The 144,179-nt window shown below is 32.8% G+C and overlaps 7 protein-coding genes and 1 long non-coding RNA gene across 23 annotated transcripts; 5 read left to right on the top strand and 3 right to left on the bottom strand.

Annotated features, from left to right (window-relative positions):
* Window positions 1–17,374: 17,374 nt before the first annotated feature.
* Window positions 17,375–54,950, top strand: LOC133699507 (protein SWEETIE). Of its 4 annotated transcripts, none has more exons than XM_062122770.1 (48): window positions 17,375–17,772; window positions 17,924–18,131; window positions 20,777–20,883; window positions 22,231–22,467; window positions 22,574–22,663; window positions 22,767–22,854; window positions 23,273–23,337; window positions 23,744–23,848; window positions 24,622–24,711; window positions 24,793–24,873; window positions 29,071–29,139; window positions 29,876–30,001; window positions 30,479–30,582; window positions 36,753–36,885; window positions 37,008–37,114; window positions 38,219–38,329; window positions 38,454–38,621; window positions 38,794–38,880; window positions 39,043–39,136; window positions 39,270–39,338; window positions 39,440–39,562; window positions 39,645–39,713; window positions 40,169–40,273; window positions 40,467–40,555; window positions 42,143–42,299; window positions 42,861–43,010; window positions 43,250–43,299; window positions 43,486–43,585; window positions 43,674–43,730; window positions 43,823–43,890; window positions 44,730–44,823; window positions 45,940–46,166; window positions 46,845–46,989; window positions 47,080–47,148; window positions 48,144–48,200; window positions 48,489–48,575; window positions 48,666–48,794; window positions 48,910–49,113; window positions 49,218–49,673; window positions 50,276–50,341; window positions 50,828–50,925; window positions 51,035–51,131; window positions 51,297–51,453; window positions 52,044–52,351; window positions 52,438–52,572; window positions 52,668–52,832; window positions 52,920–53,045; window positions 53,695–54,950. In XM_062122770.1, exons 1-48 carry the CDS (start codon window positions 17,608–17,610, stop codon window positions 54,511–54,513), a joined length of 6,711 nt encoding a protein of 2,236 aa, XP_061978754.1. In that variant the 5' UTR covers window positions 17,375–17,607; the 3' UTR covers window positions 54,514–54,950. The 4 variants fall into 4 exon arrangements, with proteins under 4 accessions (XP_061978754.1, XP_061978755.1, XP_061978756.1 ...); XM_062122771.1 differs by having other exon boundaries at window positions 51,315–51,453; XM_062122772.1 differs by having other exon boundaries at window positions 38,284–38,325.
* Window positions 54,951–64,232: 9,282 nt separating this feature from the next.
* Window positions 64,233–72,566, top strand: LOC133698227 (NADPH-dependent diflavin oxidoreductase 1). 8 transcript variants are annotated; one of them, XR_009843037.1, is made up of 14 exons: window positions 64,233–64,492; window positions 64,897–64,974; window positions 65,070–65,174; window positions 66,297–66,388; window positions 66,627–66,811; window positions 67,634–67,731; window positions 68,258–68,332; window positions 68,457–68,567; window positions 69,330–69,464; window positions 70,382–70,501; window positions 71,007–71,229; window positions 71,304–71,927; window positions 72,089–72,153; window positions 72,230–72,566. XR_009843037.1 is itself a non-coding variant. In XM_062121081.1 (12 exons), the coding sequence occupies exons 1-12, from the start codon at window positions 64,352–64,354 to the stop codon at window positions 71,831–71,833; spliced, it is 1,893 nt and encodes a 630-aa protein (XP_061977065.1). In that variant the 5' UTR covers window positions 64,233–64,351; the 3' UTR covers window positions 71,834–72,083. The 8 variants fall into 8 exon arrangements, 6 of the variants coding, with proteins under 6 accessions (XP_061977065.1, XP_061977066.1, XP_061977068.1 ...); XR_009843036.1 differs by having other exon boundaries at window positions 72,089–72,566; XM_062121081.1 differs by lacking the exons at window positions 72,089–72,153; window positions 72,230–72,566 and having other exon boundaries at window positions 71,304–72,083.
* An 11,888-nt stretch (window positions 72,567–84,454) lies between these two features.
* Window positions 84,455–85,695, top strand: LOC133699044 (small ribosomal subunit protein cS23-like). Its single transcript, XM_062122171.1, has 2 exons — window positions 84,455–84,867; window positions 85,171–85,695. The coding sequence occupies exons 1-2, from the start codon at window positions 84,619–84,621 to the stop codon at window positions 85,447–85,449; spliced, it is 528 nt and encodes a 175-aa protein (XP_061978155.1). The 5' UTR covers window positions 84,455–84,618; the 3' UTR covers window positions 85,450–85,695.
* Window positions 85,696–86,577: 882 nt separating this feature from the next.
* LOC133698985 (uncharacterized) lies at window positions 86,578–89,374 on the bottom strand. Its single transcript, XM_062122104.1, has 5 exons — window positions 88,812–89,374; window positions 88,622–88,725; window positions 88,319–88,490; window positions 88,121–88,243; window positions 86,578–88,037 (listed from the first exon to the last, which is right to left on the bottom strand). Exons 1-5 carry the CDS (start codon window positions 88,995–88,997, stop codon window positions 86,745–86,747), a joined length of 1,878 nt encoding a protein of 625 aa, XP_061978088.1. The 5' UTR covers window positions 88,998–89,374; the 3' UTR covers window positions 86,578–86,744.
* Window positions 89,375–100,400: 11,026 nt separating this feature from the next.
* LOC133698303 (uncharacterized) lies at window positions 100,401–102,281 on the bottom strand. Its single transcript, XR_009843054.1, has 3 exons — window positions 102,038–102,281; window positions 101,239–101,309; window positions 100,401–100,613 (listed from the first exon to the last, which is right to left on the bottom strand). It is a non-coding gene; the product is annotated as an uncharacterized LOC133698303 (long non-coding RNA).
* A 4,533-nt stretch (window positions 102,282–106,814) lies between these two features.
* Window positions 106,815–116,985, bottom strand: LOC133699108 (ubiquitin receptor RAD23d-like). 6 transcript variants are annotated; one of them, XM_062122246.1, is made up of 13 exons: window positions 116,542–116,984; window positions 116,094–116,255; window positions 114,417–114,470; window positions 114,241–114,294; window positions 112,673–112,752; window positions 112,488–112,535; window positions 108,841–109,021; window positions 108,175–108,327; window positions 108,031–108,096; window positions 107,903–107,950; window positions 107,698–107,804; window positions 107,541–107,619; window positions 106,815–107,128 (listed from the first exon to the last, which is right to left on the bottom strand). In XM_062122246.1, the coding sequence occupies exons 1-13, from the start codon at window positions 116,605–116,607 to the stop codon at window positions 107,012–107,014; spliced, it is 1,215 nt and encodes a 404-aa protein (XP_061978230.1). In that variant the 5' UTR covers window positions 116,608–116,984; the 3' UTR covers window positions 106,815–107,011. The 6 variants fall into 6 exon arrangements, with proteins under 6 accessions (XP_061978230.1, XP_061978231.1, XP_061978233.1 ...); XM_062122247.1 differs by having other exon boundaries at window positions 108,841–109,018; window positions 116,542–116,982; XM_062122249.1 differs by lacking the exon at window positions 114,417–114,470 and having other exon boundaries at window positions 116,542–116,985.
* A 6,142-nt stretch (window positions 116,986–123,127) lies between these two features.
* Window positions 123,128–128,058, top strand: LOC133699998 (probable dolichyl pyrophosphate Man9GlcNAc2 alpha-1,3-glucosyltransferase). Its single transcript, XM_062123549.1, has 6 exons — window positions 123,128–123,819; window positions 123,917–124,103; window positions 124,197–124,304; window positions 126,677–126,838; window positions 127,066–127,318; window positions 127,398–128,058. The coding sequence occupies exons 1-6, from the start codon at window positions 123,410–123,412 to the stop codon at window positions 127,847–127,849; spliced, it is 1,572 nt and encodes a 523-aa protein (XP_061979533.1). The 5' UTR covers window positions 123,128–123,409; the 3' UTR covers window positions 127,850–128,058.
* A 12,207-nt stretch (window positions 128,059–140,265) lies between these two features.
* On the top strand, window positions 140,266–143,438 carry LOC133699021 (cytokinin hydroxylase-like). The gene is made up of 5 exons (XM_062122143.1): window positions 140,266–140,647; window positions 140,761–140,987; window positions 141,105–141,346; window positions 141,593–141,971; window positions 142,879–143,438. The coding sequence occupies exons 1-5, from the start codon at window positions 140,362–140,364 to the stop codon at window positions 143,299–143,301; spliced, it is 1,557 nt and encodes a 518-aa protein (XP_061978127.1). The 5' UTR covers window positions 140,266–140,361; the 3' UTR covers window positions 143,302–143,438.
* The last annotated feature ends 741 nt before the right edge of the window (window positions 143,439–144,179 follow it).

Genomic DNA, 144,179 nt, shown 5'->3' on the forward strand with positions numbered 1-144,179 from the left:
TGTCATTAGGAGGTTGATGAGGATGAGTAATGATGTGAACCCAAAAGGTAAGAACCTACGTGTAAGAAAAAACAAACCTAAGAAATCCAAAATCAAATTTGGTTAATAAAATCTCGACCTAATGATTATATAAAGTGAGGAACCAAAACTACTGAAATAAAACCCCTATCTAATGATTATAGAGATTCATGAACAAAAAGTATAAGGAAGACACCACGAAGATAATTATTCTTCAACAAGTCAAGATAGTTCAATGAATAATCAAAAGTATAAGAATTCTATCACGCACAAGCATATAATATGCAACAATAAAAATCAATTTATATTCAACCCTAATGAACTAATGGTGTGACATGAAACCCAATTTAAATAAAACACAAAGTATGTGAAATAAAGCTTAAAGTATGAAAACTAAACAAAATCCCAAGTCTATTATTTCAAACCATAATTTTGCACATCAATTATCCAAATAAATAAAGGAATTCATCCCTTGTATAAATAAAGGTTGTTGTTGACTTGTGTAGTCCTTGGAAAAAAAAACTGCTAATTTTCGTATATCCTTACAAAATATGGAAGCATACTCCTCAAGAAAACTGCTAAATTCATGTCCATAAAAATAAGGAATCCTTGCATAAATAGAACTTTTAAGCTTTAACAAATAAAGAATCAACTACTAATTATAAAATCCTTGTTAAATTAAGATTCCTTACAGAATAAAGAAACCACTACCTAAATAATTTCTTAAGATATTGTCTATATGTGTAGCCCACATAAGAGATCCTTATAGAATAATAAATATACCCGGTAGAAAATCCATAAATCCAAACAAAATATAATCCAAAGCCAACTAGAAAAATAATGTCATTCTTGCACAATAGCTTTTTATATTTATTACAAGGCTTTTCTAAATTCATATTGCTACGAAATTTTAACCCTATATAAAAAAATGTCTCTAAAAGTTTTTGGTAAAATTTTAGCTTGATCCAATGATCATATTGAAAATTATGCTTGTTAGCATAAAATTATATATTAGGAAAAACAAAATGAGCCCAATACCACTTTTTTAATCTTATTAGCCCTTGACCTTGTAATTGACATAATTAGCACCTTTAATGTATCATTTTGTGATGCTTGTTAGTTTTTATCATTGCCAACTTAGATAATATCTTCATCTTTTTAGGGCTGTTGGTTGGTTTAATTTGTTGCATTAGTAGTGATATGAGTGTTTGCTCTACTATCAACGTATTAAACATGTTGTTCATAAGAATTATTGACTTTAGCAACCATAGCAGTAAGATTAGTATGTTGCAACCATTCTTGAAAAAAAAAGTCAAAATAATGATAATAGTCAAGGGTAGTATATCTTTTTTTACCACAAATCTAACAATTTGGTATGTCATTAGTATGTTAATTAAGATGAGTAGGTATGATCAAAGTTTAAAGTTGAATTTCTAGTTTTTTTTACAACTTGAAAAGTATTACCACCCTCGTAGGATTATTAGTTAGTTAAAGTTGTTGAATTGCCTATGATACAAGTTTTTGCTCCATTATCTATATACTGGACATGTTGATCAACAGAATTATTGACTTCAACATCTATAGTAAGATCAGCAAGTGGCAACCATCCTTGAAAAAAGAAGTCAAAGCAATGATAACAATCAGGAGTAATATATCACATTTCTTATTACAAATCTAATTATTGGTCTTCATTGGTAGGTTGATTACGATAAGTAGTAAAATTATTTTTATTTTAACTATAAGATGAATGATGTAGTTGAGACTTTGGAGGTGTTTGTAATTATTTTTTCCTCAGAAAGATTAAGGCTTTTTTTTTATTTGCTATAAATGTATAATGTTGATCAATAGCAAGGTTGGCTTGTATGTCAATGGGAGTCTCAAAACTCAAGAGTTCAGCTTGAAATCATAGGAAAAAAATATCTTTGTGATGACTTGTAAAGTTAAAAAAAGGTGATAAAAGGGTTAAAGGTTGGTCAAAGTCCTCCCAATAGAAAGCTAATGAGATTTTAATCATTAGTACTTTTCCTTGTAATTGTTAATTAATCAACCAAGCTCTTGACTTCTTCTATAAAATTAGTACAAGACTGATGACCTTGAGTAATGGTCTGAAGTTATCTCTTTAACAGAGCAATCTTAGACCCAGAAGTTAATAAAAAATGATTGTGAAGAGCATATCATACTTGTCTAAATGTTTTCAAACCATAGACAATAGAGACTAGCTTCTCTGTAATAGAAGCAAGTATGCAACTCAAGAAACAATTGTCTTTCCTTGACCAAGTTGCATAGGTCGAATTAGGTGACCCTTCAGAAAGATTTTATAGTAAGGGAGGGACAATTCTATCCATAAGATTAGCAAGACCACTCCTAAAAAACCATAATTTGAATGCTCTAAGGTATATAGTTAGGACTATCCAATTTTTTAGAAACAGTTTGAGAATTAACTTAAATAGTAGGTCGTGGAAGAGAGATATTGACATTAAAGGTAATGGAATTTGAGGCCATTACTTAAGAGGAATGGTGTGGGAAGTGAAAAGGTGTTAGCAAGGATCAAGTGATTGCCTTTTAATACTCTAATACCAAATAAACAAACTAAATATAAAAATAAATAGGGTTTAAACTTAATGTCTTAAATGATTTTGACATTGTATTCAATCACAGTATATAAAGAGATACAACAAACTAAATAAATTTAAGAAGTAAAATGAGATTAAACAACTATTTGGTATAGGAAGCAAAAGAGTATTAGAATTTGAGGCCATTACTTAAAACAAATGGTGATGGAAGCGAAAAAGTACTAGTAAGGGTTAGGTATTTGCCTTTTAATATTCTAATACAAAGTAAACAAACTAAATATAAGAATAAAGGGGAATTTTAAACTGAATAGCTTAATTGATTCACTTTGTATTCTATCACAACATATATAGAGAGTTATAGCAAACTAAAGAAACTTAAGGAGTGCAATGCGATTAAACAACTATCTACTTAACTCAATTGATTTGTACAACTTATGCTTTTGATTCTTTGATACATGAGTATCCTCTACTAGTCTAAATGGAGTTGGGTTACTTGAATTTGGGTTAGCATTACAAATATAGGACTTTTTATGTTGTTTGTTTTTATCATGTGGTCAACTTTGAGCCTAAATTTTAGTCTTTTATTGCATGGGAAAATAAGCCTACCCTATATGGTTTTTAAGTTTTGAATGTCGTATTTCTAGATTATCTAGCCATGCATGCATTGGAGTTCTCTACAAAGAGTTATGTTAGTTTTAATTTTAGTGCCTCTTAGGTGTTTGTTTGCTCTTCCTAGAGTTAAAAATGAGTTGTTGCTAATTATTGTCTAAAGTTTTGCTAAATTTAATTATTAGATCTAATTTATGTTGTTTTGGTGTTTTCTAAACTTGGAGGGATGTTTCTAGTGTATAATTATGATTTAGACCATATATTGGGATCTTTATGAAAATTTTGAATAAAAGTTTTTTGACTTAGTCAATTGACATCTAACAAGTTTTTTTTAGTGGTGTACTTATTTTCTTGACTTTATATCTCTAAAGTGGTTATTTGTATCTTTAGAGTGGTGAGTTATTTTCATTTGTATCTCTTTGGTTTGAAACCTCAGAGTGGTGAGCGAAAAACATTTTCTTTTGTGAGAGTGATCTTTGTTGTTAGTTTTTCATATGATACTTGTATCAAGTTAGTATCAGAGCTTTTTAAATGATGTGGGCAAGATTTTAAAAGGGATATTCATGCACTTGAAATGGATGAAATGTAAAGGCAAATCCAGCAACTCTAGGATCATCTTAAATGATATAAGAATCGAGACGATGATGATGAGACCGATACTGAAATTGGATCTTTTAGTAATAATAAGGATGATGTTAATCATTTTCATCACATACCTCACCATAAGTTAAATGGCAATGGTTCTTCATCTTAACATTGAAGAAAAAGAAATAAAAAAACCTTATTAAGAATCTGTAAAAGGGTTGATATTCTTGAATTTAAAGGGAAAATACAACCTAATGAGTTTATTGATTGGCTTCAAATCATAGAGAGGATTTTCAATTTCAAAGAGTTTTATAAAGATGGAAAATTAAAGTTGGTGGCTTTAAAACTCAAAAAGTATACTTCCTTGTAGTTAGAGAATCTTAAAAGGTAAAGAACTCATGAGGGCAGAAGTAAGATCAAGTCTTGGGGGAAGATGAAAAGGGAGCTTAAACTGAGATTCTTACCTGAACATTATAAACAAGAGACTTTTCTCAAGTTTCATAACCTAAGGTAATCTGGAATGACCGTGAAGGAGTATATGATGGAGTTTGAATTACTCATGCTAAAATGTGATATTATTGAACCTGAAGAGAAAACAATAACTCGATATTTGAGTGGTTTAAAGGAATGAATTTCTAATATGGGTTAGTTACAGCCTTATTGCACATTCAATGACATTAAAAATTTCTTTGAATGTGGAAAAGCAACAGAAGGAGGTTAGAAAGACTAGATGAAAATTAGTATCTAAGAAGGGTTCTTCCAATCAGGGTAGTACTTCATTCTCCAAGGGAGTTCTAGCAGCAAAACCTTCTGTCATTAAGGCTATTTAAAAGGGTGGTGTACGAGTTTGTTTTTAAAATAGTGAGTTCTTCAAACTTTAATTCAAAAAAATGTTTCAAGTGTCAAAGGTATAGATATATTGCTTATAATTGTCCAAACCATAAAATTATTGTTATTATAAAGGAAGAGACAATTGGTAAATAGGAATTGTCAAATAAGTCAAATCAAGAAGGTAAAGTGACTTATGTTGATTAAGCTGAATTACTTATCATTTAAAGAAGTTTAAGCGTTGTTCATGATGAGAGTGAAGATTGGGTTTGTTACAACATTTTTTTTCACTTGTTATAATGCAAATGGAAAAGTTTATAATGTAATCATTTATAGTGGTGTTTGTGTCAATGTTATATCTACTATTATGGTGAATAAGTTATAGCTCAAGACCAAAACACACCTTCAACCTTACAAATTGAGATGGCTAGAGAAGAAGCATGAAAGGAAGGTGACAAATAGATATCTTGTTTTTTTTTCCATTGGAAAAAGGTATTCAAATCAAATTTGGTATGATGCAATACCTATGGATGCATGTAATTTGTTGTTTGGTCGTTCATGAAAATATGAAAGTGAAGTTCAGCGTGATGGTTTTAAGAATACTTATTTCTTTATAAAAGATGGAGTAAAGGTTATTTTAGGTCTTTCCAAACTAGGACTTATTTTCAAACCATTTAAACAAATAAAAACACTTTTGATTACTTATACCAAAATGAAAAGGTTTGTTAATGATGTGAATTTGGTTTATACTCTTTTTGTTTTTTAGGAAAATGCTAAAATAAATGAGTTGCCTCCAAAAGTGCAACATTTGCATGATGAATTTTCTAAAATAATTAGAAATACCATATAGTCTTCCTCTAATAAGGGATATTCAACATTTTATTAACTTTATTACAAATATTATACTTTCAAATAAGTAAACCTAGCAAATGAGCATGCAGAGTTATAATGGTAGGTTAATGAGTTGCTTTTGAAGGGCTTAGTAAGGGGAAAAAATACATATGTTATACCTGCTCTTCTTGTTCCAAAAAAGGATGAATCGTAGAGAATGTGCATTAATAGTCGGGTGGTGAACAAGATCACTATTGGCTATCGATTTTCTATTTCCCAACTAGATGACTTATAGATCAATTTCATGATGCTATTATTTTTTCAAATATTGATCTTAAAAATGGCTACCATCAAATCCTAATGAAAGTTGGTGATGAATGGAAAACAACTTTCAAAACTAGTGATGAGTTTTATAAATGGATAGTTATGTCATTTGCTCAAATGCACCTAGTATTTTCATGTGAATGATGAATGGTGTGTTTAAAACTTTTATTGGTAGTTTCATTGTTGTTTAATTTGATGATATTCTTGTTTACAACAAGAATTTAAAAAAAAAAGCATTTTAATCACATACAAGAAGTATTTCAAATTTTAAGGAGTTAGAAGTTCTATATTAATTTGAAAAGGAGTGAATTCTATATTAGTAGCCTTGTTTTCTTGGGTCTTTTTGTGTCTAGAGAAGGAGTGAAGATAGATCCTAAGAAGATTGAAGCGATTCTTAGTTGGCTACGTCCTCAAACTCTTCGTGATATTTGAAGTTTTCATGGCTTAGAATCCTTTTATCGATATTTCATCAAAAATTTCATTACCATTATTGCTCCAATCACTGAATGCTTAAAATGAGGTAGTTTCGAGTGAACTAATGATGTCCATAAAAGTTTTGAAGTTATGAATAAAGAGATGATCAATGCATTTATTCTTTCTCTACTGGATATTCAAAAAGTTTTTGAAATTGAATGTGATGCTTCTAATGTTGGTATTTGTGTTATTCTTAATTAAAATAGTTAAACATATTACTTTCTATTGTGAGAAACTCGTTGATACAGGAAGGAAATATTCAGTTTATGACAATGATTTTTATGTTATTGTTTGTGCTTTAGACCATTGGTATCAATATTTGTATCCATAAGCTTTTATGATATATCCTGATTATAAGGTTTTAAAGTTTCTTAATAACCAATAAAAGTTTAGCCAAAGACATGCTCTCTGGGTTGAATTTCTATAAATTTTTAGTTTCTCTATGAAACATAAATTTGGAACTTATAATGTTATTGCTAATGCTTTGAGTCAAAGACACCTATTATTTACTAATTTGTAAGTGGAAATGACGGGTTTTGAAGTGTTAAAAGATCTCTACAAATATAATGGTGTTTTTGACAAGATATGAGTTGATTGTGAAAATGGTTTTTCCAAGCATTTTGTTATGCTAGAGTGTTATCTCTATAAAGCAAACTGAGTGTGTATTCCATAAGGTTTATTGAGGGAAGCCATTATCTTTGAAGCTAATAACAATGGGCTTGGTGGACATTTTAGAAGAGATAAAACATTTGTTATTCAGGATGTTCTTTTATTTTTGTCGAAGATAGGGAGAGATGTCATAAGGTTTATACAACATTGTAGGACATGCCATATTGCTAAATCACATGGTCAGAATTTAAGTTTATACATTCCACTTCCAGTAGCAAAATCCTCTTGGGATGAAGTCAGCATAGATTTTATGCTTGATTTGCCGAGAAGTTTAAGGAACAAAGATTCAATTATGGTGGTGGTGATCGTTTCTCTAAAATGGTGTATTTTTGTCCTTATAGCAAGACATTTGATGCTACTAACATTGTTGATCTATATTTTAAGTAGATTGTTAAACTTCATAGCATCCCAAAGATAATCATTTCTAATTGGGATTCCAAATTCATAAGTCATTTTTAACATACACTTTGGAGAAAGCTTGGAACTCATCTTTAATTTGGTACAACTTATCATCCACAAACTGATGGTCAAACTAAAATTGTCAATCATAATTTGGGAAGTCTTTTGAGAAGTTTGATGAAGAAGAATATTTAAGATTAGGATTTGGTGTTGCCACAAGCCGAATTTACATACAACCATTCTATTTACCAATGTACGAGTTGTAGTCCTTTTCAAGTTGTGTACGGTCGGAATCCATTTAATCCATTGGACTTTATTCCTCTTTTAACAAGTTTGAATTTCAATAGTGATGCTGAAAAAAAGGGTCAAACAATTTAAAAACTTTCATAAACAAGTTCATGACAAGATTGAAAGGTAAAATGAGAATGATCAAATTTAAGCATATAAGTACTGTAAGTATCTAAAGTTCAAAGAAGGTGATTTGGTTTGGGTACATCTTAGTAAGGGAAGGTTCCCACAAGGTAGATTTTCTAAGTTCAAACCAAAGGTTGATGATCCATTTAAGGTTCTAAAGTGAATTGGTGAAAATGCTTACCAAATTGAGTTACTCGTTTACTTGGACATTTCAGACACTTTTAACGTGGCTAAGTATCTTCTTAGGGTGATGATTCAACATTTGACTAGAGGTCAAGTCTTTTTCAACTAGGAGAACATGATACAGAAGTGTCCTTTACTGATCCAAATGGAGTTGAGTTACTTGAATTTGGTTAGCATTACAAATGAAGGATTTTTTTAGGTTGTTCGTTATCAGCTTGTGATCAACTTCAAGCCTAAATTTTCATCTCTTTATTGCATGGGAAATGAGCTTATCCTATATGGTTTTCATGTTCAAAATATCATCTTTTCAGGTTATCTAGTTATGCATGCATTGAAGTTTTCTACAAAGAGTTAAATCAATTTTAATTTTAATGCTTCCTACTTAGAGTCAATAATAAGTTATTATTATTTATTCTCTAGAATTATATTAAGTTCAATTTTTAGGTCTGATTTATGTTATTTTGGTATTTTTTAGACTTAGATGGATATTCCAAGTATATAATTTTGATTCAGACCATGATTGAAATCTTTTGAAAAATTTTGAATTGAAATCTATTGACTTGGCCGATTGGCATTTATTAAGTTTTGTATCTCATTTGTTAGTGGTAGATTTATTTCCTTGACAATGTATTTGTAAAGTGTTGATTTGATTTGTACTTTTAGAATAATGAGTTGTTTGCATCTGTATCTCTTTGGTTCAAAATCTTAGAGTGGTGAGCGGAAAACACTTTCTTTTATGTGTGTGACATTTGTTGTTGGATTTTCATACCATCCCAGTATCATTCTTGTAATTAATTATTAACTAAGTTAGTACATACTCTACCACTATCAAGGAATCAATGAGTAACAAAAATTAGGTGATAATTAGAATAAAACATAGATAGTTTAGTTTATCATTACAAGAGCATATATACTAAACAAAAGTTGTCCAAGAAAGACTAGAATTCATACATGTTTACAACTACAAGTGTGTCATTTTTATATAACATGGTAAATTTGGAATCAAAACTAAAAACTAGCAAGCATATTAATTATATATTTAAAGTTACATAAGATATTGAAAAATAATTCTAGCATATATAATAGGAATATAATATACCTATGTTTAGATTAAAATAAAGAATTATACTTACTTCTTGAAATACTTTAAAAATAATAAAGTTTTTATTATTGTTCATGATGAATTCGTTATCTTTATGCCTTTATTGCTCCTCACTTAATGCAATTAGTATGTTTGTAATAAACCTTATGAGATTTAAACAACATCACTTTATTTAGATGTATTTCTAAATAAGATTTACAAACCAAAGTTAATGGAGTCAAGTATCTTTCAACAAAATCAAACCTAAGCCTTAGACTAGAAGTAAAAAACAAAACTCAAAATTGACAAGAAAACTTTAAAAACTAAGGTGAGGAAGAATGTAAAAACTCTTCATTCACCCCTCATTTAATTTAAGTTTTAAGCCTGTGTTAGCACTTGTGGATTAAACTCATACTATTTTACTTAGTTTTATTTATGACCCTTCAACTTTTCATTAAATAAAACTAAAGACATCTTTACATTTTTTTTTTATATGGGATAGATAGTTTTGGGTTTCACAACAAACTAGCCAACCTATGTCTTTTATTTTAATTTCTCATTCACATAATTTATTTTAATCTTGTTAATGTTTCATGTTGAAGAACTTATACAAAAGAATACTTTTTTATAAATTTTTAACCTTAAAATGGAGTGGAACTCAGCTTAAATTTAGCCTCAAATAAGCCTAGTAACTATGTTTTATAAATAAATTCCAACAATAAAATCCTTTGTGAGTTGTATTATTAGGTTATCTCCAAATGGTACTAGCAACTGCTACAAGGATTCCATTGTTGGGTTCCAAACTATCATATACTTAGCGAAAACAATAAAAGAAAATTATTCAAGAGTCCCTAGGATCCTATTAAACATATCTAGAGTTGTTTAGGGATTTATTACCTAAAGATCTGATCTTCTCTATCTTTCAATAATTCTTTAAAGACTGAATTGTCACAAACCACAATTCTTCCAATTGTCTAGCTTCCAACGATAATCCACACGAACCACTAGTGAAAAGTCTCTTAAATCTATATTTAAGAGAGAGGGATTGCTATACCTAGAGTGTTAGCTCTATATTTTGTGATTTACATGCTTTTGTTTGTCTAGGAAATTCTAAAAACCCTATAAATAGAAAAATATTTACTTGCCATTTGAATAATATCCATATATTATTTAAGAATAATTTTAGAATTTTAATTAATCAAGTTCATACTTGATTATTCTAAGACTGTAATTATAACCCCTGAATTAAATATATTCTACTGCTTAATTTCTAAAATTATTTTCAGTCAAGTTACACTTGATTAATTATATGAATTTAATTTCTGACTAATGGTTCTTAATGTGTGTGACCCATTAGGTTCCTAATATGTTGGCCTAAATATAAATTATAATTCTAAATAAATAGAATTAAATAAATCAAACAATTTAATTTATTATCAATTCAATAAATGATTAATTTATATTTAAAGAACAAGTGTACCATCTATCAACATGTTATAATCCTCCAAATATTAGGAAAGTCATAAGTAGTTTGACTTAACCTTTCAGTAATATTTTAGCATGGTGTATGTCTATCATGTCAAATCATATTTATTAGTAACATTGTAGTCATTGATTATTTGAATAAGATTTGAAACTCTTTCTCAATCTCATTCCACCTTACACAAAATTTAACAATTAATACTATTTAAGAACATGTGGAACATTTTCCCTAATTCATCTAAAGTGATAAATTCTCTATTGATCACTCAAATACTTTCATATAGTTTATGTTATATCTAATAATTGTCTATTTGTTACCTTTACCAAGATAATATGTGATAGGATTAAAACATAACACTCTCTATATAAGATAACTTAGTGATATTAAGTCTAAGTATCACTTACACAACTATCATATGAGCTTTTTCATAGAATTTTGATATATCTCCATATGGAATTCTTATAGGAATCAGTTCAGTGTACATGTCTTATAACAAACACCTACATATTAGTTTTAAGTATCTTTTATACCTCAGCTTATGAGAATAATTACTTTCTTTCATAAAGGAAATAACATAATATGTACCAGTTTCTACAGTTCTAATAAATATCCAGTATTTAAGAGAGCATCAACCATGAATATTTTAAAATCAATGCTTTGATATAATAAGAATCTCATATTAATAACAACTTTATAATTTCCTTTGCACATCGTTTTTGCCCCATAAATTTTATCTTTACTCTAGATTCATAAATTAAATATTAGATTCATTAATTTAATATTATATGAATATTAAAGATAAATTAAGTCTTTATTAATAATAAATATGTATTTATATGAATATAATAATACCACGTATAACCAATTGATTGACTACGAGGCATATTAAACTAACAGTTATCTCTTGTGTAATTCACTATGGATGGAATTAAAGAGCCATTATAAGTCTACCATCTTCAAGATTATAAGCTTCGGGATTAAAAAACCCTTCAATCAATCCATCTGGTGTGAGTGTCATAAGCACAAACCTTTATGTTAATATCTTCAATAAACCACATGTAACCAACTGATTGACTACATAACATATTGAACTAACAATCTTCCACTTATACTAAAGTCAGTCAATCATGTATCTAATATCATGTCACTTCATATAGCATTAATGTTTCTGCATGGATAATGACTTGGTAAGAGGATCTTCTAAATTTTCTTCGGTAGATACTCGTTCTATCTTTACATCTTTCATTTCATTGTTTATCAAATTAAATAAAATTTTTTAAGTGCTTGTTTGGATCATTAATGAGACTTTGGTTCTTTTTCTTATGCAATAGCTCCATTATTATCACAGTACATAACAACTGGATCAACAATGTTAGGAACCAACCTAGTTCATTGATGAACTTCTTAATCCAAATAACCTATTTGTTTCCTCAAACATGGAGGTGTACTCTTATTCAGTTGTAGAATCAATTTTGCTCTCTTGTTTAGAACTCTTCCAACTCATAACACTACCATTTATAGTAAAACATATATTGACCGGTATTTACTACTTTTCCAACATTTCACTGAAATAATATTAATTCAAACAATTTTAAACTTCTAGTTTATCTTATCTATTGATGGATACTATAGCCAAGTATAGGATACCATTTTCATCATATCTCTCTCAATCTGTCTTAAACCACATGTCTTTGAAGGGAGGTGTTCTATGCAAAATAGATAAGAATCTCATCTTAGATTCTTCCATGCTAAGTTATTTTAGCATATGGTCTATATGCATGGATTTGAACAATCTAAGTAACCTTCTAAGTCTATCTCTATGTATCTCTATATCCAATATATAGGTTGCTTCTCCCAATTAATTTATGGAGAAATTCTTGGGCAACCAAAACTTTATTGAGTAAAGTAAAGATATGTCATTTCTTAACAATAATATATCATCAACATATAATATTAGAAAAATAACACTACTCTTACTAACCTTTTGTAAACACAAGGTTTATCCATATTTTTTATGAAATCAAATATGTTTATTATATTATCAAAATTGGATATTCCTACTCCTTAAAGCTTGTATTGCATATTTGTACATTGTGTTTCATATTAGTACATGAAATCCATATCTTCAAGTTATTTCTTAGAATAAATATCATATATTTCTTTCAAGTAATTGGTAGGGCCATCAATTATGAGCAACATGTCATTCACAGTTTCCATGAGAGGTTCTTATCTCATTGATGCATGACATGCCTTACCAAATTTATAGAGATTTCATGTTTCTTAAACTTCAGGGTAAACATCCAATGTTTTAGCCTTGAGAACATAGTTATTAAACCCGGCTCGAGAGTTAACCCAGCCAAGGGACCGGGTTTCATGGGTCAACCCGGAAAAATTAAAAAAAATATTTAAAGTTTTAATATTTTATATGAATTTTTTTTTAAAAAAAATCCATGTAAATATAGGCTATACAATAATGTTGGCAAAACAAGATAGAAGGCAAGATAGAAAATTCACCCATGCATAGCCAACATGTATATAAAATTATAAACAACCCTTTCAAAATCAAAGCCTTAATTTATCAAATTCACCCAGGCAGCAACACTTCAAGAAAAGTGAAAGCTTTTGCCTTGGCAGCGCATGACAATTCCTCAACAGCAAGAAGAAGGCTGAAGATGACTTAGACCCCATCAAAATCCTTCTACCAGACAACGAAAACAGATTCTCTAAACTATAACATGACACACCAGCACAAGAATTACAACAGCATTACAAGGTGATAATTAGACAACTCCCATTACAAGGTCTCTCCTTCCAGCTTTGGCCAACAGCTACAACTCTCTTCAGTAAAAAGTCTTCTCTAAACTACAACATGACACACTAGCATAAGAGTCTTCACTCTCCTTCACAATCACAGCACCAACCCTTTTTTCTCCATTCCTTGGTACAAAATCCAACGGGTCTTGTTCAGGTTTGCCTGGGTCGCTCGGGTTATGGGTCGACCCGCCGGGTCGACTGGTTTTTGCTAAGTTGTTGCCCCAGCCGATCTTTTATTAAACTCAGATCGGTCCAGCCACCAGGTCGACCGGGTTCCAGGTCAACCCGTCGGGCCGGGCTGAGTTTAATAACTATGCTTGAGAATATTTTTCATCTAGAAATAGTGTTTTAAAAGGTGTAGAGAATCTCATTCTCTTTTAAATAATCATTGAAATATTTGGTCAAATATTAACCATCTCGATCCAATCGAAGTTTTTTAATACTTATTACAATTTGTATTTATATTTTATTATAGTTTATATTGAACTTGAGCATTTTAAATTTGGGTATATACAAACCATTTATATAATTACCAGATCCATAAAAACATCATTATTATAAAAGAATAACATTTATTGTCAATAATAAATTCAAATCCATTTAATACTAAAATAAAATGAAAATAATGTCTTAATATATTGGAACAAAATAACAATTATAAAGTTCTAATATCAACCCATTAGACAAAACAAAATAACTAGTTCCTACAACTAATGCATTACTAGTTCCTACAGATAATGCAACAACCCTTACTTTATTAATAAGTCATAGGTTTATTTTGCCTTCAACTAATCTTATACTTTAGTTTCTTCATGCAATTGCAAATATGAAAACCATATTTGGTATCTAATGCCCAAGAACTACAATGCAAAGTTGTAAAATGGTTTTCAATTATAAACATGTCTAAAGGAGAAGCTTCATTAAGCTTTATTGCTTTTACAGTTGCAAGGTATTCCTTATCATTTCTCCTCTAATGTTCTTTATTGTCACAATGATGATAAGTGCCCATGTCTTTGTTTATGCCTCCAATAGGTTTGTTTTCTTTAAAAACAACACTCTTATTCTTCTTATCTTTTTTCTTAGACATTCTAAAAGACTAAATTAGAAGAACTGAACCTTTTTCCTGCTTAAAGGCCCTTTCATCAGTTTTAAGTATATTAAGTAATTTTGATAATATAATATCTAACTTGTTTATATAATAGTTCATATTGAATTGTAAAAAGCTTTAAGGTAATGACTACAAGACCAAGTCAACATTTAACTCATAGTCCATGACAAAATCCCATTGGCCCAATTTCTCAATATAGCCAATCATTTTCAAAACATGGGTGTTCACTGAAGAACCCTCTATCATCTTACAGTGGAACAATTCCTTAGAGGTCTCATAACTCTCAGTTCCACTAGCCTTATCAAACAATTCTCATGTTACTTTTGAAGTTCGGGTGACATATTGGCTAACATAAAAAATACAGTTTGTTCATTGTCATCATGATGTTCATTCCTAACTTCTTTTTCAACATCATCAGCATAGGCATTTGAAATTGGATTTTTTAAGAACATGTAATATTTTTTTCTTACTTGAGAACAATTCTCACATTTTAGTGTTAGTCTAAGAAATTTAGTCCAGTCAATTTGTTAGCATCAAATATGCTTGATAGGGATATGCTGCTACTTATTTTATCTATCAACCAATTAATGTAAAGAGAGCAAGTATTAGTTTCATGCATATATATTTAATTTCAAATTTAGATAAGGTCTTTAATCCTAATTTAGTCTCCCACTATTTTTCTTGCAAATTAATAGCTCTCTCTATTAATACAAGAAATCTCTTTTAGATTTTCCTAGTGAGTTATGATCTTATTTAATTTATCTGATCTTAAGTGACTCAACAAATCAAAATAAATTAAATTAGATAGATAGTATAATGTATTAATCACACCTTTATGTGACTCTTAGATCACTTAGGTAAAAATTCTTTATCTAAACATATCGTATATATTTCGCCTAACTTCATATGATCATAAGTGATACATCCAATCATACAAGTTACTTAAGTAAGATCCAATTTTATAGCATTAAACATATTCGATTAATGATAATCTTGAGTGACTCAATAAATTATCCATGAACATAAATTTTTTTTATGCATATAAAATTGGAAGGCAACTATTCATGTTCTCAACATGTACTTAATATATTAATGAGAGATTTTTATTAATTAATTAGGTCTCATACATAAGATGATATAACATATATACATTGCATACATAACAATTTATATATAAACACACATCCCTAGTATGTCATTCTAATTGGATGATTATGAATATATCTAAGCTAATTTTCTTGAGCAATTGAAGGGAATTAGATAGTCAAATTCTAGGTAGCTGTAATAAGTTTTTATAAGTTCACCATAAGCATTTTGATTACATTATAATTTCCTATCTAGATTTCTAAAATTAAATTAAACAATTTAATTCATTCATAATCCTATTAGAAAAAGTAATTCTACAATTAATTTTAATTTAGAGTACAAAATCTAAATTTTATTTATAAAGGGCAAATTCATAATTTATCTTAAGACCTTAAATTGTAATAAGGCTTAAAGTTTTAGGAACTTGTTCATAATATACAAACTTAAAAGCTTAATATTTAATATTAATAAGGACATGATTAGGGGGGTAATTTTCCCAAACTCTAAAGAGACATCGGAGTTTCTGCCCCTCTTTATCTTCTTCTTTTTTAATTACCGGTAATGGGTTCTCTGCTCGCTGCCAACAGCATTCACTACTGTCGTTACCAGTTAGTAATGCGAGGGACAACCCTTCGTGTCGCACAGCCTCACACTAAATGACTAGGGACGCTGTTGTTGGAGAGGCGTTGTGTCTGATGAGGCAACGACCTTGCTGTCTTGCCAGTCAGCAGTGCTGGCTTGTGCGCCAGACTAAAAGCGTTAGAGTTTTTTTAATCTTTTTTAAAATTAATTTTTTTAATTCATCATTTAGTGTTGCCTTATTAGTAATTAAGCTTTGAATCTTGTTTATTTTTTTCAAGATTGTCCTATTCTTATTTAATTTTATATTTTTATCAAATAACATTAATTTTAGAAATATTTAGGGGGTGTTTTTTATAATATTTATAATTAGTTATTATTATTTTTTATTATCATTAACTTTTTATTTTATAATTATATTATTAATCTAACCAAATTTATTATTTATCGTTTTATTTTACAATTAAGTAGCGTTTGTTTAGGCGGTTGCGTCTGTGTTTTGCTTAAAACACAGATGCAACATATTTGGTTAAGAAAAAAAAGCTCCTTGCTACTTCTTGCGCGGATGAGAAGTTCAACCATGCTCCATTGTTCAGTGAATAGTGGAGACATGCTCTACTATTCTGGCCGGACCGAGTCTGTTTCAAAGCGCATAATGCATTGAATCGGGCCCGACTCAGTAAAATAAAAAAATTATTTTTTATTTTTTAATTGTGTTTTATTCGAAAAACTAGTGTTTAACATTATTCAATGACACTTAATAAATGAGACAGAGATCGCTTGATGACGTAACATTTGTAAAATTTGATCGCAATTCCAATTTTATTCCTAATTATATTTAACCTGAAGTTGTTGTACGTTTAAGAAACCAAGAAAACTGTAGCATTGTCGGATGCATTTTATACGTGATGAAATTATAGATAGTTTGATTAAACTATAACAAATATTCTATATAAAGTATTATTTATTTTATAATGTAATAGCAATAGTTAAATCTTCAATATTTAAATTAAAAACCATCAATATATATATATATATATATATATATATATATATATATATATATATATATATATATAACCTCAATTTGAAAAATAATTTTTTAATCAAACACATTAAACTACTTTTTGTTTAATTTTAATTTCAATCATAATTTTAACAATATATATATAAATACTAAATCAATTTTTATCAAAAATATTTTTTATAAAATAATTTTTTTCAAATTATACCAAACACTCTTAATCACATTAGGTAAAAATTTTGTTACCATTTTAGAAAGGCCATGGCTGAACCTTTTTTTTTTTTTTTACACGTCTACTTCAATACTTCAATTCATTTCAAGTCTGAGCAACAAACACAAATCCCTTCGAATCAAATCCAACTCACTCTCTCTCGTCTCTACCCAACCGAGCCTGTAAAATTCTTTCTTAGAGAAATTTAAACAACAACAACAACAACAATGCGTCTAGTTCTTCGACTACAATCCCTCTCTCTTCAATCCCTGTAATTCAAGATCTTTAAAAAGAAAGAAAGAAAGAAACAAAAAATGTCAAAGAACTTCGTGAGAGAGAACGTGCCTCTCTCTCGATTCGGTGTTTTAGTCGCACAATTAGAATCCATAGGCGCCTCCGCTTCCCAACAATCCCCTGACCCTCTCCTCTCTTTCGATCTCCTCTCCGATCTCCTCTCCGCCATCGATGAAGAGCCACAGGTCCTTCCCTTCCCTTTCTCTCTTCTTTTATTAAAACGCCTTGTTTTTTAATTCTTCGAAAATCTGCAGGTCTTATAGGTTTTTTTTTGTTTTACGGTGCGTTTTGGATTTTCTTTGATTTATCGTTTTTTTTTTGGTTTAATAATGTCAGGAATCTATTTTGTTATGGCAAAGAAAATGCGAGGATGCATTGTATTCATTGCTCAAGCTTGGCGCGCGGCGGCCAGTGCGGCATCTGGCATCAGTGGCAATGGCTAAGATCATATCTAGAGGGGATAGTATTTCGATATACTCCAGAGCGAGTAGTCTCCAAGGGTTTCTTTCTGATGCTAAGAGAAGCGAACCTCAAAGAGTTGCCGGTTGGTTCAAAATATCACTTTTTTTTTCTTGGATATGGAAAATTATGATATAAATTTACTTCTAGCATTTTATGCAAGTTGATCGTAAATTGAATTCCCCCCCTATCAATGGATACATTTTTCAGTGTTGAAACTCCTTGCTAGCTGTTTGGATTTATTGCAGTAATTGTATGCGTGCTGCTTACTTTTCGGGCAACTAAGTCTTTCCTGAGTGAAATGTCAATCTTGTCACTGGGACAGGACGACATTGGCTTAGATATATGTTTGAAGTCTGAACGGGTAAGATTAGGTCTTCTTGCAGCATCTAGAATTTTCGGGAGTTTTGGGGAGTTGTGGGCAATGTTGTCAAGAGATGCTCCAGGCGAGGCGAGGCGAGGCCCCAGTGCCTTTATTAGCCTCAGGCGTTGGGTTTCAATGAAGCATCGCCTAGGCGAGCGCCTTGTAAGTGGGTGCAAGGCATCAAGGCTAGTGCCTGCTTGAAGTTCCTTTTCTGTTGGATTTTTTTTAACTTATTTACGTTTTGACGTATTTGTCATTTTTTTTTTAATTTACCACAAGAAACAAATTAGGGGTATTTTGTAAAAAAAACAAAGATTAGGGTAAGAAAATAAAAAAAAATCATTAAAGCAGAGACAAACAGACAATGAAGGGCACTTAGAAGAGAAACACCAGCCACACTTTCTTTTGTCAATAGTGGGAGTCGGAGAACAACACATCTGTACAAGTGTAGTATGGTTTGAGAGATGAGGACTTGGATTATAATCATGAAACAGAGGATATGAAGGATTCAAGTGAAGGAGAAGAAAGCATGGAAGAAGATGTTTTTGAAGATTAATGAATAAAGATGATGATATTTAATTTTGCATTTTAATCTATTTGGCTACTCGCTACTTTAAATTATCTTATTTTGTTTTAAAGGTGAAAAACATAACTTTATATGACTATGTTATGGTATTATATATTTTCTTTTGATTTTCTATTGATCTAATCTTAACTGGGAAGATATATATATTTTAGATTTATATAATATAATATTACATATATATATTTTTTATTTATAGCATATCGCCTTGGTTCATTTTGGCGAGCGCCTAGTGCCTTGGGCATTTTACAGGCTTAGTGCCTTTTGCCTTTGACAACACTGATTATGGGATAAGATATTGGTGTAGTGCTAACACTGGTTGTGGGATAAGATATTAGTGTAGTGCTTAAAGTGTTTTCAAATAGTTTTTTAGTAGATAGCAGAAAGATTTGAGAATCCTTTTGAATGGAATTTTTTTTCTTGGATGCCAAAAAATGATTTGTATGCATTCGTGCAATGGCTTTCATGGTGCTAGTTATGGTGCTATTTACAGAAGTTGTAGATGGCACTTGGAGTGATTCAGGGGATGTAGTTGTGGTCTTTGAAATCCAGGGATTACATATGGGTTAATGCACAATTATTTTCCCCCCAGGATTCAACATTTGGGTGAATCTCTAAGAGTCCCCAATACCAATCTCATGAGACCATGGAGTTAATTTCATATGTAACCACCCTCTACCAAAAACCAACGTTTCCTTAATGCAAATAAAAGCTGATACTTATTTTATTTTTCTACACTTTAAATTGTACAAAGCACCCATTTATATTTTTATAAAATGGAAAAAGGTAAAGCCTTGGATTTGGACTTCTCCAAAGTCCTAAACGAGGAGTGTCCATGTCTTTTTTTTTTTAAAATCTTTTAGATTCTTCTTGACATCCAATAGTAGGGTGTGAACTTTTGGAAGCATCTTTTTTATTTATTTTTTCCTGCAAGGCTTTCTATTCTCTTCTCTGAACTTGATTCCTTGTAGTTAATTTTATTTGGAAAGTCAAGATGCCATCGTTGGTATGTCAGTGCTTTCACATGGGCAATGTTGAATTGTAAATTAGTAAGAAGGATTTATTGTAATATAGAAGGCGGTATAAGGCTGTCTTCCTTGTGCTCTGTGTTTCATAACTGTGGGGAGATTTGGAGTAGGTCATTTGCTATTTGCAATGAGCAATGTGTTTGCACCATTAGGGTGGAAGGCTTATTGCTGCTGCACTTGGTGGGTTTTGGGAGGAGAAAGGATTGTAAAATTTTGTGTAGTTGTGCGATGTTTGCAGTTCCTTAGTGTTTGTTAGAGAGGAATTCTAAGGATTTTTCCATCTTCAAATCTTTATAGTGTAATGCTTTAAGGGCTTTCTAGGAGAACTTTTCTAGCTAAACTTTAGCAAGGCGCGAAAGCCTGTCTTTTTGTCAGCATTATTCCTTACATTTTACTTTTTTTTTTTGCACAATGCCATAATCTTCTAGTGTTTTTCAGATTTCATTTCTTCTAGTGTTCACAAATAAAAGAAGCTAAATAGTTCATGTTGGGTAACTATTTTATATGAATGTTACTATATCATACATAAATTTAGATGTTAAGCAGCACCCAACTCTCTGTCTAACCTATAGAAAAACTATTTGCTCTTCCCTGGCATTCTATCAGAAACCTTTTATTTGTATAGGATTAGAATTTAGCTATAAAGAGTGTGTTACATTATTGCAGTCAGTTAGTGAAGCATTTTACCCTTTCACCTTTTCTTATTTGTTAAACTTTTATCGTTTAATCTTCATCATGTTTTTGAATATGTGTAGGTGCTGTGCGATGCTTGGGAGAATTATATCAGCATTTCGGAAGAAAAATTACCTCAGGATTGCCTGAAACAACTGTTATTGCCTCAAAACTTATGAAGTTTCATGAGGTAGTCCAGCTCAATGTGTTATATGTACATATTGACCTTTACCTTTTCTTTTGCTAACCTTATTGCACATTGATATAGGTGTTTATCCTCTCTTACATGCCTTAGTATGGAAGTCTTTTCTCCTTGTGTAAGATATAGGCCTTGAAATTTTTAAATTGAAAGCTGCTGCAAAAAGGTAAGTATTCACCTAGGAGTCAGAGACAGAGGTTGTCTGTCTAAAGTAGACCAATGGAATAGAATAGTTAGGACTATGCAAGAGGATAGAACTTTACGTGTTGTTCTGGTTGCTATGCCACTTGATTGACACTTTCCTTCTTCAGATTGAGATTCTCAATGTGAGGAGTAGTGTTAGTTCCTTTGGTCAATAGATAAAACATCACAAGTCTGGGGCTTGTAGAGGAATCTTCTAGTCTAATGGAGGCTTGTTCTCTTCCACTTTGGATGAAAGTCACTTGGATGCTTTGAAACCCTTTTCTTGAATGCTCAAGGAAGTAAGGTTGGCTAGCATTGCTCTGCCTTTTTAAGTGGTTAACACTTAATATTAATGAGATGCTCTAAGCTGGACCACCTCAAAATTGATAGATGGATAGATCTGATTTGGTAGATCAACTATATGAAAAAAAGAAAAAGAAAACTTAAAATGCATGATTTATCCAGCTTTTTAATGTACCAAAGTTATCATATATTTGATTTTTTAGTGAGATAAGATCTACTGCCTCACAATTTAAATTTTGGGTTGTTGATTCAATAGTTTTTGTCATGAGAACCTTAATGAAAGCAACATGTTAAATATTAACTACCATTGATTATATTATATAATCTTATCTAACTTTCTTGCAAAAGTGAAGCAATTAGCGTATCCAATGTTATGTTCTTAAATCCCAAGAGAATTGAGGATTATTCGTTTCATTAATTTATTATTTAGGATCACACCAAAGTTAGTGATTTGTTAGGTAGTTTGCTTGAGAGGGATATTTGTGAGGATTGGAAGTGGTATGAATTAATGGAATGACAAATAGCCCTTTTAAGTCTTGCAGTATTTGGAGAGAGAAATTGCAAAGGCATTTGAAAGCATTGAGCATCCCTTTAGTGAGTGAGTTGAGGCGTGAAATAATTATTAAGCAACTGGTTTGCCGTGTGCTAATTTTGACTTGAATTTTTATTTCCTTGGGCTTCTTGGAATTTCTTAACTCTTATGGTTGTCTGAAATCCTTAAATCATATTTGATCTCTATTTACTTGGCTGAAAAAACTGTTTTAATTATCACAGGGGTAGTTTTCTTTATTCTTTTTGCTTCTTGACTGTTCATTTATCTGTAACTATGCTTTTGGATATGTTAAACTCTAGGATTTTGTGAGACAAGAGGCTCTACTTATGCTTGAAAAAGCTTTGGAAGGGTCTGGTGGTAGTGCTGCATCTACAGCATATATGGAGGCATTCCGTCTCATCACACGTTTTGCTATAGGAGATAAATCATTTGTTGTTAGAATAGCTGGAGCTCGTTGTCTGAAGGTATTTGCTAGCATTGGTGGACCATGCCTAGGAGTTGGTGAAATTGAGAATTCAGCTTCTTATTGTGTCAAGGCAGGTTTTCCTTAGTGATGTTTTCCTTGTTATTTTACCTTCCAGACATTTAATATTTAAGAATCTGATGTTATGAACATATGAAAATTTCTGTCGCTCTTAGTAGGCCCTTGAGGATCCTGTATCACTTGTCAGGGATGCATTTTCTGAAGCACTAGGCTCATTGCTAGCTCTTGGAATGAATCCAGAGGCTCAGGTATTCATAAAACATGTGATTCTTGTCATGTCTCTTTTTTTGGCCCCCATTTTCCCTCTTTCTTTTCCTTTCTGCTATCTCATAGTTTGTTGTCTTTTACTAGGTTCAACCCAGGGGAAAAGGTCCTTTTCCTCCAGCAAAAAAACTAGAAGGTGGTTTGCAGAGGCATTTAGCTTTGCCCTTCACAAAAGGTATTCACTTGACCACCCAGTATACATTTGACAGGTGTTGGCACCTTCTTATTTTCTTCTGAAATCATGTTTATTAAATCACAGTCTTGGTGTAATATGTATAGATGGTGTTTTATTTAGTACGGGGTATTTCAAGTTTTAGGATTGAATATGGAGCAACTGATTTCCAGTGGAGAAAGAGTTCTATATTTTCAAGGATCTGAATTTGGTTAATTTGAAAAATCAAGTGATGGTGCTTATAATTTTGAATTGAAACTTGGTTTTGCTGTTCTGTTTTGTCTTTGGTTATTTATCACTTCTATGTTTTGGTTTTCTTTATGATGGCTTGGATAGCCTGTGAGTAGCTCATCTAAAAGTTGGTGCGTGTCTACATGCTTATTGGCTTTCTACAACTACTCACAAACAGTACAAATTGCAGTGAGTGGAACTCGGTTGAAGGATGTGCGAATTGGCATAACCTTATCTTGGGTTTACTTTTTACAGGTATTTTTTAACAAAACTTACCTTGAAAAATCCTAGCCCCTCTTTCTCCTGTTTTCTCCTGTCTTCTTCTTCTTCTTCTTCTTCTTCTCTCTCTCTCTCTCATGCTTCTACTGTGCTATCTATTTTCTTGGTTGCCCACCCTTTGGTTTCCTTTAAAAGATTTCTTTCTTGATTAAAGTCTAATGTTAGAAAATTTAATGAATGAAATATTTACTAGAATTTTTATTCATAGTCTATTGTTGAACATCATCAATTTATCAATATAATTATTGCCCAAATATATTGCCCAGTTATCTTATTGGAGTGTTGCAGTTGAGCTTGGTTTGAAGTGTGAGCTTTAGTTAATCTCAACCTTGTTATTTGGTTTCTAACTTTGTTTTTTTCCTCCTTAAATTATATATTGCAGGCAATTCGTCTAAAGTATCTACTTCCAGATAGCGAGCTTCAACAGTATGCTTTGCAGGTTATGGAGATGCTTCGCTCAGATACTTCTGTTGATGCTCATGCACTGGTATTCGTTTCACAGAATTTTCATGTTTGTTCACAGAAATTGCATATTTGTTTCTTAATCTTTTTTGTAAGTAGGATCTTTGATGAAGAGATAATGCTGTGCTGTTTTTTTATTGTATTCTTTTGACAAAGTGGAATATATATTAAACATAGGGAAAGCTGAAGTGGGACATGGCTTAGTTCTTCCTATTCTTTTGATTTTTTTGTATGCTGTTCTGCTATCTGACGTTTCAATTCCATATTGCAATTTGTTTTTGTTGTCAAAGAATTTGTTAGTATTTTTGCAATTTAGTGGTGTTTATCTTCTAGCAAATACCTGTTTTAAAATAACTTTGGAATACCATGCTTTTGTTATGGGGACGAGAGGAACTCAAGGATAGTGTTTGCTATGCTTCATGTCAATGTTTTATGGAAGAGAAAGTAGTTTCGAACTAGTTGAATAAATATTAACTTAAAGTAGTGTAAAAGTAGTTTGTTAAATAAATGCTGAATTAGGATTCTCAAATTCTGTGAGTTGCTGGCTTTTGGATTTGTAATTGTAGGCTTTTGGTACAACTATGATCTGACATAGTCTTATCAGAGTGGTCCGATATACTGGCATCTGACAATAAGGCTATCATAATAGATTATTTTTTTCATTTCTAGTTTGTAGACAGGAATAAAATCAAAACAAGTTGAAAGAATGCAAGTTACTGACTCTGCATCTAGAGCTTGCTTTGTAGCATTCCATGCTATCAAAATACTTACTAACTAATCTCATTTGGTGTTTTGAAGGCTTGCATTCTTTACGTCCTCAGAGTTGGTGTAACTGATCAGATGACTGAACCTACTCAAAGGGGCTTTTTAGTTTTCCTAGGAAAGCAGGTATGCTGAAGCAAATTTGAACAAGGTAGATTTATCATGAGCTGGTTCTTGTCTTGATTCTGTTCTCTTGGAAACTTGCAGCTTGAGTCTTCTGATGCCACTCCTTCCATGAAAATTGCTGCTTTACGTACATTGTCATACACTTTGAAAACATTGGGCGAGGTCAGACATTACTATACTGTTCATATAAAATGGTTCCTTCTGCTTTCTAATGCACTGTCAAAATATGGTCAATATAATTTGAATAATGATGGTCCCTTGAGTTGATTGGGAAGGTGAAACTTTTTAACAGTAGTATTTTAGCTTGACGACATATACAAGCTCTACCTTTTCTTGAAAAACAGATCTGATCCAGCCCTGGCGGCTGTTGCATCTTTTTTTTTTACCCTCTTTTACCCTTTATCTTTTCTCTTGTTTAGATCCCCTAATTCCCTTCCATTAAATTTGCTTCTCCTTGTTCTTTCCCTCTAATGTCACTTCTGTCTTCTGTCTATCCTCTGCTAGCCTCCCCTTTTACCTGTCTTGGTTAGTTGGGAACATCAAAGCTGTTTCAATAGTTACTTGCAAGTCTCTTCTGTTCACCAAACAGCTGTTTTGTTATGATGATCTCTGTCTTGAACATCCATTGTTATTGTAACAACCCTGTTTTCTACCAACACATTAATCTATACAATGATGGATGAGCATAAAATCTGGAATTTTTTTTATACATATGTTGTAAGTTACATATAATCTTATCCAAATTTCTATAGAAATTTCAACAGAGTCTCCTCTAAACTGAGAGATCCTAAGTTATCGACATGGACCTGTTTCACTTCTATTTCAATCTCCATTATCGATCTAATCATCCTGGATCAATTCCACAATTTAACACCATCAAGAATAGACCATATCTATTCTTTTGATCCATCATTTTGTACTACAATCAATAAACACAACATATTCATCACACAACACCATCAAGAATAGACCATATCTATTCTTTTGATCCATCATTTCGTACTACAATCAATAAACACAACATATTCATCACACAGTAACTAATCAATAATTATAAGGTAAAAGAATCATAATTTAAATCTCATGCATTTATAATTGTAAAGAAAAAGAAGGATTGATTTAAGAATCTCTAAAGTCATAGTTTAATAAATGTAGCTGATACATGCATCCTAATATTAAAATTTACATACATACCAAAAGAACATACTCAAAATTAGAAAAGGAGTTTATGTTTTCCTTAATTACAACTTTAATAACTATTTAACAAAACTACAAAAGTGATCTACTGCATATCATGAGCTTGTGAAGATCCTGTAAACAATTTAGTTTATAACAATTAGCAATAACTAAAATATGTTATGGCAAGATAAAGAAATCTTCTACTTAATTTATACATAGACAATCAATTATTAAACCATTCTTTTTTTTTCTTTGCGGAATCAATTCGTATCTTGGTTGTCAACTAAATTGACATCTTAAGTACTACTCTGAGTGCTAGTCAATTTCATATTTCTAGTCATCAAATCAAATTGATGCCTTTAGTTCTACTCCAAGTACTAGTCAATTTCATGTTCCTGGTCATCAAATCAAATTGATGCCTTTAGTTCGACTCCAAGTACTAGTCAATTTCATATTCCTGGTCATCAAATCAAATTGATGCCTCTAGTACTACATTGAGTACTAGTCAATTTTATATTTTAGTCATCAATCAAATTGATGCCTCTAGTACGACACTGAGTATTAGTCAATTTCATATTCCCTTCTAGTATTCATCTCTCATCCCATTCAACCAAATACATCGAATATTTACGGAAAAATAAAGAATTATCATTAATAGCTCTAGCATGTTTATAATAGAGGAGTCAGTCTCCTACCTGCTGCTCGTGAAGGTCCTGCCTCGTTGCTTTGGAATCCTGCTCCAGCAACCTCTCTTGTATCAACAGGTATACACATCACTCCCCATTTAGTAATTCCATGTAAGTTCACCCACAACTTAATCATTAATAACAATTTAGCTTATAATAAAAATTCCACTCTCAAAACCTCTATCATTTAAGTCTTTTATCAAAGGAAAGATTTTTTAGAGTCGGCTACTCTAGTCGTTTTTACCTATCCCTTAGAACAGGTTACTGTTTTGATTATATCTGAACCTATAAAATTCGGTTTTGGGTATGGTTTGTTTCTTCTGAAAGCTAAGATACTCCAATACAACTTTGCTGAAGGAAATAAAACCCAGTTCTGCCATTAACACACCAAAATCTATCTGTTATCACAACATGTAAGACTGTCCAGTAAGGTTCCAGTCCGACCTCCCCTTAGATTTTTTTCCCATATCTGGAGTTTTGTAACAACTCCAAATTATGCAAGGTCAGTTTCATTTGAAAGCTAATATCCCTCACTACAACTTTTGTGAAGAAACCGCCTAGAACTTGAGTGACGAATTTGTCCAGTTTCAAATCTAAGGTTTCTAACATGCAGCCAAGTATTTTCCTTCATTTTCCTTCCTATTCAAGACAAGTATCTCTCTTCCACATGTCTTATAACATCATTAAACACAACCTCCCCATCAATCAATTAGTCCATTTCACATCCTACTTCAAATAATTAAAATTCTCTCAAAGAAACTTATTCATTTTCTTTAACATTTCTTCATCAAACCATAATTCAACACCACAAAAATTCTGTAATTCTTACGAAGTCTCAATTTTCATAATTTAAGGCATAAACAACCTTTTCATTACAATTTAAATACAAGATTTCCATTTCTTTTCAATTCATTCTCCACATCTCAATACATGCTATTATAAGTAAACAAATAACATATATACATTGTTCTAATTTTCCTAATTCTTTCCCTTTATGGTCGGCACCACCCCCTTCAATAGCACTAGGATTTCTCTTCATTTGTGTATATTCTAAGTTATTTTCATTCATCTCTATACCAATTACATCAAACAAAATAAATTTCTCATTTCCCTCACATTTCAATATAAACCCTAACTTAAAACTTACAATTTAGGTATAAATTCCTAATTGAATTCATTTAGGCATGCATATTTAAGTCTAATGCCACTAACCTGGTGATAAAATGGTTTTTGAATCGTAAATAATTGAATTTTTCCTACACTTCTTCCTTTTTCCTCTCCTAGGCTGAAATTGGCTTTCTATAGAGGATGGATTTTTTCTTCTTCAATTCTCTCAATTGAATTGATACCTAGTCATTGTTCATGTCATTAAACATTATTCCATCACAAATTTAACATTTTAACCAACGAATTTATGAAATTCAACATCTATGCAACACTAACACATTCATCCATTCACATAGTGCATAATCATTTAAAACCAAACATTTTAAATGAGTTTCTCATCTTAATTGAATGCTAATCGAAGTGGGAGATTGCAAGAACAAGCTAAGTTCCCTTCCCTCCTCCTTTTTTGCTCCTAAGCTCCCTAACCCTAACTTTTAACTCTTTAGAAACCCACTAAACCACCTAATTTCTTCTTTTGATCACTCAACAACTCTTTTAATCACTCTTTGCTAACCTTTTCCAAGTGATTTCATCAAGAGATGGAGAAGAAAAAATAAAAAATCCATGCCCTTCTTCCTTCGGTGAGCTGCCGGCCTTAAGAGTGAGAAAGAGAGATGTATTTATAGGTTGATCTTTTGGAATTTACACTTTTACCCACTATATTTCATATTTTGATTTTAACCCCACCAATTTCTAACTAGTCCTTCTCCTAAAATTTAATGCTTTTACATCTTCTCATTTCATTAGATTTCATCCCTTTTCTTTAAATTAAATTTCTTTGATTTTTTATTTAACCCATTTCATTACCGGGTCAAGATTTTTTTTTTGGTTTCAATTATTTTAACCAGGGGTTTGCAATTATAACCTTCTTTTAATCAATCAGATCAGAAGTGAGCCCTTTGGTAGAGCAGTCTTGGTGTCTTTTTTATGTGTTAACTCTTGACTTCTTTTTAGTTTGTTTTCATAATACCTTTTAATTTGTACCAGCAGATTTTCTTTGATGGTATAATTGAATTACATACTGCTATTATTAACCATATCTTGGTTTTAGCATGCTTATCGTTGCTGGTCCCTAGTTTTATCATTCTAATATCTCCATTTCAATCAAGAAGTGCATCACTTTAGCATGTTGATTTGAATTTGATGGCAGAAGCTTTATGCTTGTTTTTCCTACTAATAAAGTACGCTTTTTGTGAATTACTTGTTGGTGATTAATACTACATGAAATCCCATGATTGGAGACTGTTATGCTGTTTTGTGTACATTTTTGTTTATATGCATAATAATAGTATTTTTTAACGTGGAACTTGACCTGTTTATTTTTCAGGTTCCATTAGAATTCAAGGAACTCTTTGATAGCACAATTGTTGCTGCAGTATCTCATTCTTCTCAACTTGTAAGGATTTCATTATGTCTTACTCTTTAAATCTTATTATAATTCTTCAAATAGTTTTTCTGTAAATTTTTTGTAAAGTTATTTCGAACATCCTCTTGTTTTATCTAGTTGTCAAACAGATGGTAAAGTCCCCACTTAAATGTTGTGACTGTTGTTTGACTAGAATTACTACCCTTACCTTTCTTATGGCCTTGTCATGATCTGAATTATGGTTAATTTAAATTGAAGATACTGAATGTTAGGATTGTGTCATCATAGTGCAGGACAAAGCTGTTTCGCAAAGGAAAAGTGGTGGAAATTATGGTGGTTATGAATGAGAGACCAGTTATAAATTTTTATTAAAAGAACATTGACTTCAATGAGACAAGGAAAAGAGCAAAATAAAGAATAAAAGCAAGAAGAAGAGATGAACTAGATGCATGTGGCATCTAAACAACTATCAAAATATGAGCTTGATATAAGCTTATCTATAAACTCAATGTCTCCCCTTTTTTTTGGCTCTGGTGTAAATATAAAACCAGTAAAAATGCTAGTATTTTACTTCTGGGGTGACTTTTGGGGTGACCTGGGTAGGAAAAATTCATTTTTCTATTATGTTTCCCTATCTTCACCTGCTGACATTTCTTTCTACACTTAATGATGATAGTGTTTTTTATTTCAGTGTTCTAACTCTTCTCGTTTTTGCATTTATATGGTTTCCATGGTAGTTGAATATTAATTGCAAACTTGTGGCTAGGTACGCATTGAGGCTGCCTTGGCATTGCGTGTTTTGGCTGAGGTCGATCCTACATGTGTTGGTGGTTTGATTTCTTATGTTGTGACCACTTTAAGTGCTTTGAGAGACAATATTTCATTTGAAAAGGTATAGTTAATAATTTGACATGACACTTGGTTCTTGTTCTATCTGTGTTAGTGTTTGCTCCCTTGTATTTAAATGTCTTGTTTGCTTCCCATAACTAATCTGGAATCAGTTTAATGCTTGAAGTGCATAACATGAAAAAATTTAGGATCCTTTTTGAACAGTTCTTTTTCTTCTCTCTTCTTCCCTCTCTTCCTTCCTTCATCGTTTGATCAAACTATCATAATATAACTCTCCATCTCATAAAAAAGTTTCTGTTGGTTGCTCTTGATGGTTTCCATGTTGTGTCCCCTCTCAATTTCAAGGCTGAGGTTTTCTGTACATGTCTGCTATAAAAGTAGTTTCATACAAGCACACACTGTTTTGAATTTTTCTTTGTTTAGATATTCTTTTGAATTTGAATTCTCGAATAGAAGCTATGCTTCTGATCTTGCATGCTTTTCATTTATAATTGCTCCCTAACCAATTCTCTTCCTACAGGGAAGCAATCTGAAAACTGAGCTTGATTCTTTGAATGGACAAGCTACTGTTTTGGCTGCTTTGGTTTCTATTTCACCCAAACTGCCTCTTGGCTATCCAGCCAGGTAATTATTCTAGTTTAGTTCCTACTTCCAATAAACTCGTTAATGTTACATGGTTGTTGAACGTGATTTAATTTTGCAAACTGTTGAGTTTCAAAGTGAATTGCTTCATATTTCCATAAACTCCTAATAACCTAGTCTGCAAGACTGGCTTGGTATTCAAACTGGGAGTTTGTATTTCTTTGATCATTGTAATTTATTCTTCAAATGCTCACGTAAATAGTCAGAGTCCATTATAAAAAAAAAAATAACCAAGGGGAACAATGAATGAATGAAATTTCACTTTGAGGAATGCCTATGTAATTTTAGATTCAAAATGTCCTACTATATCCTATCAAACTTTGAGATAATTGGCATATTTATATAAAAGCAACACAGTTGGTTATAGATTTCGAATCCCATACCTTTCGAGCAAAGTGATAAGTTTTGCAGCTGCCAATGGTCATTTTTCTTTTGTAAAAATGGTCTGAATGTCTCTCAATGGAGGATCTCTTCTCTTTAAATAATGAAGTATCAACATAATTACATTCAACAATCACTCCTGGAACATAATTACAATCTCTCTTAAAATGTAACTATGTGCAACTAATTTCCTATCAATCAATCTTCCTATATCAAGCTTCTAAATCAAGTAATTGCATATCAATCTTTCTAAATCAAGATATTACAGTTAACACCCCCCAAAAATTAATGTGTGTGGATCACAAAGCATTAATTTGTCAACTATGAACTGATGTCAATGATGAGATAGAGCCTTGGTAAGGAGGAGTAATCAGATGTTGGTCAAGTGCTTAACAAATAGAATGAAAATCTACTGCAATGCTTGATGCAGTCATTGAAAATCAGATTGGTAGCAATTTGAACAACACTAGTGTTATCAGCATGGAGAGGAGTAGGAGTAAGTTGAGGAATGCCAAGTTTGCCCAACAAACCCCAAAGCCAAACAATCTAAGAGCATATGAATGACATAGCATGATATTTAGACTCGGTTGAGGATTTAGAAACTCTATCCCTTACTCTTCTAAGAAATAAGGGCATAACCAAAAAACATGGACCGACCAGTAACTGAACGAGTGTCAGGACAACCAGCTCAATTCGCATCACTATAACTCAACTGTAAAAAAGTCCTAGAAGGAAAGAATAACCTGTGACCAGAAGTACCATGAGATAATGAAGGATACGTCGTACAACGATCAAGTGAGGATGGCGAGGAGCCTGCATAAATTGACTAAATTGCCAAATATCAAGCCAAGTAATTGTCAAATACTTCAAACTCCCTACTAGTTTTCGATATGATGAGGGATTAAATCATAGCTTTCCATCATCTTGTTGTAGCTTAAAGTCGACCTCCATTTGTACAAGGACCAAGTTACTGGACTAAACTAGCTAGGGTGAGAAGCTCTTGAGTATACTTGTGTCGTTGCAATAGTGTACCAGTTGGACAACTTTACCAAGAAAATACTGCAAGGTATCAAGATTTTTCTTATGAAATGAAGTGTAAAGATGAGCTTTTAGTTGCTCAATCAATTGAGAATTAGACCTTGTAATAACAATAGCATTCATATATACAAGAAGTGCAACAATTCTAATAGCAATCTTTAGAAGTAAGAGAGAGGAGTCAAACTGACTTTGAATAAAATTAAATCAAGAAGAGTAGAATGAAAGTTCTCCAACCATACACGTGGTGCTAGTTTCATTCCATATATAGATCACTTTAAACGACAAACTAGAGGAGGAGTGAGTGAACATGTAGGTGGAGGAGTCATATATTTCTTATTTGAGGTCTCCTTGTTGAAATGCATTCCTCACATCTATATGTTGGAATAACCACCCTTCTAAGGCAGCGATAGCTATAACTATGTGACAATAGTCATTTTAGCCACAGGTGCAAACATCGCATCATTATCAAGCCATACTCTTGTCGATTGTCAAGAGCCACCAAACAGGCTTTGTAACTTGCAATTGAACCATTAGGATGTAGCTTTATGGTATAAACCCATTTGCAGTCAAGAAGTTTGATGCCATCAGGACAATGAACAATATTCCTTAGTAAGACTTGGGTTTAGTAGTAGTAGTATTAAGAGTAGGTTGAAGAGTTGCAGGAGAGAATTTGGACGTGAAATCCGAGATGATTGACGAGGTTTAGCCAGAACATGATATGGTGTTGAAGGTTAGATCAAACAATGTGACTAGTGGCTACAAGATCGTTTAGTATTGTGGTAGCTTCTGGTTTTTGCCAAACCACAATGAGAGAAACTATTTGGTTAGCCAAATAGCTTCTACTTTTTGCCCCGAACCTCACATATAATTGCATTTCAAATATTGGTTTTGCAGAAGCTAAAATGACTTGTTTTTCATTTATTTTGCATGCAAAAATACATCTCATAATAGTTTTAACAAAATATATATTTTTGTAAACATATATTTTTTAAATTATAACTAAAAGTGTTTTTCTCAAACCTATTTTTTTAAATCGTAATTGTAAAATCTACCATAATGCCAAATACACGCTACATATCTAATATACAATTCCTGACTTAAATTGTCTAGTAGAACTCAACACATCATCAAAATTAGAGAGCAAAACTAAAAAGGAATCATTAGAATGAGATTGAATGAAATATTGATTTTCAAAGAAGACCACATTTCATGAAATCCGAAGGATATTAGCATCCTAATCATATCACACAAACCCTTTATGGACATTACTATATCCTAGAAAAGCACATCCAATAGATTGAGTAGCAAACTTGTGTCGTTCAATGGATTGTAAGTGAGTAAAACAAACACAACCAAAGATACGAAGGGTGTTGTACTCAGGAGGAACACCAAATACGGAGAATCAAAATTGAGAACTTGGGATGGTAGACGATTAATTAAATATACAGTTGTAGATAATGTTTCTACCCAAAATCTAGGTAGTACAAAAGAGTTAGTTAACAAAGTATGAATATCTAAAAGATGATGATTCTTACGTTATGGAACCCTATTATGTTGATGTTGAGGTGTGATGGACAAGAACATTAGGAGATAATACCCTTTATTTAGATAAAATTGAAAGTCCATGGATATATACCCCCATAATCATATCTTAGTGTGTTTGTTTTTAAGGTAGCTTTTGTGGTTGTGGTTAAAAAAAAGTAAGTTTTAAAAAAGTGTGGTTAGGTATGGTTAGTTGGATTTAGATACATGTTTGGTAAAAATTGTGGTTGAGGTTTATGTGTAGCAAATTGTGTTTGGAAGTGTGATTGCGGTTACTTTTCAAAGTGCTTTTTACTTGGAAATGCATCAAAATAATTTTTTTTTTATTTTTAAAAAAATTATTTTTGATATTAGCGCATCAAATTGATTTGAAAACACAAAAAAAGATATTAATTTGAAGTAAAGAAAAAATTTAAAAAAATTTCAAAGTTTTTCAAAAATACTTTTGAAACGCAAAAACAAACAGCGTTGAAACTCAGTTAAAACAACATGTAAAAACTGCTTCACAAAAATTGCGTTTCAAACTCAATTTTTTAATGGACCCCATAGTATAAAACGCAGTTTAGTGTGTTACCAAACACCTTACTGCGTTTTTTGCACTGCAAACTCAAAAGTTGAAGGGAAACAAATGCACCTTTAGAATCTTAATACAAGTAGAAAATTGATTGGCAACAAAAGTTTGAAAGACGAAAAGTACATTAGCTTTAGCATGAGGAAAATATGCCCGTACAAAATGACTATTATCATAAATAAAAGTCACAAAATACTTGTACTAAGCATGTGAAATAACAGAATTGACACCCCTATAGATTATTATGAATGATCTCAAAACAAGTAGATGCTTGACTACCATGTGAATAAAGGTTAAGGACTTGCTTTTACCAAGTTTACAAGAACCATACTTAGAAGACTCAAGGTAAAAACAAATCTTTATTGCCCAAATAAACATGTTTTATAAGACAAGTAAAATCAACAAAACTGGGGTGACCTAATTTCTTATGCCATACATGACTATTATTAACAATCACAGCACAACCGAAAGAAACAGATCTAGGAATGGAAAATTGGAGAGGAAAGAGACGACCCATTTTAGGCTCCTTTGCTATCACTTTCCCCAACACCTGATTTGCGCACGACAATCATGATCAAAGTAAATTTTACAATTATTATCAACCAATTGGCCATATAAATTAAATTGGTAGATAAATCTGTAGACACAAATGCATTATTAAAGGAAGACCTCAAAGTTCCAATTTCAGTGATAGGAAGAGCACTGTCATTGGTTATTTGAATATGTTGTTCACCCTTATACTTACAAATATTATGCATAGCATATGTTCTATCATATGATTGGAAACTACAAAATCAACCAGGAAGTAAGTAGATTCCCCCTACCTTGTATGTTGAAGGCAAAAAAAAATCAATTGTTGGACCATCTCGCAAGTGAGAGGAGATAAAAATTTGCTTACAAATTGTTGTTATAGAGAAGGAACCAAAGAGGCAGCCACAAAATTAGACTGGACAACATTATGAGGGGCTAGAGCATGTCGATTTTGAGGTCGAACTCGATAATTTTTAATGAAGTGCCCCTCCTTTTTGCAATAATTGCAATTTTTTTTGTTAAAGCGCTTTGCAATATGTCCAAACTCCTTGCAATTGTAGCGTTAAGTCTATGACTTGGATCTTCCTTTGCCCTAAGCAGCATATGCCACATTAACTATCTTAGATTGTTTCTGAATTAAGACTAGGTTGAGTGACTAGGCGTTGTTCTTCACTGACTAGACCTCATTGGGAATAGTAAAATGATCATATTAGCATATTCACTCCATAAATTAAGAAATCTAGAATAAATGCTAATTTATTAATTACCTTGGCGGTAGTTGCCAATTTTTAAGTTCAATTAAACTTTCGGGCAACATTATTATGAGAATAAATGCTCCTAAGATAAGTCCACATCTCCATAGTCAAAGTGAATGATTGAAGATTATTCACCATATGTAGTTCAATAGAACCTAGTAACCAAGAGATAATATGAGCATCCTTGCTCTCCCAGGAATCAATCTACTTGGGATTAGTGGGAGCCTTAGATGACCCACCCAAGTGACCCCATAATTCTTTGCCTTTAACAAACATTTTGAATTGAAACTCAAGTGGAGTAATTCTTTCCATTAAAACGAACAATATAATTTTCTTATTTCATGATAAATCAGAAGAAAAGAATTGAACTAGTGAAAAAATAGAGCTTGATGTAAAAAAGAACTTTAAACTGTTAGGAATGGGAACTTCAAAAGTACCTAACTATATCGCTGTAATGTCCAACTAAAACAGAATCTCTCTACACCCAGAAATTGTCCATAGCCCTAAGCCAAGTAAAGTCTCAAGAAAGAAACCCAAGAAAAATATCCCACAACACGATCCACAAAAAATACTTACTAAAAGAGTTAAGCACAAAATTTAGAATTTTAGCTCTAATACCTTGTCAAAATGATCTGAATGCCTTTTCAATCGAGGATTTTTTCTCTGTAAATAGTGAAGTATCAACATAATTACATCCTACAATCACTACTGGACCATAATTACAATCTCTAAGAAGGTAACTATATACAACTAATTGCCTATTAATCAATCTTTCTAAATCAAGCTCCCTAAATCAACTAATTTATCAATCAATCTTCCTAAATCAAGATATTACAGCTAACAATTATTAAGTTCCTAGGTCTGGAGAACCCTTTTGTCTGGTTGGGAAATTCCTTTATTCTAGAAAGCCCTCTTGTTCTGATTTACTAGTTTCTTTTTATTTCCTTTAGAGTCGCTTGGTTTCTTTTAATCATGCATGCATTAACTAAAAGTTGGGTATTTGAAGGGTGCTCAAACTTTACATACCTAATAGGCACCGGTACATTGAAAATATTAAAGGATAACTTTTCAATCTATTGCAGGATTGGAAGTATGATTTTATACTAGGATTCTTCAGACCTATTATTTGAGTTGAAATTTCCAATTTCCAATTCCCATAAACATAAAACATGGTTACATAAGATATTTTACAGCACATGATAGATGTATTTGCATGTGGACCATATATTGGTGTGTCCATCATTTCATTTGGATTTATTTTCTTGGTGCTATACTCATGCTTATCTTTGTGTCTGACTGTTAAAACTGCTTTATAATTGTCTTCTTGTGCTCAGATTACCAAGATCAGTGCTGGAACTTTCAAAGAAAATGCTAACAGAATCTTCAAGAAATCCTATAGCTGCAATAGTTGAGAAAGAAGCTGGATGGTTACTTTTGTCCTCGCTATTGTCTTCAATGCCAAAGCAGGTTTGCAGCCATTCTATATTCATTATGTACAGTAACCACAGCGTGAATGTTATGGTTATATTTATTCATTAGTCTCTGTAACCACTATATGTAAGTTATGGTGTTGTTCTTGATGCATGTAGGAGCTTGAAGACCAGGTTTTTGATATTCTTTTGCTATGGGCTACCCTCTTTAGTGGAAATCCAGAACGAGAAATTCAAAAAATTGAAGATTTGGCTTCTACTATATGGTAAGCTCAGCATTGTTTGTCTAATACTCTGTCTGCAACTGACAAGTGATCCCATCTTTCAATATCTCTTTATACTTCAGTTCTTTTTAAGAAACAAACGCATCCTTTCTTTTTGCTTAGCTTAAAATGTGGTTATATTAAAAAACTTCCCTTTTGGGATGAAAAGAAAATTTTGGTTGATTGAAGGTGAGAGCACAATTGCACAAAGGATAGTAAGGCATCCAATCAGTAGCCTTCCCATCTCATTCAATGTCAGCTAATAAAACCTAAAAAAGTGATTTGGAATTAGTGTGCCTTAAGCAGGTTTTGAATCATTTTATCCTCCCTCAATCACTTGAAAGAGCACGATGCTTGAAAATTCTAGAAGTTTTCTCTACTAAAAGATGATAGCATTTGCCAGTAGCACATTTTCACAAAATCTTGCATTCATTGCCTTTTCCAAAGCAATGCATGAAGAGTATCGTTTCACTTATTTTGGATGCTTGTAACTTGGAGTAATAAGCTTATTCCACATATCCCAAGTCATCGTACAATAATTAGAAAGACACTCTGTCTCCTCCCTGTCAAAGCATATCTTAAAAAATCACTCGAAATGTTTTATGAGGTCGCTTTTCAGCCTCAACTAAAAATTCTGTGTACATTTTTTAGATGAAATTTTCAAGTATTGATGAAAAGTTAATGAAACAAACAACATCAGTTTCGAATATCAGTGAATGGTTCAATTTTGACCTAGGAAGAATCAGATCTTGACACTCTTGTCATATACGAGTATAAAAGAGTGTAGAAATATTGTCAGCCTTTTTTTTGGTATTCTAAATGAACCCTAGCACAAAGAGTGTAGAAATACGCAGACTTGCTGTTTTTCTGTTTCCGTGTTTTCTTGTGGATTTTTATGATGAAAAGGATGAGTTCTAGAGAATAATTTGGAGTTCTTGTAGGAACCATGCTTCATTGAATGTGAGATAGGTCTCTGCTAAATATCCAATCCAGAATACCTTTTGTTTTGTTTCCTATTTATCACCATTTCTAGTTGAAAAGATGCCTTTGATACAGCATGTTGCTACTGATGTTATTGTGTTTGCTCTTTCTTTTTGCTTTTTGTAGTGTGTGGTCTGCTGCTGTTGATGCACTGACAGCATTTGTAAGATGCTTTATTTCTCATAATGCAGCAAACAATGGGATTCTACTTCAACCAGTTATGGTATACTTGAGTAGGTACAGTTATTACCAGAGTTTCTTCAACCTGCACCCAGCCTCTTCATTTCTTTTGGATTTTGATTTGTTTAGCTTCATCAAGTGTTATGATTCATACTAAAAATTTGATTGTATTATAAAACAGTGCCCTGTCCTATATACTACTGCTACAACGTAAAGAACTGCCTAATATTAAGCCTGCAATAGACATATTCATCATCAGAACGTTAATGGCCTATCAGGCCCTCCCTGATTCAATGGCATATAAAAGTGACCATCCTCAGATTATCCAATTATGTACCATTCCATTCAGGTAATCATGTCTTATACTTGTATGGTGGTAATTTATTTCGTTTTTCATTTGTTTCTTTGTTGTGAAGATTGACACTCTTTTTTAATGTACAAAATTTATATGTTTTTTCAGTTTTGTGTGTGAAAGAATTGCATGACTGATTTTGTTTGTGTTCCTTCATGTTGAATAAAAGGGATGCTGCTAGATGTGAGGAAAGTTCATGCTTGAGGTTACTGCTGGACAAAAGAGATGCATGGTTGGGTCCTTGGATTCCTGGAAGGTGCTTGGATCTTCATTATTTTCTTGTACCATTCTTTTACAATTTCTATAAGTTGGGTTTTCTGTTAATTGTTTTGTTACAATCATCATGTCATGTTTCAATAATTCATATAGAATCTTGAACTCTCTCTCTAAAAACTTTTTTGCTCATGTCTTTAATTAGGGATTGGTTTGAAGATGAAGTTCGTGCTTTTCAAGGTGGAAAAGATGGCCTTATGCCTTGTGTATGGGACAATGAACCCTCAAGTTTTCCTCTGGTAATGACTGTTTCATTGTTTCTAGTTGACGTTAGATGTTTTATTATTTTTTTATGGTATTTTTTTTTGTAGTTATTATTCTTGTTGTTATGTTACTTTACTCCTTATCCTGGACTTTATTTTGTTCTTGAAGCCGGAAACAATAAACAAGATGTTGGTGAACCAGATGCTCCTTTGCTTCGGAATCATGTTTGCTTCTCAAGTAAGGGGATCTAGTGTTTGGCTTGACATTCGTTTATCAATGTTTTAGTTGCAAGGGTGAGATGTCTAACATTTATTTTTTCTGCTGATAATATATCCCAGGATAATGGTGGGATGTTGTTGCTTCTTGGAATGGTTGAGCAATGTCTAAAAGCTGGAAAAAAGCAATCATGGCATGAAGCCAGTGTTACCAATATATGTGTTGGGTTACTTGCAGGATTGAAGGTTCTTGGAATCCCTTTTTGATTTGCTTAAAGCTCACTGTATGGTTCAACATTTTTCATTCAGGATTTTATGCTATTTTCAGGCTTTGATTGCTTTACGTCCCCAACCTTTGGGACCTGAGATATTGAATGGAGCTCAGGCAATTTTTCAGGTACTTAATATTTAGGGGGTGTTTTGTTGGGGGGGGGGGCATAGTTAGCGCCAAACAAAGGTGGGTTACCAAGGCTAGTAAATATTAGCCTCCTTCCCCAACTCCTAACCAAACAAAGGTGGTCCACCCCCCCCCCCCCCCCCCCACAAACTAAGTTTTCAAATTACTTTTTTTTTTTTAATCTCTGTCTATCTCGAAAGTAATAATATATTTAATCATTCTCTTTCCTCCAACTATTCACCCTTCAATTTATGAATAAAGCAAACATCCTTAAAAACCAACTTTTACACTCTTGACAGTTACCCTCTCAATAAATATTCTTGTAACATCGCACATCTGTATTTACCTTGAAGCAAAGGCACCCCTAGCAGAATGCCCTGCATTGAATCTATGACTAATCATGGATATGGTTGTCACTATGCCCTTTTCTTCATTTGCTTACTTTAATTTGTCAGAGTATTCTGGCAGAGGGAGATATCTGTGCATCCCAACGTAGAGCATCGTCAGAAGGTCTTGGTCTATTAGCTCGCCTGGGAAATGATATCTTTACAGCCAAAATGGTTAGTTCCACACTAATGTCTATTGTAATTTTTCTCATGAACTTGATTGTAATTGTGATGTGGAGATGTTATACATCTTTCATGGAGGTTAAAGTTTTATATTTTTCTTCTCATCTAGAATTCCTGATAGCTCTATCTATTTCATGTGTTTACCTGATGCTCTCTCTCTCTCTTGCCTTTATGATGATAAAAGACTAGGTTGCTTCTTGGTGACCTTCCCGGTGCAACAGATTTCAACTACGCTGGCTCAATTGCCTTCGCACTTGGCTGCATTCATCGCAGGTGAATAGTAGTTTCCTTTTTATTTTTTATTTTTTGCATTCCTGTTGGTTGTATTTGACACTGATTCTCTTTACATGTCTTATTATTTTACTAAGAAAGTAACTGGGTAGGTTGTCTAACCACTATATATCTAACCAGTTCCTTTGAGATTTGTTGGTTTTTGTGGCATCTCTTTGGTGCCTGCTTTGAGGGAGTGTCATTACCTATTTTTCTTGGGGATTGAAGCTCTTCTGAATTTTCTTTTTGATGGTAATTTGTACCAAGTCTCGATTTGTTTTTCTTTTTACCTAAATATAAGTTATTTGGTAGAGAGTTAGTAGTTAGAGGGGGTGGTTAAAAGGTTTTCAGGGTCAAGATTGAAAAAGGGTTTATACTTAAAGTTGGGTATGAAAAAAAGTCTTCAGGGAAAGATTCTTTTTTTCTTCTTTTACCCAAATCTATTGTCTATTGCATATATTTTAATTGACAACTTAGGAAACCTAAGAATTAGCTAAAATTATGCATTTCCATGGTTTGTCACGTCGTGGAATATAAGGTTGGAGTGCTTGTAAGTATTGTGATATAAAATTTTGGTGGGTGGATATCCTGGTCTGTCAATGCTATCAAGTGACTATTTTTTCCATTTACAGGTTTTTGATACATTTAAGGCATCAAGTAATTAGAAAATTCTAAATATTGTGTCATTTCATGTGTAGAAGTGGTTAGGTAAGTGGCTTGTGAATACAATTATAATTTATTTGTAGAAAATACGGACAATGATTAGCATTCGAGTAAAAATGATTGCTATTTTAAAATCATTGTTTGATTGTATGATGCATGAGCTTTTTGGAAAAATAAATATTTTTCTTAGTTATTTTTATTTCTTCTTATTCATCTTAGGATTATTTTTTCTTATTTAGTATTAGGCTTTTCTAGTTTTCCTATTTTTATTTTCCTATTCAATATTGTTAGGCTTTTCTAATTTCTTATTTAAAGGGAATAATTTTTCTATTTTATTTTATATTCAATATTACAAGGTTTTTCTAGTTTTTTTGTTGTATAAAGGGTTGAAATAGCTTTTTGGTAGGTAGACTTTGATGAATAAAAATTAAATAACTATGGTTCTTAGTCATTGAGGGTTTTAACTTAAGTAAACTTGCTTGTCCTTTGGCCCTTACTGTGTCAGTGTCATAATTTCTACATCAAGATAATGATTAGCAAATGAGTTTAAATAGTTATCTTGTTGTCATAATGCTGATATAGGAATTGAGTTTTTTCCCCATTGCACCTATATTCAAAAGGAAACTTGGACTCTGATTTATCCTTTGTTTCAACAACATTCTGGGTTTAGAACCAGGTGCTCTTAGAATTCAATGGGAGCAGTTTCTTAGTTCAGGGATTGTTATGCTATTCCAAGGACATTAGCAAAAACAAAGCTGGGTCACATTCATGTTTCTTACATGTGTGAAATTTTGAAATTTTGATGGAATTTCAAAGACTTTGTTGGCCAACCATACAGGCTTGTTAAAATCATACTCTTTCAGAACGAAGCTCATTGATAGTTTTTTGTATGTATTAATCACAGAATATCAACACATTTTTATGCAGTGCTGGAGGAATGGCATTGTCAAGTTTAGTGCCTCAAACTGTGAGCTCAATATCTTTGCTAGCTAAAAGTACGATTACTGGGTTACAGATCTGGTCGTTGTATGGTCTTCTTTTGACTATTGAAGCTTCTGGTTTCTCATATGTATCTCATGTTCAGGTACTTGAATTTGTTCACTTTATACTGTTCAAAATGTGGGATAATTGTATCCATCATAGTCAGTCTATATACTTCCAAAGATGGCTTTTCATTAACTTTGTTATATTCATTTCAGTCGTTTTTATTACTTCCCTTTTCTCTCTCTTAAACAATGATCAATCTTGGTAACTGAAACATGTGCTGATGCATGAGAATCTGCACCTCATTTGATATATTGTTGGTGATACGATAACTTTGATCACATAAAAGAAGGTTTAGGTGTGGATTGTGCCTTGCATTGACAGTCAAGTATCTTGCTCAGTACTCCTTTTTGAAGTCAAACTTGTCTAAAAATGGAGTTCTTGGCCAATCTTCAATCTGTTGCATTTGTATGAAATGTAATGCTCGGTTGAGTTTGCTATGTTTCTTAATGAGAATACAAATCTAACTTTTTGGCTAGTTATCTTTCTTGATTTATTTGGTCATCAAATAAGTGAATGGTGGCTATGCATATGTAATCATTTATGTTGATTTGTTGATGTTTTGTCCTTGCTCTTCTTTCCTTTATCCTTCTGTATGCAGGCAACACTTGGGCTTGCTTTGGACATTCTTCTGTCTGAGGAGAATGGGTTGGTTGACTTTCAGCAAGGAGTGGGCCGCCTTATAAATGCTATTGTTGCTGTTCTTGGTCCTGAACTTGCCCCTGGAAGCATTTTCTTTTCACGCTGCAAGGTATTGCCTTCACAAGTGCTGTACTTCTGAATTATTTTTTAGGAGTGGTTTTCATTTTAATTACCTAACAATTATCTTTACCATCTGTTACTTGTTTGGCATTGCATGCCAAACAAAACTATATATCTACATTGGGTGAAATGGATTTTTTTGTCAATTTTTTATACTTTGTAGTTCATAGAGGGTTTTTTTTTTCTCCATAAAGTTGATCGTATTCATCTGATGATTTCTTTATACAGTCTGTCATTGCAGAGATAAGCTCCTGGCAAGAAACGGCCACATTGCTAGAGTATGCTGACAAATGCTTGTCTCTTCTTTTTTTCCCATTCTGATATTTGCAATGGAAACTCTTTTCTGCAACTATGGTTGTTGTGATCTTATTGAAAACAATAAGCTTCAAACTTTTCTTATTTATTTATTTATTTGGGTTTCTATCTGTTGAAGATTTTAACTAATAGCTGCATCAATCTGGCAGGAGTGTTCGTTTTACACAGCAACTTGTCCTTTTTGCTCCGCAAGCTGTTTCCGTGCACACTCATGTGCAAACACTTCTCTCAACTCTGTCATCAGGACAGGTTTTGCTCCTTTTCAGTTCTTTGAAAAAGAAAAGTTGTTTTTTTTATCATTCCTTTAAATAATATAAATTGGTTTCATTGGAAGCAGCCAACTTTAAGGCATCTTGCTGTCTCCACCCTCCGGCATCTCATTGAAAAGGATCCAGTGAGTAGCCATGGAATTTATGTTTCATATTTGCCAAGCATCAAACCTCATCCCAATATGTCCAATCCTTGTGCTTAAAATTTCCTTGGCAGGTTTCTATCAGTGATGAGCAAATAGAAGATAACTTGTTTCACATGCTGAACGAGGAAACTGATTCTGTGTAAGTCAACAATATCCTTTTTAACCATGATGTTTGATCAGTACCTAGGTTGCAGTATCATGAATAGTGGTGGCTGCAGTGTTAAATATATGTCCTCATGTCATTTGATCTGTAAGCTAGAATTGCAAAGTTGCTATTTGTTTCCAATGAACTTTTATGTCTTTTTTTTGCTTGTAAAGTGAATTCTTTCTTGTGCCTATGCTGAAGTGCCCTATCATATTTGGGTGAGCAATTATGTTCACTCTTCCATCCTCAATCAATCAGTAGTATTTTTTTCACGTTGTTCATCAAGAAGTGATATTTAAGACTCTTCTTGCTAGAAGAGGCTGAATGCTACTAAAGTTGTCTTGTTGAAGGATTGCTCATTGCAAAGAAGTGCATGAGTTCTGAACTTGTTATCATTTATAAGTATCTTGTACAAGTTGTTTACTTACAAAGTTCTATAAACTGCAGACTTAAATTAGGATCAGTTTTCTTGGTTGTTATAGTCACTGTCATTTGTACCCAGTATGCTGGGGGTAATATAAAGGTGGTTTACTTTCTATTGAGTCCTTTCAAGCAACATAAGGATGATAAATTGTGTCTGTTGCACTTGCTTATATTAAATACGATAGAGATCTCAGGTTTTGCTCAACTGTTGTATCAGTGACTAGAATATCATTAGAAATCACTTGTTGCAAATAATGTTTCACAATCTTTATCCTGTGTAAGCAAGAATGCTTCAAAGCAGACCTTTTCTGTAACAATTTGTGTGCTTTTGTGTGTGGGAGATACAAACTCATTTGTATCGCAGTTCTTTCCTTCTACTTTTGGTCTTTAAATTGCTCTCATTTTTGAAGGATTGGGAGTCTGGTACAGGCCACAATTATGCGATTGCTCCTTGCTTCATGCCCTTCATGTCCATCTCACTGGATATTGATTTGTCGTAATATGGTAAGTTCCTGGAAAGCTACCTCTGAGAAGATTAGAATAATTTTTTTTTTCTTGGGACCAAGCATATGATTCTATGCAGAGAATAACATAAACCTTTGTCTAATAATATTTGGAGAATCTTTACTATTATATCAAGCCAAACCCTGGTTTTCTTCATTGAGCTGCCTTTTGAACTTGGGTCACCATAGTATGATTTTGTTAGTGGTAGACATATTTCATCTGGATTAGAAAATGAAGCAAGTTACGGTTTTACATAATATCAATGCTTTCAGGTGACTGCTCTTATCCATGATATTTCTTCACTTTTCTTGGCAACAAACAAGCTCTTCAGGCTCTTGTTGGTTGTCTGGCCAAGGCTCCCAAAGTGTCAGCTAATGCTCTTTAAGAAGCATCTGAATCAGAATACCATTAAGAGGCAGATGGGACCATTATATCCTAGATATTTATATGGAATCTGATCTTGAAGTATTATAGCACTCCTCTCTATCAAAAAACTAAATTACTGTAAAAACCTGTCTCCAAAGAGTTTTACAATCCCACGTACTTAAAGCGACAGAATAATATAAGAAAGAGATATCTGTCTTTCACTGGTTGTGGGAGCATGTGATGCTTGTTTTAAGAGATTTGACATCATGGCATCCTCATCTGCAATTGGTCATTAGTGTCTATCCTATTTAGAAACCCTGTCCAAGCTGAAAAACTTGATTTCCAAATGAGATGGAACTATACAGAAGGGATGTATATATGGAACAGAGGAGATATTCTACAAACCTAAAACTAGAATTTCCAAACCACTCCAGAGTTCGCCCCCCTTTTACCAGTCTACATACAGAGGCAAAACGAATTCAGAACAAGAAATAACTTCCAACAAATTCTCCTAAAAGAAAACATGAGAACCATTACCAATCTTATGTTTTATGGACAGAGATAACACCACCTATGAAATAGCTTGCAGGGACTTGCTTGAGCAACAATAAATCCAGCCTTAATTTGGTCTCTAATTATAGATGAAGTTGTGGAGTTTTTGAACCTTTGAACTCTGGAAAAATTGGGTCGCTGATTAGAAAATTTATTTTGCCTCGACTGTGATAAATGAGAATCTTTAATATTTTCCAGGTACTCGCTACATTGGGAAGGCAAGATACTGATACCAATAGGAGTGCTGGAAATGATCCTCTAAATGGTCCAGACAACGACTCAGGAATGGACCTTGGGGAAGATGATGAAAACATGGTTAGTAGCTCTAAAGGCATGCCGGTGCAAGGTTATGCTTTTGGAGCTCACAGGATCAATCATAATAGAGATAAACACCTCAGATACCGAACTAGAGTTTTTGCTGCCGAGTATGACCTTACATATCTTTCCTCTCTACCATTCATTTTTCCTTGTCCTATAATATATATTTTTATTTTTGTTAAGTTGTTTTTGCTGACCATAAGGAAAAAAAAAAAAAAAAGTTGGCCATCATGTTTTACTTCTTTTCAATAATACCTTAATCTAATTTAGAGGTTCTCGTTATCATCGCACCTTTCGTCATTTACTTCATTTATATGATCATCATCCATATATTATCTGAAGGGTACATGAGTTTCTGGCTCCAAATTGAGACCTGAGTCAGTAAATAATGTGGAAGTCTTGCTTTATTCTCTTACTCGCTTTGATGAGAATATTGTCAACTGATTGTGTGCATATATGCATACTAAACAAAATTTTATTGTAAATGGTTATTATATGTGCCAAAAAGGCTGCAACTTTAAGTTATTGGATTTAAAAGATGCTTTAACAAAAACCAGTTTGTACTTGGTCAAGCTAATATTGCAACTTTCAACTCAAAGGAGTTCACTGTACGAGCAGCTTAATGCCTGTTGTCCTGTGTGCAAGCCTTGTGTCACTTGAACATGAACCTAATATCCTCTCTTGGCATAGAAAGCACTGGTCACAATTTGGTTGAAATCAGTTTTCTGATTTGACTTTATTTCCAACATCATAGTAATTTAATTAATTAATTTGGTGGCAATTAGGTGTTTGAGTCATCTGCCTATAGCTGTTGGTAAGAATCCTGCTCATTTTGATCTCTCTTTGGCGAGGAAACAATCTACTAATGGGGAACTCTCGCGAGACTGGCTAGTTCTCCATGTTCAAGAGTTAATTTCACTGGCTTATCAGGTGTGGATATTGTCATTGTTGAACAGCTGTATTAGTTTGATACACACACATATTAAAATTGACAGTGTTTTGATCTTTCATCTGTCATAGATTAGCACAATACAGTTTGAAAACATGCGGCCAATTGGTGTGAGACTCTTAACTGCAATTCTTGACAAGGTAAATATGGGTGCTGGCACTGCTTTAGAAAAGTTTTAGGTATTTTGTTTCCACTCAGTTTGCTAATTAAGTTCTAGTTAGATACTTTGTCCTCATCCTGTTTGGAGAACAGTGGTGGCATATAATGCATATATTGAGTTGTAGTTACATTCCTTTTCCTGCCCATGTGAGATTAGCATGCATCGTGTGCTTCTAAACTTGGTTTTTAATTGCACTTTGTTTCTTCATGTCAGAAAATGTTTTGTATTTGCTTTGAGTTTTGTGGTAGTTCTGCTGCTTTATGTAAGAACCGAGGATGCTAGGACTTCTGCTATGAACCTAGGTAGCTTACTGCTGATTTTGGAACTAGTGGCACAAATCTTTGAGGCATGATGCTTAATAGGTGATGGATGTGAGAAGTTGTTCTGGTGATATACGGGTGTGGGATAGGGCCACCAGCTGATGTGTTACAGGTTCTACCAATAAGTATGCAAAGTCAATCACTATATATGTGGACTTCGAGGAATTTGAATCAAAATCCAGCTGTATTTCATCAAAAACAAATTGTCTTTAGGTGGCTCAACTCAGTGGTCAGGAAGCAATGTCTTATGTTGGAGGCTTAATGAGGATAAAAAAGGAAAAATTGGAGTTCAGCTTGCTGTTCGTTGTGGAGGCATGTGTGATATCTGGGGGTTCCTCCAAAGTCTTCTTTGCCCTATGAACTTTGATCCTTTCTTGTACTTGAAATCTCTCAATTGGCGATGTTAATTTAAGTCAATGTCACATGTGGAGGAGATGAGGAAATAATGGATCTTGTTTTGTTGTGCAACTGTCAAAGAACTATGATGGGTTATGCTTGTTAGCTGTTACATGTTATAACTTAGTTGTGGCATTTTGTGCAGTTAATGTCTCCGCCTTACATTGTTGGGGCAGCTTTTTTCTTTCCACATTCTCTGTTTGTCAAATAAAAAAATTTCCCTCTTAATTTGTTCTATTTTTATCTTCTTGGATTACAGTTTGAAAAATCCCCAGACCCAGAGCTTCCTGGACATCTTCTACTGGAACAATACCAGGTATGTTATTTGCTTAGTTATTAAATTCTGTTAGGACATTGATCTGGCTAATGGTCTGGCTCACCTGTACTAGTTCAACCACTGTGCTTAGTTGATAAAATATGCATAGTGGAATATTATAACAGTTTTCACTGTTAATTCACTTCTAATATTTCTTTATACTAACAAAGTAGAGTTTGAAGAGGGGCTCTTAAATAGTCTGACGTGAACAATACAAACTGTTGATTGATTTGTTTTTCTCTGAATGTATGCTTCTCTGTTTTTTAATTTGGGCTATTTGATATGTAGGCCCAACTAGTATCTGCTGTTCGCACAGCATTGGATGCATCTTCTGGTCCTATTCTTCTCGAGGCAGGGCTTCAGCTGGCCACTAAGGTTCTGACTTAACATATGTGATTAATTGTTTTCTTAAAGTAATTGAAATTCTGTACATATAAGAAAATGAATTGACATTTTGTGTTTTAGATAATGACCAGTGGAGTACTGGGTGGTGATCAAGTTGCAGTTAAACGCATGTTTTCATTAATTTCTAGGCCACTGAATGACTTCAAGGATGTTTATTATCCTTCATTCGCAGAGTGGGTCTCATGCAAGGTATACCAAGTGATTGTTGCTTCAGTAATAGAACAAAGTAGCCATTTATGTCCTGCATATTTTTGTATACATTAGCATGCAGTGGACTTTACTAACTAATTTGAAGATTTAATAGATCAAGATAAGACTTCTGGCTGCTCATGCCTCTCTCAAATGTTACACTTTCTCATTTTTGAGGAGACACCATAGTGGAGTTCCAGACGAGTATCTAGCATTGTTACCATTGTTTTCTAAGAGTTCAAATATTCTGGGGAAGTACTGGATTGGGGTTCTGAAGGATTACAGTTATATTTGCTTATGCCTGGATGCCAAGAAAAATGTAAGCATAGCAGTCTGCTAGCTTTATGCTATTGATTGCTGTCTTGTTTGATTTCATTTGTGTTTATCAAGGAAATGTTTAAGTTAGTTGCTCTTTCCATACAGTGGAATCCATTCCTTGATGGAATTCAATCACCTATCGTTTCATCAAAAGTGCAGCTCAGTTTAGAGGAATCCTGGCCAGTGATTCTGCAAGCACTTGCATTAGATGCAATTCCTGCAAATACCCATGGGAATTCAAAGGAAACAGATGAAAATACATCAAATAATAGTTTAATATCTGGATATAGCATGGTTGAACTCAAGTTGGAAGATTATCGATTTCTATGGGGGTTTTCCCTGCTTGTTCTATTTCAGCGACAACATCCAACTCTTACTAGACGAATAATATTACTAAGTTCTGCTGAAGTAAGATACGGTGGAGATTCGCCAACTGAAGAGACAAATACTGCAGCTTTGAAGCAATATGAGATTGTTCTGCCAGTTTTCCAGTTTCTCTTGACAGAAAGATTTTTCACTGAAGAATTTATTACTCTGGATATTTGCCGAGAATTGCTGCAGGTTGTGTCCTATTTCTTTGCCCTTTGCTCTAAAAACATGTAAAAGCTTACTTTGCTTCATTGATTGATTGTGTTTCATCTTTCTAGACTTGTTAGAAAGAACTTGTGATGTCATTCACTTGGCCCTAATGATATAAACTCTAGTGCTGCATGTGTTTCTAAAAGCCATATTGAATAGGAAGTGAGAATGAAGACAGTATCTTCTGTGCTTGTAGTGATGTATGTTCTTGATGCTTGCATCTCAGGATGTCAATCCAATTTTTTTCAGCATTAAATTCTGGGTGACAAATTTTCAATCATGTCCATGTCATGGCAAGGAAGACAAGCATGATAGATCATTTGTAAGGAAGACTCAATTTTTCATGCCGATATAAGATACAAAACTATTGTACTTGAACTTTCAAAAGACTAGTTTCACATGTTTCATTGCAAGAATACATAGTATAATAAACACATGTTTTAGCTTCCCATGCACTATCATGTGAATCTGCTGGTGAAGGGCTTTTACCTTTTTGTGATTCTGAGATGACTGCCTTCTTATGCTCAATATCCATGGCCATGCCCTACTTGTTTATGCCTTCTTATCATCCTGAATCAATGCAGGTTTTCTTCTACTCTATTTACATGGATAATTCCTGGAATACTCTTTCAATATCAGTTCTATCACAGGTAAGTTTCACAAGTTTCATTTTTTCCAAATAATTGATGTTTGTTTTGTGAAAGCTCCTCTTTAAGTCTAAAGAAAATCATGCTTGTTTTCTGAACATCCACAACTAATTAGAATTATTGCACCATTTAAGCAGTGATAGATGATTGCATGCCATGGCACAACAACTACTACAACTTTAACTGGAGCATTAAAGAGATTTCACATTGTTGATGTACTGCTACTAATTATTTAAGTCTTGATGGCTGTGCGCAGCATTGCACCATGTCCTTCTAGTGATGTGTTTATAAATACCTTTTGCTGATAAAAGGAATTAGTTCTTTTAGCATGTAGATTGGAAGATTAATGATCGATTCTGCTTAAATTTAATTCCTTTTCCAGGATTGATCTGACTTTTAGCAGTAAAAATGATGAGTTTTAGCTTGATGTCTGCATTGGATGTATGCATTCTATTGGGCTGAGGTGATTCTAATTTATTTCTGGAACAGATTGTGCAGAATTGTCCCGCAGATTTTCTTGAAGCAGAAGCTTTAGGTTATCTGGTCGTGGAACTTCTCTTGGCTTATATCTTCAATGTTTTTCAGAGGTCATGCCTTTTAAAAATAGTATTAGAAATTAATTTTTTTAGGCATTTAATTAAGTGTGTTCCTTAAGAAACACCTTTAGCTGATACTTTCCAACTTACTGGTGCTTAGAACCTATGAGGTCCTATCAGATCACTCAAACTGTGAGGAGTTGATATCTCCATTGTTTATTACAGCAAAGACACTTGTGAAGCGTTGCGAACCAAAGGTGGGTTAGGTATTTCAGTTTAGATTTTTCTTATACTTAATTTGATTTACTCTGTGGTATATTATATCTTTCCTTGAGGATTTACCCATAAAAATGTTCATCTATCATTGCTAGTATTATCTCATTATTTACCACTTTAAGCTGCTCATTGAATTTTCCTTGAAGTTGTGCCTTAATATGCAGAAGCAATTAAAGTCTGTGGTCGTGGCCTTAGTGTTGGTTGGTTACAAGTGTGTCAGAGAAGCTTTGACAGAGTTAAGCTTTTCAACAGTTAATGACTTTGTAAAGTGTGTGATTCCCTTGATGAAGAAACTTGTTGATGGTGAGCATTCGGTACTTGACATTGCTGCAATGTAGCTGCTAGTGAATTCATTCTCTTGTGATTAATCATAAACTGAACCACTCCTGTGGTATTGCCAGTTTTTCACTTCACTTGTGTTCTTGGAGACAACATTTTACTCCCCTATGGCTTGCTTCTTACTTTTTCCCTAAGAAGAAATTACTTGAACTGTTTAAAAAATATAGGTAAATCATTTTAGGAAATCCCTTGGCAGAAAATAATGAAGGGAAGGTACCATGCAGAATAGCTAAGGGCTTTGTGCACTAGTTCTTTCCACGTTTTATAAGTAGATAAAAGCAGTCTCTTTCTCAGCTAACTAAACTCAGAAGTTCATTTGACAGGCCAAACAGGTATTCTGAATGACTCCATTATAGGGAGAAATTTACCTTTCATCATAAAAAACAGACAAATAAAGAAATTCAGTTTGTATTGCATGTTGTGGTGGTGTGTGCCTTCTTTCTATCAATCTCTTTCAGGAAAAAAACCGTGCTGTGATGCCTCAATCCTGATAAGTAAATGTGTTTTCAAATAATAAATGCTTCATAGGAAGTTAATTGAATTTTGTGTTGCAGACTCTGCTGAACATGGTAATAATAGCAGTCATCTGAGGGCAATCCTGGGAACTTGTCTGAATGTGATTGCTGATTTGATTAAGGATTGCATCAAGGGCATTCACCTTCTGGAGAACAAAAGATCTGACTTACTCAAGTTACTGCAATTGAAGCTTTCTTTCTCTATTGAGCAAATGATGTTATTTGCCAAGCTAGTTTATGAAAGTGTATATGGCAGACAAGCTGAAGACAGCAATACTATTTGTCTTGCTGTGCTCAAGTATTGCAGCAAATACATCCAGACTGTGCTGAAAGATTCAAATGTACAGGTAAGCTGATATTCATGCAAGCATTTTTAGGATTGGCCACATTCTTTTCCCAACATTGAAAGACACCTGGTAAACCTTGTGTACAGGTTCAAGCAATTGGATTGCAAGTGCTCAAAACCATGACTCAGAGAAGCACCAGCATAGAAGACAGTTCTTTCTTCATATTTTTTAGTGGAGAGCTTGTTACAGAAATTTTCCACATAATCCACACCTCGTTGAAGGTTTTGCTTTTAGTTGCTAATTAAAATTATGGTACCTGCACTTCTAAACTTGAATGCTGCCATTCTAAACAAATTATAATATTCCATTGTTACAGAAACCAGTAAGTAAAGAATCTGTGTCTATTGCTGGTGAGTGCTTGAGATTTCTAGTGCTTCTACAAACACTTTCAAAAGCAAATGAATGTCAGAGAGGCTTCATGAATCTGCTTCTCAAAGCCATTGTCATGATATTCTCAGCATCAGAAGATGATTCCTCTCAGGTTGACAAATCTTGACAGCTTTTTAAGTTTTAATTAAGAACAGGATTGTCTAAATATTTATTAACATTGCCGCACAATTAATGACAGGAAGTCAGTGATATAAGAACCAATGCTGTAAGGCTTGTTTCTTCTCTTGCTCAAATTCCTTCATCGGCAGTCCACTTTAAGGATGTCTTGTTATCAATGCCTGTGTCACATAAACAACAACTTCAGGTTACTACTTTTATATAGTTTCCTTTATGTAGCTTTTTTTTTTGCTATGTTTCTAATATACAATTTCATTTGAAAAAGAAAAAAGATGCTAGTTGTGCTTTCTCATAGTTTGTTAGTCAGGCAACGCTAACCCAATTAAGACCCATTATTCTTATTATTTGTCATCATTGTCAACTGGATTCTGTGTTTCTCATTGTTCGCTGCAGTCTGTTTTAAACATGGTTTTAATATTTTTTAATTTCATTCCTTCAATCTGCAACTTTTACTTTCACCACAAGTGTATGGCAACTTGAAAGGCTTCCTGAGCCAGATGTGACTTGGACAACAAGCTATTGCATCTCTTCTCAGACTCCGGCTTATAACAAAAGACTGAATTAGAGTGCCATTTACATGTGAAGGGAGTGGCTTGAGTGCGTGCGTGCTTTCACATAGACATGCACATATAGGGGAGTGGTGAGGCATGAGAGGATTTGGAAAGATTTGTCTAATTTCAGCAATTCTTGTTCCTAGTCTTTATTCTTAACAATGGTGGAAGTCGATTATAGTAGTTTGTGGGTTTCCTTTTCAGTGCTTTTGTTGTGGGAATATTATATTTGACTTTGGGCTTATAATGGAACTTCCTTTTTGACCTCTCATTTTCTACTTTCAGGGGGTAATCCGTGCTTCTGTGGCACAGCATCAAAATGCATCACCAATGAAAACTGTGGCACCATTAGAAATAAAATTACCAGTGCCAAAAGATTCCCAAACATCATCCACATCAACACTGCCAATAGAAGGAAGTAGACAGAAAAGTTCTACCCCATCATCCCCTGTTCACTTTGACCAGGTCACAATGGAAGATGACCAAGAGGACGAAGATGACTGGGATGCTTTCCAGTCTTTCCCTGCTTCAACTGATGCAGCTGGTACTGTTTCAAAAGCAGAAAGTGCTGCACAAGAACCAGACCTGGTTGAGAAATCTAATTCAGAAAGTGAGTTTCAAGACTTTTCTACATCCAAACCCGTCAACAATGAAGGTGATATGAGCAGTGCTGAGCATCAAGAAGTGATTTCTAATGACCTAGGACATAATATCAAACCCGAACCCTATAATGATCAATATCATAATAGAGAAGAGGAGGGAGTGGCATTGAACCAAGAGAATGTAAAAATCTCAACTGATCTTCAACTTATCGACGAAGCACCGAGCCACAAGGATGAAGAGGGAGCAGTGTCTAGCCAAGAGAATATCAAAACCTCACCTGATATTAAAGTTATTGAGGATACAGAAGGGTCGATTCAAGTGAATATAGTGGAAGATTATGAGCAGACAACGCATAGCACACGTAACAGTATTGATCATCAGAGTCAAGTATCACCAGATGATCTTCAACCTGTTGAAGTTAAAGAACAGGTCGAAGCAAATATAGTGCAGGACCATGACCAGCTCAAGGTTCCTCCAGATCAGCAAAATGTTGTTCCATGATCATCGGATGCTCTGCCCACAGAATTGCTTTCTGAACATGAAACTGAGGAAGCAGAGGATGGAGCAAGTAGCAAAAGGCATGTTGAAGCTGAAAATGCTTTGGGCAAGATCATCGATGAATCTAAGAGCAGTGAGCAGCAGCAGGATAACAGTGAGAAATTGAAATTACCAAGATAACAATATGGGGGGGAAGCAGTGTTGGAATCTGATGGGAAACAGCGTGCAGAACCTGATGAAGATACTGTGAACAAAACGATGGCCGCAAATAAGAGCGATGGGAAACCAGAATCACAGTGAGATTGACAGAACATAAAGTACTCATCGTTTATAATGCAGATTTTGTATTTCTTAATCTAAGCCTTCCTGGAACTTGAGGCCTAGGCAGGCCATTGACTTTCGTCGTATTAATTTTTATATAATGGGTTGGTATTTTTTTTCTTCTTCGTAAACTGTGTGGGGAATGAGATAAATGTTGTGTGGTATATCTCAATAATTGTGAAACCAACTTAGTCTAGTATCTCTTTCATTGCAGGGAATGGAATGAATTGTGCAGTAATCATTATTTTTTTTATCATTGTTTTGTAAAAAAAATAAAAAAGAATTCACAAAACTAACAATAAATTGAAAAAATAGACAAGGCAACCTTTGAATGATTCGTGAAAATAAACAATCAGTCAAACATTATTTTCACCTTATAGATGCGTGATTCTATTTGAAATCGAAAATCACACGAGCGACTTCCAATTTATCTACCCAGAGGGCTCCTAGCATTTGATCAAGTAAAAGTAGAGTGATTGTGTTCCACGACATGGCCAAATATTTGGTTGCCTAGTGTACACATGAGCTTATATTAACAAATTATGCCTTGTAGGACTGAAACTAGATAATTTGCTTAACATTATCATTATCATTAATGATAATGTCAAAAATATTTTGAAAAATACAAGTTAATGTATTAAACTTAAAATATTAAACTTAAAATATCTTGAAGTGATTATTTACCTAGCTCAGGTTTGGAAATAAATTGTGGAGGTTATTCCGATGTGATCTAGTTAATGTGACGAGTTTAAGGTAATCTAGATGACCGGTAAAAACATAACTTGATTTTAAAAAAAAATTCAAGATGACATTTTAAAAAAAAGATATATTAAGAAATTGTTTTTTTTTATAGTAACATTGAGACAAAGATATATTAGATCGACTTGGCCTTCGTGACTTAACCCACGCTAGGCCATGGGCTCTATTTAATTCAATAACTTTTTTTTAATTGTTTTTTACTTGGTTATATAATAACAAAAATAAAAATTCATAAAATCAAGCATCAATCCAATGTTAGAATATTTGTTTGAAACCAAGATACTCTTTTAGAAAAAAACTGAAACAAATTATATAACTCAATTCCTAATCAACCCAAGTTAACCCATCAAATTCGTAATTCTAGTCATGGACTTCACTGGATTTTATAACTTTTCTTTCTAAAACTATTTTTATTTAATTATATGACAATAAAAATACAGGCTCAAAAAATTGAGCATCAATTTAATTTTAGAATGTTTGTTTAAAGACCACCATAACCTTATAAAAAAATAAACCAAAATAAATTAGGAAGTCCAATTCAAAATAAACTAAAATTTGAAGAATGAAATTGGAAAAAAAAAAAACAATGTTGAACGATAAAATTGAAAAACAAATCCATGAAAAAAATCAAATTCTTTTTATTTTCATGACTTTATTGACCCAACCATAAGAAATTGGATATAAAATCTATTAATATAATCATATTTCTATGCGGAATTATTTTGAAATTTTACTCTCTTATTTTGTTTTAAGAAAATTAAGGCAGATAACGCATCGTCTACATGCTCAAAATCTAAATACCATAGTGATGGACAGAAAATTATGGGGCTATTTTTTGGGCCTAAGAACCTATTTTCAATCCATTTTCATTCAAAAACATCTAATAGACGATGGTACACCATTGGAACCTCAAAAAAATAATTTATCAATCTAAAACCAACATAAAAAAGGGTTTAAAAACACAAAATCAAATGGGGAAAAAAAATTCTCTCTTAACCCCCATATTTGTTTTAGGTAAGATAGAGGTCTAAAAACACCTCAATGAAACTCTTATCGTCGAATGGAACTCATTGATACTAAAAATGATGTATTTTATGATCGAAATGTGGTCAATCGACGACTCTCTTCTTCATTGTTTTCTAGCAACTTTCTATTCCATCTAACAAATTCAGAGATTGAAAAATAAGAAAAGTAAAATTTTTTACCAAAACTAAAATTGCAAAAAATAAAAGGATTGTAAAAGAAGAAAAATGAAAATAGAAGGATGAAAAAGAACTTTGTCCTCCAAAACTTAGATAGGTCATATGGTTTCTTTTTATTTTACACTTTGATCCTCTTTTATCAAATCTTTTCTTTTCTTTACAAATTTTAAGAAATTGGTTATAAAAAACTACAATTGAAAAAAAAGGTATTCTAGACTGCTGCAATGATTTACCTAGCCTTTTCAGTATATTTTATATTTGTAATGTTAGAATCCTTCAAAACAATGTTGTCGTAGTGCATAAAACAAGTGAATTAAATGGAATTCATTGGGTGACATAGTATGGAAATTAAAACTTTTTTTTTCTTCACAAAGGAGATGTTCGAATTCAAAATCTCGTAAAAAGATGAAGACACAATTGTCAGTGAAGCTACAACTCTGCCTACGCAAATAAAAGGCAAATAGCTTTTTCTCAGCAGATGAGAATTAAAACTTCCTGGCCTATGATAGCATTCTCCCATCATCTTTTTGGGTCATCTATCATTCGAACTAGTAAGTCAAAAACTTATATAATGAGTGTCTTTTGATTTCTAAAAAACCTGTATATATCTTCACTCCAAATCAATTCCTAGATGTTCTAATATGGCAGTTAGGCCTTGGATAATTCCTACTTCATAAAAAAACTAGCATATGCAATAGGAAAAGTTATGCTATAGGAAAATTTATACTGACCTTAGTAGAGCTAGAATGCTTTGAATTGGAAATGGGATGGAGATCTTGTTCACTCTTGAATTTTGATGCTCATGGCTTTCTTGACTTCGATGCAAGTGCTTTCTCATATGCTTTTGCTTGTCCAAAATTTGGTCAGTATAGTGGTGATTGAAAAATTATGGGGTCATTTTTTATGTTTGAGAATCTATTTTCAACCAATTTTGATTTAAAAACATCTAATAAAACCTCTTAGAACCTAAAAAAAACCAATTTATTTATCCATAAATGGTCAAAAGATACAAAATTAAATCAATTTTTTTTCTTTATTGATCCCGATATATTTTTTTAGGTAAGATGAATGTTTAAAAACACTTCAACGGAACTTTATTCATCAAATATAACATGTTCACACCAAGAACACCCTTTTTCGTGGTCAAAATATGGTCAACAAATAACTTTGTCGCTCCTTCATTGTTTTTTAGTTACTTTCTCTCTCCTCTAACAAACCTATAGATTGAAAACAAAAGGTTTGAGAAGAAATTGAGAAAAAATAACTCTATGGTATATGAACTGCTATAATGATTTACCTAAATTTTCTAATATATTTGTATTTGTAATATTAGAATCCCATTAAAACAATATTGTCGTATGCATAAATTAAATGGAATCCATGTGGTAACATACATACAGAAAATCAGTTAGGAATTTTTAGAATAAAACAAAAGGCTTAGACTTGGTCTAACTCAAACTAAGAACTTAGGATTCTTATTAGGGGTTCATTCAGATCTTCTCATCCTATCAATACTCTCTCCGCTAATTGGAACCTTGTCCTCAAGGTCTAGATAAGAAAACTGATTATGCAACAGTGTTATCTTCCCATGTAGCGTCTTTAATAGGCAACTGCTTCCACTTCACCAAGCTCTCTTCAATAAATTTATCGCCCTGTTTAATCTAGCATGTATCAAGGATGTTTTCTGGTTCTATGAAAACTACACCTTTGTCAGTAGTAGATGGGAGCTTTAAGGTAACTTGTGGAGGACCCCCATCATATTTCCTCAAGAGAGAGACATGAAAAACAAGGTTGGTTCTTGTGCTTGTTGGTAATTGTAATTGGTAAGCAATATTGTCGATCTTCTTCTCGATTTGATAAGGGTTGTAGAACTTGCTGACAAGTTTTTGATGAACTCGTTTGAATATGGTTTGTTAGCGATAAGTATTTAGCTTTAGGAGTACCATATCACCTGCTTGAAACTCTATAGCTCGCCTCTTTTTGCCTGATGTTTGTTTCATTTTATTAGTTTCCATGTTTAAATTCTTCTTCAAGTGCTGGAGCAATTCATCTCGATGTAAGAGGCTTTAATCTACTTTATTAACCCGAGATAACCTAACAAAATAAAAGGGAATGCAAGGAGGAAACCGACTATACAAGGCTTGGAAAGGTATCATCCTCGTCGAACTGTGGTAGGTGGTGTTATACCAAAATTCTACCCAAGGTAAGTAACTATACCATTTTTGTAGCCATTAATGGACGAAACAACTAAGGTGTTGTTTAACACAGTGGTTCACAACTTCATTTTGTTCGTCAGTCTGCGGGTGGTAACGAAGCTCAATTTCAACTTGGTTCTTGACATGGTAAAGAATTCTTACTAGAATTTGCTGATAAATATAGGGTTGCGGTCATTAATGATTGATTTTGGCATGTCGTGGTGTTTGATGACGTAATCTATAAATTGTTCAGCTATAATCTTTGCAGAAAATAGATGAGATAATGCAACAAAATGAACATACTCACTAAGTCTATCTACAACCACCAAAAGATTATCTTTTCCATGGGAGGATGGAAGGCCTTTAATAAAATCCAAAGTGATATCATCCGACACTTGACAAGGAATAAACAATGGCTGAAGTAATCCCGTTGGGGCAAGAGTTTCAATTTTGGTTCTTTGGCAAACTTCACATTACGCAATATAGTCTTGGACGAACTGATACATGGATGACCAATAAAATTGTTGATCTAACCTTTTGAATGTTATCAATATGTCAGAATGTTGTGCCATTTTGTTGTCATAAAATTCATGTAGCAGCTGGTTGTAGATAGCTTGTGGAACAATTAATCTTTTTTTATATATATAGAAATAAAGACCATTTTTTATTGAGTATGGACCAGTAGGATCCGTAGTTTATTGGTGGCTCACTTGCTGCATATACGGATCATCTTTTGCTACCATTCTTTTATCATCCCAAAGAGTAACTTGTGGAACAAAAAAAGGATTAAGAAAATCGTTGTTAGGTCGGTGAGAGAGGGCATCAGCTGCTGAATTTTCACGTCCTGACCTGTAAAGAATTTTATAGTCATAGCCCAAAAGCTTTGTTGTCTATTTTTGTTGTTCGGGAATGGCCACAAGTTGCTCTATGAAATATTTGAGACTCTTGTGATAAGTTTGAATGAAGAATTTTCTGCCTAAAAGATAAGGTCACCATTTCTGATTGCTTATACAACTGTGTCGCCATGTCTGAATTGCTTATACAACTGTGAGCATTTCATTGGCATAAACAGACCATGCTCATTTACTAATTCTTAAAGCATGACTCATGAATGCAATTGGTCGACCTTGCTGAGTAAGGACAGTGTCGATTCCGTCACTTGAGACATCAGTTTCAACAATGAAAGAGTCATTAAAATTGGGTATGATTAAAGTCAGGGTAGTTGTCATGGTTTGCTTGAGCAGTTTAAATACACCATCTGTTTTGTCAGTCCATCAAAAGCTTTCTTTTTTGAGGATATTAGTAAGGGGATAAATCAAAAGTCTATAATTCTAAACAAATTTTCGGTAATAACCTATCAAGCTTAAAAATCCATGCAATTCATTAATATTAACAGGTTGTGGCCAAGCTACCATGGTTTAATCTTTTTATTGTCTACCTTTACCCCTTGATGTGTCACAATATGGCTCAAATACTCCAATTCGTGTTTTCTAAAATCATATATGCTTGTTTTAATGAAAAACAAATGTTATCTCAAGATATCTAATGTGGTTCTAACATGTTCTATATGTGATTTCTAGGTAGGACTATAAAAAAGAATATCATAAAAAAAGACTAGTATGAACTTGCGAAGATGATGATGGAATATGAAATTCATAATGGCTTGGAAGGTGGAAAGGGCATTACATAAGTCAAATGCATAACTAGATACTCAAAATGGTCATTATGGGTTTTAAAAGGCAGTTTTTAGAATAGCATGAGCATATACTCGTACCTATGATATCCAGCTCGCAAGTCTAGTACCTATGATATCATGAGCATATACAACTCATCTAGCATATTATCTATGGTAAGGATAGGAAATCGATATTTGATGGTGGATGAATTTAGTGTCTGATAGTCTATGTAAAATCACCAAGTGCTATCTTTTTTCTTTACCGACAAAAAAGAAGATGAGAATGGGCTGAAACTAGGTCGAATGACTCCCAAGTTGAGCATTTCTTGGACTTGTTTTTCAATCTTTATTTTTAAAAAAATATGCTTATCTATAGAGTTGCATGTTGATGGTTTGAGTACCTTCTTTGAAATGGTCAATATCTCTTAAGGGTGGTAGTGTGGTTAGTTCATTGAACACATCTGCATAGTCCTTCAATGTTTGTTGCATTTTAGGACTAATGTCTACCCATGTGGACTTCTCGGCAGCTTGTAGATAGATGGCAAGCAACATTTGGCCTTAAAACATTTCTTTCACAACTGACGCCAATGATGTTGCTTGAATAGGTTGGTTAATTCATTGTAATCTTCATGTTTAATTATCTTAGTGGAAGTCTATGGTTAATTGTTTCCAATTGCAGACAACGAAGCCTAGCATCTCCAGCCATTGGATGCCAACACCATATCAAATCCTGCTAAGGGTAGATAATAGAGGGTGAGTGAAACAGTAATGTCTTGTAAATTCACTTGTACCTCATCAAAGTGACCCTGACAGAATAGTCGTTCCCCATTTGTTATATGGACATTAAACAATTTTATTGGTACCACTAGAATTCGAAGTAATCTGTTTATTCTCAATTAAAATTTTTCGAATGGATCCACTGTCAATTAACATAATCATGTTTTAAGACCTAATGGTAGCTGCTACTCGTATGGTTCGTGGGGATGTCCAACCGGTTAATGCATGTATTAAGATTTCTAGTACGATTTGATCTTTTAAAGTATCTGCCATCTGCAACTCTTCGTCCTCCATCTCATATTCTTTAGTTTGGTCCTTGACACTTGTATCATGGGGTGAATCTATCGTTGGAGTTGAAACAAAGCCCTTATGCTTTCTGTTTCTACATTTCATCCTAACTCAATCTCTTAGGTGTTGTTGTTGGGGTAGAACGATTCACTAGAGTGATGGTGGTAAATACACAGTTCAACAATGGAGGTTGTGTGAACCTTTTCGTTTTGGCATTTTGTTCATCCCTCATTTGTTCTAGGTTGATGGCTTCCTTCAATGTTTAGGGCTTGAACAGTCGAATTCCATCAGCGATCTCAGATTTCAATCCTCCTATGAAGGTGCCAACAAGAGCCTTCTATATCCAACTGTGAACTCAATTGCCTAGCCTCTCGAACTCTTTTTGGTAAACACAAAAGGATCCAACCTGATGAACTTTGGATAGAGCTTCATCAAAATCTTTATAATTTGTCGGTCCAAAACGAGCCAACAATTCCTTTTCAAAGAACTCCAGGTCACCAAGCAGCCTTTCTCTTGGTAGGTTCGACACAACCATTGCCACCTATGATTAACTTCCCTTTCAAGGTGGAAAGATGCTAAAGATACCTTCTGATTATTAGTTGTGCCTTGAAAATCAAAGAATTGAGCTACTCTGCTAAACCATCCAGTCGGATCTTCTCTAGAGTATTTTGGAAATGCCAACTTCACCATCTTGGAAGAGAAAATCTGTCTATTGCCATTGTTCTACTCTCGATGTGAATGGAAAGATCTGTCTCATCAATGGTTGTTGTTGATAAAGACTTCTCTAGTTGAAAGAAAAGCTTCTAATAGCTTGTTGATGGTTTCCTTCAAATGGTGCAACTTATTAGTTACACCTAACTTTAGTCATTGAATTCCATTTTGAACTCCACCGAGTTCAGCCTTCAAAGCCTCAGTCCTCTCTTTATTGGATGCCATTGTAACTGTGCTTTGATACTAATGATAGGTCCCGATCAAGCAATATAAATAATTTTGATGAATACTTACTTTCTTTGGGTGAAAGGTAAACCACAAGTATTTGTAAGAAAATTATTATTCTTTATTTATTGCTAACGTTCCAATAAATAGAGTTAAATTTAACATATCAACTTCAACTCAAGAAACTAATTAGCTTTATTTCAAGGAAATAAGTTGTAACAACTTTGAATGAGTAAAAGTGTAAAATAACAGTAGAGAATAAAATAAAATAGAAGGTTTAGACTTGGTCTAACTCAAACTAAGAACTTGGGATTCTTCTTAAGGGTTTGTTCAGATCTTTTTGGCCTATCAAACTTCGACAATTCAATTGAGACAAAATTTCACTAGGCATATGTTATAGTTTGGAAAATATTTTTTTTCACAAAGGAGATGTTTGAATTGAAAATCTCTTAAGCTTATTTAGAACCAAATCACATGTGAAATTAAATTCAATTCCACATGTGATTCGAATTTAATCGATCAACTATTATAACTTTTATGTCTAGAATAAAATATTAAATCACATAATTAAATTTAATTATACTTTTTGGAGTACATGTGAAAATAAATTAAATTATTAATCTTAACTATTTTGCCTTTAAATAATTAGGAGCCCGAAGACATTTAATTATTTGGTGTTTAAAGTTGCATAAGTTCATGGTTGAAAGAAAGATACATGCAATTCTAAAAACTAGAAAAACAATATGTTTTATTATAAATGTCGAGCGATAATATATCTAAAGTAATATTAGTAAATGTAGCCCTTACCTGGACCAAACCAAGATTTTTCATCATAGCATTCCTTAAAACTATCCAAAATTCTAATTTGGCAATACAACGCTTGCTTAACTCTATTATCAAACTACAAAATCCTTCAAAAAATTGAAATGTGCACCTCTAGAGTTTACATTCTTGCGTTTATTTTATCTCATTTTGATAAGTTTCCAAGAGATAAAGCAAAACTTTTCTTTAGTCCTATGATGCATTTCCACTAGTTGATTGAGAACAAAGGTACAATACTAACTACAACCATAAAACTAATGCTACAATGCCTTATCATAAAAGAAAAAAAATTATATACTATAAAAGCATTTATCGGTTGTTTAGAATCAATTCTCTACTATAATTAAATTCAACTGTAGTGTTTAATTTGAATTTAATTAATAAATAAGTTAATTCACATATTTAAAATAGATAAAATTCTATTTATTTTATTTTTTTATTACTCTTATCACATTCATTTTATTTCTTAAATGTCTCTCTAAAAAGAAATTAAAACTATGAATATTTTAAAAAATCTAGTTTTGTATAAAATTTCTATGTAAATTAGAAGAGTTAATATCTAAATTATTTTATAGTATTTTTAAAAATTAAATTTTATTCAATTTTTGATACTTAAAATAATTACAAACATATATTTAAATTTAATTTAATTTTGAGATTACAAGGTTTTAGAAACCTAAGAAATCTCACCCGTAAATCCATCATTTGGGCCAGGGCATAAGATCCATACACAAATTGAAAACTGGGTCCAACGCGGCCCACAATGATACCCTCCTCCTTTCCTTTCTCCTCAGCTCTTCAAATTCAACAATCATAAATTAATTTGGTTTTTCCATCGCAGTAATTGATTGTTGAGTTTTATAGTGATGGAAAAGGAACCAGCAAAGCTACTGATACTATACGCTACTCAAACCGGAAACGCTTTGGATGCGGCGGAGCGTATTGGCCGCGAAGCCGAGCGACGAGGCTGCGCCGCCTCTGTACGCTCTATCGACGATTTTGATGCTGTAAGTTTCTTTCTTTTTCTTTTTTTTTAAAAGAATTTTTCTTGATCGCAGAGAAAATACGAGAAAGTATGAGAAAATTTGAATTTTTTGTTTCCTAGAAAGTTTGAAACTATGCTTGAAAAATAATGGAAAGTTTCCTGTCAATCTCTGATTTTGTGTTTGTTTGTTGGAAAGTGAAAGGAAATTTTCTTATGCGTTTTTGAAATGGTAGCACGATTTTACTCTGAATTTCAGATTTTTTATATAGAGAAAATGAAGGAAAGTGAAAGAAAGTATAATTGGATTTTTTTTAGTAATTTAGTATTTGGATTTTTTTTGTCTTAAAGGAGTTCTTCTAGTTTGCCTAATTTTCTCTGATGGCTTGAGAGAAATGCTTACCAGAATTTTAATTTTTACTGTTTCAGAGTTCTTTACCTCATGAGGACACTGTAATTTTTGTTGTTTCCACCACAGGTCAAGGAGATACACCAGATTCCATGAAGGTTGATTGAAATTTTCTTTAGAATTTTATTTATCTGTTTGGTAAAGAGGCTTGAAGGTCTCTGTTCCTAATTCTTGTTTCAATATGTGCCTGTAGTCGTTTTGGAAGTATCTTCTGCAGAGAAATATTGCTAAGAATTGGCTGGAAGGAGTTCATTATGCTGTTTTCGGATTGGGTGATTCTGGCTACCAGAAATATAATGTAATTACTTGTAACTTTTGTTTAATATTTGATAAGTAATGTTATTTTCTCTACAAAAGAATGATGTGCATCTTCTGTTTAGATATATTAATGTCTTTTGTGCAGTATGATTTCATTGATTCTATTAGGCACTTGAGTCTTTATCATATCATGCAGGCTAGAAGATTTGATTTTTGAATGATTGAAAGATTACTGATAACTGTTCTAGTTCTACAAGTATTTACATCCTTTTCAAGGTTCCTCTACTATGTTTCTATGTGGGGGAATGTGTAACGGTTCACAGCATTTGGAAATCAGGGGCTGTATGCATGTGGTTAGGATGAATGTTGAAAATATACATTCCAACAAAAGTAGTTCTTATATTTAATATAGGCTGCATAATGCTTGTAGTAACAGTGGACCAAGGTAATCTTCCGGAATATTGAATGCACATTCTGTGTGGTCGTTAACTTTTCTTTCAATTCACACCTTTTTGATCCCCCACCTCAACTAGGGATCTAAAATAGTGTATGTTGAGAAACATAGTTCAAATGCCATTGCTTTATGAATTATATTTAAAGACCCCTTCTTTTATAGATGAATCTGGCGGTTCATTTCTGACATTTTTTGATTTATGAAAAAGTGACTGCAATTTCTGAGAGTTACATTCATTATTTCACTCTTTTCCCTGTTTACTCAAATTCAACTTGGGTATTGAGTTTATCTGTCATTGTTTTTTCACTATATCTTGACTTTTTTGAAATATGTTGAAGTCCTTTAGGACTTGTATCATGCAGTAATGATTTATCTGTTAAATTCTGAAGGGTCAATTACTAAGAAAAGTGTCTGTGTGTCTGTGTATTCCATTGCAACTTAAATTGTGAAAGATAAGAACTTTGATTTTTAATGAATGGCTCACTTTGAGGTTCCTATATTTTTATACCTTCCAGCCCTTGTTATTGTTAGGAGGTGTCTCTAATCAGATAACCCATCATTTGCTCAAATTACTAGGATTGTACTCTATAGAGTCATAAGGCAGTATCATTCTTGTAATCCTCCATTCAATAACCCATGAGGAAACAAGTTTCTTTTTTCCTGTAATTTTTTTTTATCACAGATCTGTATTGCATGCTATGGCTGCAGTTTGTGGCAAAGAAGCTTGACAGAAGAATTTCAGATCTTGGGGCAACAGCTGTTGTTGAAAGAGGTTTAGGAGACGATCAGCATCCTTCAGGGTATGATTACATCACAATAGAAAAGGATTTAGGCTTTGTTAGCACAATGAACAGATTATTCTTCCTGATTATTTAGATGTTACAAGATTAATGGACAGAAACTAGCAGCACCTACAACTACAATTTCTCCTGTTTTCATCCTTTGTTGTGAACAAAGCATTTGTTTTTCTCCTAAATAAAGCATGATGTTGAATTGAGATGAAATTAAGATATCTAATATGCGGGGTTTCGTTTTTAGGTATGAAGGTGCTTTGGATCCTTGGATGTCATCCTTGTGGAGCATGCTGTATCAGATTAACACTAAATTCTTCCCAAATGGTCCAGATTTTGTGATATCAGATACAAAACTCATCAATCAACCTAAATTTCAAATAACATATCATGAAATTGACAAGGTGGACTTACAATCATCTTCTGCTCCAGGTAATTCAGTTGTTTGGCTATGCATTTTCTTTTTAGCTATTACAATTACCAATTGTCTTTGTTTAATGCTTCTACATTTTGGATATGGTTTCTTGTTATATATTCTTGTGATTGAATGCCATTCCATTGCAAGGGCCAAGGTATGCTCTGAATGTATTATTCTCTTTAGCGGGGGTTTATGCACATTTCTGTGTGATGAGTTGGAAAATATCTGGTGGAGATTCTGTGAATGTAGAAAAGGAAAAAAAAAACATGTTTTGGTTAATATATGTGTGTGAGTTTGCTGGTTTTTTAGCCTAGTGATTGCAGGGTACAACCATTTTTTATTCAAGAATAAAACCATTTTTTCTGTGTCAATAAATATGGCTGTTGCAGGGTTTGAGGTTGGGATACTTCTTGTGCGATGCGTGTCTACCACCTTGCTAGTGCAATGGCTATTGGCATTACTGCCTTAACCATTTGTTTTATTTATAGTTGACCATCTCATTCATGTCATGTAGGAGTTGGAAATCGAGTTTGTACATGTTAGAAACCTTGGCTGGAATATGTGATGACTAATATAACTGAACCCCAGATAGCCAATGTTCTGTTCATACAAACATCAAAGATAAATATTACTAAACATGCATTTTATTCCCTCTATCAATGAAAATGAATGATTGTATTTGCTAATTAAATTGTGCAGTTTTACACTTTGTTCTGCCTACCCAGTTTAACTTGGAAATTAGAAAATTTAGCCTTGTTGCTTACAATTTTTTTAATAAATTAATTTGCAGAATTAGGTTTTTTCACTTATGTTTTTATGCCTTGTGGTCATATCAGGTCTTGATCATGTGCAGATGCAAACTGGTAGAGCTCGTTCCATGTCTCCTGGAAAAGTTTCTCATATCAAGAATATTCCTGACTGTTTTCTTAAAATGGTAAGCTTAAATGCTTGTCATCATAACCTGAAACACCAAATCATCTGGCTCTTAACGCAAACCAATTTATAATAAAATTCCTTGTGATAATCCTCCTATCCGATACTTGAAGCTCCAATTTCTATACAGAAAGTCATGTAGCTATCATGCATGAGAACTTGTGTAATTGTTGGGAGCTTCTTGCTATTAGCAGGGGCTGCTGGTCAACATTTTATTTAGCCTCTGTTAATGGCAGAATCCGTGTACATTTTGTAGTTCAAAAGCTGAAGGCTTTAGTATTCTCATCCTCTACTTCGTCTGTTTCTGGACACTTGTATCTGTAGTGTTCTTTCTCTAATTGATTTAATTAGCCATATGGAAATTTGACCTATTACCTTCTCATCCTATTGAGAAGGTTATTTTGAAACGATAAGCAGTATCGAAAAGAACTAATCTCCTCTCTTTCTCTTGAGCAATTGCCTGGTCAATCTTTGTATCATCTTTGCATCTTCTGTATTTCTTTGTTCATTTATCCTTACTTGTGTAGATCAAGAATCAACCATTGTGTAGAGCTGGCTGTGGAAAAGATGTGCGCCATTTTGAATTTGAGTTTGTTTCATCTGTAAGTTTTCTGTTTTGTTCTGATTGAGCACACATGATTTTGTATTCCAAAGCACCTCAATTATAATTTGATATCAAATGAGTTCAATTTGGTGTCTTTTATGTGTGCTCTACCCTCTGCACAGATAATTGAATATGGAGTTGGTGATGTCCTGGAAGTTCTTCCTGGTCAAGATCCTGCTGCAGTGGATGCTTTCCTTCAGTGTTGTAATTTGAATCCTGAATCTCTCATCACTGTAAGTCATTCCCTTGTTGGCAGAGACTTCCTTTATTTGTTGCTCTTGCATCAAGGACTTCACTGAGGATCTTTGCTCAGTTGTTGAAATAGATGCAGTCCTTGTGAAAGTTATTTTATTAAATTATGCTTATTCCATGAACATAAAAAAATTGTAGTTTGTAGGCTTAGTAGCCTGCATTCTTAATGCATCTTGGTATTAGAATATCATATAACAGGAAGCAAGCCACTAGTGAACAGTTTGAATCGAGTCATATCCCTGGCTCACTGGATTGGAGAGGTACTTCATCAATGGCTTACCTTCAGCACATTGCTTTATCCAGCAATGTAGACATATTCTCAGCTCTCACCGTCACATACTCAACTGGAAATGTGTTAGGTGTTTATCATGTATTGAAACTTAAACAATGTGAGAAAAAACTATCATCAGTTGTAACATCATAAACAGTACCTACTTTTCATTTAATGTTCATTACATCTTCATTTTCCAGCCTATATTGAATTTTTAATATATTATTCTTGGTGCACCTTTAGATTGATAAATCAGTAGTTCAAAATAGAATAGTCCTTAACCTTTATGGCATGTTTGAGCTGAACACTTGCAAGCTGAAATCTTTTTTTCATTCTGTTTGTTATCAACCACTTCATTTCTTATCATATTTCCCCTGACTTGCTTATGGGGGAAGCACAAGTCATACTTTGCACCTTCAATATAGCTGTCACACTCTTTATCCTAAATAATGGGCAATGCATTTTGTTTCAGGTGCATCCTATAGGGATGGAGAGTCGTCATCGTGATGCTGAAGGCAATGACTACAAAGTCCCTATAAAATTGAAAACTTTCGTGGAATTGACCATGGATATTGCATCAGCTTCCCCTAGGCGCTATTTCTTTGAGGCAAGGATGCTGTATGTTTTTTGTTCTTCTATCTTCAAGCAAACAAAAGATGCCATCTTATGTAACATGCTGTTTTTACTTGCTCCTCCAATCCTTCTCTATATTCCACTTCCTCTTTTTCTCCTGCTCATCACATTTGAGCCAGAGAAAAAATTATCTTGGAAAATGAATTAAACAGGAAGAGGCTATTTAGGATTGCACTTTTGGTTCTTTCTTTAGAAAATGGAAGAAAAGATGTATTTTGGAAAATGATATTGGTAAATTCAAAATTGGTGCCCAACTATTATTGTACTTTTCTTGCACATGTAAATTTGAATTACTCTATTTTTCTTACATGAATAATTAAAACTGTCTTAAATTGACATTTCATAACAGTAATGATAAGGAGAAATAGATTTGGTGGCAGCACCTTTTTCATATGTTTCAACACAAAGTAGTTCATCCCCATTCAATAGCTACATTATTTTCAAAACTTTCTCATGTAATAACCAATGTCTAGCTGTGTTATGGAAATGTTTGATCTATTAAAATATTTCTTTGTTTTTTTTATCCTATTCTATTGAATTAGATGCAATTTACCATAGATGTTGATAAGATTGGGAGTTTGAGTTGCTCAGCTTCACTATGCTCTGGTCTTTGCCAACTTGTATAATAAAGTGAGGCAACTTACAATTTCTGATTTTCCAACTAGCATTGCCGGTTTCCCCTAATCAATGGTTCTAATGGAAATTAAGGTTGAAGCTTTGTAATTGGAATTTTTTCCGTTCAATTGAAGGAAAGAAATTAAGAAAGTCATGTATTTTTGCTAATCGAATCTTATATTCATGCTCCTTGCTAGCTCAGTTTTGATTGTTGTGGTGTTGCCACAAGCCTGTGCTATTCTGTTGTCTTATACTGACAATCCTTTTCTCATTCAGGTTATGAGTTATTTTGCAACAGCCGAACATGAAAAGGAGAGACTTCAATATTTCGCCTCTCCTGAAGGAAGAGATGATCTTTACCAGTACAACCAGAAGGAACGGAGAACTGTTCTAGAGGTGAGTTATTGCACATAATTGATGGTGCATTGTGCATTATTTGTTGAGCATCTTTTGTTGACATTCATTTCTTCACAATGTTGGTATATGTTATCAGTTTATTTTGCTGAAATAAAACCTCACGCACTTAAATTAAGTTTCTCTTTTAGATCTTACTGTGATGTGCTTCTATTGAATGTAATACTACTCTAGGAATATACTTGAAGTCAACAAAACCAAATAATTATCTACACTGTGTGTGGGCTTTTGTGCGAAGATAACAACTGTAGTATGTAAATTAAGCTATGCAAATAGGACATACTGCTTTTTCTTAATTGGTCAATTACTAGATTAACGGTAATAGGAACTTTGACCTTTTACAATGCTAGGTTTGTCCTCCTCTCAAAGGATGTAGGAGAAGCTCCAGCATTTTAAATAGTTTATCAGAGTTGATCTGCTCCACTTTTACATGTTAGGATAGTTTAGTGGCTCCTTGCAAGGACTTGATTGTATCTTTTCAATATAGGTACTGGAAGATTTCCCTTCTGTGCAAATGCCATTTGAGTGGCTGGTGCAGTTGGTTCCTCCATTGAAAACAAGGGCTTTCTCCATTTCTTCTTCCCCTTCAGCTCACCCCAATCAAGTGCACTTGACTGTGAATGTAGTTTCATGGACAACTCCTTTTAAGAGGAAGCGAACTGGTCTCTGCTCTACGTGGCTAGCTGGACTTGATCCACAAGATGGTATGGGTATGCTAAAATGCAACTGAAACTTTCCAATTGAGCGATCAATGTCACCTGTTAACTTTTATTTGAATGAACAGGTGTATATATTCCAGCATGGTTTTGCAAAGGCTCCCTTCCTCCTCCACCACCATCAATTCCCCTTGTACTCGTTGGGCCTGGTACAGGCTGCGCTCCTTTTCGTGGATTTGTAGAGGAAAGAGCCATGCAAGACATGTCCGGCTCAGCTGCTCCTGTTATGTTGTTCTTTGGTTGTCGAAATCAGGAGAATGACTTCTTGTACAAGGATTTTTGGTTGTCTCATGCACAAAACAGTGGACCGCTATCCATAGCAAGGGGTGGAGGGTTTTATGTAGCCTTCTCAAGAGATCAACCACAAAAAGTTTATGTGCAGCATAAGATGCGGGAACAGAGCCAGAGGGTTTGGAATTTGTTAGTGGAGGGGGCTTCAATATACGTCTCTGGTTCATCAACCAAAATGCCTTCAGATGTAATGTCAGCCTTGGAGGAAATTATATCCAAAGAGGCTGGAGTTTCGAGGGAAACTGCTGTTTTGCAGCTTAGGAGATTGGAAAAGGATGGTAGATACCATGTCGAAGCATGGTCTTGACCCCTGCTGGGTTCTTGCATCATGGGACAATTCCCCACTGCAAGGAACTAAACTAGCTTCTAGTTTGTAGTGCTACTGGGACTTCAAATTGATGGTAAGAGGATATTTGTCCAAGACACAGCATTTGTAAGAGTAATTTATATGCATGGGGACTCAAACCCGCCCCAACTACTATATTCATCAAACAATGGGATTTGAAATTGTTTTTATCTGGATTTTTAATTCCTACTCAGTTTTGAATATTGCATAATACAGTTGAGTCGTCAGCTCCAACTTTGGAAGTCAAAACTTGCAGAATTTCAGGGCCAAATAGATTACAGGTTAGTTTACAACCAAATAGCAGCAAGTTAATGCACTATATTCTCCCCCTGTATTCCATTTCCATTTCTATGACAGGCAACGGAGCTTCCTTTTGAATCTGAACTTGGATTAGAAGAGCATCCAGGGTGAGTTCTTTGTTTTTGAATGCTTTCAAGTAATGTTTCAATTTAAATTGAGGTTGGCCAACATGGTGTGACAATGTTCCAAACAACTTACCTCCACCAATGTCTTTTCTGAAAGAAGGTTGGGCATAAATCGTAGTCACACCCAATGAACTAAAGATTTGAGTTTTTTTTTTGGCTATTTACAAATTTCTGTCCTTCTTAAGTTTGGTACGAAGGATTGTGATGATGAGATTGATCATGGAGTTGTGAATTATCTGAATTTAAATTGATTCAAGATGTTTTGGAAAGAGTTTACAGCATGAACAACAAAATTAAGAGAATCAAGAGGAAGTTACCAAAGGGAAACAAACCTGAGAATCTTGGTGAATTATGGGTACTGTGTTTAGAATTATATTAAATTCTGAGTATTCCTTACAATCATAAGATAGCTTAAGATATTAAAATCGGTATGGTAAGAATATTGGAGCACACGCTATTTTAGAGAAATCCATATAACATTTTTAATGGCTTTCCTAGTTTTTTTTTTTCATAGTGTTAAATAACTAGTAATACATTAACCTCCCAATGTACTCAAGAAATTACACTAAAATTATTATTTAAAAAAAAATATTTGTTCAAGAGATTTTGTCTTGATGAATTTTTTAATATATGAATTTTCTCTCTTGTAAACTATTTTATTAATATAACATTCTTAGATTGCATTTTGCTCTAAATTTTGAGTAGATTTGTTGAAGTTATGTTAACAAAAACTGAAAGTAATATCCTTCATATCTAACTATTATTTTTCAAGAGAAATGCTAATAAAAATAGAATAGACAATTTCTTACATTATTTTAAAATCTATGAAAGAATGATGAAGTATAATACAATTTATAAAGAAAATAGCAATAGCATAATACGGAAAAATCCATATGATTTGAAATTGAATAATTTGAAATGGAGATTTCATGTAGCAATCAACAAATCAATTAATAAATTGATGAATGATGTTTTTATGAAAACATGATTGTAAATATTAGAATCATTTAGGTTCCCTCTTCAAATTTTTTTTTTTTTTTGAAAGTTAGCTCAACATGACAGTCAGGCTTCAATCTATCCCTATTATTTCAATTACTTCTAATCTAAATATTCTAGTTTATTATCAACAATCCTTCTAGTATATATTTTCATGTTAACCGATAAAAATATCCCTACTTTAGAAATTTAAACCCCCACCAAATTTATTAAAAAGAAAGTATGATACAATTTTAGTTGTTTGATTGTTCATATTTAATTAGTTATTTGAAAATTTAACTATATTATCATATATATTTTTATTTTTATTATCATAGTCGTTATAATTATATATATTTAAATAAAAATATTAACAGATCTTGTGTAGTATTTTTTTTCAATTTGGTATCAATTTTTAAAATTCCTTTTATTGATTGAAATTGAATTTAGAAAGTTTACATCTTGAAACAAAATTAAAAGGTAATGATTTAAAAAAAATAATTTATATGTTATATTTTATTTTCTCTATGCGTATGAAATTTAAATTTTTAATTATTTTTTATATTTTAAGAAAATACTATTGTATCATTTAGTTTTGAAATTTTATTAAGAAAAAACTTCATTGAAAAATAACAAGGAATCAAATAATACATAAATAAACTACTATACTATTATAAACTTTTAAACAACTTGAAGAACATTCACATGGGTGTAAAGCAAAGTTTGTAAATATATATATATTAGATTAGTGTGTAAAAATGTTTAATTTATAATAATAAAGCATGTTAAACATAAAAAAGTTTTTAAGAAAAGTTTAAAGTTCATACAAGTTTAAATCAATAAACATGCAAAATAATAACCCAAGACAAACATGTTATCAACACAAATATAATACTACCATCATACTAACCATATATCCAAACTTACATTTAATACTAATTCAAAGTCTTAGCATGTGTACTAATAATAAAAATCTATATATATTTAAATTAAAATAAAAAAGAGTATTTATTTGTTGAAATACTTTAAAGTTGTGAGATTTTTGTTATTATCAATGATGAATATTTTGCTTTTAAAACTTTATTGCTTTTCACTTGTGCAACTATGATATTTGCAGTATCCCTTCTACGATTTCAGCAATACCACCTTGGTTTAAATATACTTTTAAACAAAGTATGTGAACCAAAGAAAATAAAACTCAAATATCTTTAAACAAGATGAACCTAAGATCTAGATTAGGGAGGAAAACCAATGCATAAAAAAAAATGAAAACACTAAAAATAAGGTGAGAAAGATTGTGAAAAAATATTAAAAATTCAAGTTAGAAAATCTTTCTTCATCCCTCTTTTAAAATGAATCTTGGAAGCTAAAAAGTAGAGGAATTAATAAAAATTAATTCCTATCATTATCAACCATAATAAATCAAGAATTAAATCTAGAAAAACCAAGAGTTTGTTAAGTGGGAAAACCAAGGGTTCTTTGAGATTAATTTCTCATTCACCTATAATTTGTTTATTTAAAACAAATTTCCAACAATCCCCCACATAAAGAGAAACTATCTCAACAGTTTTAAAATGACTCAAAGATTTATTGAGAGATACTGATTTGGTAGATTACTACATTATGATAGTTTGACTTTAAACTTTTCTTAGTGAAATATTATCAAATTTACTTGACTAAATAGTGAACATGATATCTTGAACTATTCAACCTTTTATATAAACCAAGACAATAGTACTCACATAGCTCTCTACCTAGAGATTTCCTTCCATTCTCACCATTGTGTTCATTTTGGCCCTGAACAACTCTTGAATTCATTAGTGCTTTAGAGAATTCAACCTTTATTGAAATTCTCAAAGAAGCGACCATATATTCTCACTCATGTAAGTGATCTTTCATTAAGAGTATTTTGCTATACTCCACTTGATGTACCATGATATGAAAATCATTAAGAGCTCAGCTCACCCTTTATTACGTTGCGGTTAGCACTTATTTCATTATAGGAATAAGTAAGAAATAATAATTTTATAGTACTACAAAGAATGTTATATGATTTAGTTTTTCATTTGAACCTCGATCTTGGGATCTCCAATCAACTAGGCATGTCTACCATCATTACATTCTTTCATCTTTTAAAAGCTTTAAGCCCATTCCTCTCAATGAATTATACACAAGCTCTCTTGTCAAATCTTCGATTAATGGATTCATAATATTTTCCTTTGACTTTACATAGTGAATGAAAATAATTCTATTTGAGAGTAAGTGTTTAATGATATTATGTCTATGACATGTATGTCTAGACTTCCCATTATACAAACTACTTTGTGCTCTTTCAATTGCTGACTGACTATCGCAATAAACACAAATAATTGGCAATGATTTTAGCCAACATGAAATATCCTTTAAGAAATTCTAAATCCATTTAACTTTCTCTTCAGCTTTATCAAGAGTAATAAACTCTAATTTCATTATGGATCTAGCGATACATGTTTGTTTAAGGATTTCCATGACACATCTGCTCCACCAAATGTGAAGATATATCCACTTGTAGATTTCAAATCCTTGGTATTAGATATCCAATTAGAGTCACTCTACCCTTCTAGTACTGCTAGGTAACTAGAATAGTGTAGCTCATAGTCCAAGGTGTACCTCAAATACTTAGAGTATCTTTTTTATTGCCTTCCAATGACCCATACTTGGATTACCTATAAATCTACTCAGTTTACTAATTGAATAAGCAATATCAAGCTTTATGCAGTTCATAATGTACATTAGACTTCTAATTATTCAAGAATATTTCAATTGGTTAATTGCCTTACCTCTATTCTTGGATAGTTATACACTTATATCAATTGGTATTTTGACAATGATATTGTCATCTTTAGAAAATTTCTTGAAAACTTTCTCAACATAATGACCTTGGGACAATATCAATCCATTAGATGTCTTAAAATTTTTTATTCCTAGTATGATATTTGTAACACCTAAATTTTTTATGTTAAACTTGTTAGTTGTTATTTTCTTAATAGACCGATCATATGATCATTGTTGTCTAAAACTAGCATATCATCCACATAGATACATACAATGACATAGCTTTTATCTGTGTTTTTTACATAAACACATTTATCAATTTCGTTGATTTAAAATTCATTTAATAACATAACCTTGTCAAACTTTTCATGTAATTGTTTAGGTGCTTGTTTCAAACCATATAATGATTTGATAAGTTTACAAACTTTATTTTCTTATCCATTCACAACAAACCCATCGAGTTGTTCTATGTAAATCTCCTCTTCAAGTTCACCATTTAAGAAAGTTGTCTTTACATTTATTTGATGTATTTAAAGCTTATTAATAGCTGCAATGACTATTAATGTTCGTGTGAAAGTTATTTTTGACATAGATGAATATGTGTCAAAATAGTCCATACCTTTTTATTATTTAAAACCTTTAACAACAAGTCTATCTTTATATTTATCAATAGTGTCATTAGCTTTTATTTTTCTTTCAAAGATCCATTTATGGCCTAATGGTTTACTTTCAGGAAAAAGATCAATTTAAATATTCATAGTGGATTCAATTTCACTATTGACTGCCTCCTTCCAATAAGAAGCTTCTTGATACGACATTGTCTTAGAGTAGGTTTAAGGTTTATTTTCTAAGTATGTTAAAAAAATATTAGGACCAAGTGTTTTGGTTATTTTTTCTCTTTCACTTAAGGGTAAGCAAAAACACCAAAAACCGAACCGTGAAAAAAAATCAATTAAAATTTTGAAAAAATTGACCAGTTCAGTTCGGTTTTTGTTTTGGTTTTATAAGCCTGAAACCGAAAAAACCAAACCGAACCGAACCCAAAACGAAAAAAATCGAGCCAAACCGGAAAAAAACTGAGCCAAACTGGTTTGAACTGATTTTTATCCTAAAAAACGAATCGACACCGGTCGATTTGAACCGGTTTCGGTTTTTTTTAAAAAAAATTCTGTTTGGTTACTTTTTTTTATAAAAACCGAACCGAACCGAACCGAAAATGATTACCCCTACTTTCACTCTTTCTAAGCTCAACTTCATCATTTTCTAATTGATGATGATTACTTCAGTTAGCCTCAATCATTCTCTTAAATGAATGATTTTCTCATATTTCCTTCCATGTAAATACATCTTCAAAGAATATAACATTCCTTGATTCCATATAGTATTAAGATAAATATCTTCAATACTTGACTCGTGAATAAAAAATTAATATGCACTACTATTGCATGTATGTCCGATAAATACACAATATATAGTTTTATGTCATATCTTGACCTTTTTAGGATCAGATATTGCTACCTTTACAAGATACCTTACACTTTGAGGTATTTGTAGGAAGTTCTTTCATCTTTCAATAATTCATATGGTGTCTTAACTAACTTTTTATGGGGTATTTTTTAAATATATAATTGACAGTTAAAATTGACTCCTCTATAAATTCTGAGGTGCTCTCAAACTTATCAACATGACATTAATAATTTCTTATAATGTTTCATTTTTACGTTCTGTATTGTTATTTTGTTGTGGTGAATAAAGAATAATAGTTTGATGGATAATACCATTTTGAAAACAAAATTCACCAATTGGTGCTTTATATTCTTACTACCTTTATCTTTTTGTTAAATTGATTTTCAACTTCATTCTTGTAATGTTTAAACATTTCAAGAGCTTCATCTTTGCTCCTAAGAAAATAGGTTTAACAATACCTTGTGCAATCATCTATAAAAGTAATATAATAATTTTTTCTGCCTCTTGTTTGCACAAACTTTAAATCACTAATATTTGAGTGGATTAAGTCTAGATGTTCACTTCTTTCAATTGTTTGAAAAGAAAATCTTGTGAATTTTGATTTTACATAAATTTCATATATTTTTCTAAAAAATCATACTTAGTAATAATTCATGGTTTATTAACATTTACATAAATTGTAATTCATATGACATAACCTATCACGCCACACATCACAAGACTCAAACAAATAAGAAGAAGAGACATTCTTATTTGTGTTCTCATTATTAGTTACAATGGTCATTATATTTATTTCAAAAGGTCATCGCACATATATCTATTTTCTACAAGCATATCACTCTTAAATAGTATAAATTTATCACTCTTAAAAAACCATTTTACAACCATTTTTTCTTAACAATGAGCCAAACATTAAGATCTTCCTAATATCAATAACATGCAATACATTATTGAGGGTAAAAAACTTTTCAGAGATCATCTTCAGTACGACCTTTCCAACACCTAGTACCTTGGAGGTTGATGAGTTTTCCATGTATAGGTTTTCTCCATCCACTTATTTGTAAGTGAAAAACATCATCTTCTTAGCGCATACATGTCTTGTAGCATCAATGTCAACTCATAACTGCTCAGGATTTTTGAAAAGGTTGACTTCAAAAACAACATAAGACAAGTTCATTTCTGAAACTTTATTGGTGAGGTGATCATTTCGGTGACATTGGCTTGAGTAATCCTTTTCATAGGGTTTCCTTGCTTACTCATATTTCTGTAATCTTTGGTCAGATGCCTAATCTTGTTACAGATAAAACACTTGTCATTGAACTTTTTGGCAATTCCTTTACCTTTCACAACAATTTTTTTTTTATTTTATTTTTGTTATGAGACCTTACCACTTGTTCCACAACATTTGCTTTTAGGGTACTAGAAGAGTTGATTCTCTTTTTAGATAACTTATCATCCTTTCCTATCCTCAACCTCAAAATGAGGTATTCAATTCTTATCTCATTGCCCCTATGCTTGAGATAGTTCTTGAAGTTTTTTCAAGATGATGAAATTTTTTGAATGATTGCAACCACTTGGAAAGACTCACTTAATAACATCCCTTTGACGCGCGTGTGCGCGCGCGCGCGCACCCACACACACACACACACACACACACACACATATATATATATATATAAGTAAGTAAAAGAGACTAATATAAATCATATTTTGGGGTTTTACCTAACAACTTAAATTTTTGGGTTAAGATATTTCTTTGATATGATATCAAAGATTTCATGGCCAAATGGTCATAAGTTCTAATCTCACCAACCTTATTTTAATTAATAAAATTAAGCACATGTAGTGTAATGCAAGTTTCAAGCATAAATAACTTTCACTTGAAAGGGTGTGTTAGAGAATAATATAAATTATATATTGGAACTTCTCTTAATAGCTTAAGCTTTTGGGTTAATATGGTTTTTTGACATAAAACAATGTCCATAGCGGAGCGACGATTAGTCTCCAATATTCTTTTCTTTTTTCTCCTCCCAATTATTATATTGGTAGCTCATTTTTTATAGTTAATTATTGCTATTTTTTGTTTTGTTTATTATTGATGTCTTTTTTAGTTGTATTATTAAATTAGCCGAGCTTATTGAACCTAATCAAATCAATGACCTAGGTCTCATATTTTTCTTGTTTCTTTAAATACGCTAGTGTTGCCAAAACATTCTTTTCACATTGACAATTTTTTTCAGTTTATTTATTGTCATTGTATTTTTTATTCGCGTTATTTAAATTAAATGAACTTATTAAATCTAATTATGATAATGCCTCGAGTCTCAGATTATTATTTTTTAGTTTCTTAGGAACATTTGTGTTGTTTTAACATCTTTTTTATTTACATTGAAGAAAAAGTTAAGTCAGTTCGCGGTGTATCACAACCACTATCTAGTAACTTCTTTAAAATATAGCTTGTATTTTTCTTTGTTAGGGTTAAGGAACTTGGCAAATGGCAATGTAGGTACTTTATATATATGTGTGTGCGCGTGCGCCCGCGCGTCCACAAAAAAAATCATTAGACATATTATGTCTAATGAGTTTCTTTATGGGCTCGTGAAAATGTGCAATATATAACAAAAAGACGCCAAGAGTCGTAGGATTATTGCAAAACCTCTCATTGATTCTGGTCATCTTATCAAAATTCCCCTTATCTGCATGTTCATTATCGATGCAAATCTAACTAAACTATGGTTGCAACAAATGTAGAGAAAATTGGTAGATAGCAACAACCCTCAATAAACTGAGATATTTTCCTCTATATTTAATCCAAACCAACTTGATTTAAAATAACAATAAGCTTAGCTTATGCAAGAATATCATGTTTTTTTTATTAATTCACGCATTTTGGGATAGGTAATATTTGAATACTCTAGGATTGTGTTTGGGTAATGTTTCAAACATGAGACAAATGTGAAAAAGTCAAAAACAATTTTTTGTTGAAGAGATATGTATAAAATAAGTCTTTTTTTAAAACAATTCTAGAATAAAATTGTTAAATTGGAAGGCAACATTGTCTAGAATAAAACTAGCTATTTGATTTGTGTTCCGTCATCGATCAACTTTTTTTTCTAAAAAAATGATTATGCAGGCCTTTTCGACATATTTTTTTATATAAAAAATAGCAAGTGAAAATAAAAAGCTTATGCATATATCAAATTAAATAAATTAAGAACTATATATGTTAATAAATAAATAAAAAGTCATTAATGATAAATAAAGATAACAATTAAAAAATTATTTAACATAGTTGTGTTCAAGGACTTTATTCACAAAAATTGATTTTTTTATTTAATCAAACACACATGAAATTGATTGAATAAAATAAAAGACAAAAATATTATGCAAGGTTATACATATTAAAAATATTATCAGAAAATAAATATATTTTTTAAAAAACAAATTTCATTTATATAAAACATAAAAAAATTATAAACGAATTAGAACAATCTCTTAAAAAATTAAATGCATCCAAAATAACTAAAAATAACCTATATTTAAAAGAGGCTAAATAAACAAAATAAAAAAGAGAAAGGGTATTAATTTAAATATATATTTAAAAGCTATTTTGAAAAAATACATATAAAAATTCATTAATTAAAAAATATATTTTTTTAAAAAGGTCATGTGCTATTAGGCTTGATCTGTCTAGAAAGGGTCCGGGCACAAGCCCTTAATTTTTTTTATTTTAGATGGAGTCGACGAGATGTTATCCTCTTTAATTTGTTTTTTTTATATAAGTTAGATGATGTGTCGTCTAATATTGCTAGGTTTTTTTTGTCATAGTGGCGCCTGAAAAATCAAGGCAAAAGTTTTTTCAACCCAAAAACCCATTCTTCAAACCATGTTTTTTATTCAAAACATCTAGAAAACATCCTAGACAACTTGATAAACCTATTCATGTCCTCAACAAACCTAAAAAATCATCCTAAAACTCAAAATCAACCCAAAATCAAAAATCTTACGGAGCTCAAGTATGTTTTTCTAGGAAATTTCAAGGTAAAAACACATAATATGAACTCCCCTCATCAAATAGAATAATTTAACATCTATATCGACATTTTTTAGCCAAAATTGGTGCCAACAAAATTTTCTCTTTAACATCGGATTTCGTTGACTTTCTCTCACCTCTCTCAAATAAGGGAAAAAAAAATGAAGTTTGTGACCAAAATTGATTTTGCCCTTAAATTTTAAAAATCAAATGGATCCAATATTTATAATTTGAAAAGTCTAGGGACTACAATAAACATTTCGTCTAAACTTTGTTAAAGCAACCTATTACCTCTGTGTTTTCACTTTGGTCCTTCATCTTTCAATCTTACCCATCCCTAATATATTATCCTACAATTTGGTCTTTAAGGGCCAAATTAAAAAAAAAAAAAAAGCATTGTGAACAGTTCATACACAATACCATGTGTGGGGATCCACAATGCATTTTGCATAGTGGATTCCCCATACCTTTTAGATTTTCTTATAATTAGACAATTGGCTCGCGCTATGTCATAAGTTAGAACCAAAAAAAATTCTAACATAAAATAAAATTCTAGGTATTGCTAATGTATTTGTTAAAAACAATTTTAAACATGAATTCAAAATTTGCTACATATTGGTAGATATTTTTTTTAAAAAAATGATGAGATGATGACATGCTAAATGATATTTTATTTAATACTGAGATAATAACATATTAGATTCACTTGATTTAACCTAGGTTGACCTGTAAAACTTGCAGGGATAATCTTGTAGAAAATAAATTGAAAAGCTCAATCTCCAATTAACTCAATTTTAAAGGATGAAATTAGTAAAAAAAAAAACAACACTCAATTAAAAAAATAAAACCTTAAGTGAACTCAATTAAACCAATCAAACTCGCGACTTAGATCATGCACATCACTAGATTCAATATTTTTTTTATCCCGAAACATTTCTATCATTTGATTATACAATAATAAAGCAAGCGCATGAGAATATTTATGTATGAAATAAATTTTTTAAAGCAAAAAATAACCAAGACATGTGGGTAGAATCAAGATAGCAAAAACAAGCCTAATTGTTTTAAGCTTAATAACCAAAAAGATGTCCTTTTTCTTATTTTAAGCTAAAAATATATATCATTGATAATAAAGGATGAAATTGAATTTTTATTTTAAATTAAAAAACCAAAAATGATTTTTAAAAAAAAATAATAGGTCAAAAGTTATGACTTAACCCATCAAATCTACGATTTGGATAATGAACTCAATTGAATTTAATAAAAAAAAATTCTTATATTTTTTTCACCTAAATATAAAATAAAATTCTTTTATAAAAAGCCAAAAAGAGCCCAAGCTTGGTGCTCCAGCATACTTGGGCATTTAAAAAAAGAGCCCAAGCATGTAGACAATCAAGCTCAGGCTCGTGCGCTTGGATCTTTATTTTTTAAAATCTCTTTAAAAAGCTGATGGTCGTCTATCCTTATTTTCTCTGGAAAAAAAATTAATATACAATACGTTATCTGTATCCCAAATTTCAGCCACTATTATAGTGATTGAAAAATAAAGGTAAAATATTTTTTGCCTTAAAAACCTTTTTAATCTAAAAATACTTTAAAAATACTATTAGAAATTCTAGAAACTGATTTACCAACGTAATAGACCTAAAAACTGGTCTAAATTACAAAATCAAATCAGATAAAGTTTTTCTTTCTCGACTTCAATATGTATTTTTAGGCAAAATTAATATTCTAAACAACCATTATAAAATCCCTCTTATTAAATGAAACTCATTGTCATATATTTTAACCATTTTGATAGTTGAAATCGGTGTAAATAACAACTTTTTCTCTCCACGTCAGAATCTAACAACTGTCTCTTACCTCTTACAAATCAAGGATCAAAAATTAAGGATAATGAAGTTTATGAATATTTGAAAACTAAAAGGATCAATTATCTATTAACTAAAAAGAAGACAAACCATCTATTTTTTTTTATCTTTTTTGTTTTGATTTTCTGTCTTTGAATTCCACTTTATTTTTTAAAAAAAATAGAATCAATTAAGTATTAATTTGGGCTAAAAAGTTACAGTTGATTAAGACATTAAAATTATCTCAAGGCTTAGTTTTCTTTCTTTATAATATAATTGTTTTATCAACCTCATAGTCGGAGAAAATTGGAAGGTGGCAACCCACGACATTCTGAAATATTTTCCTGGATCCATATTTCCTGCAAAAACTTGAACCAACAACAGCAGACGTGACAAGCAAAGTTATAGTAATAAAACTCATCTTGTAAACTAATTAACTTAGGAACATTAAAGGAATCAAAGCAAATGGGTTCAGGAATTGGGATTAAGAAACTTCTGCCATCAATTTCCTTAGTTTTCAACTAATTAATTAAATCAAGCTGATTAGCTGGCTATGTATGTGATTAATTGGTCTGATTTTCTGCTAATTTGTATCAGGATTTTATGTTCGTTCCTCAACTGTAATTAAAAGCCTTCAGGGATGGTTTGGTAACAATTATTTTTTAAAATATTTATTTTTAAAAAAATATAATAAAATTTATTTTTAATATTATCATATTAAAATAATAAAATAATTAATTTTATACAAAAAAAAATGTAATATTTAAATAATACAGTTTCACATCATTACAACCTGGTTGGACTTGGCATACATTAAAGAACATGCTTCAAGTATAAATCCATAATTTAACATTTGACAAACTATTTTATTTATTCTATTTTCCAAGTAAATATTTTTTATTTAATTTTTTTGTAAATAAAATATGTGGAAAAAAATCCCAAAATTAAAAAGAGTGAAAGGTATTTTTGGATTTAAGGGAGAGGGTGCCCATTAGCCAGTAGTTTTGCTTTTGCCTCAACCAAGATTCGAGTTCGATTTAACCCGACCCGAACCTTTATCCATTAGTTTCCTCTGGTCACAATTCCTGAAACAGAGAAACAGGCGAAGATACTTCTTCACAGTGGCTTCTTGGTTCACAGAATCTCTCTCTTGTCTCAAAGAACACAAGGACAGGTAGAAAGATGTTGGCATCCATGGCCACACAGCCCAAAATCCAAACCCACTTACAACCCTCAACATTTCCTTCACAGAGCCTCCTGCGTAAACCCCTTAAAACCCCTATATTCTCTATCAAACCAAAACCTTCTTGTTTTCACTTAAAATCCCTTTCTACTCTCAAAACCCCAGCAAGACTCAAACTTTCTGCTCCAAAAGCTCAACAAACACTCCCTGAAGAAGAAAAAGAAAACGAAACATCCACTGAGAAAGAGGTTATTTTGCACACACATACCTTACCTTTGAATGCCCTTTTCTTAATTTCTTTTCTTTATGTATGATTTAGCAACAAGGAACTTGTTTTATCTTACTTATTTGTTTATGCCATTGTTTTCTTGTTCTTGATTGAATAGTGAACCCAATTGGGTTTTATGGAATTGATTTGATGCAATTTGTTGAAAGGGTTTTTGTTTATTTTCCCTTTAATCTTTTTTTGATAGTGAGAAGATAGGGCAAAACATTAGTGAAATAATTGATTTGTTAAAGGAAACTTTTCTTTTTTCTTTTTAATATTGTAGAAGCTTGGAGTGGTGGTGAAGCCAATAGAGAAACCAAGAGTAGTATTGAAGTTCATTTGGATGCAGAAGGTAATTGGAATTGCACTAAACCAAGTGATACCAGGCCATGGCACAATCCCTTTGAGTCCCTACTACTTTTGGCCCAAGGAAGATGCTTGGGAGCAGCTTAGACTATTGTTAGTAGGCAAGCCATGGATATCGCGGAAGCAATTGCATGCTCTTCTCAATCAGGCTACTGATATCATTGAATTGTGGCAGGATACAGGTTCCAATCAATAGTAATTTACTTACAAATACAGAGAAGTTTTAAAATTTAGGCTTAATGTGGTATAGTTTGGTTCACAGTAAAATATTACATTAGATTTATTTGGATTGTTTGGACTGTCTTTGTTAAAATTAATGAAACACGGGGTTGCTTATTCTTTCTGCAATTTGTATATCGTGCCCTAGAAGACAATTTACTGGAGTGTGATGTGATATGATTTCTTTGTTTGCCATTCTTAATCAACAAGTTCAAGTTGCATATTGCTGGGGTTTTTTTCATTAACTTTGTTTCTGTAATTTTAATCATATTCGGGAAATCGTATCTTGAAGACCGAAAACAGATTAACTGGGAATGTCAATGATTGGAATCCTCTCGATGCTGTTTAAATCACTGTTCAATACAGTAAAAAGCATGGATTCGAAAACCTGAAAACTTGTTAATTGTTAGATGGTACAGGTGCCTGATGCAGCATCCAAAATGTTAATAATGCTGGAACACTAGTGTCTATCGTAGCCAATTGACTGCATCCTGTTAGTCACAATGGTAGAAAGTTAACACGCATATTGCCTGAATTTCAGTTACAGGCAACAAAAATCCTTTGAATCTGAACTTAGAATATGTTATGAACTTCCAGTTAAGCCTGCATTTTCCTGGTCTTCTGCATCTGATAGATAGTTGATGAGTTATGTCTGTCTTTTAGATTATGCAAACACCCAAAATAAAGTCGTCCTTTCAGAGATGAAGCCCATAATTAGAATGGCGTGATTTAAACCGAGTTTGAAAATCAAGGCCTACCAATTGAGTTTGGCACGATGTGCTTGCATTCTATTCACAAACTACTAAATCCCACCGGCCCTCTAATTTGAATATATGCCTGAAGCGTTTCTACTAAAATATGCCTTGAGAAAATCTTTGTTTAGTGAAAAATATAACTAACTTTTGTCCATCTATTTATTGCAGTACAAAATTCTGAAATTCTGCTATGAAAGGCATGAGAAGTTTAAAGTTCATTTGAGAGTCAGAATCTCTGAATATTAAACCTTCAGTTAACAAAAAGGCCATTTTGACTTGCCATGTTCTCATCTTCAATATTGGGAGTTAGAGAGACCTGTGCATGTACATAAAGGTCCTGAGAAAGCAGAGGAAAGAATATTTTTCTCATCTATTATTTCATATTGAATGTGCAAACCGCCAATTATTTATGAAACAAAATATGAAGAAATAAAATTATGAAATCCTATACATATGGCTTAGCAAAAACTGAATGGAACCAAGGAAACAAAATTTTGGTGCTTTTCACTTATTCTTTTCAGGCCCCCCTTGCTCTTCTGGTCCTCACTGATAAACGCTTCCTGTCTATGTTTGAACGTGTACTTAAATTCTCAGCAGAAGTTGTGGAGTGTGCGGTTTTGTACTCATAGTTTCCTTTTTTGGGATTTATCATGGCATCGGCATGAGATTTGAGTGGTATCCACTTTGGAGATTGGTATGGAAGCTTATTTTCATCCTCATAAGAGACATCTTCGTCATGGACTGCATTGTACTCTCTGATGTGTTGGTTTTCATCTGCAAGTAAATTAGTATTTCTGTACAAGTCCAAGTCATGGTGCTTTGGTGATGGAATGCTCACTTGTTCCCTCTCAGCCTTCTTGTCAACCAAATATGAAACCATCTCGTTACCTACTGGCTTATTGTGGGAAAGTGAATCTGAAAGTTGATATCTCTCATTCCACATGTTCCCGTCGGAATCTGAACTTGAATTAGATGGTGTCCTATCAAATCCAGGTTTTGTTTTGCTCTCTTCAAACTCAAGATGCACTCTTCCGTTTCCTTTCATGTTTTCATCTTCTGATTCAGAACTGATATTCTCAATCGTGTATATTGCGTTAAATACCAAACTATCATTTGATAGCTTGTTCTCCTCTGAAGCTTCATATCTGCCTTGAAGTTCAGGTGTCAATGACCCATCAGAATCATACAGAGTCCCTTGTCCATGACTAGAATCACCGTGATCATCCCATTCAATGTCCTGAGAATCATATCTTGAGAGTTCAACAGCAGCTCTTGCAGCTTGCTTGTTCACCTCTGAAACTTTGTATCTGCCTTGAAGTTCAGGTGTCAATGACCCATCAGAATCATACAGAGTCCCTTTTCCATGACTAGAATCACTATGATCATCCCGTTCAATGTTCTGAGAATCATATCTTGAGAGTTCAACAGCAGCTCTTGCAGCTTGCTTGTTCACCTCTGAAACTTTATATCTGCCTTGAAGTTCAGGTGTCGATGACCCATCAGAATCATACAGAGTCCCTTTTCCATGACTAGAATCGCCATGATCATCCCGTTCAATGTCCTGAGAATCATATCTTGAGAGTTCAACAGCAGCTCTTGCAGCTTGTGCTGCATAAGCTGCTGATTCAAAAGCCTCTAGAGCTGCAGCAGCTACATCTTTGTACTTCTTCCTTCCTTTCAGTGATTCAGACAGCTCCTCCTCAGGCAAAACGTGTGTCCTGGCTTGGGACTCAGTAACATCTAACTTGGCTGATTTAAAATCTTCTACATGCTGCTCCTGCTGCTTCGGCTGGCTGACATCCATTTTTTCCTGAAACCATAAGTGATTTTTAAGCCTCAAACTCTACATTGCATACGGAATTGTTCTCATTCTGTAATGTACAAGTTTCGTACCTGTGCAACCATTGGAGCATCTTCCTCCAAATGCAGAACGATACCATTATCAGATGCGATGTCCTTTAGCAGTTTCTTTCTGCTTTCCAAGCTTGCTTGTCTTGCAGAAAACTTTAGTATAATCTAAAAAAAAAGAATTTAAAAAAAAAATGAGAAGAAATTTGCAACAATTTAATCTACAAATATTCAGCTCTTTACCTTGGGATTCACTCCACAGTTGCTGCGCAATTCGACAGCACAAGCAGCGATTTCTTTTCCAAATCTTGATACGAAAACCCCACGAATCTCTTGCAACTCTGGAAATTCACCACATCTTGAAGATGCAAAGATCAAGCTCGATACTGCCTCCTTGAGCTCATCAGGACACTCTCTGTGTAAACAAAAGCAAATATGATTTAATAACAGAACAAAGGAAACAACTTTTCCAAACACTATATCACCACCACAGACACAATTAAAAGTAAATGATCAACTTAATTAATCAAAATTCAAGAAACCAACCTGCTTGTTTCAAGTAGAACAACTCTATCATTCAGGAAATGTAAGTAATCCTCCATCATAACAAAAGCATCCACCATATTCTGATCCTTGATGACATGCTCAACCTGTCGAGCAAACCCCATCATACATCAAATATAGAAAGATAGAAAGATCAAAGAATCAAAAAGGAAAAGGGAATATCATGAATTACCATAAGGAGAGCTCGTTCTTGGTGTCCAAGGTTAAGGAGCTGAATTACATCAGACCTTGCATGGGAAAACCTGACCTGTGCCTTGTTCTTGAGGATAGCAATCCTAGAAACTGCTAGTTTAGCTAGAGAACTGAATTTAGAGGTCCTTAATTTCCTTCCAAAAAGAGCATCCAGTTTCTTCCCCATGTTTTGCAGTCTATATATAATATTTATTTGCTGCTGGTCTCAAACACCACAAAAGGCCTGAAGAAGCAAAACCCTAGCTATTCAGGGAAGTTCAAGTACCTCAAGCAAACCACTATAACCATGAAGGCTACTTAATATAGATTGTGAGTGCTTCGACCTTCGTTCTGTCTGTCTGTGATGATTCTTTTATCACAATCAACTTCTAAGTTTACCATGTATCCTCTACTAATATACTACGTGTCTCCTTTATGATTGGAAGTAATTACTTAGACCGATAACTGTAAGGTGATTGTAGCTTTTCTCTAATTAGAGTTCGGTGCAGTAGCTTTGAACTGGACAAACAATTTTTAGCTGGTGGCTGCGGCTTCTTTTTGTCTAGAAGAAGAAGAAATAAACCACAAGTCTTGACGCTATAATTTAAACAAAGACATTTTATTTATTTATTTATTTATTTCAAGAGGTAACCTATTTCTCCTTCGTTGGCCATGCATGACCTATGAGAGTGTAAGGTGAAAAAAGGGCAAAGAAAAGTACAAATACGAAACTCCCATTTGATATACTTTTGGATTTTTGTTGAATTTTAGGTCTTCAAAGATATTGGCACACTTTAAGCTATAGTATTTTAAATAAATTGATTGTGATAGTGCGCTGTGGAATGATCATAATTAATTATATAAAATAAAATAAATTGCCGTTGAATAAACAATAAAGACTTGTGCTAGAATCTTCCTAGCTTTTTTAGCATAAATAAATAAATAATAGTAAATAAACTCTTTGCAGCCCTTTTCAATTGTCATGCAAAGCGAGCGTAATCCAGAACCATATGGGTGTAAACAAGCATTTAGGGTGTTGAATGTTGGACGAAGTCATAAGATTCTGCGCGATATAGTTTATATAGCTAAAATTACTTTTTTGCCTCTTGTGTTTGTGTTAATTTGTCATCTTACACTCAATGTTTTAATTTTTGTTGATTGACATCGAGATTCTCAAAATATTGGTCAATTTGCATCGATTACCCTCAAAATATTTTTTTTATGACAATTTCCACCGTCATGCGTTGTACCATTCACCGGTAACTGGTTGAATGTTTTTCTATAAAGTGCAAATTTGATGTTTTTATGGAAAGGAAATTTATTTTCTCTTCTAAATCTTTTTATTTAGAAGCCCACAAAACTCTCACTAATCCAATCAAGTCGGGTCGGCCCACTAAAAAGTAAAACTTACTCAATAATAATATACTTTATACATAAGGCTCGAATTCAAAACTTTATTAAAAAGAAATAAATACCAAATCACTTGAACTAACTACCGGAGGTCACTCAGAAAGGAGAATTGTTGATTGAGGAAATTGACCAGCTTTTTTCAATTTTGGTGTCAATCTACCAAGTATAAAACACAGGGAGCAAGATGGACAATGGCCACAAATATAGGGGGGGAAACTGATTTTGAAAACGTGCAAGTACTCGAGGATTGAAAATGTCATATCTCTTGTTAATTGTTATATATCGTGTAGCTCAAGGATTGAAAAAGCGAGACATGCTAGGAGTACTGTTTTGCTGGGAAGGACCGCGCGATACAGAATTTCATACATCAGAACCTAAAAAAATCATGGTCTAGTGCTGGTCCCCTGTCCGCTATTTTAGACTAGCCAATCAAGAAGGTTGAGAATTTAATTATCCATGAACATATCCCTATATATATATATATATATATATATATCATGAATGTAACTTATTGAAATGCAACAGAAATAAGCTTGGAGTATCCCTCTGAAGAATAGGAAAAGCTAGCGACCAAGTCTTGGCCAGCTTTAAGGTTTGGAACCGGTTCCATATATCTGTAACTTGAGCTGAAAACTCTGTGCAAGAAACTCTTGCATGGACCAAATTTATCAATGGCGGGATCTAGCAACTTAATTTGTGGTGTATGGTAAAATTCGGATTTGATTTCTTAAGAGATAAAGAGAGTAAATTAAATTAATGCATTATTTCAGAAAGGAGGATTTGAGAGTAGGGCACTGTAGCTACGTGAATTTCTTGAACAAGTCCTCAGCATGCTAAATGACAGTCTGATGTATAAGGTCAAAGCCGAGCTAAGAACGATTTTAACCCTGAAAAGAGAAGAAAATGGAACTCTTCGACAAAAATACGTGTTCGAAAACGCAAGCTCCAGCCCACCGACGAGGAATTTTGAAGGGCCGACAAATTGTACCTACCAACTCGGCAACATGAAGACGCCTGAAACTTGATTTAGCTTGGGATAAAATTGATCAAGAAACATAAAAGATATAAAAGTATATTTTATTGGAGAGATGATAGTGAAGACAAAATAAACATATTTATAGGTTAATTTAGAATGAATTTTTATCATTTCAAAATAGAAAATATACGAAGATTGTTCATAACTATATATCTTTATTGTATTTATTTTTTAATGTTTCAGAACATTAACTAAATGTTATTTCAACATTGAAACGATGCATGCACTCAGACTCTTAGTCTTTGCGAGGCAATTATTTATGGGCATGGAGGGCATGCTAAGGTTTTCGTATAGCGTGTGCTCGATACCGCAATACATTTTATTGTCATGGCTGAAGGTTCAAGGAAACTCAATTCCAGCTTCTTGGAAATTACGTCAACTTTAGGAGCCGTAAGCTATTGTTAATGGAACCAAAATACGTTCCGACTACGTACGAAAGATGCATCGTAACCCCGAACTCAAATAATTTTTTTGTGTATAGGGAAAGAAAAAAGGGAGCTAGATTTTTTCTTAATCAGCAAAATGAGCCTGTAAATCCCAGTTCTCCATGAGTTACATTAATGTTTTGAATATGACCATAGTTGGATGAAAAGCTAGCTCGAACCAGCATGGCATCATGCTTTACTAAAGAGATATGTACGGAAGGATGCTTGATCAAAATACTAGAAATGAATTAGATGGCACTTGAGGGCCTAGCTGCTGTGGTCAATCGTGTGACTTGTTCTGTTCCTGTCCCGGGTTCGACTCTCTATGTGCACGTCTGTCACCCCCGCAGTGCCTAACCTGCCCCTGGGCTTGCAGGATGTCCAGTGGGCCGTGGGGAATAGTCGTGGTGCGCGCAAGCTCGTGGTGCGCGCAAGCTGGCCCGGATACCCCACGTAAATCAAAAAAAAAATGAATTAGATGTAGTTTTGCACTATATTATTTGGCACGCAATGGACTGCGAGCCACATTATTTTTTTAACATAAAAAAATATTTAATATTATTAATAATTTTTTTATAATATTGAAATGGTAATATATTGAATTTACTTGGATTAATCTTACAAATATATTATCGCGATCATCAAACCATGATAACTCTCATATAAATAATCAAAATAAATTATAAAACTTAATTCTTAATCAATTCAATATTAAAATTTAAAAAATTAAAAAATAACCCATAAAAATAAACCTAAGTCAACCTACTAAATCCATAACTCGATTATGAGATTAGAATAACCTTACAAAAAATAAATATAAAAAATATAAAATCTAATTCTCAATCAATTCAATATTGAAAGATGGAATTGAGAAAAAAAATGTAAAAAAATAACATGAGTTAACTCGGGTTAACCCACCAAACCCACAACTCAGGTTATGAGATCACGATAATCTCATAGAAAATAAATTGAAAAAATAACTCAAGTCAACCTGGTATAACCTACAAAGCCTACAACAATGAATCTCAATTTATAATAAACCGTAAACTCATTATTAAATGATAAAATTGAAAAAAAAATCAATCTAAAAAAAGACACAATAAAATGACTTAAATCTACCCAAGTTAACTCGCAAAACCCATGACCCGGGTCATAAGACCAGAATATCCTCATAAAAATTAAACCGAAATAAATGACAAGGTCTAATTAATAATCAACCCAATATTGTAGATGTTGAAGGATGAAACTGAAACAAAAAATATCAATTAAAATAAGAGACTAAAAAGCTTGAGTCAACTGGGTTAATATGTCAAATCCGTGACAAATCATGAAACCTAATCTCCAATAAACTAAATTTTGAAAGATAAAATTAGAAAAAATATATAAATTTAAAAAAATACACTATTGTAATTAATAATGTCACGACCCGAATCCCGGGTCCGTGACCGGCAACGCAGGAGCGGTGGCGGAAGGACACCCCTCCCGCGCTAAGCCTCAAAACGGACATATCAAAAGAATAATTTATTCAAAAATACGCAGCATTTCATAATCTTCAGAAATATTAACTGATGAAACCAAAAGATATTTTAAAACTCCTCATCAGTAATTAAAACAAAACAATAATCCATAATACTTATTACATTGTCAAAAATCCAAACTTAATTAAAACAAAGTAATAGTGGAGCGCCTAAGACATCGAATCAAACAGCCTTGAAAGATAAGCAAGGCATACTGACCCAAAACTGAAGAAGCAGGAACACTCAACAAGGTTCACCTGCTATCAGAAACTAAGAACCTGAAATAATATTAAGAATGAGGGGTGAGTTCAACCAAACTCAGTGAGGGAATAATAATTAATATACATTTTAGATATTTTGATATTAATAGTTTGCAAGATGATTTATCTTGATATACATATACATATACATATACATACTGAACATATCATATACATACTAAACATATCATCATAACGTAGTGGATTACATGTCAGAGATCAGATGACACCCGAAGGTGACCAGATGACACCCGAAGGTGACCAGATGACACTCAAAAGTGACCAGATGACACCCGAAGGTGACCACTGTGGGATGATCAGTCACCACAGGCTGATGCCTCTCTCACCAGCTAGGTATACAGAATACTATGTGCACATAGGCTAACTACTCTCCGTTAGCATGGAGTTACTGACAAGTCCCATATCAAGGCATATTAGATATTCACATAATCATCCAAGAAACGTATATCATATCAAATAGAATTTACTGTGACAGATTGCGAGTGCAAATTCAAGAATAAATGAGTACTCGGAAAATAAGCAACATATATAATTATTCAAGAAATTAACGAGTTGTACTCATTATATAATCAGAATACATATTTACTTATCATATATGCATATTAAAGATTATCCCACTCACCCGGAAAATATAGAATTAAAGGAATGTCAGACGAAAGACCCGAAAATCCTATTGAGGATCGTTAGGAGAACCTACAACAATATGAAAATATACTCAAAAGCAACTCAAACAAGAGATCCAAATGCATAAAATAAAACCAGGTTTAGTCTCCTAAGTTTAGGGACTAAAATGACAATTTTCCAAAACAGGGACCAAAACGTAATTTTACCAAAATTTGACCAATCTGGAAAATACATAACTATACTGAATTTTCACCCATAAACCATCCTTAATTCTGTCTAGAACGAACCAGGGACCGAATTGAAATTTTCATAAAGTTCAGGGACTAAAATGTAATTTCCCGAAATTGAGGGACCAAACTGAAAATATTCCAAATCAATTATCAAACTCAGATTCATCATCCTTAACCTCATAATAATACTGTCCAGAGTCTCAAAATACAGTTAAGGGTCAAATTATAATTTTCCCAAAATTTAGGGACCAAACTGTAATTTCACAAATTGAGGGACCAAATTGAATTTTCGTCATCTTCAACCTCAAACCCAGAATTTCACAGATTATCTACTGTCATCACCTGATTTCTAACACAATTTCACCATTCAAATAAAATCATAACTCAAAATCATCATCTTTACCTCCAATCTCTCACAATCAACTAATTAACCAATTACCCACAACAATCAACCCATAACCTTCCAATTAATTCATCAATCAAACCCAAAACACAATCTTCAAAACCCTAACATTTATCAAAACAGAAATTAAGGCTTAAAGAACACACATATATACATAATCTTACCTTTAAACTTATTTCCTCCAATCCTTTCCTTTTTCCCTTATTTTCCCCTCTTTTCTCTTCTTCTTCTTTCTCCCTTCTCTCTCACGGTTTGCTCTCTCAAAAATTCAGATCTCTTTTTTTTTTTTTTTTTTCTATTTATACTTATCATCTCTTTATACAAATACTACAATACCCTTCATTTAATTCTACCAACTTTTAAACCTCCAAGGGCTTTATTGCCTTTTACCTACTCATTAAATTTCAAAACATCACAATCTCCCCACCTTATAAAAGTTTCGTCCTCGAAACTTAAACTTTAAGAAATGAAGTCTTACCATCAAGTTCAAACAAGAATGGATACTTGTTGAGCATTTCCTCCTCAAGCTCCCACGTCGCTTCTTCACGTGGGTGTCCGCTCCACATAACCTTAACCGATGCGATATCTTTCGACCGAAGTTTTCTAACTTGTCGATCCACTATTTTTATTGGTTGAACTTCGTATGTCATATCTTTCCTCAGCTCAACCGGTTGAACTTCCAGCACATGAGATGGATCAGACAAATACTTCCTCAACATCGAAACATGGAACACTGGATGTATAGAGGATAGATTAGGTGGCAAGGCAAGCCGATATGCCACTACCCCTACTCTTTCTAAGATCTCAAATGGCCCTATAAACCTAGGACTCAACTTTCCTTTCTTCCCAAATCTGAATATTCCTTTAGTCGGGGAGACTTTTAGGAACACGTTGTCACCCACTGAAAATTCTAGATTACGCCTCCTCTTATCCGCATAATTCTTTTGTCTACTCTGAGCTGTTTGAAGCTTATCTCGGATCACCTTAATCTTATCTGAAGTAATCTGTATTAACTCGGGACCCATTAATCTCCTCTCACCAACCTCATACCAACATACAGGTGATCTGCACTTCCGGCCATACAAAGCCTCATATGGAGCCATATCAATACTCGCTTGATAACTATTATTATACGCAAACTCCACCAAGGACAAATACTTGCTCCATCCGATACCAAAGTCAATGACACAAGCTCTTAACATATCCTCCAAAATTTGTATAGTCCTCTCAGATTGTCCATCTGTTTGAGGATGAAAAGCAGTACTTAACTGAATGTTAGTCCCCAGAGCTTCTTGGAACTTCCCCCAAAACCGAGAAGTGAATTGTGGACCTCTGTCGGACACAATTGAGATCGGCACACCATGCAACCTTACGATCTCATTAACATAGATTTCTGCCAGTTTTGCAAACCCATATGTCACCTTTACTGGCAAGAAATGAGCTGACTTGGTCAAACGATCAACTACCACCCAAACCGAATCATAACCCTCTTGACTCCGAGGCAAACCTGACACAAAGTCCATGGTGATCCTCTCCCATTTCCATTCAGGAATTAACAATGGCTGCAAAAGCCCTGGTGGTTTCTGATGCTCACCTTTAACCCTCTGACAGGTCAAGCATCGAGATACAAATTCAGCAATGTCCCTCTTCATGCCATTCCACCAATAACACTCTTTCAAGTCTCTATACATCTTGTTAGAACCAGGATGTATAGTATAGGCAGTTTGGTGTGCTTCTGTCATCACATCTCTTTTCAAATCATCCACCTCAGGCACACATAACCTGGAACCAAATCTCAACACACCATCTTCATGGATAACAAAACCCGGAGCTCTCCCTAACTCCAACTCATCTCGAATCTTGCAAAGTCGCTCATCCTTCATTTGAGCTACTTTAATCCGGTCTACCAAGTCTGACTTAGCCTGAAAGTGAGCCAACAATGCTCCTGATTCACAAATCTCAAAACTGACCCTCTCATCTAACAATCCGTGTAACTCTTTAATTAAGGGTCTCCTCACCTCCTGAATATGAGCCAAACTACCCATAGATTTTCTGCTTAAGGCATCTGCAACAACATTTGCCTTGCCCGGGTGATATTGAATCGTGCAATCATAATCACTTAACAATTCCATCCACCTTCTCTGTCTCAAATTCAGATCCTTCTGCTGGAAGATATATTGAAGACTCTTATGATCTGAAAATATCTCACATGTCTCCCCATACAAGTAGTGTCTCCAAATCTTAAGGGCAAACACTACCGCAGCCATCTCTAAATCATGTGTGGGGTAATTTTGCTCATGATTCTTCAACTTTCTCGAGGCATAAGCAATCACATTACCATTCTGCATCAAAACACAACCCAAACCAATCCTAGATGCATCACAGTACACGGTAAAACCACCAGACCCTGAAGGTACTGTCAAAATTGGAGCAGTAATTAACCTTTCTTTCAACTCCATGAAACTCTTCTCACATTCTTCTGACCATTGAAACTTGACACTTTTCTGTGTCAACTTCGTCAACGGAGCAGCGATTCTGGAAAAATTCTCCACGAATCTTCTGTAGTATCCTGCTAAACCCAAGAAACTCCTAATCTCAGATACTGTAACTGGTCTAGGCCACTGCTTAACTGCCTCCACTTTCTGTGGATCAACTTCTATCCCATTTTTGGACACCACATGTCCCAAAAACCCAACACTCCCTAACCAGAACTCACTCTTTGAGAACTTTCCATACAACTGATGGTCTCTTAGAGTTTGAAGCACCAATCTCAAATGCCCTTCGTGTTCTTCTTCACTTCTTGAATACACCAAGATGTCATCAATGAACACAATAACAAACTTATCAATAAACGGCCTAAAAACTCTGTTCATCATGTCCATAAAAGCCGCAGGTGCATTCGTCAACCCAAAAGACAACACTAGGAACTCGTAATGCCCATAACGAGTCCTAAAGGCAGTTTTAGGAATATCCTCATTCCTAATCCTCAACTGGTGATACCCTGATCGCAAATCAATTTTTGAGAAACATTGAGCTCCTTGTAATTGATCAAAAAGATCATCAATGCGAGGGAGTGGGTATCTATTCTTAACAGTGACCTTGTTCAACTGTCTATAGTCTATACACATCCTCATTGATCCATCCTTCTTCTTTACAAATAAAACAGGTGCTCCCCACAGAGACACACTCGGACGAATAAACCCCTTATCTAACAAATCTTGAATCTGCTCTTTTAACTCTTTTAATTCTACTGGCGCCATCCTGTAAGGTGCCATAGAGATTGGTTTTGTTCCTGAAACTAGATCAATACAGAATTCGATTTCCCTATTGGGAGGTAGTCCAGGTAAGTCATTGGGAAAAACATCAATGAATTCCTTAACTATCGAAACTTGTTCCATCCTCGGGACCTCCATGTTCACATCATGCACATAAGCCAAAAACCCTTGCATACCCTTTCGTACCATCCTTCTCGTGATGGCTGAGAGAATACTAGATGGAGATGATAACCCATCTCCATGAAAAGCAAACTCTGTCTCCTCATCAGGCTTGAAAACCACTGTCTTATTCCAACAATCAACTGAGGCATGATGCCTTGATAACCAATCCATACCTAGTATCACATCAAAACCTACTATTTCTAAAATTACCAAATCACCCAATAAGTTTCTACCTTGCACTTTAACCTCACAATCAACATAAACATATTCCCCAAACATAACCTCATCCGAAGGAGTAGCCACACACAAAGGACTCTCTAACAAAATGGGTTGTTTAGTAAACCTTAAAGCAAAATATGACGACACGAAAGAATGAGTTGCCCCCGTATCAAATAACACTCTAGCCTCGAAGGAACATATTAAGAGTGTACCTGAGACAACAGTATTGGATGTTTGGGCATCCTGTTGAGTAATGGTAAAAACTCGTGCCTGTCTCTGACTTGTTGGCACAAAACCTCTACCGCCTACTCCACGGCCCCGCTGGCCACGCCCACCAGCTCCACGACTACCCTGAAACACAGAATGGCTAGCTGATTGAGTCTGAGTGGAAGATGTAATCGGTACAGAAGCACCAGGCTTGGACCACCGCTTGTTCGGACAATCCCTCAATAAGTGATCAGTCTGCCCGCAACCGAAACAAGCTCCTGTCTGCCTATAACAGACTGTACCATAATGCCTAGACCCACAAGACTGACATTGAGGCCTCCCATCTGAACCTTGTGGTGTTAACTGAACAATACCTCGGCTCTGAGTCAGACCAGCTCCACTCATGCTATGTCTATTGTTTCCCCTGATAATAGACCTCGACAAGTAATTCCTTGACTGACTTACTTGGCCCTGCCGGCCCCCATGTCCCCTGTTAGGACCTGTATCAGACCGCTGCTGAAAAGAGAACTGATTTGCCACTTTGGGCCTCTTGACCGAACCCACTGATAACTCATCCTCTAACTCTCGTGCCTCAATAGCTCGGGCACGATCCACTATGGCCGAGTACGTCTTAAACTCATGAGCCCCAATAGCTTTGAATAAGTAGCTATTAAGACCCCGAACAAACCTCTTAATCTTCCTCTCCTCAGTCGGTACCAAATACCCAGCAAATCTGGACAACCGTGTGAATTCCACTTCATACTCTGCCACAGTCAAGTCACCCTGAACCAATTTTTCAAACTCATATGATCTGGCTTCCCTCACACTTTCAGGTAGAAAACGTTCCAAAAACATCTCAGAAAATTCCTTCCACTCCATCGGTGGCGAACTAACTGCCCTTTCACCCCTCTTGGACTCATACCAGTTCACAGCCACCTCTCCTTCTAGCCTGAAAGATGCTAAAGTCACTGCACGATGATCCGTGCATCCCATGGCCTCACACCTACGCCACACTGCATCTAAAAACTGTTGTGGGTCCTCAGAGCTATCAACACCCTTAAATGTAGGAGGTGCCAACTTAAGGAACTCTGACAATGGCACTTTCACCCCATGCACAGTATGGGAAGTCGAAGATGCATTCTTATCCTTCTCCTTCTCAGTTAAAAGGTCAGCCAGGGTCTGCATGGCTTGTCCAATCTTATCCAATGCACTATCAGTATAAGACACCCTATCATGGGATCCCTGCTCCTGATTCTTACCAACATCCAGACCATAGTCTCCCTCAAACTCCACCTCATCTTGAACTTCTGCTTCCATTGGTTGAGGCGAAGGGGTTCTAACCCTCTTTTTGCGCCTCTCCTTCCTAAGCTGAGCGATAGGAATGTCCTCTTGATCATTACCGACATAATCGGTATTAACTACATGTTTAGCTCTCGGCATATTTCCTAAAAAAAAAATGCATTTATATATATATATCAACATAACTATAAAGGAGTTTTAAGGACGACACACAAAACACTAGATTGGAGGAATGACATCAAGACAAGATAGATCCTAAGCTCCACATATTACGAGGGTTTTAAATAAATAAAACAGATTACGAGGTTTTAACAAAACCGGGCTCTGATACCACCTTTGTCACGACCCGAATCCCGGGTCCGTGACCGGCAACGCAGGAGCGGTGGCGGAAGGACACCCCTCCCGCGCTAAGCCTCAAAACGGACATATCAAAAGAATAATTTATTCAAAAATACGCAGCATTTCATAATCTTCAGAAATATTAACTGATGAAACCAAAAGATATTTTAAAACTCCTCATCAGTAATTAAAACAAAACAATAATCCATAATACTTATTACATTGTCAAAAATCCAAACTTAATTAAAACAAAGTAATAGTGGAGCGCCTAAGACATCGAATCAAACAGCCTTGAAAGATAAGCAAGGCATACTGACCCAAAACTGAAGAAGCAGGAACACTCAACAAGGTTCACCTGCTATCAGAAACTAAGAACCTGAAATAATATTAAGAATGAGGGGTGAGTTCAACCAAACTCAGTGAGGGAATAATAATTAATATACATTTTAGATATTTTGATATTAATAGTTTGCAAGATGATTTATCTTGATATACATATACATATACATATACATACTGAACATATCATATACATACTAAACATATCATCATAACGTAGTGGATTACATGTCAGAGATCAGATGACACCCGAAGGTGACCAGATGACACCCGAAGGTGACCAGATGACACTCAAAAGTGACCAGATGACACCCGAAGGTGACCACTGTGGGATGATCAGTCACCACAGGCTGATGCCTCTCTCACCAGCTAGGTATACAGAATACTATGTGCACATAGGCTAACTACTCTCCGTTAGCATGGAGTTACTGACAAGTCCCATATCAAGGCATATTAGATATTCACATAATCATCCAAGAAACGTATATCATATCAAATAGAATTTACTGTGACAGATTGCGAGTGCAAATTCAAGAATAAATGAGTACTCGGAAAATAAGCAACATATATAATTATTCAAGAAATTAACGAGTTGTACTCATTATATAATCAGAATACATATTTACTTATCATATATGCATATTAAAGATTATCCCACTCACCCGGAAAATATAGAATTAAAGGAATGTCAGACGAAAGACCCGAAAATCCTATTGAGGATCGTTAGGAGAACCTACAACAATATGAAAATATACTCAAAAGCAACTCAAACAAGAGATCCAAATGCATAAAATAAAACCAGGTTTAGTCTCCTAAGTTTAGGGACTAAAATGACAATTTTCCAAAACAGGGACCAAAACGTAATTTTACCAAAATTTGACCAATCTGGAAAATACATAACTATACTGAATTTTCACCCATAAACCATCCTTAATTCTGTCTAGAACGAACCAGGGACCGAATTGAAATTTTCATAAAGTTCAGGGACTAAAATGTAATTTCCCGAAATTGAGGGACCAAACTGAAAATATTCCAAATCAATTATCAAACTCAGATTCATCATCCTTAACCTCATAATAATACTGTCCAGAGTCTCAAAATACAGTTAAGGGTCAAATTATAATTTTCCCAAAATTTAGGGACCAAACTGTAATTTCACAAATTGAGGGACCAAATTGAATTTTCGTCATCTTCAACCTCAAACCCAGAATTTCACAGATTACCTACTGTCATCACCTGATTTCTAACACAATTTCACCATTCAAATAAAATCATAACTCAAAATCATCATCTTTACCTCCAATCTCTCACAATCAACTAATTAACCAATTACCCACAACAATCAACCCATAACCTTCCAATTAATTCATCAATCAAACCCAAAACACAATCTTCAAAACCCTAACATTTATCAAAACAGAAATTAAGGCTTAAAGAACACACATATATACATAATCTTACCTTTAAACTTATTTCCTCCAATCCTTTCCTTTTTCCCTTATTTTCCCCTCTTTTCTCTTCTTCTTCTTTCTCCCTTCTCTCTCACGGTTTGCTCTCTCAAAAATTCAGATCTCTTTTTTTTTTTTTTTTTTTCTATTTATACTTATCATCTCTTTATACAAATACTACAATACCCTTCATTTAATTCTACCAACTTTTAAACCTCCAAGGGCTTTATTGCCTTTTACCTACTCATTAAATTTCAAAACATCACAAATAATGTTTTGTAAAGTGGTGCATAGTAAAAGGACCTCCTCATTTAGTTTTTGTTAGTAATAAGATCATGGAATACTTTTCAAAATCTATTCTTATTTAATTATAAGGCAATTAAAATAAATATTTATAAGAAATGAAGTAATTGAAATTCTAGAAAAAATATTTTTTTAGTAAAAAATTTCTTTTGTTATTCATGTATTTTTCTTACAATAAAATGACTTTTTTTAGCAATAAAATCTATTAAATAAGAAATAATGATAATCAAGTAAATATTGGGAAAAGTTCTAATGACTTGAATTAACGAGGAAAAAAGTGTATCTTTATAATAAAAGAATCCTTTTCATTATTCATGTATTTCTTTTTTGTATTGACAAAATGATATTTTTATCAGAAGATTTATTTTTTAAAGAAAAACTTATTATGATCATAAATGTAAAAAGAAATTCATAAATCAATCATTTTTATCAACTTGTACAAAATATATAAGAATAATAAATCTAAAAATAATATATAAAAATTCTTAAACAAAAGATTTTATATTTTATTCTCATTTAATATTAATAACCAAAGTTTTTTTTTAAAAAAAAAACAGCTTATTAGATTAATATTTAAATATTCATAAATAATTGTTAATTTATCATAAAAAAAATCTCTGATCTTTTTCAAAATTATAGCATAATCAGGTAATTCTTTAAATATTATTTCAAGAAATTTTATTCTAAATTTTCTTAAAAAAAGAAAAAAAAAACTTTTAGTGCTATTTAACAAAAAGATCATGCATGCTAGGAGCTAGAAGGATGGGCCCGCAGACTTAGCCTGGATGAAAAAGCTCATGCACGGCCGCCTAACCTTTTCTTTTTTAATGGGTGGATGGCTCTTTTTAGTTTTAAATAAAACAAATTACATGTCGTCTGTCCTACATCATATTTGTAACAATCCTTAATTTGTATTCTTATTTAAGACAAAGAATTGATTCATAATCATGGCAATAACATTTAAAGATAACATTATTATTTCACTATGTGAACTTATCAGCATGGAAAAGATTGTACAACTACAAAAATTTATTCCTTTATTAACAAAATTTTGGCAACATTTCTTCTATAAGAAACACTACCCCAGCTTTTTCATCAGGCATGGTACAATCATTTAAATAATTATCTTTTTTTTATTGGCTTTCATGCTTCAAAGATGGGCACCTCTCTCTTTTTATTTTATCCATAGAAGATAAAAAAAATTACTTATGTATGTTGATGATATGTTGCTTACTGAGAGTAATTCGATTATGTTTAAACATTTGATCAATTTACGGAGCTCAAAGTTTAAGCTTCAAGTTTAGGTTATGTGCATTACTTCTTGGAAAATGAAGTTAAACCTACCTCTATGAGACTCATGCTCACACAACACAAGTATGCTCTTAATATCCTTCATATAGCATATATGTCTTCATGTAAAGTCGTTAAAACTCTTTCCTCTACGTCTTTTACACTGACCATGATATCTGGTGCTTTATACTTTGATCTTACACATTATAGATAGATCGTTAGTGCTTTTCAATATCAAGGTTTGATATCTATTATGTTGTTATTAAGATATGTTAGTTTATACATGTTATTTCTTATGCTCATTGGGCTGGGGTAAAACGTACATCTTGTATTATTTAAAGGCTACAACCTCCTATGATTTACACGTCACTCGTAGCTTTTTATTTTCTCTTTATGGTTTCACTAATGCTAATTTGGCCAACAATGTTGATAATCGAAAGTCCATTGGGGACTATCTTATATATCTTGGCCATACGCAAATATCATAGAAGTCTGGGAAATAAAAAACAATTCCTCTCTCTTCAATTAAAGACAAATACAAGACTTTAGCTGATAATACTACTTAAATTTTATGAAATCCTTCTCTGCTTTCAGAATTTCAGCTTCCCTTGGCTCTTATGGCTATATTATGGTGAGATAATTTTAATGATACATATTTTTTTATGAATTCTATTTTTTATGCTCATGCTAAACATGTTGAAGTTGACTATTATTTTGTTCGTGATAGAGTTGCTAAAAAGGAGATTTAGATTCGTTTTATCTTTTTTTATAATTAATTAGCTGATGTTCTTACAAAACCTCTTTCACATGCTTCTTTTCCCTATCTTTGGTTCAAGCTTCATATGGCATCCCCACTTTTAGCTAGAGGGAGATATACACTACACCTGGTATATATATACATGTTTACCTAGTATAGGAGTATGATTATGCATAGTGCATTGTATTTTTGTTATTGTATACAACCCTAAGTGTATAAATATTAATTGTTGTCTCTTTACTGAATTATATTATACTCAGAAACTTATCTCAAATATTTTCTCAACTTGTCCATATCGCATTAAATTTGATTGAATCTTCTGCAGTGAAATTATAAAGTTTGAGGATGAACATCACAAACTACAATAATTTGTGAAAGCAACATTTAATTGAAATGGTCAACAACCTTCCAAATAAAACAGATCGTATTGAATATTTCACCAATAGGCCTTGACATCCCCAAGAGATGATAGATATATCAAAACCCTCATTGGTAATCTAGGAGCCCAACTGGGCTTCACCGATTTAGGAGTTCAGTCTGGTCATTTCTCATATTAAATCCCAACTTGTATTTGGTAGTTTGCCTTCTTTTTCTTTCCTTATCCCTTGTTTTATTAGTTCCTGGGAATAGGTCCCAGCAATGAAAGCAAAATCTGAGCAACATTTTACGTGTAGCTTACACTGTTTGAGTTGAATATAATAGAGATAGCTTCTCGAAATGGGATTGAACATGATTTTTTTGAACAAGACAGTCTGATGGAAAAGATCAAAGCCAAGTTAAGAAAGAAATTAACTCTGAAAAGAGAAGAAAGTGGGACTCTTTGACAAAAAGAAATATTTGTTCGAAAAAGCAAACCCGAGCCCACCCACATTGAATTTGGAAGGGCTGACTAATGTGTACCTTCCAACTTGGCAACATGAAGACCCCTGCTCTGGGGTTAGGTGCTTGCCTCGGAACGTCACCATAATGGCCATGGCTGTTTCACACCGTACAGATACATGGAAATATAAGCAGACTTGATCTCGCAAGTCTCTAACATTGAAATCCTACGTTCAGACTCCTACTATGGGAACCAAGGGAAATCAAGAGCAAATAATGAAGCCAATTTTTTTGACAATTTTGGTTCAAACTTATTGTGGCCTTTTCAGGCTTTTCGAAACAATTATTAATTATGGGTATGGATGCCAAATTTTTCACATAAAGTGTGCTCAATGCTGCAATACATTTTCTGCCCATGGCTGAAGGTTCAAGGGAACTCAATTCGAGCATCTTGGAAATTACGTCAACTTGGGATGGTAAAGATTTCATCATAACCTCGGGGACTCGAATGGTCAGCCCAACTTGATTGTGAATTTTTTTTTTTTTTTCTATTTTTTGTATAGGGAAAGAAAAAGGCAGTAAATCCCAGTTCTCCACTGGTTCCATTAATGTTACAAATCCCAGGAACCTTTAGCTCTATTAGCATGGACTCCTGTCCAAGGCAGCAATACTCTAAACGATTAGAGATGGCAATTGTACTGTCTCCAAATGTCTTTCTTTTTTTTATTTATCAAGAGAGAAATGTACAGAAGGATGTTTGATATAAATACTCAACTTATTTAGGTTCCGTATGAATTAAATATAGTGTCCGCACATGGTCATGGAACGCTTTTCAAAATCTATTCTTAAGATACAATTAAAATAAATATTAATAAATAAAAAAGAAGTAATTAAGATTCTAGAGGGCAAAAACATTTTTTTTTTCTTAATTATGTATTTTTTTTATTAACAACATAATTAATTAATAAGAAATAATGACAATTAAGCAAATATTAGTAAAAATTCTAATGATTTGAATTAAAGAGAGAACATTTATCTTTATAATCAAAATTCCCTTTTCATTATTCATGTATTTCTTTTTTGTTTTGGCAAAAAAGTGTTTTTTTATTAAAATCTTTTCTTTTTAAATAAAAAATTATTATAATTATAAAAACAAATTTCAATAAAAAAAAAGTCAAGAATCAATCCTTTTTACGCAGTTATACAGTGTACAGTGAAACACTAAGCATAATCAGTTTAGTGTTAATTAATGTTATGAATATTATAGACGTCCAAACTTTGAATATATGTATATAAAATCATGTATCGTAATTTTTCTAATATTATCTTTATTACCTTTATTTATAAATGCATGAAGAATATCACGTGACCATTCGACGTGGAATATTGAGGCTAGGAGGCACTTATTTCAATTACCTTCAGCGTTACCTTCACGCGGGAGAAAGTTGTGCATTGGTCACCATAACTGGCAGCATGTCTCGCAATAAGCAACAGATTTGAAAGCACCATCAAAGGCTACGAAGACAAGTGTAATAAAAAGCCAGTCATCCTACGAGCCTTGTTGCCCGAAAGCCGGATGCTTCTGTGGTCTTGGAATAAGAGACACAGGATAAAACCACAATTCCCATAAACACAGTTACACAATTATGCATTTATGATATTATGATGGCTGAATATTCAAAACAACGAAAGCAGAAGGTGCTATGTTTGTCCATGGATAAAATGGGGACATCAACATTTTGACTGTCTCTGCTCACGAGGTTCCACAAGGTAAAACAGTTTGAGATATCACACAACTAGACACGGGGAACACTTGTTTCATTCGTCGAATTCATGCATGTGGTCTAATAGATAGTTGGCCGCCAGTTCTTCATTCTTGTTGCATGCAAAATACACCTCCAATACTATGGCTCGATCAAAGCCCATTGCTTCAAGCTGCCAAATCGACATTATCAATGTAGGAGACCAACGAAAAGATTGTTTTAAAAATAGGAAATTAGAGACTTATCAAGCTCTTCGGTTTTTCAGCATGTGCGCTCTTAAGCATCAAAGGCAAGAGAAAGGAGATTATGATCTAATTAAATTCACAATTCTAAATGCAAGAAGACATCAAGTAACCATGGAAGTGAGTTTTCAGAGATGCATGCAAAAGATAATTCAAGGATTTCAATGCATGTAGCATTGAACACCTTGCACCTAAGGCGCAAATATCAATTAAATTCCTGCAATACATGAAAATCTATGCGACAGAGAACTTCAAAACTGTGACTTGGCTGCAAATGTTAAGTGATGAATGAAATTCAGCACCAATAATAAAGAAATATATTGTGTCCAGTGATGAACTTACACGTTCAATTGCCTCGCGCTCCTCAGGGGTGACAGTCACTGCTTGTGGCATTGCAGAGGCCAATTGGCCCAGCACATTCCTGATTAAGTAAAGGCAATTTAGAATCACATGCTGGGAATTCTGTGTATATATCATTCTAAATACAGATTCATCTCACCCCTCTCCTTCAACAGGTTCGTTTATCAAGCGCAAGAAATCAGCCTGATGCTCTTGAATGAGACGCATCAGGTATGGATTTTGCTTCCCAAGCTCCTGAAGCATCGGCTGCAATACATGAAAAGTCATTGATCATCTTTAGGTTAGCACCTAAAAGTATGGCAACAAGGAGAAACAACCACATGAATTAAAATCCTACTAGGTACCTGTAGGATTTGAGGGTTTGCTTGCACCATAGCTCGCAAGGCTTGGAACTGAAATTGAGGAGGGTTGCATAAGAAACTTCAAGCCAATTAATGAATTTACATAGATCCACAATAAATATCTTCAATACCTGTTGGCTATTGCGTAAAAAATCCAAGTTGCCTGTACCAGCATTAGAACCTGTACTGTGATGGCCCTAGTTCCATAAGAATCATGTTCATCAATTGACCCACCCCAATGAGGCTTTGAAAGTACATATAAAAGAAATACACACCTGTGGAAAGAGATCTAGTGGATTTGCATTCGGACCGCTATTAGGAGCCACAACTGGTTGTGGAGCCAGAGCTGGAGGATTCGCAGCGTTGCCACTTGCTGGACCTTGGACAACTGGGGCAACTGGTGGAACTTCAGCTTGCTCTGGAATACCCTGGTATTGTAAACCAACTGTTAAAATGACCACTACTATAATAATATATAAACAAACACAACACATAAGAGTAAAATACTCTTGTAACAAACTAAAATCTCACCAAAAAGGGAGGGGAAAAAAACTCTGAATCAAAATATTATCATTAATTCACATACAAAATGTTGATGCATAACAAATAGAGGTAACAGAGACTTCTGAGGGAGAAAAATGTTTTCTTTTCGCAAAGTGGGGATTGTTGCCAAAGTTCAGGTCTTAGGTTGGATGAACCTAATTATTAAACAGCATACTGCTATTAAGGTTTGACAGTATTATACAAGAAAGACAATGAGAAGATGGACAGGGGAAATAGAAGAGCTCAAGATGATCCAATAATATTGAAGATAGGACAATAAATACCAAAACTCTTTAGTTTACAAGTTCTGTGAAGAAAAAGATGAATAGAACTGAGCATAACCTAGATCCAGTCACCAAGTTACAAAATTATACACCCACAGTTTTTAAATGACTTACAGAGTATAAATAATCAACAGCTCGTTCAGGGTTGTTGAATGCAGCACGTAGAGCACGAACAACTGTTTCTCGGTTCCAGTCTCCTCCACCCATATCAAGAATCTCTTGAATGGTTGCTTCTAAATTACTTCCTGCAACGAGATTTGATGCTGCTTGCCCATACATGTTTGTATCTAAACTGCTTCAATGACAGAAAAAAAAAAAGAAAATATATATATATATTATTAGTTAAATTTTAACTGCTATTTGATACCTTGTTAATTTCACTTTAAAAACACATTTTATTACTAAAATGAAACTTTAAAACGTGTCGTTTTTCTTCATTTGATTGATAACAACACAACGAATTGCACATGTTAACCAAACACTTTATTATTTAACTACATGCAAAACATCACGTTGCTTTGGTTTATTGTGATTTTATTTCTTTTATTGTCTATTTTTAGTTTTTAGAGCATCAATTTTAAAAAAAAAAAAATTGACGTAAATCATAGCAAAATTTATTAGATCAAAAGATATAATCTCAAATCCTTTAGACCACTAGCAATTTTTTTTCTACTTATTGCCTTTTCTCCAAACTTTTCTAGAAAACATACATTTTTAATCAATAATAAAAATACATAAGCATATAAATTATTATATAAATTGATTCAACATGTGAATGTAATAAAAACAAGTTTAATTACATACATATACCACATTTAATAGTTGAAGATTGACAATCCAAATAATAAAATTATTGACATGAAAAATAAAAACTCAATTGAATATAGAATTAGCCATTAAAAAATTTCAATTAACTAAACTCATGAAAAAAATATTTTTATTTTATTAATTATTATAGAGAGAACTCTAAAAGACGTGGAGGAAACACTTTAGACTAAAACTCATGCGCACTATGGATTCACTGTGCCCATGAGCTTCTTCTTCTTTTTTGTTCTTTTTTGTTTTTTTTTTTTAGTTTTTCCCTTTAAGGGCCTAATTGGAGGCTAATTTGGTTAAATTTGTTAAAGAATTGTGAAATTGAAAGACAAAGAACTAAAATGAAACATGCAAAGAAGATGGGTGGTCTTTTCTAAATTTTTATGAAATGTTCAACTTAGTCCTCATTATTTACTAATTATAAGAATTGGGTCCCTTCAATTTTTGAAGTTCCAACGAAAATCAATTTTGATCCAAAACTTTATTTTTTTATTCTTGGTTTGAGAGATGAGAGAGAAAGTTGGATTCCAGGGGTAAAGAGAAAAATATCGTTGACACCGTTTTCAGCAACCAAAATTGTCAATCTTTATGTCAAATAGTTTCTAAGTGTTTTGGATCAAAAATAAATTGAAAAATAGGTTTTAAATCAAAAAAGCTTCTAACCCAATTTACCAACCACCAAAGAGAATGGAATCTAGCCATCATCTTATGTAATTTTTTTTCGAAAAAACAATTAGGGTAGACGCCCTGTAATCAAAAAAATTATGGGCCCAAGCTCATAAGCCCTTCCTTTTTTTTCTAAATTTGTTTTTTGATGCTTTTTTATATGTATTTTTTAAATTTTTTTATTTATATTTAAATTAATACTTCTTCTCTCTTTTATTTTGTTTATATAGTCTCTTTTAAATAGCAATTAGTTTTTAGTTATTTTGTATGCATTTAATTTTTGAAAAGATTATTCTAATTCATCTATAATTTTTTTTATGTTTAATATAAATAAAAAATATTTATTTTTAGATAATATTTATAATATGTATAACCTTATACATAGTATTTTTTTCCTTTTATTTTATTCAATCAATTTTATGTGCATCTATTTCTATTATCATTTAACTAAATAAAAATTTGATTTTAGTAAACAAATTCAATACATTTCATGTGTATCTATTTCTATTATCGTTTGATTAAATAAAAAATTGATTTTGGTAAACAAAGTCATTCAACACAACTGGGTCAAAGTCCCGTGTTACAAAATCAAATATCTTGATCTATAAATATATCTATTGATTTTTTCATTTTTGTCTTCATTTATCGTTAATGACTTTTTTTTTATTTTTTTACATATAGTTCTCGATTTATTTGATTACATGTATGCATGAATTTTTTTTATTTACACTTATAATTTTTCAATGAACAAATATGCGTCGAGAAAGCCTACATATAATTTTTTTGTAGGAAAAATATATATGACCCGTGGCGTAGCACAGGTCAAATAGCTAGTTATATTCCATTTGAGTTCAACTTTCATTTATATGGTTATTATTGAATATAATACATGCCAATGGTAATTTCATGATTATGAAAAAAATAAATTAGATAATAAAAACATAATTGTTGTCTAAATAATATTTGGAAAGTAAAAAATGAGATAAAAAAATAACAAAATCTTGAAATTCAAATTATAGATCAGGATATGAATGCATCTTCTCGATGAACAGGAAATAAAATGATTTTTTTGCAAGAAATCTCAAGACTGGGTTCAAACACGATATTATATATGTACATTTTATCAATAATAAAAACTATATTCAGATATGTGATTTATCACATAATAGGGAGTAGAAAAAATAATTCAATGCATAGGACAAAAAACTGTCAACGCATATTCCTCCCTCCTTTTCCATATATACTTCACAAACTCTACTACCCAAAGCACTGGTATAAACTTGGCCAAATATCAAGCATTCCACCCACCAATCTCAAACCTCCTTTGGCCAGATGTCAACTTTTTAATCCAACTTAATCATATTCATTAAATGTTATAGATGATTTATTGTAGTTGGCTAGCACGGCCCCACTAATAATTTAGATTTGTAGTTCTCATTAAAAGCATAAAGAATCCGATCAGAAGAAGTATTGTCAGTTTGAGAGTCCTAGTTTTGATTGCAATACAGCTCAAGAATTTAAAAATTAAATAAATAAACAGTTGTTTCCTTTGCGATTATAATTGAAATAGGTTATGTCATCTTCAAGATTTTAATAACTTGAAATTGTGCGTAAACGAACTCAACAACTCAAGGAACTTACAATAAATTTCAATTCATTGCCTAATTTAAAAATCAGTTATAGTAGTTAAAGATTTAATTGACAGATTTCTTGATCAAATGAAGATTTATTACCAAATAATATCAATAGTTGATAGGCTATGTATTTTCCGCGATCAACATTAGGGCTACAAATAATTTTCTTATTCATAGGAGTGTCAATTGCATCCATATTATGTTTGTTGACCATTAAAATTAAATATTTTAAATCAGTAAGGATGTAAAATAGATTGTTCCCCTAGTAGCAAAGGAAGTGAAAACAATATTGATTTCTAAAATTTCAGCTAACATATGAATTTTACATCTCTTTTACAAGCCATGATGATCAATGCATCTGTTTCTTGTTGCTGATCTTTCTTTTTTATCACTAATCTTTTCTCTTAGAAAAAATTCACTTATTAAAAAAAAAATTCCATGTGCAAACATGACATATGACATAAAAGATAGGAAATTGAAAAGGGAAACCATCAAATTCAAGCTCAAGATGCGTACAAAATCCAGTGACTTGAATTATGAAAGCTGTAGATAAAGAAACTTATGTTTTTGATGATCATGGTATCATGCCCCTTAACAGTGATAGTAAAGAAGATTGGTTAAAAACCAGTACAAGAAAATACTCACAGAGCTGAAGTAACTACAGCAGGACTGGATTCAGCAGCAGATTGTGGCCTGCAAGATTCACAACTTTAAAATAAAAAAAAAAGACCAGAAAAATACAAACCCAAGTAATGGCAGAAAATGAAAAGACATTCTGATATAAACAAAACAGAGAAAGAAAAAGAAAAAGCTTTAAATTCAAAACCCACAAAGCAGCAGCTGGTACAGGAGCTTGAGATGTTATTGATGGTTGTGTCACATTAGAAGGCAAGGAAGTCGCAGGTGGGGCCTGTGCAGCAAGCAGTTGCATTAATTGATCTCAGACGGAGCTTAACAACACACTTTGAATCATATTGCTAACAGAGCATCTTTAATTGCTGCTTGTTACGAAAATAAACAAAAGATGAAAGAAGGATGCAAAAAGTTTAAGATCTGTAAAATTAAATACTATACCTATCCTCTTCCAAAATCAAAAGATATCTAATAAATGGGTATTTGTTAAGCCAATAAAATTAAAACGCATGTATGATGAGAACATCTTGGCAGAGTTTTGTTTCTTGGAGAGCCATATGGAAAATCAAAGTCACATTTAGAGTGTCCTTTGCTTAGCAAGGGGTGCTGGGGGTATGACTTCAACTATGGATAAATACAATAAAAGGGAATGGTGTGGATAAATCAGTGCTATCATTGCAAGGAAGCAGCTGAATCCTTTACTTGTTGGTATCATTCGTGGGGTAGAGCTTTATGGAATTAGCATATGAGATCGTGGCTGTCGCTTGGATCATGTCAGGCATATTGGAACAGGAGCTGAATGTTTACACCGGGAAAACTGGAGAATTTTGCAGAGGCAATAGGGACCTCTGGGGTTTGTACTCCATCAGCCAAAGCAAATGCAATAAATGAGCATTTGACAGGCGAGAATTAGATTGGGACACTAAACTTTTGGCACAAGGAAAATACTTTTCAAACTGTAGGTGATGCGATACTATACAGTGTGTAGATTCTTATTCTGCATGTATTTTCTGTTCCCAGTAAATGTGTGGCACCATCTTAGTTCTTTCTAATAGAAGGCAAAGCCTTTTAAAAAACTCTTGATAGCAAAACTATTAAGATCCTCACAAATCCAAAAATAACTAGGAGATTGAGTAAAGGGAAGCTAATACAGCAAAACCCAAGATCCATTATTTAAGCATGTGTAAAGTGTAGCTATGTCATTAAAAAATTATCATCCTATAATCTTTAATGCATGTTTTGCCCAAATTTTGATCTTGTACTAGAACTCCATAGATTTTACAACTAGGCTGAAAAATATCTCCTAGAGTATCCATATGTCATGGGGATTGATTAAAGCCATCTTGACCTCCAGAAAGACAGAAAAGCCTATTTACTTCTAAATAAATCTAAGCTATCCCTTAAAAAGTATGTTAACAAAGTAAAAATCAGAACACCATGAGTGTTTGCATATAGCATAATTAATCATGCACACCAAAGTATCCCATCCTAAAATTTAATAAAGGAAAGGATCTTTGCATTCTGCAACCAAAGGAATAAATGTAGAGACCATTTTATACTTTTTTTTTTTTTTTAGATTAACGTGGGTATCCAGGCCAACTTGTGCGCACCTCGACTAATCCCACGAACCCTGAAGTTAACGACCATGTAAGCCTCCAGTGGCCCTGAGGTTTGTGGGACTCGAACTGGTGACCTCTAAGGAGCAAACCCAAGACCTGACCAGTTGAGCTACACCCCTCAGGGTTAGAGACCATTTTATACTTACTTGGCTTGGTGGTGCAACCGGTGCAGTTGAGGGTCCACCAGATGAAACCTTACTCTACACATGTTTGAGCATATGCATAAATCAGTGATCATAATTCATATAATTTCTTGCATCACACTTGAAAAAAGTCGACTAATGTTATTCAATTTACCAATCAGACAGCATTTTATACTTACTTGGCTTGGTGGTTCAGCGGGTGCAGTTGAGGTTCCACCAGATGAAACCTTACTCTACACATGTTTGAGCATATGCATAAATCAGTGATCATAATTCATATAATTTCTTGCATCACACTTGAAAAAAGTAAACTAATGCTATTCAATTTACCAATCAGACAGCATGGTTAAAAATAAATTACATCAGACTTAAAATGGAAAATCTACCATCATTTTTCATCATTATTCAAATCAAAATTAACCATGTACAAATATTCATATATAGAATTCCATTCTTATGAGCATGGTTGCTAGAATCTTACGATTCACTATTTGAATCTTATGATCCATCTCAATTCACATACAAAACGATGTGAATTATTGGGTAGACTGCAGATGCATATGAATATTGTGATTCAGTCACGATTCAATTCGATTCAGTGAGTTTTACAAGACAACTCTAATAGAAAATGAATGTAAAATTCATAATTGTAAAAGAGATGGTAAGAATAGGAATGTTAAGACTAGAGATCATATATGGCAACAACTTATAAGCAATTTTCTTTGATAAATATTTCTACTTGAAACTGAAATGAATTATAAATTAAATTTTTGCAAAGAACGAGAAGAGGGAGGGTGATTATTACTTTTTATTGAAGCAGGGGTCTGGTAGTTTAACTAGTTAGAAGATAGCTTTTAAATATATCATAAGTTAAAGAGCCTTATTTAAAATCTATCTTCTAAATAGTTAAACTACTAGACCCCCTGCTTTAATAAAGTTAAAGAGCCTTTAGAATGATCAAGTATCATTAACAATATGTTGAACTTTAAGACTTTGGGATCATTAGTTGACTAAGAACTAATAAATTAAATGAATTGATGCACATTTTGTTTAGTAAATGGTCAGTTTTCCTTAATTTTAAAAACATTTAGCATGTTATTTATCTTCCATAATGCCATTTTCCATTTGTTACTGAATCTTACAATTCACAGTTCTATATGATTCAGAATCTCAAAAACCGACTCACAAGTTGATCTCAATTTGACAACCATGCTTATGAGCTATTAAAATTTCAAAAACCAATACAGGATTCTTATACACCATTAAATAAGTTCAGAAAATACATCTGCAACAAGAAGCAGCGAAGCCATATCATATTTTATAAGACAGGTAAAGCTGGGTAAATGAATATCAGCATTACTATGTTGGTATGAAAGGACCGAGGAACCCAACCCTTGAGGTACAATAATATATCCTTAACACGTGAGCTACAAGAACATACCAAAAAACAATATTAAGCTTCGTGTATTTCTTCATAAGAAATAAACTAAAATATATATATACATCACAAAGCAACTCCTGCAAGCACCTCTCTCACTACCTTTATTTCCATGGAAAATGAAAGATAACAAGATTCCACTCCCCGACAAATCTAACCACATCTAGAGTCGGTTCGGGAAACTTTTCCCCATCTTCACATGGCAAATACAGAGAATTAATTAAACAAGCAATAGGAGTTATCTTGTATAAACATCAAATCTTTCCAAGTGCAGTTAATGAACATAACCGAACTTCCAAAACAAGGACTGAATATTGGATTTATACTGTTGCGTTTATTCAAAATTCGCAGCATTTCCTTTCACTTAAAAGACTGTCCCTTCATCATTAAAATGAGCAACAAAACCAAAAACACTCACCTTGCTTAACATAACAACAAAAAAACTACTTTCAGAAACTTTATTTTCATCCAATGTTGTATCATCCTTGAGTACTTTCCCTTGATAAACTAGCATCTGTTGTGCCGCTGGATAAACATCCGCTCCCTGTACACTCTCTATGTTTTTCTTAACATCAGCCACCTAAATTAAATAAAATAAAAAACGAACACATAAATAAATAAATCATCAGCAGCATCATCATTTTCAATTATACTAAACTACAAAGGTAAAAAAAAAAATTGATAAAAAAAAACAAACAAACAAACACGTAAAAGCCTAAATAGCCTAGGAAAAAAAAACAACTCAAAAATACACTAAATTGCAGTTAATTACAAAAATTAAACACTAAAAACGGGAATTATAGTTTTAATGGGTGTAATTAGCGTGAAAATCGAGGAATTTAAGCGAAATAAGAGAGTTAAATTACCGTATCTTCAGGTTTAACTTCGATCTCGAAGTTGGTACCCTTCAAAGTCTTTACAAAAACCTTCATTATCTTGAATCCGAATAATAGTAGTTTCCTCTCCGGCGGGCGAACACTGATATCCGGTGGCCGCCGGCGAGAGAGAAAGGGAGAGAAAACGAGGAGGGAAAAGACAAAGTACAAGTCAGTGAGAAATTAAAATCATGGGCTTGGTTTTGTTGGATATTAGCTGGAGGAAGAAGGGTAGGAATTGAATAACGGCTATGTTTCTTGAAGTGGTGTGATGCCCAGTTATTTGATGAAACGTGTAGGAAGGAGGGAGTCTGTGCAACGTGGTGTGTTTTTATTGGGTAGTTAGGAGTTTTGGAAATAAAATAAAATAAAAGATAAGGTTTTGTCTACGTAAGGAGGTAGAGAGAGAGATAGTACAGAGATATAGATAAATGGAGTTGGTAGATTTTTGATTTTGTGTGTCTATGACAATGGAGGAACTTTCTTCTATCCCTTCTGCCGTGACTTTAAAAAGTCAAAGGCAAGAAGGTGGAGAATAAATTGGGTATCTATCACCCCAAATATAATTGAACAAGAGTAGTTGCCATATCATATTTTAAATAAAGAATTCCACATGACTTATTTAAACATCAAGAATATAATTATTTTTTATCATTTACTGATATTAATTTATACAACTATTTTTTATAATTTACTAACAACATAAAATTCCTACATTTTAGGGTTTTTTTTTCTTTTAAGCACGATTCTGAATCGTGGTTATATTATACAATCGCTATTTAAAATCATGGTTTTTATTAAAACCATTATTATAAATTGCAGTTTATATTAAAAATACGATTCAGAATAACAGTTATTTTTAAACTATATTATTCTGCAAAAACTTTTTCAAATGGTATCATTCCTCTAAAATTTTATTATGGCTGTGTCATTTTTCAAAAACAATCCTAAATTTCTTGGCAAAATCATTTAATGTTGGAAGTGGAGAATTTTGAATTGTGAAGAAATAAGAGGACCATATTTTTTTTTTAAGTAATTAGCGGAGTAGACTTGACTGGATTTACAATTTGCATTGCCTGACTTCTTCGAGTACTACCGTAGATCCAGTTTTCATTACAAGAAAATAATAGAGAATTATTGAATTGTTAACTTTAAGAAAATGGAACTGCGGCACGGCGCAGTTGGGATAACAACAAATGTTAGACTCCACAATTAGAATATAAGAGTTGCAATACTTTTCTATTGGAATGGGACCGCATAATTACAAAAACAATTGCATTCAATTATAAGTAGAATAAGTAAAATGTGAGCCAGATGGTTTTTTCATGCATATTTTTCAAGTATAATGTCCGAGACTAAGTCGAGGCCACGACACCTAAGCCCAAGAGGTGTTAGGTTGGTTGGCCTGGGCCTAGGTTCTCTCCTGGCAAGGGGCCCCTAGGGCGGGAGGTGGCTGCGAAGTCCCCTTAATGGTTTTAAAATACAATATTTTAATAATATTATGGTTCACAAATGTGATATTTGATTCAAATCGTGTTTTAGAATTACTATAATTGATGTTACGGTTTACAATTGCCACATTATTGAAATGTCACGGTTTGCAATCATTTTGAGAAATGGTTGGACATTTGATAAAATGGTTGAGTATCGAGTTTTTAGTTATTTTCGTGTTTTAAGCCTAAAAAAGTTCATAAAATTATAATTTCGTTGATCTTAAATTTTATTTACTTTATAATTTTATAGAGTTAAAACATTTACAATTTTATCAAAATTTGGACAGAATTTTTTTTATATAGGAACAATTTTATTCAGCTCCTGCTCTTGCCTGAGCCTCATCCTCTGTCACGGATCATTAAGAGTTAGTTTATCTCCAAAAGTTTCAAGTCCAGTGTAGCAAACATTTAACCACCTAGACACTACAATATGAACTTCGCTTTCTTTATCAGTATTATGAAGATATAATGTGACCTCTCGACCATCTCATAACAAGAAGTCAACCTAATATTAATAAAACATTAATTTTAAATTAAAAGATAAATACATAAAACTTAACGATTAACATATATTAATCATGTGTGTGTAGCTCTTTTAACTTTATTATCTCAAATAAATCCATTTTTTTATGATACCCCCTATACAAATACCGCCTACATTATGGTGTTTACACACATTGCAATTGAACAAATGTTGAGTTCGACCGTTAGACTTGGTACTCAACTGAGTGTGCAATATGCCATCATTTAACAACATTAACCAAATTATTTTTACTACTAAATATTTGACCAACCTTCAAATCAGATCCTCTTTGCACACGTTTATGATCATGTGTCCAATCACGTGAAACAACAAAATTAGACCTAAAAGTATCTCCAAATTCAGGACCAAGAGGAATAATTTCATCATCAACATCATCTTCATTGTTGTTAGGCTCAGAATAGTTAAATATATATTGATCAGCAAAAGAATTATCAAAATTGTATCATCTATCATTCGTAGCAAATCATCCGATAATAAACTATTTCTACACAACCAACTGAATTTGAAGGACCAGCAAAAGTTGAGACACACAGATGTTGGTCGATAAATCACATACAATATCATCATGTTCAAACCATTTTGAATGAAAGAATTAATCATGGTCTTAAAACTATAATCTCACACAATTGGTATAGGATAATATTGTTGTTCATCAATTTGACGGCTTTAAGTTATTTCAACATTAATATCATTATAATTCCACCAAAGTTCATGACAAATAAACTCTAATTGAATGCATTTTTAACTATTTTATCATTGATTCAACAAACCTTAAATTCACCATAAACCTTAAATTTATCCTAAATAATTATTTGATTTCAACCAAACCAAATACAAAATTAATAGCAATATAGTATGTTTATCTTGCTTATATGACTACAAGAATGATCGAGGCAACAACGGTTATGATGATGGCAACAAAAAGAACGGTGGATTCTCAATACAAAAACATCAAAGGATGCTTAGAGATTAGGATGGACTAGATTTTTTTTGTTGATTTATGGAAAAAATCTAAGTGTTTAACAAGTTTTTTAAGAGAGAAATGAGGGCGGCAATGGTTTTTTCTGTGAGAAAGACAACATTGTGTGTTCGATCTGTTTAAATTTCAATTAATGTCGTGTTTGTAAAGCGCAACATTTTAAGTTGTCGCGCTTCAGAAAAGCAACATTTAATTGTTGCGTTTCAAAAGCGTGATATTTAGTGGATATCACGTTTTAAAAGTGTGATATTTAGTGGATGTCGCGCTTTAAAAGTACGACAAGGTCAAATTATGTCATTTTACTAAATCTTTTTAAACGGTGTCATTTCCTTAAATTTTAAAGTTTGTTGTGCTAATTTGACAAAAAAACCAAAGGTGGATTAGGATTTTTGAGACCTCTTGAAAGATTAACTTTCTAGTTGTAAATTGTGTCGTTAGCTGGTTGGTATGTTTTCTTTCTTTTTCTTGTTGAGGAAAGTTTGAGGGTGTAGTAACGATTGCTTTTCACTTAAAAATATATTAAACTAATATATTTTTTAATTTTTAAAATTTATTTTTCACATTAGTACATCAAAACAATTTGAAAACATAAAAAAAATAATTTTAAGCAAAAAAAACTAAATTTTGGCTAATCTCTATTTGGTTTTATGTCAACGTTACTTTATTTTGTTTTATGTAAAATAATTTGTTTTGAGAAATATATATTATTTGGTTGTGTTAAGAAAAATTAATTGAGAATAAGTGTTTGGTGTTTAGTGTGTGTAAAAAATAAGTGTTAAAAAGAAAGAGATAAATTTTAATAAATAATGAAGTTAACGATCTAATAACAAAGATAGAATTTTAAAATCATAAGTTGTTTTTTTCATTGTTTTAAGCTGTTTTTCTTATAATTGTAAAATATTTTCAAAAGACCAAGTTTTTTTCTAAGTGAGTGAGAGATAGAGAGATGAAAAAGATATAATATGAAAACTTATCTCATGGAAAAGCAAACATAACTTGCATATTAATAAGTGAGATTTAATTAATGGATCCAATAATTTTGCTAAAATTAAAGGAAAAATAATCTTGAAATTAAAAAAAAAATAGTAATGCATATGTTTATAGAAAAGGCTCCAGTTGTTAAAAATTGAAAGCATCATTTTAAAAAAAATTAGAATATATGAGGTAAGGGTTTAAAAATGTAAATCACATGTCAATAAACTCCTATACTGGAGTTTATTCAGGTTTGATTTCAGCGTTTATGCAGGGTTAGAGGCAAACAGAAGTTGCGCAACGCCACTGCTCGGCGGTGTTTAGGAATGCGGTTGAAACCGTGTTTTTTTAAAATATAATTTTTTATATTTTCAAATCGTTTTGATTTGTTGATCTCAAAATTATTTTTTAAAAAATAAAAAAAATATCATTTTATTGTATTTCTAAGCGAAAAACACTTTGAACCACAATCGCTATCACAATCCTAAACAGGAGAAAGAAAAAGAAGAAGGATTGTGGGCTAATTTAGAACTAAATGATGTAGCAGTTCTCAATCTAACAGCTTTCAACCCTTTTTCTAGTCTCCCCGGAAAGGACTGATAATCGTAAAAACAAATTATGAACAAGCTCATATTGCAAATAAATTTAGTAAAACACAACTAACAATAATCTTTTTATCTAAAGGATATGTTAAGGACTGTGTTTACATTCCTTCAAATCATAGTTTTGAAACCCGGATCGGCCGATCCGAGCATGAGACCAGTCCGGGTCTAAGCAAAAACCCGCTTGGAAATTGGCCACACGAAACTCGGTCGACCCGGGTAAACCCGGCTGAGACCCGGCCTCTTTTTTTTTTTAAAATATGTATAAAGGTAACACGACGACATTTTGGCTGAAAGACCAAAATAACAAGATGAAAGATGCACTGATGCATAATTGATGCAATTGCTCGGGTCACCATTGTTGATGCAGATACCACAGTTAGGTATCATAATTTAGCTAATTCACTTATTTTTAAAGCAAGATGTTCATTCAGTTCTGGATTCTCCTATGTTGGAGACTATGTCGTCGTTTGGTTTGACTTCTTCTTCGCCTTCGCTTGTGAATTTGCCTCCGATAAGGGTTCACGTGGAGGATGGTGGTGGGGTTAGAGATCAGAAAGTGGTGGGGATCGAGGATCAACTTGCTCAAATGACTGTTGGTGGTGACCATGTCGGGCAAAGGCAGGATGAGGGATTTGCGGCTCTATCATCGCCGTCGCCGATACCTGTTTCAATTGCGGTGTCGAGTGTGCCTGTTGGTTGTCAAATGGTTGTTGATAAGTATCAGAATCGGTTTTTCTCTAATGATGAAAGATCCAACCACGGGGTTCCTGTTTGTTATAGAAAGTTGCCACAACCACAGCCTCAGATACAGATGCAGACTTTGACTCCCAGAATCAACAAAGGTCAGGCAGTGGCGGCGATGCTGCTATTGATTTACCTTCTCCAGATTCAGTTTCAAGGTACTTAATTTGCTACTCTTTTTATATTATTTTGAGCTTTATTTAATAAATAAATATGAATGATTCGATTAGATTGTTAGTTTAAATGGGAAGAAAATATTAGATTTTGAATTGGGTTTTGCTGGTATTTGTTGATTGAGAATGTTTTCATTCTTCAAATGATACGCTTGTATTTTTTTTTGTTGACTCAAGTCAACCCATCTAACCAAATTGGGTTTCAAAACTATGCTTCAAATATAATTAACTTAATATTTGAATTTCTATAACTAATGTTAATTTTAGAATTTTTAATTCCTTTAAATTTCTAGGTGTGCACTCCAATTCTCTCATTTTCCCCTCATTTTCCAAACCATAACAAATTCATTTCCGGGCGTTGCGATGTCCATCAAGATGAGATAAAATGACAACTCCATTAAAAACTAGAGTTGAGCAAACTACTCATGTTTGCTTTTAATTTATTTTTTTATTGTTATTTATTTTTGGACATTTATTTTATTTGTATTATTTATTTTCATGCAATTCTATTTATTGTATATATTTTACACGATAGACATGTTATTTATCTGAGTTTTCACACACTCCATGATGAACCCACAAAAACTTCGAACCCGAGCTCATCATTTTTAAAATTCAAAAAAGAAGATTCAACGGCAAGCATAACTAATATCTACTAATATTCACTTAAACTTCCACTCAGATTGAAATTCATCTTCTACATCATATAAAAAAAAGGCTGGAAAATGAAAAAAAGAGTGAGATATAGTTGTTAAACCTTATATATTCAAAAAATTATTTAAGTTACTAGGTAATGTTAATTATTTTTATTAAACTAACATATTTTTAAAATTTTTCATAGTATTAACTAGTCAAGACTTGAATTGAGTTTGACTGGATTACTAGAAACTCTCGATTATATTAACTAAGTTTTGCTAAGTTAATACTTTTTTTGATTTAATTATAATTAAATATCAAATCATTAAATTTTCAGATCAAAATATGCCTGCCGTAGAACAACTATGATGTGAAATTCACAATATTTATGGATGGAAAAAAACACAATTTGTTTCATACCCAAAACTTTTATTAGAAAAACAAATAGCCCAAAAACTCACAACCCTTTCCGTTAAGCCTCGGCCTGCCCAGCCCTTCACCAAAAGAAAGAAAAGTTTGCCGTTTAGACTTTCTTGTACGGTTGTACCCTGAGCACCAGCCATCCTCCGGCCTCCAATCTGCTCCGTCCTCACCCATCATGACTGCTGATCCACCCAAATCCATTGTCAAAAACTCCAGAATTTCACCCACCAGAACCCATTAACAACCCATAAAAACATCAGGTAATTTCCATTCCAAAAAGAAAAGAAACAAAAATGGAAAAGGAGAGAAAGAAGGTCCAAAAACCCAAGCCAGAAACTGAAAGCAACAATCTTTATGACATCTCCTGCTTGTTTTTTCAAAAAGGAATAATGGGCTCATTTCTTGTAATCAGCATCTTCAGTCTCCTCCTCAGAGTTTCAGTTTCTCTCCATTCATATTCAGGTGCAGGCAGTCCACCAAAATTTGGTGACTTCGAAGCTCAACGTCATTGGATGGAGATTACAACCAATTTACCAATTAAAGATTGGTACTTTAACACTACTAACAATGATTTAAGTTATTGGGGTCTCGATTACCCTCCATTAACTGCTTATCAGAGTTACTTTCATGGTCTTATCCTCAAGTATTTTGATCCAAATTCAGTTTCACTGTTTACTTCTCGTGGTTATGAGACACATTTCGGGTAAGGATCATAACCCATTTGTCAATTTTTGTTCTTTTTATGTTTTGTTGAGTTTTTAGTTGTATTGGGTATTGAATGTTTTGTGTTTTGTTTGCAGGAAATTGCTAATGAGGTGGACAGTTTTATCATCTGATTTGCTGATATTTTTCCCTGCTGTGCTTTATTTTATTTTTGTTTATCACGGGGGTAACGGGTCCGGTGGAGATCAGAGTGATGTAGCATGGCACATTGCTGTTATTTTAATCAATCCATGCTTGATCTTAATTGATCATGGCCATTTTCAGGTTTTGAATACAGTTCGTGCTTGTCTTTTGTTATGAGTTTATTGAATTGTGAGGTATGTGATTATTCTTCTATTTTATATGGTTTTGTTTCAGTATAATTGCATCAGCTTGGGCCTTACTTTAGGTGCTGTTGCTGCTGTTCTCTCACGGAAAAATCTTTTAGCTTGTGTTCTGTTCTGTCTTTCTCTTAACCATAAACAGGTGCTTCTCCTTTTTTTTTATTCTTTTTTTTTTTTGCATTGCATGAATTATTTATTAATTTAGAAGGGCCTTCTGTTGGTGTTTAACTAGTTTGAAGACAAGTGATATATGTTCTTTGACCCCATATGCTCACATACCCAAGGTCTGTATTTGTATGTGCTCAACAAATAATTTAATCGGAAATGGTGACATTTTACTAGTTAGCTTAGCAAATTGTAAATAAATGTTGTTTCCTTCAAAATTTAAGGGCAGTTAACCTATAAAGTTAAATTAGGTTGGATGAGAGCTGTGATAATGCGTTTAGCAGGAAATTTGCTCAATGAGCTCTTTTGAGGGTTTGTTAGAAAGTGTATGTTTGTCTTCGTTGAATAAATGCAACATACAAGTTTATTGGTGTTTAGCAGGAAATTGGCTCAAGGAACTCTTTTGAGGGAGCATGAGGAAGTTTGTGACTTCATTGCATAATCTCTCTTCAATATACAAGTTACTTGCTGTACAGTATAATTTCTATGTCTGGACTTAGCGTGAAGTCTTGTAATGTTTTCCATCCATAAATCTAAGGACCTTGCACTTTTTGGATAAGTAACTCCCTTATCATGTGTCATAAACAGAGTGAATATTTTGCATTGCCAATGTCTGACCACATTGATAAAAGGCTGGAAGAATAATGAGCTAGCAATGTTAACTACTTTAGCACAATTGCTTAACTGTGGCCAGGTTGGATGGGGAATCTGATTAGGAATGTGTAGTGACTATTGAGTGGGTGCTCAATGCTGTTTTGTTTCCTGGTTCAGAGTTTGAATGCAGTTTATATTCTAATTGTGAAAATGGTAGTTCCTGCTGACTGAACAATGTGATTCCATGATTGAGAGGCTTGCTAATTGTTAATATCTGTTGGAGAATTATAGAAGTCATAGCTGAGACTATTTGTCTGAAGGTTTTTATTTTTATTTTTAAATGAAGGCATATCTGGTTTTCTACTCATAATGCATTGGGCTCTGTAATGTTGCTTGGAGGGGTTTTAGCCAGTGTCTGTTTATTGATTCCCATCAGTATATATAAAAGACCCGACTCGAATATCCTTACCGCTGGATTTCCAAGAAGCCCAATTACATAAGACAATAAATAGATATCTTTCGACTTTAGTTGTCTATCTGTACTTTCTTAATTTGCATTCCACTTTGGAATATGTAAATGCCTGAACTGCCCCGGTTGGGAATATACATTAAATAATTACATAATATCATTAATCATAATAGACCTATCAACCATCCTGATGCGCATTTGAACATCTCATGTTTGAGTCCTTGTGACTCTTGATGTTGGCTGGCTTCTTTCTTTTTACTGCATATTGTATCTTCAAGGTAGATTGCAAACAACTCTTGTTGTTTATGATGTGCAACTTGCATGAATACACAAGAAGATTTAGTTACAGCAATTGCCATATTTCTGGTGCCAACCCTGTTATTACCAGTCTTTCCTTAATTATGTGAAATGTTCTAAGGAATTCACTCATAGATTAAACCAATAAATACATAACACTTGGGTGAATTCAAACATCAACGTCCATTTTCTTTTAGACACTGTCGCAGCACTATTGGCCTAGTCTTAGTTGGTACACTAAGTCCATCTGACAATTTTTCCAATTACACATACCAAACTTTTCATAGAACCCATTGTCATTTTGAATCTTTATCATTTCATACATGTTTTCTTTTCCTTTCTAATTTCTTTGCATGTTCATAAAGATTTTTAATTTTCATGCTTCTCATTCTGGGATATGGATTGCCCATTTCTTATGGAGAAATAAGTGTATGACATTGCTTTTCCATAAATTAGATGATAATATATTTGAACACCAGTAATATTTACTAATAGTTTGTAACACTGACTGCCAAAAAGTGAGAAATGCTGAGCAGAAAAATATAGAGAATGATGGGATCTTGAAAATCCTAATTTTCCATATGCATCGATATTTACTGAGTACAGACTTTTATCTATAGTAGCTTTGTCTGCTGCACTTCTTAAGCTAGTGTAAGTGCAATATCGAAGAAACTACTGATGAAGGTGGATCTAGTCTAGTAACAACCGTTTTCTTTCACTGGATTCCACCATCTGCATGTTGTCTGCATACAAAGCCATATATATTTAATTTTTTTTGGGGTGGGGGTTAATGTATTTATTCTGAGATGACAGATGATTTCTGCATAATGAGAAACAAAGAAGTAAAAATAATGAATGCTTTTTATATCCTTCCCAACTAAATTAAATCATAATTTCTTATTATTCTTCTTTTTACTTGTCCAGACTTGTTATTAGGTTGATGTTAATTATAAATTCTAAAGGTGATGTTTTTCTGTGTTTTCTTCCAGATGAGTGCATATTATGCTCCTGCGTTTTTCAGCCATCTGTTTGGTAGCTGCCTAAGGCGTAAGAATCCCCCACTTGAGGTTTTAAAATTGGGCTTGGCTGTCCTAGGAACATTTGCTATTGTTTGGTGGCCGTATCTTCATTCAAGAGATGCCCTTTTTGGGGTATGAAGCAGTATTAATATTGTTTGAAAAAGTTTTTTGGTCCTTGTTTTATTTGTATTGGCTTACACATGTAACTCATTCCATAGTTTTACCTTAGCAGTTCACACTTAACATGTTATATGAATATGTTGATAAACGAACCAAAACGTTGATGGTCATCATTCTTCTCTGAAGTTGATTGTTATACTCAAGCACAACTATTTACTTCAAGTTGGTGCTTGGTACAGGTTCTTTCACGTCTTGCTCCTTTTGAGAGAGGGATATACGAAGATTATGTGGCTAACTTTTGGTGCAGTACCTCAATTTTAATTAAGTGGAAGAGATTATTTACAACACGTTCTCTGAGATTTGTCAGCTTGGTTGCTACTATATTGACTTTTCTGCCTTCAATGATTCAACAAATATTGGCTCCGAGCAGTAAAGGTTTCCTTTATGGGTTGCTGAATAGTTCTTTTGCGTTCTACTTATTTTCATTCCAAGGTACGTAGGACTTTCTCTGATATTATATATTTTTATATGATCTCATGTGTAACTAGTATTTGAGTCACTATTATTGCAGTTCACGAGAAGTCTATTCTGCTGCCGCTTCTGCCTGCAACCTTGTTGGCAATGGAATTGCCTGGTGTGCACTCTATGTTATTAATGCTTTGTGCATTGCTCTCTATGTTTCCTCTTCTGTGTCGTGACAAACTGGTTGTGCCCTACATGGCTCTTTATGCTTCTTCCATCCTTCTTTACCTTGCACCCAGTGGAAGAAGGCAAATTAAGAAGCATCTCTCTAGGCCTATGATCACATTCTCAATTGTGATGATTCAATTTCTGTGCTCTCTTATTTTTCATATTATATACTTAACCATTCGCCCTCCTGAGAAGTATCCTTACCTTTTTGAAGCAATGATCATGAATTTCTGCTTCTCTCATTTATTGGGCTTTTCTGTTTACACCAATGTAAAGCAATGGATGCTGCCAAGACAATTTACATCTGGAGACAAAGAAAAGAAACTTAATTGATTTTTGTGTTTTTTGGTTTAGGTTCCTAGCATTAGCATTTAGAATCTTGTTGCCGTGCTGGTGGGGGCACAGATCTAGAGATGGAAGGGGCATATATGTAAAGCATATGCAGGCTGAATAACTATTACAGTGAAACATATCTCAACTGAATCATGTAGCTCCAGTCTCCCATTTATCATTTTGCTCAATGATGATTTGCATTTGCGGTAGGGATTGATGACTTTCGGAATTAAATTTGCTTTGAACTTCCTGTGATGGTTGCTGGGTCATCATTAGATTTGCCAGTGTCATTTCTTTCCAAAGTTGTAGAATGATGCGGCATGGTGACTACCGCATATACCCTTTCTGATTTGTAAGCAGGCAAGAAATGAACACGACAATGAGGTCATGGCAAGGCGACTACCATCTCTTATCATGGGTGTAAATTACATCTGCTGATGTCTGTATTATATGTGATTAGATGAATCAGCTTGACATGTAGAGCCGCGTCCTCTACCTTATTAAGGTACGCAGGTTGTAGTTTTGAACTTGGCACCTACCTGGTACCCCAGTTTGGAACCTACATGACTTTGGGGGAAGTAATTAGGGGAGTCCTTGGAACTTGGAAGAGATTTCAAGAGGAAAATACACCTTTTGGACCCTGGAATCTTTCTGCCCCCATCCAAGAAAGGAAAACGCCTCATGTTGGAGTCTTTCCTGTCTAACCATGGGACCATATCTCTTGATTGATGAGCTACCTGATAAAAAGACTCCCTTAAAGGAAAAGCAATTACCCAAATAACTTCTTCGGGAGTTGAAGCTCAAAATGCAGAACTTGCATGTTGATGATTTCTCAGGTATAAAGCGTGAAAGTGAAATGTTTGGTTAATTGTGGAGACTTGTCATTATCAAAATAACAACAATTTATCAGAAAAGATGGGAAAAAAAGAGAAGGAATGTTATCATACACTACCGTAAATTATAAATTTATTTTTTTAATCAAAAATATTTTGTCTTCTCTTTTTATCCCTTCTATCGTACAATACTAGCTAAAACACAATCAAAGTGTCTCGTACTCATGATTGAAGAAAGAGACTTGTCATCTTTCGATGGAATTTTTCAAGTTCATCACGGACAGGAGGTGAGAATGCCCTGCAGTCACTGCTACAGCATTCATTCTACTGAGATGGGCTAGGCTAGCTTGATGTAAAAAAACATGGATCCTTTCCGTACCGCATCAGTAGTGAATTGTACTAGAGTTGTTCTGTTCTTTTACAGTTTTTATCAATCAAATCACAGGTTCAATAAGTTGCCCATACAATACAAGGTTAAAGACTGAAGGAATTTTCTCTCCTTTCTACCTTTTCTGGATAGAAAGGAATATGCCCTTGACTTTGACAGGTGCTCAGGCAAATTCGGCTCAATATACTTTCCAGCGTTTTTATTTTTTCCTTCTACAATTTTTTTTTTGAAAAAGTTGATTTTTTTATTTTAAATTAATTATTATTTTTAAATATTTTCACATAGCTTTGAAGTATCAATGTTAAAAATAAATATTAAAAAATATAAAATATTATTTAAATATATTTTCTAGTAAAATATACTTTTAAAAATAATCGTTACCACTATACCAATAAACTTTATAGGCTGTATAATGATTCGAGTGTCGGTTTTCACAAAAACAATAAGAAGTTTTTATGCTACTCCTTTGCAATGACAAGTTGAACACAAAATTTATGCTATTATCACCAACCTGGGTTCATCACATGTGAGATTAAAGTTTGCTAACCATCTAGGTGGTGTCTCAGTAGTAAAAAGCTTAAGACTAAGAGATTTGCTTCCTCTATGGTCTCATGTTTGAGCACTATGGTTGCTTATATAATGGCCACTGGAGGTTTATATGGTCATTAACTTCAGGGCTCGTGAGATTAGTCGAGGTGCGTGAAAACTGGCCCGAACACCCACATTAAATTAAAAAAAAAAAGTTTGCTGTGTGGGTCTCATTCATACACTAGCTACATGTTTCATTTAAAACCATAAACCAAGAAATCTTTCTTGTTAATGCCAACCACAAGAACAGACGAATCTGATATCTGATAAATTATTCAATACCATTATTACTTTTTTATTTATTTTTCGATTTTTAACATTCACACAAGACTTGCTGGAGAATCCATTAATGGAAGTGAGAATAATCATGCATTACATCAACATTTCTCAATCATTTTTGTTCAGATTAAATCCCATATATCGAATCCAAAGGGAGAATTTTTTTTTATTCTTTATACGTGGTTTTTTCGTAGAAAAACTGGGGCGTCGAGATATCTGAAATATTAAAGAAAAAAAGGGGGAATATATATATATATATATATATATATATATATATAATGCCTGTTTTTATCATTCCCGTAGACCAAAAACCAAGACAGTGCATGAAGAAGGAGCAAATGGAACACATGCACGGTTTTGCCTTGCCTCGATCAGTCCATTTCGTTTCTTGGGACGAAGGCATACAGAGCCCATCAATTTGCTAAAACTAGCAAAATCAATTGATATGCCTCAACATGTGGGGTCCTTTGATTCAAAATTTGTCTATACTCTCTCTTATTAAACCTAATCTCAACCGTACAAAGCATCTGTTCCTTTGACACCGTGTACAACTTTGATCGAATTATTTGTCCTCCATCTTGTGTTCCTTTGAGAGGCACACTGCCCCCCTGCAAGGGCACTCGAGGATCTTTTCTCCCCATGAGAGCATGTTCTATGCTCTCGTTTAAAGGCTAATTCTTTAGGACCGATGCATATGTTCATGTCCTCCCCCATTCCCCTTCTTTTTGACTCATTTAGTCAACAATTCGTTTTCATAAATAAAAAAAATACTCAATTGAATTAAAATTAAGAAAAACTTCCACTTACGCTCTTCTAGATTTGAGGTTAATTAAAAAAGAACAATATTATATAAAAAAAATTGGGATCAAGTCCCAAAAAAAATAAATCGAAGAGCTATTTTGAAAATATATGGGGTAAAGCTCTAAATCCAAAGAGAAGAGAGAAAAGAAAAAAATAAACACTAAAAGCAAAACTCAATATTTTTTTGATTCACGCGTCGCCCATTGATAAAGACGATGTCATGAGGAATAAAACATAGTTATGGATACTGGATTTTAGCTATCGTACACGTCAACCAAAAATTGTGGAAGCATTCATGCGCATCCATGTTAATAGCACACGTGGCCAACTTTTTAAAATTAATGAATAAATTATATATGACTACTTACTAAATTTCTCTTGATTAGACTCGATAATAAAAAAAATGGAAAAGACATAAAAGCCCCTTGATTTGAGGCAAAAACAAATTTAATTCAAGGGCATTGCGATTATTTTTATGCACATTTGAAATTAAAAAAAAAATAAAAAATACCCCTTTCAATCAGCGCATGGTTTTTTTTTGTTCTAATTATATATTAGTTATTTTATGTGTATAAAACAATAAAATAACTAATTTACCTTGTTTTAAAGATAGTTGTGTTGTTTTGTTACGGTAACATTTAAAAGAGTTACGGTAAATGTTTAACTTTTTAGTTTTTTTTAATAGTATTGTATGCCTGTACATTTTTAGAAATAAAATTAAAGATCTTAGAATTTAGATTTAAAAATTTAAAATTATTCTACAAGTGGATAAATAGCTGACATATTCTTTTTTGAAAATTCATTAATTTTCCACTTGATACTTTTTTCTCACGGTGGATAAAATTAAATATATGAATATTAATTTATTAACACTCGACGTACGTAAAACTTTCATAATTACTTCTAGAGACTCATAAAATGACAAAAGAACACGAGAAATAATTAAACAACAACCTTGATCTTTTTTCACGTCCTCTCATTCCCATCCTTTCCCCCCCATTCAATCAAGAATTAATTTCCATTGCTTAATTTTTAATTAATTCCCTATTAATTAATTATATTTGAAATGTGGAGCCAATGCGAAATTAATCATTAGCAGATCACGATTCCCTGAAACCCTTTCCGTTATCGATGACGTTTTTTATTAATCTCTGCTTCAATCGCAATATCATATTTTTGTACGCCTTTTAGAAAAGTTACTTTAGAACCTATTTTACTATGATCATGGATATGTTTTACGCACCGACTCACCAATCCCTGCCATTAGATTATAAGTGAGAGTGCATTCTCTGTTCATGGAACATATCCAAAGATGATCGATACGATAAATTTTTGATTCTTGAAACTGAAAGGGATTCTGAGCTCCCTTTTGATCATAATTTTCAGCAAGCCCAGATTATTTTTTTCTAAATTTGGGAGAATTAATTTGTATTGTTAACTTTCGGCTGGATTCTATGCATGCGTTGATTCTTGATCCACTTGGTGTACGAGCCAATATCTCTTTATGAGCTTTGAACAGGAATGTCAATGAAGAAATTTCGCACAGTTATTATTATTATTATTATTATTATGATTACTATCTTGTGTTCATATTACCATTTATTTATAGCTTGGTGCTTTGCATGTGCCATGCAATGTAAAGAAAATGGAAGATTTTATATAGATTTGGTGGAGAATTTTCTATTTCTATTTTGCTTACAGAATTCGAGATTTTGATTTGAGTTTCTTCGTGTAGTATGAATTCAGTAAAGTAAAGGTTATATATATATATATATACTTGGATACATAGAGACATGATCAAGTAAGTATTGTTAATTAATTACAAAATCTTCTAATTAAGGTGATTAATATAAACCTCATGAGTATACTTGATTTTCGGCCATTATGATTAATTATTTATCTTAGGATATGTAAAATTCTTTGTTTTATCATATCAAAGAGTTAGATTATTGGGTGCATGCATAGTACCTATTTTATCATTTTTCTAATTAATTTGATTTGGTGTGCTACACTATTTTATTATTATTATTATTATTATTATTGAACATGTTGGTATGCTGAATTTATGAGGTGTGAAGATTGTAGAGGACAATATATTATTCTATGGGTTAATTAATTAATCGTTATGGACATTTCGTCAGAAATATTAACATCATGTTGGGTATCCCATGCAGGCCTGCTTCTTTAACCCTTTACCAGAAGGAAAGAGAGGAGGTTAAAAAGACAGGAAATTCATGCACCTTCTCTAGTGTATAAAACAAGCTTTAATTAATTGCATATTTGAAGAATTAATTAAGCGTGGAATTATTCGTTTTAATCAAGGTTCTACCGTCGTTGCCTGATAAAGTGGTCAAACACCAGATTAATACACACAAAGTCAAAGCATCTTCCCTGCCTTTTGAACTAATTGACCCCATAAAATATGAACAGGTTCCTTGCAAGGAGTCGATCGAATAAAGCAACAAATTAAGTTATACGGTGCATTGTTTCTCTCGATTCCAAATTCGAAGCTACAAAGTTTAATTTAGGCTACATGCATGGCTTTTTGAAGATAAACCCTAAAAGATTTTGTATTACTAAAGTACTTGCAATAATGGGTTTAAGCTTACACTTCCAAAATATACAAAATTTTAGAAATTCATGTAGAAAGAGTTGTGTTACTAGTTCTTGAACTCTACAATCAATATATTGTATATATGGCATGAGAAAGCCATGGATGCAAGCATGAAAAAAAGCCTTGGATGAAATAAAGCCACATGCAAATATGGCAGGAATTCAAAAGGCACAGCAAGATCCATGATCAACACCATTTTCAACAATTGGTAATCAATCAAAATTGATGTTTTTTTGAAACCCAAGGACACTTTATCAAGATCAAGATCAAGATCAGACAACAAAAAAGCAACTTGTGCTATACTTTATTACAATTATATTTGTTTTTTTATGCGTAGGTACGTAATTTCTAAGCACAAAAGAAAAGGAACCAATCGTTGTTTACTTGAATAATGAATCGAGGTGTATGTAGCAAGAAATGTCCATTTTTTTATGAATAATAAAAAAAATAAAAAATTTTCATTTGATTAACTGACAATTGAATAGGGAATACGAGACCTGGCAGATATGGTGTTTGATGAAGATACAAAAAAATCATTGGTTGAGATGGACGGTATGATCTCTCTTTGATGTTAACGACCTCTTGGAAATTATTTGGACAGATGGATGAAGTCAATTTTTGGAGAGACTCTAACAATTATTTTTTAAAAATTTAATCAATGAATTCATTTGTCAGAAAAGGGGATTGAATTTTCTATTTCAAAAAATAAAATTATCCCTTAGAAAATAAAACGATTTATGATATGATACATTTCATATATAATTTCATTACAAAATAACCAAATCACAAAATCGAAATCAATTTCATCAAATTATAAATAAATATGATTTTTTAAAATTTCAAACATAACTCTGACATGTACAAATCATATATTCATACAACAATTTTCTATGAAAAAAAGTTATAAAACAAGTAAACACACAAATAAACTATATATACTACATCAAAATTCCATAAAAATTAACATTTTAGAAATAAATTAAAACAAAAAATGGACAGTTTTGCTTACTTGATGTGGGCAATCTTAAAAAAAAAATGAACTATTAGCAAGGAGTAGAAGAAGAAAAAGAAGAAGAAGAAACGGGGGAGGGGGGTCGTTTCGTCAGGTCATAACTTAAATCATACTGGCGGATTTACTGACAACTATTAGCAACAAATTTATTTTGTCGGTAATACTATCTGTAAAATGACATATCATTTTTTCTTTCTTTCCTTCTTATCCCAATGTAATTTTCTCGGTATACATCGATAAACAATTTTCATTGGTATATATTGAGGAACATAGTAAGAGCATATTTTATCGATAAATATCACTATAATATACTGATATAATTGCTTTTGTTGATATTTCCATTTGTATTTGTAATTTTCTGACAGTGAAAGATATCTAAAACACCTTTCTTTATAATGACCTTGAAGAAAAAGTCTATATATCATTATTTTTACCTAGTTATTCCTAACCTTATTTATCATTTACGCAAGCCACGTTATAATCTTAAGAAAGCTTCTTAAAAATGGGTTGAGAAATTACTTGGTGTTAAATTTATGAAATCTCAGGATGGCACTCTTTATTTTCCTTTCACAAAGGTACTTCTTTTATTTTCATCTTTATTTATGTTGATGATACCACTTTGACTAAAAATGATCCTTTAACCATTATATATATAAAATCTTTTCTATACTCATAACCTCAAGTTAAGGAACTTGGTCCTCTCAAATGTTTTTTTTGTACTGAGGTTGCACATTCCAAAAGAGGAATTTATTTGAATTAATGTAAATATAACATAGACTCATTTCAAGATGCGAGTCTCATTGCAACTAGATATTACTACATGATATAGTTTTTGACGTGAATGTTCTTAATCATTTCATGTATCATACTTGACAACCTTATTTACATGTAATTCATAACTCATCACTTATTATAGTACCTCAAACAGACTCCAGGATAAGTTAGTTTTCTTCTCACATCCAATTCCCTTCAACTTATTATTATTATGACTTAGATTGAATAAGTTGTCCGATAACTCGTCATTCAACCATCCTCTTGTGTATTTTTTTTCTAGTTCAAGTCCCATATATATCTTATAAAACCATGAAGTAAACAACTATCTCTCGCTCCTCCGTGGAAGCCAAATATCATGTTGTAGCTTACACAACTTGTGAGTTATTATAGTCTCATTCATTGTTGGCTGATTTTGGCATCACTATTTTTCTACTTACTCTCATTTATTATGATAATAAGGTTGACTTACATAATGATACACATCATGTTTTTATATGTGTACTTTCATATTTATAGCTTGATGCATCTTGACATAATCACATTCTATCTATTTTGAGTTTACTTTTTCTCTTCCATATTTACCTAAAGAGTTATATTACACCTTACAAAAGACTTGAGATTTTCTTTGCAATCTATTATTGTGAGTGAGTGTTGTTTTCATTTTTATAGTAAAAAATATTGATAAAGTGTATAAGTGGCTTTATAATCATTTGAATATTCAGTTGTAAACTTTCATGTGATCAATCTTATATAGGTTTTGATCTTCATCCCGTGAAAAATACCATTTATGTTTTGACTTTGATCTTATACAAAGGTCATATAGGTTTCAATATTTATCCCATAATAAAAGTGTTAGGTTTTGACTTTGAGTCCATGAAAAAAAATCATAAACAATTTCATTTTTTTCTTAAAAAAAAATATTTGTTAGGTTTTGATATAGAGAAAAAAAATCATATTTAAAGGTTTGGATCTTAAGTATATAAAAAATATTCAAATGTAAAAAGTATAGTTTATTCCGTGAAACGGGTTGCATATAAGAGTAGAAGCCCAAACTTTTAGCTTAGAGAGTGGAGCATGTGGTTAGAGCTGAATTATTATAAAATTCACATGTAATTTATCCTTTCTTATCTTTTTATTATTGCCTTAGTATTTTTTTATTGTTGAAGTGTGGTTTCTTTTGTTTTCAAACTTGGAATTTTATGTGTGGATGTTGTTGTATTCTTTATGTTTGTTTGATAAAAACTAATATAGGTTAAGTTTCCAGAACACCTAATTCACCTCTTATTTTTTAGGCGTTTTGAATCATTTAATGAAACGGTTTAATATTAGCTGTCTGATTTATTATAAATAAACAAGATTGTTAAAAGTTTTGAAGTTTTTATTTTTCTCATTCAATGATTTATATTCATTTCTACAATTAACTTTTAAGTGTAAAAATTAAGAAAAATAATTTCAATTTGATGACTATCATTATAATAATCTATTTATTTTTCATTGTGTTTTATATATACTTATTTTCAATAAAAAAAATTTCAAAATCCAAATTCTAAATTTGTTCAAACACCCATTCTGTTTAATCCTAATTATTTTTTTTATTACTTCAACCTAATTCAATCATGTTTGTTAATTGCAATTAATTTTTCATAAAATTATTTATTAATTAAATTGAAAAAAAATCATCAAGAGTATAAAATTAAAATGAAAAAAAATAAAATTTCAAGATAAGTGAATAAATGAAACATTGATGAATATAAAAGAAAATCATATCTTAATTATTAATGGATTGATTAAAATAAAATAAGGATGTAAATGATACATAATTAAACTATTAGATTGTAATAGACGTTTGAATAGGTTAAGGGACTTTGAAGTTCATTGTTTAATCGTGTCTTCACCAATAAATATGTAATATATTTCTTAAATAAAAATTGACAACATGATTTATTTCTTAAAAAAAACAATAATAAATATTCTAAAAAAAATATTTGCACTAAATGATCTAGTTAAAAACTTATCTCTTTTAGTTTCTCACTCTTCATATTCATTAATTGGTTGTGCTTGGTTATTTATTTATTTAGGTGGTGCTAATACTTAATAATTGGGGAAGTGTGGATGAACGTGATTATTAAGAAAAAAAAACTCAAAGAGATCGGTGATAGTGTATTGTGAGAGGAAATTTGTGTATTGAAATCAGATTTTGTTATTTATTTTATTTAATTTAATGGTGATTATTTGCGGTGTTGAAAAAAAAAAACTAACTTTAGATAATACTTAATTTGATAAAAATAAATGAAATTATATTGAATTAAAAAAAATTAGAGATATAAAAACTGAATTTAAACACTAGAAAAGTATTGAGCTTCCTTTTCTTGCAAACATCAATGAATGAATTGAATGGGAAGGGAAGAGAGTCAAGCCTTTTTATTTTATAGTCACTCAATTTGTTTTTTAATTTTATCATTCAACTCTTAATTGAGTCGAGTCGGTAATTCAACTCATATATTTTTTTTAAAAATATATTTTAAGTATATAGATTTTTTTTTATTATAAAAGTTTTCTAATACAGGTATACCGTAGACCACTAATATAATCTTATAATATAAGCAATCCTTTCAAAATAGTTGTTCATAACACATCACATAATTAAAAGTGAGGGTTTATAATTGAAATTGAGAGTTTTATTTTTTTTTAACTATAAGTAGGCAGAATTGTAGATATAGATTTATTAGGATATAGATTCACTTCTAGAAAAAACAAAACACAATAAATTACAAGGAAGAGAAATTATTTGCCTTATATGTAATAAGGAATTAGATTTAGTTTTGAAAATTGTAATAGATTTATAATTTGAATTCAATGCACTAAATCCATAAAATATTATTATTTTTATCATGCTTTAAATCATGTTCCTCCCGTTTGAAATATTTAAAGATTTATATTTAGCAAATATAACAGTCATGTCTTTAAAAAACAATTGCGAGAGGGTCTCAATCTTTTTAAACTACTATCATCAAGCAAACAATTTGATTCACAAATTTTATAAATAGAAAAAAAAACCCCTCAAATCTACCAAAAAATAAAATTTGTTTTTTACCAATCTTGATTATAAGAAAAAGATCATGTGCAAATATTTGAATCTTGAACTTGTAAACAAATTCGATATGAGCTAATTAATGAAAAAGATTTGATATAAAAGATATAGGTAAAAGATATGGAAAGGATTAGAAATAAAAAAATTAATTTGAAACAAATAAAAAAATATAAAATTTTTAATATTTTTTAAAAGTATTTTTAAAGAGTAAAAACAACGGGTTGTTATTAGAAAATAGATTTACTTCTACAAAAACAAAAGCAGCCCAATATATTACTATAAAAAGCAAAGAATTTATTGTTTACCTTATATGGAATAAGGAATTAGATTTAGTTTTGGAAATTATAGTAGATTTATAATTCGAAATGTTATATTTGACTGGCAAATTTTATAAATAGAAAACAAATCCTCAAATTTACCAATCTACCCAAAAACATAATAGGAAAAAAATGTTTAATGATATTAGAGGTCCTTGTGTTATTGGTTTTTGATAAAGATACCCTTTCGATTTCAATATGGGCAATTAGATCCTTATGATGTTTGGTCAGTTAGGCAATAGAGGTCCTTCTATTTATAATCAACCTAATTATCCATTAATTTTGTCTTTTAAAAGGGAGGGGCACACATGTAAGCTTTTTATTGGTTCCTATCATAGAAAAAAAGAATTTTTTTTAAAAAATTAATATATATATATATATTAAAATTAAAAGTCAATATTTTTTCACTTTTTTATTTATTTATACTTAAAAATTGTTTTACATTAGAAAACGTTTTTTTACTTTATATTTAAAAAGAAAAAAAATTGATTAAAACTTTTATGTTGATTTTCGTATTTGTTTTATGTTTCTAGCTTATTTTTTATTTTATTTCTAAAATCCAAATAAAAGTATTAGTAAATAAATGCATTTTATGCAAAATTATAAAATCTCAAACACATAAAATCAGCTTTCATGAAAAAATAAATTAAGAAAACAAGCCTATGAGAAAAATATAAAAATTGAATCAAGAAAGTTTCATCTATAAATACATAATTTTATCAAGTAAAAAAATAAATATAAAAAATAAAAACTCACTTTATTTTGGTAAATATGTAAAGAGTTAGTTAAATAAATAAAAATAATAACAAATCTAGAATAAGCCGAGTTAACAAAAAAAAATCATTTTTAAAATCTTAAAATATAGTTAAAAGTAACTTTTTAAATAAATAAATTAGAAACAAATTCTATTTATATATAAATAAAAAATTGGCAAGAAAATTTTTTTTTTTTCAAAATTTAAATTAATTTGAACTTTTTCTAAACTTGAAACTAGAGGTATTAAAAAAATCCGGTTGTTTATTTGTAATATTTGCATTATCTGACTCGATCTGATCCGTCGATGTTGGATAATATGGATATTATAAATAATAGTTGGTTAAAAAATCAAAGAAATTGATATCTTGGGTCGGGTGGCTGATCAAGATTTTTGAAACCGGATCAACCCGACCCAACATGTATATTCTATTCTCTGTTTTTATTTATATTTAATAATTTATGAATTGAATATTTATTTTATTTTATTTATAAATGTTTCACATCCAAAGTTCTTGTTAATAGGTTTTTTTAACGTAAGCCTAATTCGTGAATATCTTCAATATCCATAAAAAATTTAGCTCAACTCGATATATCCAACTCACTCGAGTTTTAATAAATAAATAAATCAAATTTATAATTTATAAAATATCAAAAATTAAATTAGATATAATTATAAACTCAAACTCAACCCAAGTATATCTACAAACACCACTAATAAAAAGCTATCATGTGTTCCCATACTTTTAAAAGTCAAAATTAACAGATAATTAGGTTGATTATAGACGAGGGACCTCTATTACATAATGGAGAAATTATACGAATTCAATCGCCTAAATTGAAACTATAAGGATGTTTTTGTGAAAAATAGATACCACTCTAACCTTTAATATCATTTTTTTTTAAAAAAAACAACTTCTAAAAATTCGTGCTTTTTTGTTGTGCCTATAAATTAATGTTCCTCAGTTGATTCACTAGACAACCCTCCAGTCTGCAACTCTTAATATATTTTTTTCCCTGTCTGTAGTGTATTGCTTATAAGTTGATTGATCACCACCAACCATGGCTGTGATGATGTTGGTGTTGACAAGTCTATTAGTTATATTCATCTTTTCGTTTCTCAAGGTTGCATATGATACCATATCATGTTATTTTCTTACACCAAGGCGCATCCAGAAAATCATGGAGAAGCAAGGAGTGCGTGGCCCAAAACCCCGCCCTCTCACCGGAAACATCCTAGACGTTGCCGCTTATGTTTCTAAATCAACTTCCAAGGACATGGATCACATCACTCATGACACTGTCAATCGTCTCTTGCCACATTATGTTGCTTGGTCTAAACAATACGGTATGTAAGCATATCTCACTGTCGAGACGACGGGACTTGAACCGGAGACTTAATCCACTGTTTTACTGAAAGAAAAAACCTTATGTTTGCTCTCCTTTTTTGTTTTTTTACAGGGAAAAGGTTCATATTTTGGAATGGGGTAGAGCCACGGCTGTGCATATCGGAGACAGAAATGATCAAGGAACTTTTAACAAAGTATAGCACTAAATCTGGAAAATCATGGCTGCAGAGAGAAGGAACAAAACATTTTATTGGTCGTGGTTTGTTAATGGCTAACGGCAGTGATTGGTATCATCAACGCCATATTGCGGCGCCGTCATTCATGGGAGAAAGGCTCAAGGTTAATATATAGCTCATGACATGATTCATATTGTTGGTATTTGATTCGTTTTTAATGATTGAAGTGCTGGTAAAAATGGTGGGTTAATTTAGATTTTTTATTTTCCTGGTTATGAAGAGCAAAGCAGGGCTGATGGTGGAATGCACAAAGAATATGCTCCAATCACTGCAAAATGCAGTAGAATCAGGCCAAACAGAGGTAGAAATTGGTGAATACATGTCTAGAGTTACTGCTGATATAATTTCAAGAACCCAATTCGGTAGTAGCTATGAAAAGGGGAAGCAAATATTCCATCTCTTAACAGAATTGCAAAGTCTTTGTCATCAGGCAACTAGGCACTTGTGCCTTCCCGGAAGCCGGTAGGTCTTATTCAGAGAAATAGAATTTTTTTTTTCTTTTTTTATAATCTGATTCTATATCTGATAAAAAGTAGTGTATGGATTTCTTTTACGTGGTCATTTTTTTTCCCTTTGATACTCTTCTTTCTCTTTCAAGTCAGTTCTGGCTCTTCAGAAATTTACTAGTGATTCCTTGTCTGCAACAACTTGCATTAACAATAGATTCAGGGTCATGTGGGATTAAATTTTAATGCACTCCTCTGACAGGTTCTTTCCAAGCAACTACAACAGACAAATAAAATCTAAGAAGATGGAGGTGGATAGATTACTGCTGGAGATTATACAAAGCCGGAAAGACTGCGTAGAGATCGGCAGAAGTAGTTCTTATGGAGATGATTTACTGGGGATGCTCCTAAATGAGATGGAGAAGAAGAGAAGTGATGGTTTTAATATAAACCTGCAGTTGGTTATGGATGAATGTAAGACATTCTTCTTTGCTGGACATGAGACAACTTCTCTTTTACTCACATGGACAGTCATGCTTCTAGCTAGCAACCCTTCCTGGCAAGAAAAGGTGAGAGCAGAGGTGAAAGAAGTCTGCAATGATGAAACTCCTTCAATCGACCATCTTCCCAAATTCAATCTGGTAAGCAACAATTTATCAAGCCTTTCAAAATCCGTCCCCTTTACCCTAAACCATGCAAAACAGTGGGGGCTTAACTGGCAGTAGAATCCATGATGTAGGGAGGTATAATAATACTGAAATCCAACACTATGATTCTAAATGTATTTTCCTCTAGCTTCATGAAGAATTCAATTGTAAATTGACGCCTGAGCTGTTTACAGTATAGATATGAAAATTGTCCTGTCTGCTGATAAGATAGTTGTCATTGCCTAACCTTTCTAAAACTTTTAAATAAAAGTTGTACCTACCAAATCCTACTTGCAGCAATATAATTAGCAATGACTATCTTCCTCAGATAAGCTAAAGAATATCAGTTTTAAATATTTTCATTTCTCTCTCTTTTTAAGGTAGCAAATCCTTTTGCCATTAAAGAGAATTAGACAAAATGCTCGTGTACTATTGTGCTTTTAGCTAGCTGGGGGCACTCTGTTATGTATGACAACGACAAGTCTAGGGTCATTTCCAAAGAAAATATAGAACCACCACCACCTAATTTAACAAATCAGGCCTTATAGTTCATGGTTCGCCACTCCAGAGCTCGTTTTTCTAAGCTAGAGCTTCGAGGTATAGTTTAATGGAAGAAGCCAAAGAATCCCAATATTGATTAATCCATTTAACAGCCTAGCTGCCAACCTAGTGATGATTAAAATGGAATCATCCTAAATGAGTCAAAAGGGATTTCGTATTCTTTAGGTTCACGCAGGTTGGTATGGTCAACAAAGGTCCTATAGTGGCCATGTAAAGTTTTGTACCTTCCATTAAAGCCAAAAACCACCTACATTCCTTGCCTTTTGATCCCCGATTATCTGGTCAAGTTTTTTCTTCATGGTCAACTAACTTGTATACGAACTTCTTTCCTTTGCTGCAGCTAAACATGGTTGTAAGCGAGTCTCTGAGGCTCTACCCATCGGGCACTTTGCTCCCTCGAATGGCCTTCGAAGATATTAAGCTAGGTGATCTTGATATTCCAAAGGGGCTACAGATATGGATTCCGGTTCTAGCAATTCACCACAGCGAAGAATTATGGGGAAAAGATGCAAATGAGTTCAATCCTGACAGATTTGCCTCCAAGTCATTTGCTCCCGGACGGCATTTCATCCCTTTTGCGGCCGGACCCCGGAATTGTATAGGCCAATCCTTTGCTATGATGGAAGCTAAAATCATATTAGCCATGTTGATTTCCCAGTTTAGCTTCAATATTTCAGATAGTTACCGCCATGCTCCTGTTGTTGTCCTTACAATAAAACCAAAATATGGGGTTCAAGTTTACTTGAAGCCCTTGAATTCGTGAAAAAAAGATTTTTTCATTATATTACAGTCAAGAAATTAGATGTCTAACTAGTGAAGTTTGTGCTCTCAATTTTGTAAACAAGGTGATACAGCCACTAATAAAATAAAAGAAGCACAGTGAGAGAGATTTTGTTCAAACATGCCTTTGCCTGTCCATTTTCACAAGTAATTAACTGTGCTAATTAACTTCTAAATTAGCAAAATATCCTAACTACTCCAAGTAATCTAAGACCAGATTAATTTAAGGCAAACTTTTTTGAAGCCAAAAAAACTCAGTAGGCCATCCAATGAAGGAAGGAGAGAGGCACTACAGGCATGCTTAAGAGGTCAAATTAAGCCAGTAGAGTATCTAAAGGCGATGAAAAACGAGTGTGAGTGCTGTGTAGATCAGCCTGAGATGCTCATGGAAAAGACTAAATAAAGAAACAAATATGTGAAGAGGGGAAAAAGGGTTTCTTCTTTAGCAATTGATGCCCATAACACTTGTAAAGATAACTATGATTCTTCCATTCTTTTCTCTCCAATTAGATCTTGATTTAGGTAAGTGCTCCAACTTTCTACACTGATAAAACAAATAGCAAGGCCAGCTTGCGTAGGGCATTTTGGCCCTTTGAAAGGATGCTTTCTGATCAGCCAGTACCCTCCCTCCCATCATATACTTCCTGCACCTGCAGCCTGTTATTCTGCTCCTTCCACTACTCATTTCCTACTATTATTTTTGCTTCAACTTACTATTTATTTATTCCTCTTTTTTTGTCACTGTCCTTGATCACTTTGCACGAGAAATTCCTACTATTTTCTTTTCTTAAGATGAGATTGTTTTTTATACATCAAAATTACTGGTATCAAGTAGATTATACACACCTCGACAATTATGTT

This window comes from Populus nigra, chromosome 7, assembly GCF_951802175.1.
Source record: "Populus nigra chromosome 7, ddPopNigr1.1, whole genome shotgun sequence".
In the NCBI taxonomy this organism is placed as follows: Eukaryota; Viridiplantae; Streptophyta; class Magnoliopsida; order Malpighiales; family Salicaceae; genus Populus; species Populus nigra.

Excerpts from the sequence above, each read along its gene's own strand:
- LOC133699108 (XM_062122246.1), bottom strand. The coding sequence starts at position 116,607 with ATGAAGGTTTTTGTAAAGACTTTGAAGGGTACCAACTTCGAGATCGAA. Across the intron at positions 112,753-114,240 it reads CGGTTGCACCACCAAGCCAA|GCCCCACCTGCGACTTCCTT; the intron begins GTAAGTATAAAA and ends CTTGCTGCACAG. Across the intron at positions 107,805-107,902 it reads CAAACCCTCAAATCCTACAG|CCGATGCTTCAGGAGCTTGG; the intron begins GTACCTAGTAGG and ends CATGTATTGCAG.
- LOC133699507 (XM_062122770.1), top strand. The coding sequence starts at position 17,608 with ATGTCAAAGAACTTCGTGAGAGAGAACGTGCCTCTCTCTCGATTCGGT. Across the intron at positions 38,330-38,453 it reads GTTATGGTATACTTGAGTAG|TGCCCTGTCCTATATACTAC; the intron begins GTACAGTTATTA and ends ATTATAAAACAG. Across the intron at positions 43,300-43,485 it reads GAAACGGCCACATTGCTAGA|GAGTGTTCGTTTTACACAGC; the intron begins GTATGCTGACAA and ends TCAATCTGGCAG.
- LOC133698985 (XM_062122104.1), bottom strand. The coding sequence starts at position 88,997 with ATGGGGAAGAAACTGGATGCTCTTTTTGGAAGGAAATTAAGGACCTCT. Across the intron at positions 88,726-88,811 it reads AAGAACGAGCTCTCCTTATG|GTTGAGCATGTCATCAAGGA; the intron begins GTAATTCATGAT and ends TTTGCTCGACAG. Across the intron at positions 88,491-88,621 it reads GTTCTACTTGAAACAAGCAG|AGAGTGTCCTGATGAGCTCA; the intron begins GTTGGTTTCTTG and ends TTGTTTACACAG.
- LOC133699998 (XM_062123549.1), top strand. The coding sequence starts at position 123,410 with ATGGAAAAGGAGAGAAAGAAGGTCCAAAAACCCAAGCCAGAAACTGAA. Across the intron at positions 123,820-123,916 it reads GGTTATGAGACACATTTCGG|GAAATTGCTAATGAGGTGGA; the intron begins GTAAGGATCATA and ends TTTTGTTTGCAG. Across the intron at positions 124,305-126,676 it reads TTTCTCTTAACCATAAACAG|ATGAGTGCATATTATGCTCC; the intron begins GTGCTTCTCCTT and ends GTTTTCTTCCAG.
- LOC133699044 (XM_062122171.1), top strand. The coding sequence starts at position 84,619 with ATGTTGGCATCCATGGCCACACAGCCCAAAATCCAAACCCACTTACAA. Across the intron at positions 84,868-85,170 it reads AAACATCCACTGAGAAAGAG|AAGCTTGGAGTGGTGGTGAA; the intron begins GTTATTTTGCAC and ends TTAATATTGTAG.
- LOC133699021 (XM_062122143.1), top strand. The coding sequence starts at position 140,362 with ATGGCTGTGATGATGTTGGTGTTGACAAGTCTATTAGTTATATTCATC. Across the intron at positions 140,988-141,104 it reads TCATGGGAGAAAGGCTCAAG|AGCAAAGCAGGGCTGATGGT; the intron begins GTTAATATATAG and ends CTGGTTATGAAG. Across the intron at positions 141,347-141,592 it reads TTGTGCCTTCCCGGAAGCCG|GTTCTTTCCAAGCAACTACA; the intron begins GTAGGTCTTATT and ends CTCCTCTGACAG.
- LOC133698227 (XM_062121081.1), top strand. The coding sequence starts at position 64,352 with ATGGAAAAGGAACCAGCAAAGCTACTGATACTATACGCTACTCAAACC. Across the intron at positions 64,493-64,896 it reads CTATCGACGATTTTGATGCT|AGTTCTTTACCTCATGAGGA; the intron begins GTAAGTTTCTTT and ends TTACTGTTTCAG. Across the intron at positions 69,465-70,381 it reads CTAGGCGCTATTTCTTTGAG|GTTATGAGTTATTTTGCAAC; the intron begins GCAAGGATGCTG and ends TTTCTCATTCAG.